Source organism: Capra hircus, chromosome 27 (genome assembly GCF_001704415.2).
Source record: "Capra hircus breed San Clemente chromosome 27, ASM170441v1, whole genome shotgun sequence".
Lineage (NCBI taxonomy): Eukaryota > Metazoa > Chordata > Mammalia > Artiodactyla > Bovidae > Capra > Capra hircus.
Genome location: NC_030834.1, coordinates 37,408,602 through 37,552,780, shown reverse-complemented (window position 1 = coordinate 37,552,780; position 144,179 = coordinate 37,408,602). Strand labels below are relative to the sequence as shown.

The 144,179-nt window shown below is 38.9% G+C and overlaps 1 protein-coding gene and 1 long non-coding RNA gene across 2 annotated transcripts; one reads left to right on the top strand and one right to left on the bottom strand.

The window, feature by feature from the left end:
* Positions 3,582-33,404, top strand: LOC102189648. The gene is made up of 3 exons (XR_311149.3): positions 3,582-3,961; positions 4,619-4,699; positions 33,185-33,404. It is a non-coding gene; the product is annotated as an uncharacterized LOC102189648 (long non-coding RNA).
* On the bottom strand, positions 38,864-125,855 carry VEGFC (vascular endothelial growth factor C). Its single transcript, XM_018042109.1, has 7 exons — positions 125,597-125,855; positions 67,327-67,540; positions 65,445-65,635; positions 52,898-53,049; positions 42,835-42,941; positions 42,215-42,548; positions 38,864-39,366 (listed from the first exon to the last, which is right to left on the bottom strand). The coding sequence occupies exons 1-7, from the start codon at positions 125,741-125,743 to the stop codon at positions 39,252-39,254; spliced, it is 1,260 nt and encodes a 419-aa protein (XP_017897598.1). The 5' UTR covers positions 125,744-125,855; the 3' UTR covers positions 38,864-39,251.

Sequence of the window (144,179 nt, the reverse complement as noted above, 5' to 3'; positions counted from 1 at the left end):
TGCAGTTAGCCTGCTCTTCCCTCTGCCTCGCTGACCAGTTCCTGCTTTCCCTCAGGTAGTGCCTTCTCCATCTGGGGAAGGATGTGTGTCCTGTCATCCCCCACTACTGCTTTCTTGGCCTCTCTCTGCCCGCTGCGACCCCCAGAGCATGTGGACTAGGAGCGGTGGTGCCTTTAGCCCAGCTTCCCCAGTGGAGGGTCTGAGGAGCCAAAGCTGCTCAGTCAGTGCAAGTGGAACAGCAGACGGGTTAAAACCAATTATTGTTGTTTAGTTGCTAAGTCGTGTCCGACTCTTTTGCAACCCCATGGACTGTAGCCTGCCAGGCTCCTCTGGGGGATCTTTACAACCCAGGAATCGAACCCAGTGTCTCTTGCAACTCAGGCAGATTCTTTACCGCCAAGTCATCTGGGAAACCCTAAAATCAATTACTAAATGCTTAACCTGTGTGGAAAACAAAAATGGTCTTCTTTTTCCTTCCTCAGTTGTGTTTCTCTCAGCAGAGATGAATTCTTATTATACCTCAATAAAATTCAGTCAAGTGTTGTGGACCAAAAGCTCAGAATATTAAAAAAGCTTTTGAAGATAGAGGTACACGGGATGTATCAAAACTCCAACCACATTTTGTGTGAAATATAGACTATATTTTTTTACCTTGTTAATGATTTTATTTCATTTATTTTGGGTGTGCTGAGTCCTCTTGCTGCGAGGACCCTCTATTTGTGGGGTGCAGGTTCCTCCACGTAGTGGCCTCATGTTGTGGAACACAGGCTCCAGGGTGCGTGGGCTTTGGTAGTTGTGGCTCCCAGGCTGGAAAGCACAGGCTCAGTAGTTACGGTGCATGGGCTTAGTTGCTCCTCGGCACATGGGATCTTCCTGAACCAGAGATCCAACCCGTGTCTCCTGCACTGCCAGGCAGATCTGTACCACTGAGCCACCAGGGAAATTCCTAGACTATATTTATAGCATACAGAAATAACCTTTATTGTTTCTAACATCTCTATTCATATCAAACTTCAAAGATGTTTTAAGTAATAGCGGCCTTTTTATTTAAAATCAAAATTCAGTGTTGTGTGTCTACTATCTAATTCTAGAGGGTCCTGCTGTTGCTGTTGGTAAGTCACTTCAGTCATGTCCGACTCTGTCGACCCCATAGACGGCAGCCCACCAGGCTCCCCCATCCCTGGGATTCTCCAGGCAAGAGTACTGGAGTGGGTTGCCATTTCCTTCTCCAATACATCAAAGTGAAAAGTGAAAGTGAAGTCACTCAGTCATGTCTGACTCTTCGAGACCCCATGGACTGCAGCCTACCAGGCTCCTCTGCCCATGGGATTTTCCAGGCAAGAATCCAGTGAAGTGGAAATTGGACTCATGAGAGTTATATTAAATCCATATTTGAAAAACATTATCCTAAAATTTGTAATGATATAAATTTAATTGTAGCATCAATTAAATACCAACTAAAACTATTAAAACTAAAACTATTAAACTACCAACTAAAACTATTAAAACTAAAACTATTAAACTACCAATTTAAAACTAAAAAGAGCTTAGGCAAAATTACTTTTAAAGAGAGAAAACACAGGCAACTGTTTTGCTGTGGTTGTGGATGTTCAGGGGTTTGCTGTTGTGAAAGCTGAATCAAGCCTGTATGTGACTCAGCATTTCTGAGCCCTCACAGCTTAAACCTCCTGTTTCCTTGGCAACCTTGTGATGCAAGGAGACCCCCTGAAACTTGAAGACCTTTGTGGCTGCAGGTGGAACAGCAGGAACCAAAGGGCTGCTGCGCAGGGAAGTCTGGAACTTGAACTCCATTTTAGCTGCTCTTTGTCAGCTGTGGTCATTTTTCTTAGCTTGTTTGGCCTTTCTCTAGGTTGATAGAGCTGCCATTCAACTTTCATAAGTTACTTTCCCACAGTGGAAAATCTGGTTTTGATAGAAGAAAGTAGTTCTTTTCATTCTTTGTCCACAGCTTCACATTCTCCCTGTAGAAACTGAATTCTGATATGTGTAGTTTATGTTTCCATACACCTTGGGGAGCTTATTCTCTAAGCAGCACATTTCCTCTGTCTGTGATCTCTGGAGTTGCATGACACGTTCTCCATGAACTGTACTTGAAGCAGTATTTGAAGTTTCAGCTGAAGCTTCTGATTCTCTCTCAGGGTCTGAATTTTCGGTGTGCAAAAGGCCCACTCAATATGAAGTTTTTTTTTTTGTTTGTTTGTTCAACTTGTCCTGTAAATTCTTCATTCATTTGATTGTCTTGGCTTCAATTTTTTAAGCATTTGTTACTTTTCTCCTTCAAGCCTTTTGAAAGTAGCATTTGCATTAATAACATCAAAGAGTTTTTTCACATCAACTTCTGAGTGATAGACGAGTTGATCTCCCTTTTCTAATTCACTCTCTTTCTCTAATTCCAAGATGCTGTTGTTCCTGTAATCTTCTCTGATCAGTCAAATTTACAACCTTCAGTACAGTTTCGGGTGGAGATCTTAACTGGCTCTCTATCCTTCACAGCCTGTTTCATTTGTGTGTCTGAGTTTCCAAGCACGTTTTTCTGTTCCTTCAGCTTGCAGGTACTCCGCTTTCATGCTGCAGTTTCTTAGGCAAGCAATTTTGGACTCTCCTGAAGTTGAGCGTTTGCTTTCAAATCATGCATTATTTTCTTCTGAAGTCACTCTGCATTCTTCTGAGAGGCTAAGCCATCCTTCTGCATTAGTCACTGGGGATTGGAAGGATATTCGTGCCTCTTGGATGACTGTGTCTGTTGCTGAAGGTGAGCCCTCACCATCAGCCCATGAATTATTTAGTATTTACTTTGTGAAGGAAATGGCAACCCACTCCAGTATTCTTGCCTGGAGAATCCCATGGACGGAGGAGCCTGGTGGGCTACAGTCCACGGGGTTGCAAAGAGTCGGACACGACTGAGCGACTTCACTTTCACTTTCTTTTCACTTTTGTTGGCCAAGAGAGTGCCTGGTTCATTTCTGATGCAGGTGAGTCTCAGGACAGTGGCAGATTCTGGGACAGAGGGTGGACGTAGGGGCCGGGATGGAGCTCCACTCGCTGGCCAGGAAGTCCTCGCTGCACGGATGTGGTCCTGTCACCAGCTAGCACTTGGTGCCTACTGCCCGGTGCTGACTGTGCCTCTGCTGATACCACACATCCGTCACCCTGGATGGAAGGTGGAAATCACCCTGCTTGCTGGCCAGCAGCATCCAGCATCCCCATGGCTTATGCTGGCCCAGGCTTCTGGGGATGAACAGAGAGCACGGGAGCGCCTAAGCTTCTTGTCCGTCTCTGGCAGGTCGATGGGCTGGGGCCATGAGGATGCCAAGGCCATTGGGGCCACTCACCTGGAGAGACTTTGAGTAGCCATCTCTAGGAACCTAGAACTTTCTGGACAAGGGGCCCCCAGCCTCCCTCTTTACCGAGCTCTCTGGGTCCCCTTGGCCAGTCTCTTGGCTTGGGGGACAGCAGGGCTGGAATTGGGGTGTCGGGTTTTGGTAAGCTGAGCCCCCTCAGGGTGACTCCAGGGTCTGAGATCAAGGCCATGCGGTAGGGGAGAGTAGGCAGCGGCCCGAGCTGATGAGCGTGGACCTGAGTCCTTCAGGGTGGGTGTCTGGTCCTGGAGGCTGTGAGCCCCAGGACATGGGTGGTGGCCTGTGGGGTGTCTTCGTGGCCCTCAAAGTCTGGGCGACACAAGGCCCAGGGTGTGGGGTGGGGAGGCTTCTGGGGGCCCATGGAGGTGGTGAGAGCAGCTGCTCGATGACCTGGGGGCTCCCATTGCTGTTCTTGTCTGAGTGTGTGCACTATGTCCTCAAGCACAGCCCTCCGCCAGCTTTTATTAAGCACTGCCAAACTCTGGAGCGTGTCACTGGAGAGGACTGGCTTCCACCCCTGGGGACTTGAGGGTTTCGCAGGCTTGTGCCATGAACTCTGTGACATTCTTCAACTCAGGCAGGTAATCTTTCGGCTGACTCTTCCTCTCCTTAAAGCATGTGGGCTTTTTATTGTGAAAATAGCCATGAGTGTAAATAACCAGGATCTCCTGGGGACACCTTGTCTCAGGCATTTGGTGGGCTTCAGCGGAGACCCCACAGCTGCCCCAGGGCCAGGGGGTGGGGAGGACATTCCTGGGAGGTCAGCACCCTTCCCTGGCTCCAGAGGGCACCACAGATGCACAAAGCCCTGGGGGATGCTCTGTGTCTAAAGAAAACCAGTGCCTGGCAAGCAGGACAGATGATCAGTTGGGCCGGCAGAGGGGAGGCAGCCAGTTTATGTAAAACAGGAGTCTCCTCTGTGGCGGGCTGCACCCCGGAGAATGCTGTTCCAGATGGTGCACTTGGTGGGGGCTGACTGAGCGCAGCCAGAGACCACCCTGGAACTCGGGTTACTCGAGGCCCTGCCGGGCCCCATGGCTGACCCGGAGGATGCAAGCCCTGCCCTGTGCCATCCACTTCCCTCACGTGGGTGTGTCCAGGCTCCATGGAGGGCTGCCCTGAGGACCCCTGACCCTATGTCCCTGCCTGGCAAGGCTCAGTCCCTCAATTTAGTTTCCTTATGCAGCAGGAAAGCTGGCTTCTCCCTGAAAGGTCACAGGGGTCTTCCTTCCCTGCAGGTACCTGCTCTCCTTTGTGCTTGTCATTCAGGGGGCTCACGGGTGCCACCAGGCTGAGAGACTGCACTCACAAGAACTCAGGTGAGATCAGTTGACACTGGAAGGTCTTGACCTTTTACAGGTTTTCGGTGGAGCTCGTTTGTTCCCGTTCAGTCCTGCTCTTCCTGGATGGGGTGACACTCCTCTGGGGAGCTCAGGGCCCCAGGCTCCCTCATCCATGTGGCTCTTCCGTCTTCATGTGCCTCCCAAGGTGGCCCTGGGACAGGTCTCCAATTCCTGAGTCATTCCAGGAGTGCGCCTCCTGAAATGTGCAGAGTAAGCCCTTCTTTGGGCTAAATTTGCCAACTTTTATTTCTTCAAATCTCCTCCAGATTCAGGCTCAGAGCCCCTTCCCAGGCTCTGTCACGAATGACTGGTCCCCAGGACTGCTTCCAAGGCTCTCTGGCCGTGTTCTCTTCTGGGTCAGAAAGCCACCTCTGAGAATCGGGGCAGGGTTCACGGCCCAGTTCTTCCTTGATGGAACGTGACTACCAGCTTCTGTAGTCTCGAATGTGCACTAGGTGTGTTTTCTGGTGTCAGTGACTCGTCCCACTGCTGACAGGAAAAGAGGCCCAGAAAATTCGGATGCGGTCGGCCCAGCTGGAGAGGAGGTTGCCCAGAAATGCCAGATGCTCCTCTTCCAGCAGCCAGACCACGGACTCCAGCCAGAGTCCGAGGGGCCCTGGAGCTGCCGCTGCTCGGAGGGGCCTGCAGGGCCCAAGGCCTGTTCCTCATGTCGTCATGGGGAACCACCAGCCCATGGCTTGGAGTTACTAATGATTGTGCAGACTGGGAAGTGGACAGGCTGGAAATCTGAATCAGAGTTGAGTTTACAGTCTTGAGTCTGAAATCTATAGAGCAAGCCGGCAGGGTTGTAACCTGAACAAGATTTCGAGGTTACAGTCTTTGAACTTCTTTTTCCTATTTTTCATGTGTAATTTTACTTCTGTGTATTGGAGAGGAGGCAGATTTTCTAAAAAGAGATCAAGAATACACTCTATCACAAAAAAGTACAGGTAGAGGAAACTGAGAGAAAAGACCCTCCTTTTCAGGGATTGACAGAGGTTTACAATGCAGAGGGGCCAGCTGCAGAGGGACTCAGAAAGATCAAAGGGAAAGATCAGTGCTCTCCCACCGACCCAATGCTGAAAATGTCGGTGAGGGCAGGCCCCAGGGCCTGCACGCAGAGTCTCTAGAATGCAGAGCTTTGCCTCCAGAAGCCAGAGAGAATGACTTCCATTTTCAGTCTTGAGGGTTCCTGCATGCTCAAGAATAAAGCCGTCTCCCCTGACACAGGGAGCGGCCACTCGGAGGCAGGCCTGGTTTCAACTCCTTGAACCTGATCACAGGGGGTTCCCAGCCCAGTGGAGCTCTGACGCAGGAGCTGTTGACCTGTGTGGCCCCAAGATCTGCTTCAAGCAGATTTCCTGCAATGAGTTGGGTCAAGGAAAGTTTTTCATTGATGCTTGATTTATTTTTAATTTATTTTATACGACCACGTTGCCTTCTTCCTTCTTTGGGAGTGCCCATAACAAAATACTCCACTCACTGGCCTGAATGATGCTCAGGGCCCAACGTGAGAACGTCCTCAGGTTCTTTGTGCAGCCCTGGCTTGTCTGTTAAGGAGGTTTTGTTATTTCAGCAACCTTCAAACAGGTAATAAATAAATTTCCACTGGGTTGGCACTTCCTGTCATTTCCTGAAGGAGGGGCGGATTGTTCAAAGAGCTCCCTGGGGATACTCCAGGCCCTCTTATAATGACTGAATGACCACTGCGTCATTGCCTTACAGCACTGTCACGTAGAAAACCCAGGGAAGGCCACTTATAATATCAGTGTCAGAGCTGGAGTGTCTGTATTGGAATTGTTCTGAAAATAAAGAAACCACCAAATCAAGTTACTACAGAAAGTGGTCAAAGAGGCCTAAAACCTTTGTAGATGCTCTTTTGGAAGACATGCCTCGCACAGTGTCATCTGCAGAGGATTAGAAAAGCCTGGTTACCTCTGAAGAGCATGAGGGTGACGTGATGTCCAGCACAAAGTGCAGAGTCTTGCCTGACACAGGCCGGCAGCTCTTCATCAGCTCTTCATCAAATAAGTCTTGCCAAGATAAGGGAGGTTTCTGAAAGCTGATTGCCTCTCTTTGGTGATATGCATTACAATTAGATTCAAGTGCATATGAAGAACAAATGAGCAAAGATCTAAAAGCTGTCCTGCTGCCCACTCAAAATGATTAAGTGATTATGCAAAAGAAGATTCCTCAGAAGTGTGGAATGTGCAAGACTCAATTGCTTCCAGGCCTGAAATAAGGAGCTTAATTTGACAGTCACTTAAATTGATATTGCTTTCAATAACCATGCACTGCTCGTTTTGTAAAGGAACCCCAAATCGTCAGTCCCAGTACTTCACTAAACTTTCCTAACACCCTAATTCCAGTTATTTAATCATATAATTAAAAAGTGATCAAAATAGCACAAGAAAACAATTAAGTATAAAAAATCTTGAGAATTCAGTGGGTCCATCTAAAACAGTAGCATTATTGGAATTATTAATATGAATTTATAAGACACTTATTTTCATAAGTAAAGAGAGGAACAGGAAAAGAAAGAGCTAGGGAAAAAAAAAAGGTTTCTTCCTATTCCTTTCCTGTTCAAAATTTGAGCTGATTTAGATATTAAAGAATGACCGTTTGGTAAATGCCATATTTCCCCTCTTTTCATTCCAAACCAATTGCTATTTTATTCCTTTTCTATTACCAAATCATTCAAGAATATTCTAGATTTTCTAGAAAACATAAATAAATTAGAAAAGTGAAAAATACTGAAATTTCAACTCAATACCATCACACTATAAATTTATCATGAAAATAAACTCTAGTTCAATTGTTTTAAATTCTACTTATATTCACTACAGTGTAGCCATGGCATAGCTTTAGCTCATTACGTGTATCTGATGTGAGATTATTAGGGATAATTTACATATATGATTTATTCTGGATGCAGGCTTTAGAGTTAGACTCCCTGGGTCAAACTATTGGTTTTGTCAATCACAGCTGTGCACAGCTTACAAGCTTTGGCAAATTATTTTTCTATCTGATAAAATGTGAATAGTAGTACACATACTTCACAAGGCTATTGTAAGCATTATGTGACTTAAAAACTGAAAGCACTTAGAATAGTGCACTGGGCTTCCCTGGTAGCTCAGTTGGTGAAGAATCCACCTACAATGCAGAGACCCCAGTTTGATTCCTGGTCAGGAAGATCTGCTGGAAAGGGATAGGCTACCACTCCAGTATTCTTGGGCTTCCCTGATGGTTCAGCTGGTAAAGAATCTGCCTGCAGTATGGGATACCTGAGTTCACTCGCTGGGCTGGGAAGATCCCCTGGGGAAGGAAATGGCTACCCACTCCAGTATTCCAGCCTTGAGAATTCCATGGATTGTATAGTCCATGGGGTGGCAAAGAGTCAGACATGACTGAGTGACTTGCACTTTCAGAATAGTGCACATTTATTCAATACATTTAACCATATTGATGGTGATGATAATAGTAATTTGCAAGAAGATAAATAACTTGGTTAAATAACTCAGTGTGTATAGAAAGTTGAATAGGATCTAATTCTTGCCTTCAATGAGTATGCAGTGAATAGGACAAGTAGATAAATAACAAGAATGCAAAGATATGAAATTAGGAAATTCCAAGGAACTTGATATTACATGAGATTTAAGGAATCATTAATTCAGCATGGCATTCATTTATTCATTTCAATTTGATAAATTATTATAATACAGTTTTTAAATGATTATATGCTAGTTAATTGCAATGAAATTTAATACTTAAAATTATTTGGTGAGCCAGCATATTCCTCAAATGATGATGTTTAATATAGATAACTGTTAACTATTTAAGGATGAGGTTTTATAGTCTGCTCCCATCAATTTATCATCTTTGCTTTCATGATAATTTAGTTTTATGCCCAATTTTATATAAAAGTGCTTCTCTTCCTTACAGTCCTTTTTGATATATCCATCAACTGATGACATTTGTTGAAAGTCTCCTATGTATTTACCAGTATACTTGCTCCTCAAAAGAAGTAGATATATTTTTATGTGTAACAACAAGATGAATGAGTTATATACACAATAAAAACAATTTCCAATTGCAGAAAATGAACAAAGCCATTGGTGAAAATGTTCTCAATGTGTAACAGTGAAAAAGCTAAAACCCTAGTTATAGTTTTAAAAGCCTTTCAAATCAATAGCAAAAAATATGCACAGTGGAAAAGGGAGTAGAACATGAGAAGATGGTTACAATTTTAGAAAAAGTCAAGTATATGAGACATGTTTAATTTCATTAGCAATAAAAATGCCAATGTAACCAAAGTTTAAATGCATTCTTCAGTTGCTATATTTCAAATATTTATAATACATGCTGTTGGTGAAAGTGCAAGGAAAGGGGACTTCTGGCTGATGGAAGCATAAATTAACATAGAAAACCATATTGCTTAGGAATTTTCTTTTAAAATAAATATCAATGTATACAGATATCTATCTACAAGAAGATTGTCTAGGCAATCTTAATAAAGAAAGTAGGTTTATTTAGGAAATGATGTACTTTAGAAATAGGTGAAATGAATATTTATTGGTACAGACAGGTGCTCACAGTGTTCAGCGTCTCACTTTGAGGACCAGTCCCCAGGTGTTTCAGTAATGTTTTTGGGCATTTATGGCTCACATCTGGGTTCCCCCAGGAATTGACTCCCTGAGGTCCACACCCTGCTGGGGAGCTGACTCGTCAATGCAGGTGGACAAAGATGCAGCTCCCTGTTTCAATTCTGAGTCACTCTGCTGGGGAATCCCAACTGGAGCTCTTCATGAGATTGTCTTTTACAAGACTGCATTATATTTTCACTTCTCTTCTGGTCTGTGCTATTTCCTTACAGGTATTGTTCTTAGTAGCCCAATACACTTCCTACAGACAAATCTCCATCTCAAAATCTGTTATCCAGGAACCCAGCCTAAGACAGTTGGTGCCAGAAGGGGACTGGAAAGGAAACCAGTGGTGTGTTGGTTACTGTTAGAGCACTGGGTCTCTGGGAAGAAATACATCTTGATTTATGACTCTTGCTAATTTCCTTGGTATAAATTCGTCCATCTTGGGAGATCTTACCAAATGCAGAGTTGGGAAAAGATGTGTACAGTTGCTTCTTGTGCTGTAGTGTGGCTGGCTTAGCCCTCTAGTAGAAAGTCTCTCACGTGCAATTTGGAACTTGATTACTCACCACTAACTGTTTGCAGGCAACGTGTCCTCCATCCAGTTAGTAGGTGGAGTGGTAATTGCCTGTTGCACTGCTGCAGTTGTTAAGACTTCGTTCCTGGTGAACTGTGATGGAATGTGGATAGATAGCAATGCTCTAGTACACAGAGTACCCATACCACAGGGATTTGGAAGAGTGGGACAAGTAGTGATATAAGAACAGTGGCATCGGACGAGTACCATGATGAACTAGAGAAAGAAAATAAAAACCGAAAGGGTATGAATCACCAATTGAAACAGAAGTTTGAGAATCAGAGAGGCTCTTTGGCTGCAAATAAAGAGACCTTCACCTCCTGCATCCACAGGGCAGTAAAAACAAGACAGTTGTAAGCCCAAGGATTTAATTATGTTATGGCTATATCTTGGTGACTTTTGGGTCTCTCATGCCAGAGAGAAACAAAAAGGAGAGAAGGAGTCACCGTCCAGGCTTTGGCAGCTGACTCTGTTTATTAGGTGGAGTAAAGGCTGCTGTTTAACCAGGTGGGCAGAAAGACTTTCTCTGAAACCTCGTCTATGAGGGCATCTTTGATAGTCATTCCCTTGCTCACTCTTGTTTATAAATGGAAACGTGCTGCAGCCACAACCTGAGAAAAGAACTTGATCTAAGCCCTGAGTTAGGAAAACATACCAAATTTTCTGGGATCAGAAAAAGAGCTCTCAGGTTTCCTCTGGACTCAGCCACTGCGGCTGGAAATGAGTGGATGAACTGGTTGTTGCGATGAAGGGCACACAAGGTGGGATTTGACATAAAGTCACATCCTCGTTAACTGAACCTCCAGGATCATGTGTGGAATCAAGGTAACTTCTTTCAGGACTGACTTTTTTTGCTGAGTAGCTTTCTATAGTTGGGGCTTTTCTGTGAGTTGTAGAATATTTAGCAGCATCTCTAACCACTCGTTTCCAGGAGCACTCACTCGCTTGTGATAACTGATGATGTCTCTACACATTGTCAAGTGTTCTTTGGGGGACAAAATCACCTCCAGTCGAGAATCACTTCTGTAGATTCATGAAAGAAGTCAGGAGAGCACAGAGGATGAAAGAGTAAACTTTATTTGAACATGTCAGGAAAGGCTTCAGACAGCAGGTAATGGTTGATACTATTAAGAATTCTACACAGTCAACACTTTGGGGGAAGAATCCACAGTGAACTGCTATTAAAATAAACTCAGTAATGCCATTTATTAAGCTAATTAAGTTATTAGGGACAGTTTCTAAGTGAGTTAGTATATACTGAGGATCTGTATGTTTGCTTAGATTGGTAGGATGTCAACATCACCCAAAGACCCATCATGTTTTCCTCTTTGTATCTTGATTAAATTACCCCTTTTTTGACCCTGAAATGTCAGTCTACTGCAAAAAAGGGCACAAATAAATTAATACAAAGATGTCATAAGAGTGGAATTTTTCTCAATTGGATTTGTGACCGCAAACAGATGGTGCAAAAAGCATGAGAACACCCCTGTTCATAGTTGAAACCAAAGCATATTGAGTCCTCTTCAGACTTATTTTGAAAAATAAGTTCATATTTTTAGAAAACACTTGAGCTCTTTGACTATCATCCCTTCCCCTCACCAGTCCCTAGTTCCCTCTTTTATATGCATTTTTATTTACACTGTTACATACCAAAAAATTAATGCTAAACTCAAGATCATGTTTCTATATAGTCAAAATCATGATAATTAGAAATAACCACATGATTGACTGTACAATTATTTTTCTTTCAGAACCTTAGACTCTAGTAAATATAACACAAAAAGAAACTTTGAGATAGATTATGCCTTTTCAGACTTACACTAGATACCAGAGCCTCTACAATGAAGTGCTCATCTTCAGAACATTTGTATTCTTGTGGCCATTTCCCATTGAGTTTTCTGCATCTATTGCTTTTATGATGTGATAACTGCCTAAGTGAAAAATAACATGGATTAAAATGATTTTCTCCTCTGGGATTCAAGTTGTTCTTTATGAGCCTCAGTCCTCTGCTTAGCATCTTTATTCCCTGAAAATAGTTTTCTAGATGACTTTCACCTTGATGACTGAGTTGATGAAGTCAGATGATAATGATATTCACAAGCTGAACAAACTGTGGGAAAAGTCACTTAGTTCTGGTCAATGATACAAAGGCATTTCTCATGTTATATGGTTTTCCTCTTTCCCAGCAAAAAGATAAGAGAGAATTACCATTTTGGAGTATTCTGCCAACAATGTTCTGTTCTTCAAGTAAATGTCAAGTAATTGGAAATACACTGACATTTGAGATTACTATATATGTTAGCATGCCTTTAATCATAAGAATACTCTTTAGTAGTGTTTTCTAGATATAGGTTTCCAATAGTAAGTCCTCATGAAGAGTCACCAATAGTAGTTTCAATCTGGGGCTAATGGTGTTTCATAAATGTGAACTTTTCCACTCATGCCTTTGAGAGAGCACCATTTAAAAATCACACCAAAAGACTTTGCTTCTGGGAAGGAGTAAGAAAACTTTTCCCTATTTTCCCCTCTAAGGACAACTAAAGGGCACAACTATTACATACAAAACAAACTCTAAAAGTGCAGAGAAGAAGCAGACTAGTAGGAACCTTGAGACCTAAGGATCAAAACAGGGATGCACCCCCCAACCCACCCTGGCTTTCTTTCAGTCTCATAAATCCTGGACTTGGAGATGAAGAAACAGGTACAAAGATCCAGACCCACCAACAGCTGCAGACAAAAAGAGCCCAGTGAAAGCCTACTCTCTCTAGTCAAAGGACAGGAGGAAGGCAGCTTAGCAAGAAAACTTTTAGGCAATAACAACTGTACTCCAGCCGAAAACCACAGAGGCAATGGTGGCCCCAGTACCACTCATGCCAGTAAAGGGGAATGGGTAGGGCAGACCTCCACTCTCGTCGGACTATAATGAGTGAGCCCACCCACCTGCCAAGGTGATGTCAGAGAAGGTCAGGTTAGGAGCTAGAACTTTCATCTCTGCCAGGCAGATGTGATGAACCCCTTCCCCTTTCAGTGTAGATGAAGAAATTTGAGAATCCAGGAATTCCAGTCCCATCAGTCAGTAATGAGGCATTCTCCCATTTCCTGCTGAGGTGAAGTCAGTGGATTTTCACCCCAGCCCGGGGCAATGAGACCCATTGCATGGTGTCAGTGGAGGTCAAAGCAGCAGCAGTAAAGAGGATTTCCTGCTTCCCTGGTGGCTCAGTAGTAAAGAATCTGTCTGCAATGCAGTAGATGTAGGAGAAGTGGGTTTGATCCTTGGATTTGGAAGATCCCCTACAAGCATGGCAACCCCCTCCAGTATTCTTGCCTGAAGACCCCATGGACAGAGAAGCCTGGTGGGCTACAGTCCATGGGGTCGCAGAGTCGGACACAACTGAGCAACGTCACTTCTCAAACTGTATCCATTGAATAGCAAGAGCCAAGATTTCCTATCTAAACAATAGCAAAGAAAATGCAATAAAAGCTGGGGATTTTCCCCCCAAATATGATTTTTCTATCATAGTTAAGATTCCATGTGCTGGAAAAAGGAAGAAAATATGGAGAGAGACGAGGAGCCCAGGAAATTTATCTGTATAGGGACTATCTCCAGAGTAGCCTTTGGTGGTTTAGCCTTAGGTTGAGAAACTGAGCTTTGAATAAAAATTTCAATGAAGAAAATAAATAAATCTATGCAGAATTAATTAAAGGGAAGAATTCTGAGTAAAACGAAAGTAAATATATCAATGTCTTAGCCTAATGGTAAACTAACTAGAATAGATACAAGATAAGAATAGATTTTCCTGATTTGTTAAGAATCCATTTCATAACTTCCATAGTAAATGAGAAAACTATACAAGCATTTAACTCAGTCTCAGAATTAAAATGTATTATTATACCATGACATTGGGAATAATTTCATTATGTTATATTTTGTTGTTGTTTAGTCGCTAAGTCGTGTCCAACTCTTTTGCAACCCCAGAGATTGTAGCCTGCCAGGCTCCTCTGTCCCTGGGATTTTCCAGGCAACAATACTGGAGCAGGTTGCTAATTCCTTCTCCAGGGGAGCTTCCCAAACCAAGGATAGAACCTGCATCTCCTCCTGCACTGCAGGCAGATTCTTTGCCACTGAAGCTCCAGTACTTTGGCCACCTCATGAGAAGAGCTGACTCACTGGAAAAAACTCTGATGCTGGGAGGGGTTGGGGGCAGGAGGAGAAGGGGACGACCGAGAATGAGATGGCTCGATGGCATCATGGACTCGATGGACATGAGTCTGAGTGAACCCCAGGAGATGGTGATGAACAGGGAGGCCTGGCGTGCTGCGATTCATGGGGTCGCAAAGAGTCGGACACGACTGAGAGACTGAACTGAGCTGAACTGAGCCACCTGGGAAGCCCATCTTTGTTATATATATGGCTATTTTTCTTAAATTATTAATATTTTATATTATCTAGCAATGTTAACATGGAAACCTAGAGAGAGCAAAACGTGTGAATTAATATCTGCAGACTTGTAATAACTGAGTTACAATTTATTGAATGAATTTACAGTTTTTGCCCCTTTCCCCTAGCACAATGGTCTCCATGAGATTGAAATAGAAGAGTGCCAGGGCAGAGAATGAGGAAGGATTTTTGTGGGCGGAACTGGTAAAGACTAGAGGAAAAAGGAAGGAGATGTGTGTTCTCTATTCACGGTGAACTTAACAGCCACCTGTGTACAGTCATGTCATCTCCAGTTTAAATTACGGTCTATCCTGGGGCCATCCTTGCAAACACCATGTGGCTTTGTCACGTCTCCATCCCCCTGCAATGGAGAACTTATTTTTATTCCCAGTTGACCTAGAAATCACACAGTTCTATCATGCAAAAAGGGTTCAAGTAATTTATTCATGTGTGTGTAGTCTTCCACAAGAAGCTGGTGGCGAGAACACACCAGGTGCTTCTGAGAGGTTTCTGCTTTGTGGCTGCACACTTAAAAATCAGAGCCAGTTTCCTGAGCTTTGAAGCAGAGGCCATGAATCCATACCTGCAGCTTCATGTCCAAGGGATTCCCATACCCTTTTCAAAAATTAATTAATTTTTGGCTGTGCGGGGGTCTTCGTTGCTGTGCAGGGTTTCTCTAGCTGCGGCAAGCAAAGGCTGCCCTAGGCGCCGTGTGGGGGCTTCTCACGGTGGGGGCTTCTCTTGCTGAGGAGCACGGGCTGTAGGGTGCATGGGCTTCAATAGTTGCAGCACGTGGGCTCAGTAGTTGGGTTCCCGGCTGTAGAGCACAGCCTCAATAGCTGTGACACATGGGCTTGGTTGATCCAAAGCAAGTGGGATCGTACCCAGGGCAGGGATCAAATCCATGTCTCTTGCATTGGCAGGCAGATTCTTGTCTACCGCGCCACCAGGGAAGTCCTCCCATGAGCTGCTTTAATGTAGACCCATCCGCTGCTCAGGTTTGAAACATGCTAGTCACGGCCCATTCAGAGATTTTTTTCCATGAGACCCCATGGACTGTAGCCTACCAGGCTCCTCAGTCCATGGGATTTTCCAGGCAAGAATACTGGAGTGGGCTGCCACTAAAGATAAGCTATCAATAATGTGAGCAAGAATCCCCAAACGGAGATGTGTAATGGTGGGAAAAGTGAAGAATACTGAGGAGAGTTGAGGTCCAGTCCAAACTTATCAAAATCTGGAAAGTAGTGGAAAAATGCTCTGGGGATTTTTGTGGAGTACTCTGAATGCTAAAGAAATGATTCAGCTTCTGATCTGGTAGGCAACATTGTAAATGCTAGCAGGTAATATATTCAGAGTAGGGTTTTAGGAATATCAGTCCTAAAACATGGTATGAAATACAGTGAAAAATGTGGGAGAGGAGACTGGATCAAACGATGCTAAGTTATTTGTTCTTTACTTATAAGGAAAAAGATATTTAATTATGTGCAAAAACTAATTTGAGAGTCAGATCAGTTTTGTTGTGTTCAGTTGCTTTGTCGTTTCTGATTATTTGCAACCCCATGGACTGCAGCATGCCAGGCTTCCCTGTCCTTCACCCTCTCCCAGAACTTGCTCAGACTCATGTTCATTGAGTCAGTGATGCCATCCAACCATCTCATCCCTCTGAAGACCCTTTCTCCTCCTGCCTTGACTCTTTCCCAGCATCAGGGTCTTTACTGATGAGTCAGCTATTCGCATCAGGTGGCCCAAGTATTGGAGCTTCAGCATCAGTCCTTACAACGAATATTCAGGACTGATTTCCTTTAGATTGACTGGTTTGACTCCTTGCAGTCCAAGGGACTCTTAAGTGTCTTCTCCAACACCACAGCTAAAAAGCATCAATTCTTCAGTGTTCAGCCTTCTTTATAGTCCAAATCTTACATCCATACATGACTACTGGAAAAACCATAGTTTTAACTATATAGACCTTTGTTGGCAAAGTAATGTCTCTGCTTTTTAATATGCTGTCTAGTTCTGTCATAGCTTTCCTTCCAAGGAGCAAGCACATTTTTATTTTGTGGCTGCAGTCACCATCTGCAGTGATTTTGGAGCCCAAGAAAATAGTCTCTCACTGTTTCCACTGTTTCCCCATCTATCTGCCATGAAGTGATAGAACTGGATGCCATCATCTTCTTTTTTTGAATGTTGAGTTTTAAGTCAGCTTTTTCACTCTCCTCTTTTACCTTCATCAAGAGGCTCTTTAGTTCCTCATCTCTTTCTGCCATTAACATGGTATCATTTGCATATCTGAGGTTATTGCTATGTCTCCCAGCAATCTTGATTCTGGCTTGTGGTTCATCCATCCTGGCACTTCGCAAGATGTATTCTGCGTAGAAGTTAAATAAGCAGGGTGAAAATATACAGTCTTGATGTACTCCTTTCCTGATTTGGAACCAGTCTGTTGTTCCACGTTCTAACAGTTCTAACTGTTGCTTCTTGACCTGCATATAGGTTTCTCAGGAGGCAGATAAGGTGGCCTGGTATTCCCATCTCTTTAAGAATTTTCCACAGTTTGTTGTGATTCACATAGCCAAAGGCTTTAGTGTAGTCAATGAAGCAGAAGTAAGGAGGGTAAGGAAGGCAAATAGTATAACATGCAACATCTAATCACACTATATCCTTCCTGAATTGGAGACTTGCCTGTTTCTCCGTGTGCATGTGTGTGCTCAGTCATGCCCGACTCTTTGAGACCCCATCGACTGTAGCCCGCCAGGCTCCTCTGTTCATGGAATCATCCCAACAAGAATACTGGAGTGGGTTGCCACTTCTTCTTCCAGGGAACCTGCCTGACCCAGGGATCGGACCCCTGTTTCTGTGGCTCCTACACTGGCAGGCGGGTTCTTTACCACTGAGCCACCTGGGAAGCTCATACCTGTTTTTCTGTAGACCCTATGAAGACTGCCTTACTTACATAGGAGTTAGTTTCTATACTCTCAGTTTTCCTTAATAAAGGCTTTGTCAGGTAGAACTAGTTATAAAAAACTAGTAAAACTTCCGTCTTGACTTTTTCATTGACAAAGCATTTGTGACTGTTACTTTGGATTACTAGTGACTTGGAAATTGAAATACAGCTCTCAGACCAGCAGGTCTTATGTAGCTTAGTTATTTTACTGGAAATAAACTGGCCAAGAGAAAGGAATGAGCAAAGAATCGAAGAGAATTTAGACAAAACATCTAAATAGGAAAATAATTTGCATTTATCTCTTAAAAGCTGATTTAAAATTTTATCTTAACATGTGTGAATCCTCAATCATTTATTTATTAATAATCATAACTTTAATTTTTAATTCACCTATGTTTCCAAAAGTTAGAAAATTTCCAAAAATTAAAAAAAAACTAATTGGGAAATCAAATTTTAGTTTTCCTCAGTAATCTACTTCCAAATCCTTTCAGCTTTTTTTTTTTTTTTCCTTTCCAAACTCCAGTGACAGAAACTAGCTCTGTGCTTCCAGATTTCGGGAATAGTTGTAGATGAGTTGCTATAAATGCCAACTTTCTGGTCTGGTCTAGTATGATAATTTTGGTGGTAGTTTTTCATAGCTGGTGTTTTTGAATCCATTTACAGGAGAAATGTAGGTTTTGTTTTTTTCTTTTTTAGAAAATTGCACTCAAGCAAGGCATGTTTTTCTAAGCATTTTTTTTTTCAGTATCTGTGGAAAAAAAAAACACAAAAAAACCAAAATCTAGAAACATCTGTTTTCCTTCAAATCTCTGTGACTTTCCATGTCCATTCCTTAGTTATTACCAACAACTGAGTGTAAAGTGGGTGATTTCTCTAGGATGCTCTGTACAGAAAAACAGGAAAAAATAAACAGGAAGATAATATTTCTGAACCCATAAGATACGCACTTTGGATTGGCAAGCAGCTCTCAGTTCTTAAACCAAATTGTGATCTAGGTTAACTTGCTATTTGAATTTGTTTGGTTCCTATCTCATTTCAACAAAATCTCTATGCATTTTAGGGTAGAAAATTTTGGAAGAGGTGAGAATGACCCTGAAGGTAGCATTGTGGTTCATGGATTTGTGTATGCTTTGGGGCTTGCTCTACAAGGAGATGACTCTTCTGGAATTTTCCAGATCCTGCCATTAACTTATTTAGTAATCCTGGAGAAGCTACTTAAATCATTCTCTTAATTTCATCAACAAAATGCGAGTAATTAGACTTATCTACATCATTGAAATTGTCTGAACTATGAGAAATACAGGAATTAGTAACTTACTTGGTGGCTCAGATGGTAAAGAATCTGCCTGCCAAGCAGGAGACCTGGGTTTGATCCCTAGGTCCGGAAGATAGCTGGTGGAGGAACAGCTACCCACTCCAGTATTCTTGCCTGAAGAATCCCACAGACAGAGGAGCCTGGTAGGCTTTGTGACTCTGAAACTCAGAGCCTGTTGACAGGCCACAGTGCCTAAGAGCTGATATTGATCATTGTACAGGGAGGGTTGAAAGTCAATTTGAGACCTCTTCCTTTTTTCAGCAACGTGGTTCCTCTGACTTTAGGATGACTAATCAGTTCACCTGGAGATAGGGAGATGGTGAAGGTGGCTGAATAGTCACATAAGCTTTCTAAACCTTCCCCAACTGGTTGTAAAAGAGAAAGTCACAATGATTCTAAACGTGAAAGGGATGCTGTGTGAGGGGAGTTCACCATCCCTGAGAGGAGAGTCCTCCAGAAGGAAGCAAATGCTGCTAGCAACATGAACAGGCTTAGAAGCAGATTCTTCCCCAGGAGCCCCGATGGAGTCCAGCCCAGCCAGCCTCGGGCACCCAACCTGTGGGACCCTGGGCAGGGGACTCAGCCCCTCTGGACTTCTGGCCTTTGGAGTGTAAGTTAATAAGTGGGTGTTATTTGAAGCTGTTTGCATTCTGGTAATTTGTCTTGCAGTAACAGAGACCCAGTGTATTGAGTAAATGGTCCAGTTCCCACTTTTATGCACTTGGTGAGATGCTAGTGTTCCTCTCAATACAATTCCTTATTATGAATCTGGCTGCCTCCTTGGATAATTGCATCCGTTTGTTATTATTCCTTAGGATAAGGAGGCTTGCTCACCTGGAAATCTTGTTCCCATTAATTTGAGCAGGTAAACGTGTGTCAAATCAGAATAACACACTGATTCTGTCACCTTTTAAAATGCTGTTTATAAAGAGGATGTAGTTTGGTCTAAGACCTTGTATTTCTTATGCACAAACAGTGCACCATGTTTGTAGCAAGAGATGCAAAGACCAAGTCAGTAGTAGCACACTGTCTGCAAAGGGTGTCCATGTGTTTGTGAAGGAAACAAATTATCACAGAAAAAGCATCTTGTGTGCTGTTAGGAATTTAAAATGCTGTGAGTCCACTGGAATATCTGGCAACTTTGCTATGAAGTCTTGTTTTCATTAAAATGGTTTAGGCTGAACCTTTCTTTGATAGTTTAAGATTCCTTTCCATTCTCCCTTCTCCCTGCCTCCAACCCCCTCTCTTAAAAATCCCTGGTATTTTGGCAAATCAGGCAGACTGAAAAACAAACTTGCTTCACATTTTGCCAAGCATCTCTCTAATAATGACACAGAAACATTGGAGGGCATGCTTCCTCCGTGCCGCTGTTGTGCATGTGCATTTGGTTTTCGCATGTTAATCATGAACTGTGTATATTGCATGGGGCACTAATGGCCTCGTTTATCCATTTCCAGGGTCTTTCTATGTCACGAAAGCCCAGTTGCTGATGTTGTTGAGGCATGTAAACAAACTCAGTTGTAGTATTAATATTTGTTTACCTCTGCAGCATTTCTTTAGTCACTTCTTCCTTGATTTTGTCCACTTTGATCTATTCTTGTTTTGGTTACTGTGTAATAAAATATCTGTATTTATTACTGTAAAACTACAATACTTGTATTATGGGCACTGATTCTACCGGTCAGGAATTCCGATGGGGCACAGCAGGGATGGCTTGTGACTGCCACATAGCATCTGGGGCCTCCGCTGAGGTAGTTTCAAATATCTGAGGGCCAGAGTCATCTGGAGGGTTCCTCAGTCAGACGTCTGGTGTCTGGCCTGGGGTGACTCAAAGGCTGGACTCAGCTGGGACTCTTGATGAGGGGCATCCACCCGCACCTCTTCCATGTGGGATGGGAGACACACGGCACAGTGGGGAGGTTCTGGAGGAGGACGCCGTGGACGCAGAGTCCAGAGAGTGAGCCTCGAATGACCTGGGCCACAAGAGAAGCTGGATGAATGAGCCAGCCTCGAGGTCAGGTGGCCGCACCCGCGTTGTACTCGATGGACTGAAACCAGCACAGGCCCATCCAGACTGAAGGAAGAACAGATATATGTTTTCTTTTTCTTTATTGATTTGGCTTAGTCATGGCACCTGGACTCTTTCGTTGCGGCATGGGAACTCTTAGTTGTGGCATGTGGGGTCTAGGACCCCAACAAGGGATGGAACCTGGGTCCCCTGCATTGGGAGTTTGGAGTCTTAGCCACTGGACCACGAGGGATATACTTAGACTGCATTTCTTGATGAGAGTGTCACAAAGCACATTTCAGAAACACATTCTGTGTGGGATACATTTGGTGCTCATCTTCAGGAAATAGAATATGCTAAATTCACCGTCGGGCTACAAGAGTTCAAATCTCACAGTCTACAAAATACAGTCACTCTCTTCTGAGACTCCCAAAGCCTCACTCTATTTTGGCTTCTACCTCGGGCTCAAGCTCCAAATTCTTGTCATCTAAAGCAGGTGACATGTAGATAAGACACCTTGGATGCAATTCCTCAAGTGTGGTTTCTCTCAATCTGATCTGAGAGCGAAAGAGTCAGGTTATCTGACTCCAGAGAGCAAACATGTGATGGTCAAACAGATTTAGGATGACACTGATAGACTGTCCTATTCAAAAACAGAATCTCCTCTCCCTAGCAATTCTGAAATCCAGCAGGGCCATGTTACTGGTTCCTTGATGAAGGCTCAGACCCGCAACCTGAGAGATGCTCTCTGTGGCTTTTGGATCCATCCTGGGCCCTTCATTCCTCTCCCAGGACATTCTTCTTTTTCACAAGCTGTAGCCCGTATTTATAGCTGAGCAGATGTTTGTTCATTTTGCTTTCATGCTGTATTTTGTCTGTAGAAGCTTGGGGAGCCAAAGACTCTTCATTTTATGCTATCTCTGTTGCTTTCAGTTTCAGTGAACACATTTCCTTAAAACCCTGTGGGTTTGTTATATGTCAACTTATGAACCTAACTATTTAGACGAAAATCTATATTCATACATCTCTTATAAATAAGCCCATTTCTGCACTGGGCCACTTGTGCAACTTCTGTGGAATCCTTAAGACTTAAAAAAAAAAAGTCCTACTTTTCCTCTTAACAGAGGCAGACCCTGAAGAGCATTAGGAAGCTGTCTGCCCATCTGAATGCGTCCGCAGATTATGAACGTAAATCTTTTCGAGGCCTTCACGAAGGCTTCCCAGTCATACATAAAGTTTCATCTTGACATCTTGACTCTGTGACAGTGTTTTTCTGTTAGCACTCTGATATTTGAACCGAAGATCCTTTCTTATTTAAGGTTTTTCTGTTGTGAATTGCTTTCCTACGGTCCCTACAGTTGCTCTTGAAAACCAAATAGAGTTAGTTTCTCAGGTCATTGCTCTGCTGTTGCCTTCTGCCACAAGCTGCGAGAGAGGCCACGGGCACCAGCTCCTCTTCCAAAGCCTTGTTGCCCAGCTTGCTGAGTTCATCAGTGTTTTCCTGATTCCCCCCAGGACTGTTTCCCTTCCTCTAGCTTCCAACAGCAGTCTCCCCAGTCGCTTTGGCCTTCATGGATTGTCTGAGGGCCACCTGCATTCCGATGACTGTGCTAACAAAATTCCCCAAGCTGAGGATTTAAAACACCAGAGGTCCATTCTCTCATGGTTCTGGAGAACCAGTCTAAAGCTGGATTTTACTGGCGAAACCAAGGTGTCAGTGGGGCTCAGTCCCCTCTGAAATCTCTCGTGGAGAATCTCCTCTTTGCTGCTCTCTCTTCTGTGGTCCTGCCTGCCTCACTCGCATCTCTGCTCGGGTTTCACATGGCCTCCTCTCTGTGTCCAGCCTCCCTCCTTCTCCCTCTAACAGGACACTGTGATAGGCCTGGATAAGCTGTAAATGCCCCGTCATGAGATCGTTCATCTTTTCTTCTGCAAGAATAAACAAGGTTATGTTGACAGGTGTCTCCTCAGGAATGGGGATGTGGGTGTCTCATGGTGCTCATTTTTTGGTTTACCACAGGCTTTTCAGAGTTCTTGGAGAAGGAAACGGCAACCCACTCCAGTACTCTTGCCTGGAAAATCCCATGGATGGAGGAGCCTGGCGGGCTACAGTCCATGGGGTTGCAAAGAGTGGGACAGGACAGATAGACTTCACTTTCACTTTAGGGTTGGTTTTTGACAGTGTTTCATTTCATGACATCCAGTTCTATTTAAATTACTATTATTGCCTAAACACAGCACCTAGGACTTTGCACCCCTTCAGCCCCCCCCCTCAAAAAAAAAAATTCCCAGTAGACGCCTAATTTCTATTCGGTGATATCAGGGGCCTCTGCTGGGGCTGATTGGAAGGACCGCCATTTGGAACCAGGCATGTGTCCGCCGCTGGGCTGGGCGCAGTGAAGGCAGGCTCAGTGGGGAAGTGGACGGATCACACGTGCGAGGCTTCTCGGTGTTGCTCAGGCTTCCCCCAGCGTGAGAACCCTGGGGAGCTATTCAGCTCACTGTGCTTCAGTGATTCAACACAGTCACAGCCCAACCAGGCAGATGCCGGTGGGACCCTCAGTGGGGGCGATCGCACAGCACGGTATGGAGCGCGTGGGAGGAGAGAGATTCCCGCGGCCATCTGTGAAAAATGCACACAGGACAAAATAAGAAATAGCAAGTACTGAATACACAGGTTATATTATTAACTCAATTTTAAACTCACCTACTCCATGGCTAAGAAGTCACCCAGACACACACGGAGTATGTGAAACCTTGAGTCACTGTCTCATCAATTCCTTATGAAACAAAGATCTGAGGAACAGCTTGGTCCTGCCACGTAGAAATGTGTGAGGGCTGAGCATTCATAAGAGGGTAACTTGAAAAGCCACTGAGGAACAAAAAGGGAAATATTTTAAAAATACCTGAGTCATAAGTATTTTTTATTTTTTTGTCTCAATAATTCTCTGGAAGCTGGACTGCTTGGGAGGTGGAAACAACTCCCCAAGATGCCTGGAGAATTCCTTCTACTTTGTTTATTCCTCAGGGTCAACTTTTTAATGACTTTGCTGAGTAGAATTATTTCATCCTGGTGTTTTTCAATTGCAACTTTTAGAGAGGGTTTGGATAGTGTCCTCTGTCTTTATTTCCCCTGTGAGTAGTTGCTGGCGGAGAGAAGAGGGGCTTCTTCCATCACTTGGCATATTGTTTCTCTTTACAAATAGGAAGGAATACTCTTATCATGGAATCAAACTAGAACAAGGCTTCCAACCACTCTAAAAATAGAGTGAAAATTATGATACTGTGAAAGCTATTATATTAATGGAATTGAAGGGAAAAGTGCAGAGTGGGAAATTTTGGGAAGAGCCATTTTCAGAATTTCCAAATGCAAGGCTTTACACTCTCTGAAGACTTAGATTAAATTTTTCATCTCATAGGAAGCTGGCCTCAAGCTTTGGCGCTTGTCACAACTTTATTTCAGCTGGCATTGCTCTCCCTGTGGGTCACTTGGTTGTTTCACCTGTGTCCTTTCTTCATGCAGCCAGACTCTGTTAGCATCCTGGTTTGTTTCCTTCCATTGACATGTCTGAGTATGCTGATAGCCCTAGTTCCGCTGGGTGGTATGTGACCTTCAAAATGCTGTTCTTGTACTTTGCAGCCAAAACGCCATGGAGCTTAAACGGAACAACATGGGAGGAAAATTAGATCTCTCACATAATTATTTTGGATTTTGCAGGTTCTTGAACTGGGTTTTAAGTGATTAGAAGAAGAAAAAAGCCCCCTTTGAGCAAAATACTGCTTTGTCATCTTGATTTTAGAGTGTTCTTGCACTCAAAGCAGCTAAACGTGTGGAAATGTAAAAAGGAATTTCTGAGCTTCAAGAAATTGCCTCATTTTTTTTTTTTTCATTTCTGTGGCACATTATTGGTCAGTAGGAAGTTGTCTGTTTCTGTAAAAACACCTGGAGGAATTCTACCTTCCCTGGACTCAAGGAAGATTCAGCATTTTATTTTATTATTATTTTTTTTTAACTTTGGGTCAGATCATTAATACAGGACTCAGACAGACTTCCCCACAGGCCTCCACAGAGCCCAGAAATCCAGGCTATTCTCAACGCGCTCTGTTTTTCAGTATTTGTCTCCAAAGTAGGATGCTACTCTCCAATTTCATGAGTAGTTAAGTGAGAACCCCACCTCTCTACCATTTCTCTCTGCCAGAACCTCCATGGAGCCAAAGCCGTAATTCCATTCTATTTCATGTAGATCACTGTTTTCAGTTCAGTAGAGGCAAAGAACTTGGAGTTAGAAACAGTCAGAGAAGAGTGATTTTAGATCATCAATTTTGCAGCTAGATCTTAGAGAAAAAAAAAATCTGACCCTTCAATCTTGGAAATAGAAAGTTATAAAATACGCAAAATATTGCTTAGCAAAAGGCACTAACCTACTGGTATCACAACATCTCCACATAAAGGATAGCAGTCTAATTCCTGCTGAAAGCAATTCTGAATTCAAGAGATTAAAACTGGAATTTTGTTGGCTTTTCAAAACCTAACATGTAAGGGGCAAGTCAATTATTTCACATAAATTCCACGATATGGAAAATACTCAATCTGGAGGCCTTTTCATCTCAATAAAGTTCTTTATAGCTTTTTAAAAAATGAGGCACCTGTTACATCCTAGGCATTATACTAGGTATTTTACAAAATTGAAAAAAAATTTTTTTCTTCCAATTCCTAACATTTTAGTTATAATTGTTCCCATTTCAAGATTTCCCAATTAAACAGTTCAGTACATAAAACTGCAAGAGAGGACAACCACCTTTGAAGCTTGAATTCTTTGATTGAAAAATCAAGTGCAAAAATATTTCAAGACCCAGAAGAAAAAAAAAATATTAAAAAGTTGAAAATCAGGATAGAAAGGAAAAGGACTTGAAAGGATAAATTTATGGAGCCAAACATGTCACTAATAGGAATTGTAAAGAAGAAAATGTAAATTGGTAATAATACAATAAATAAACAATATTGTATTAAATTATCTATAATTCCTAAACTAACTTGTCACTCCAGTGATAAAAGATGCTGCACACCAATGCAAAATATTCACACTTCCCAAATAAGAATGGTATCTACTCTCTTTTTCCAGTAGCTGAAATTTCTTACATTTTTTTCTGTGGCTTGAGCTGATATTCAGGTGTGAGAATTTCATTTCTAGCTGAATCAGAATCTGTTACGTGCAATAGTTCTATCAAGCAATGTACTTAAAATGTGAAACATTTCAAAGAAATCCATCCTTTAGTCAAACAGCTGAGATTTTCTTTTTAGATATTATCTCAAAAGTTAACTTATTGAGTTTACTTGGCTATGGAGAAAACATTGCAGAGAATATGCAGTTACATGGAAATGTCTGGTTTAATATAAACAGACCTTTGTGGCACCGAAGCTCATGAGACCATGGGGACTGAAAGTTATTCTAGAAAAGCAGGCTTGGTCAGACTGCACACAGGAAAGAACAAAGTCATCCAGAAAAATGTGAAGATTGACAATCTGGAAATATCCTTGCTGGGCCTGACAGGACACAAGATGGAAAAGGTGCTGTCTGAAATACTGAAATGACATTTCATCTGCAATAAACTTATAGACAGAATGAATAATCAGATTCCTTTGGTGTAAAGGAAAGATTGGCAAAATGTACTAAATATTTTTTAATTGAATAGATAAAATTAACCTTTGAATATTTCAGTTTACAGGACAAACACAAAAATACAATAATGATCAGATATTTATTAAAAATTGTATCTGAAATCAAGCTTGTCTTTGAAATCAAGCTTAAGACTACTTTAAGCAATGGCACCCCAGCAGATGGATGCACTCTAAGGTGGCTGCTTCTGAAGTTTTCTCAGAAGGTGAAAATTAGAAAAGAGGAAGACAGGAGGGCAAGAGAGAAAATTAAAATTTGAGATGATTTGTTTATAACATTATGTGAAGAAAAACACATGTCAGTCTACCAGGTATATTTTAAATTTACTCTGTTACTTACAACTTATTTGACCTCTGTTTGGAAAAGATATATTCATTGTTACTGGAAAAACCATTTCATGGTTCAGAGAGGCCAGAGGTTACATTCCTGTCCCTTTATGATTTTTATCCTGGGTAGCATTGGCTTTTAACAGGCATCACTCAGCTTTTAAGCAGGCACATTATTTTGAAGTCTCCTAGGTTTGATAAGCTTAGAGCTGCCACTTAGGAGTTGAGGTGAGAGAGTAGGGGTGCATGCCATAAAAGACTTGGGAACTAGAGGTTTCAGAGAAAGTAAACATGTTAATCCAGAGCATGCTCCAGGCACTAGCAAGTCACCAGAAACATGTAAAATGAGAGAATACGGCAAGACCACTAGCACTTTCAAATTTAAAGTGTTAGTTTTATGTTCTCTGTTTATAGGTGCTTGACTTGATGTTTTTGTTTGTATTTCCTTAGGGGCAATCTTTTGGAAGACTGAAAGAGTAAATTATCTGAAGCTTCACTGTCCATAGGTTGAAATCTTTTAATCATACAAGTGTCTATTCTAGTTATGAAGGGAATGGCTTTTCTCAAGTTTATGAAATTATATGATCTAAACTTGGTCATCTCTAATGGTGAATTACTCCATGAAATGAATGAATGTTTATTCAGTGTTTCCAATTAAAAACCATAATATAGGGAAAAATTGTTATGAACTATAAAAAAACAAACAAAACTGAATGCTTTGGAAAGGCTCAGCCAAGGAGAGTCAGTAAAAAACCAGTGTGTCTGTTTAGGTCTGGGAATGCCAACAACTGTCAATGTTTAGGGCAAACGTAACAGAAGAATTTTTTTTTTTTTCAGATTGCTTTGTAAGTGGCTTTCTCAATTCCTTTTAATAACATAAAAACTGCGAAACATAAAAATCATTTAAGGATTTGTATATAAAACTTCAAAGACAAAGTCTTGTTTCTACACCAAAAGCCTAGTGAATCCATGTACAGACATATAAAAAAAGAAATTATATTTAAAGCACGATTACATTATACTTAATTGTCCTCATTTTAACTTTGTAGGTTAGCCAACCACCAACTGTGAGTTATGATTAACTGTGGTCAAATCTTTCCTTCCAATAGATTTCAACCTTGAGGCACAGATTACACCACAAGCAGAATCTAAAAAACTTCCTATTTAATGTCTTTAATTTGTACAATAAAAATTAAGCTCCTCATGAATTCCATACCTATTGCTAAAGTTAATGCCAAGGAGGTGTGTAATTTGCCAAAAAAGTCTCCGTTGAGATTCTGTTAACATTTTCATCCAGTGAAATGAAATTTGCTCAGTTGTGTCTGATTCTTTGTGACCCGATAGGGTCAGTGTTTGAATTCTCCATGGAATTCTCCGGGCCAGAATACTGGAGTGGGTACCCTTTCCCTTCTCCAGGGCATCTTCTCAACCCAGGTCTCCTGAATTGCAGGAGGATTCTTTACCAGCTGAGCCACCAGGGAAGCCCTATTCATCCAGAGGGTGCCATTTTTCTCACTTTAATTCTTGCACCCAAATTGTTTTTTGCTTTAGCATAAAGGTTTTATATATTTATCTAAAGATCGACAACCCAAAATGCCATTAGAGAGGAAGAAGTAATCTCACACATTTCTTAGAAAATGTGTTCAGAAGGATTCCTTGGCTATTACCTGATTGGTGATGACAAGTGCTGGTACTGGTCCTGTAACCGTCTCTGAGTGTCCCTCCCATTCAGAAGTTGTAAGGCCATCTCCAAGTTCAAGTGTGCTCATCCTCACTTAGCATGACGAGAAGACAGATTGTAAGATGTGACTTCCTCCAATAATCGTGTTCCGTAAACGTGGTCTGAAGAGGCAGTGGGACTTGGGGTTTAAGTGTCACCTGTCCTCTCGGAGTCCATCACTCTCCTCAACTTTGTAATCAAGTGACTATGAAGACCACTAATGAACAACACGTGATAGGTAGTGTCTGGGAAGAAGTTACCCCAACTAGGGGGTTGAGTAGTTAGATTTTTTTAAAAGCTGGTGATGGGGCCTGTCTTTCGCCTTCTGAGATAACGCAGGCGGTGGACCTAGATAAAACAGAAAGTTGTGCTGTAATCCCTTCATAGAGTGACAGTTGGTTTGAGAGGTCGCCAAGGCACCAGGTAGCTCTCCTCTTCCATCTTGATGCTAATTTTGCAGTGGCTAGGCCAATATCCTCCCCTTGCTCCACCTTTATACATCCTTCTGAGATTATAATTTCCAGGAAATCCCAGTCAGGGAGGTTGTGGGATGACTGATAGTATGTCTTAGGAGACAGAATCCCTGTGGTTTTCAGGAGCTAAGAAAATTAGGCAAAAGAAGAGAAAGAAGGAACACTTGTTGTACCTAACAGAGATTAAAAATGTTTCAGGCTAAAATTTCACAGCACTGATGAAAGAATCAAAAACAAGTGGGTAAAAAAGTAGACAGCCTTTGAAGCAACCAAGAGTACATAAGAAAATAATATAACGACTTCCCTGGCAATCCAGTGGTTAAGAAACTGTGCTTCCAATGCAGGTGGTTGGGTTCCATCCCTGGTTGGGGAACTAGGATCCCATATGCTGCATGCAAAAACAAAACAAAACAAAACATAACAGATACGCAGAATAAGAACACACACACACACACTCATTCACTCCACCTGAGGAAATAATTATTCAAAAATATCGGTAGGGCAATTGACTAAATAATTGGGGCAAAAGTTAAATTAAGCCATAGAGTAAAATAGGTTTTTGATGACTTAAAAAGTTAAATTTTGCAAATGCTACCATTAAGAAACCATTTAGTTTTTTATAGGACATCCTTTTTTCTAACATGAAATAATTAACACTTTATGTCACAGATTCTCTGGCAAATTAATTTGTAAGTTTGTTTTCTCCTTTGAATAGTTTTATTTCCTTATACAGATATTCTACAACTCTAGGGATTTTATATCTTAGGAACAAAGGAGGTCCAATGAAATTATTATTAGGATTACAATTCGAAGAAGCATCTGATTTCTTGACCAGAATAGTCAAATGCCTTTCTTGTAAAACCATGGAAGGAAAAGAGACTTGAAATTAGACTTGCCTGTGGTGAGTTTCCTCTCTCTGAGAAGTACTGACCTAGTTCATGTCCCAGGTTCACTGTTGTAGATATTCCTTAGTGATACCATTTTCTCCATCATCTTCATAATCCTGAAAAATCTTCTGACTACTGTAAAGGGAAGGAGGCTTAACATAAATGAAATGAAAAGAGCCAATAGAAAAAATGGTTTGACTCCATAATATTTTTATACAGAGAGACAACATAAACTCCATGACCAGGCCAACAGCAAACAGGAGAGATATACATGAACAAGTAGAAACATCAAAATTTAAATAGTATTACTCTTTAAAAGTTCATACAATTTGATAAATAGAGCAACCTGATAAAAATTGATGAAGACTGAAGAGGATTGTTACAGAGAAATTATTTGTTAACACAGGAAAGTATATCCCACCTCACCATTACCAAGCTACCTTCAAACTTTGAGATATTATCTGCAAGTTTTTGTGGTTGTCTAATCAAAAATTTTTAGATGAGTGTTTTATTTCAAGACCAGCTTAGTTCCCTGATGTGTGTAGACTAGAATAGTTTTATATGGCTACAGTAAAATAAAAGTATCATCCAAAAGTTGAATCTTATTGATAATATTTAGGTTTTCTGAAGATTTGCAGTATTGAATACATGGAGGATGATCTATATTTTTTATGAACATTATAGTAGAGTCCTATTTTACCTTTTATCACTGGAGAAGGAAATGGCAACCCACTCCAGTATTCTTGCCTGGAGAATCCCATGGATAGAGTGGCCTGGTGGGCCATGGTCCATGGGATCGCAGAGAGTCAGACATGACTGAAGTGACTGAGCACATTTTACCTTTTAATTTGCCTATTAGTATTTCAAAATTATATATCACACATGCTTTTTGGTCTGGTGATTTTTATAGTTTTATTTTAAAATTATTACCTCCCTTCCTCTAAGCTCTCATAATTGTCCACTTTAACCTTTCACCCTTTTCAGCCAACTATGCTTTCAACAACCTTGATTGAGACTTCTGTTGTTCATCTTTTAGGAATGGTACTTGGGATTTCCGTAGATCTCCATAAATTTATTTTCTTTTGAGGAAGGAAAAAGTAAAAAAAAAAAAAAAAAATTCCAATCTGCTAGAAATGGATGAGAATTCCCAATATAGCTATTTCTGAGTTATGGTATTTTTTCTCCAACAACTGTTTAATAGCTACATCCAATCTTATAAGCAAGTTATATATTAAGAACACAGTTTTGCCTCCTTTGTTCAGTTTAAAGGACAGGAATATTATGCATTTCTCAGTGACATTTTCCAGAGCATGTTCCCTTTAACAATGCAGTAAGAATTCTCTAGTTAATGTTTGAGAAGTGCTGATTTAAACTGAATCTCTAAGGTTTATGACTAAGGTTGTTGTTGTTCAGTCACTAAGTCGTGTCTAACTGTTTGTGGCCCCCTGAACTGCAGCACACCAGGTTCCTCTGTCCTCCACTATCGCCTAGAGTTTGCTCAGTTTCATGACCATTGAATTGATGATGCCATCCAACCATCTCATTCTCTGCTTCCCGCTTCTCCTTTTGCCTTCAATCTGTCCCAGCATCAGGGTCTTTTCCAGCAAGTCAACTCTTTGCATCAGGTGGCCAAAGAATCAGAGCTTCAGCATCAGTCCTTCCAATGAATATTCAGGGTTGATTTCCTTTAGGATTGGCTGGTTTGATCTCTATGCAGTCCAACGGACTTTCAAGAGTCTTCTCCAGCACTACAATTCGAAAGCATCTGATTCTTTGGTGCTCAGCCCTCTTTATGGTCCAATTCTCATATCTGTACACGACTAACAGGGAAACCATAGCTTTGACTATATGGACCTTTGTTGGCAAAGTGATGTCTCTGCTTTTTAACACGCTGTCTAGGTTTGTCATAGCTTTTCTTCCAAAGAGCAGACAACTTTTAATTTCATGTCTACAGTCATGATCTGCAGTGACTTTGGAACCCAAGAAAATAAAATCTCTGTAACTGCTTTCACTTTTCCCCTTTTATTTGCTATGAAGTGATATGACTGGATGTCATGATCTTAGTTTTTTAATGTTGAGTTTCAAGCCAGTTTTTTCATTCTCCTTTCACGAAAGTGCATTTTATTAAAAATGAAGGAAATTCCTATCTCAGTGATAGGGAAACACTTAATCAAGCAGACATTTCAGTATAAAATTTATTTCCAATGTAATGTCATTAATATTAAGATGACTTTGAATTATTTCTTCTCATTTGTTTCCTTTTTCTTTCTATCTGTATGTTTTACAAAAACTCCCACATTTTTAAATTAAAAATGACCATTTCTCAGAACATTTATCTTGATCTCTCAAAGCCAGCCTCCAGTAAACTCTTTTACATATTAAACAGTGAAGGGTTGGAATTGATATATTTAAAGTACAAAGTTTAATAACCTAATTTGACAAAAGGTATGATTGAATTCTGTATTACAACATTCTTTTGTCACAGTCACAAGTTGTGATAAATTCAGATCCCCAAATTTTATACTTGGCTGAATCCTGACATTCTCTAGTTTTTGCTCTCTCAGAACTTTGCTGCGATTTTAAAATAAAGTTGAATCTTGGATATTTTACTACTGGTTAAAAAGAGAATTTGACATTGAAAACTACCAAAGACTATATAAATTACTTATTGAGGGCTTACTGTGCTATTCTAAACACAAACCTATCTGACAATTTTGCCATCAACTGCAACCAAGGAATGAAAGAATTTCCCTTTGAAATCAACAAGAGTGGCTTTGATTCTTGGCCACCCATTGAATCCCAATGCTGAGTGTGATCATCAGCTTGTGTCTTGTTTGGAAACACCTTTTCTAGGTTTGTCACAGTTATCTCCAGATTTCATCTGACAAATTAAGAATGCATGGTGATTCCTGAAAGCAGCACACAGTTGTTCAGAACAAACCCATTACAATACAAGGTATCTTGATGTTATCAACTACAGAGGCAGGTCAATTTAAGACCCAAGTTGGGAGCAAAATCCAGCTTATTTCATTATTTTTACTTACACCTCAGTTAGGTAGGCTATTTTTCACAAACTCTCTCAGGTTGAGTTTTAGGTGTAACTTGAGTGTTCTTGAATTAGTTATTTTCTCTGCTGATCTCCTTTGCTCTCACACCAGCTCCCAACACTATTAAGGCACTCTATTTGCCTTGAAATAAATTTCTTTGGTGTCAAAATGTTTGATTCACATCCAACTTTTTCTTGCCAATTAAAATTTGCAAGAGAGGCTGCTATGGACTGCACTGTGTCCCCTCCAAATTCCTATGTCAAAATCCTAAGCCCCAATGTAATTACATCAGAAAATAGGGCTGTTAGGGAGGAAATTGGGGTTAGATGAGATCCTAAGGCTGGAGTTCTGATCTGCTTGGTTTGGTGTCCTTATATGAAGAGACCAGAGAGTTTTTTCCTTCCACAGGTGCCGGAGGAAGGACCACATAGGAATAGTGAGGACATGTGGTGGGAGTGAGGAGCTGGGGAGAGAGATTGCACCAGAACCAACTCTGCTGGCCCCTTGATCTTGGACTTCTAGCCTCCAGAATGGTGAGAAATCACTTTCTGTTGTTTAAGCCACCCAGCCTGTGGTATTCTGTTATGGCAGCTGACCAGATTAAAAGAGGGCAAAGTATGAAAAATGAGCTGAGTTCATACCAGCCTTCTGACAAAAATTGAGCATGTCAGATAAGGCATGCTCCATATTTTTGTTTACAGATTCAAAGTCATTGGTACAACTCTTCATAAGGTAAGAGAGAATCAAGCATGTGGATCTGGTCAAAGAATAATGCCTCACGGTTGAAGGTGTGTGCGTGGAGGGGGCCATTGATTATAAATCCAACACAGGGATGCTCCAGCCTACCTTTGGTCAAAGGCTGTCCAATAGGTGTTAATTATTTTAAAAACCTGAATGAAAGCCTACCTAGTTTTTCTCATAAATTCTCTCTTGTAAGCTTTATTCAAGCTGGGGCACTTTGCATGGGGGTTGCGAACTCTTTTCCTCTCCTGATAAGAACACGGTGACCTTGCTTGGTATCAGCAATCCATTGGTTGAAGGGGATTTTCAGAGCTACAGGGTTTTGACCAAAACTTTGACCACAACTGCCTCTCTGGAAGGTGATGTCTTTTGTAGAGAGCAAGAAGTGGTTAAAGTAATTCAATAAGGTAAATGTCATATTTCTGAGCAGTAATTTGAAGAAAGAATTTGCAAGGACTTTTCTTAAAATTAAAATTTCCAAATGTCTTGACATAAAACAGATAGAGCAGCTCTGTGCAATGAGGCCTGGGGGTCTGGTGTCCAGCCTACGACTTTGTGGAGCACACACTGATTGCCACTGTAGAAGTGAGAAAACCAGTACACTAACAGTCACTTGCCCTGTGCTTTCACATGGACTCAAGAGAACTCTGCAACCTCGAGGACCTCCTCAGCTCCTTGAAGCTCTGGGTCCCCCCCCCGCCCAGCTCAAGAGATGTGGGTCCTTACCAGGCGGTACAGATGAAGTAAAATTCTCTTTCCCGCCAGCCCTGTCACTGCCTACTCTCATGAGACAGGGGTCACAGAGCTTGCCATTTCCTCACACAGCACAAACCTGTCATGTAACTTGTTATGAAAAAATCACGATGGAAATCTCACATGATAGGACATTACGTGCAAAACCATCTGCTTTAAATCCACAGATGAAGAGATTCTGTTTCTTCACTGTCTTCTTGAAAGCAAATTCATCACAATATGATCGCTGGGGAATGATGTGACTTTCAGCATCCATGCCCATAAACAGAGATGGAAGTTATTTCCAGCCAAATGTATTTTAAGTTTTTTTTATTTAATTAAAAAACTTCAGGGAAGCCCCATTCCTCTGATTAGTGACCTCATTAAGAATAACTATTAATCTTTAAGAAAATCACAACAAAATTCTCATGTGATTGTTTGAAATGTTTCATGTCAGAAATTGTAAATGAAAATCTTTTATACTATAATTCTAATTCTTAAATTACAACTACTTTAGACAACTTAAAGTGTTGTATTTCCTGATTTCCTCATATCAAAGGGGATCACACATGGAGACTCTGGAAATTTTCTTTCAATTGTTGGAAAAGTAAATATCTCAAAAAAAAAAAAAAAAACCCCGCAAAAAAACCCAAAACAAAACCAAGCAACTTTCGCAAGAAAGCAAAAATTGAGATTTCCTGTGCACTGCTTCCAAACCTCAGTCAGAGGCACACATACTGTATTTCATCCAGGCAAGGCTGTTGAAGTGAAATTGACTTCTGACAGTGTTTCCATCTGGGATTCTGATGATAGGATTTGATTAGGAACTGGGCCTGTAGCATCAGGATCTGGCATCTACATGTTCGTACGTCCAGAAGTCAAAACACTTGGTGCTGCCCATGGACTGTCTACAGAGGCAACTGTAAATGCCTTGAGTTGATAGAAATGATTGTCTCACTAATCACAAGCGTGGTGCTTCCCTGAAGTTCTTGAAGTTGTTCTTTTTACCTTCCCTCTGAAGGTAGTTCAGTCCGGTGTTTGTAACTCTAGGGTTGGACATAATGCACAATTTCATTCAACTTACTACTTTGACAGATTAAGAAACTGAGACTCAGATTTTGGTGATTTGCTCAAGGACAAAGCAGAAAATCAGGATTAAAAACTGGCTCACAATTCCCAGTCCAGTCCTCTTTCTGTTATAGTATGTAATTTTTTTTTTTTAAAGTAGTAGGTTGTTGGCTATAGAATGAAGAAAAAAGAGCATGTGAAACTTTTTTTTTTTCAAATCATCGAACTCCACTTATTAGTACATGTCTATAAGTCTATTCTCTGCCTACAAAATAGCCAGTATCTTAAAAATCCAAACACAAACAGATAAAGCAGTACTTACTTTATAACATATGTGCCATGGACTTCCCTAAGCAGTTCTCTGGGTGGACTCTATGCTTCTTTAGGATACAAACATTGCATTTATTCACAACTTCCTACAGTTCATCTAAAAAATCAGATACATCAACACACTCTTCTACTGCAGTGGAGGGAAATACTATTTTTATGTTATTCTCATTCTCAGTTTAAAAGGTAAAATCCCTAAAAAGCATCCTTTGAAAAATCTGCTATTGGGAGTTCAGACCTTGGGGGATGGCATAGAAGTGTAGATGAAGTGGAGTCAAGGGAGTTTGCTTCAGTGCTTTGCCCCAGCATTTCCTGGGAAGGTGAATATAGAAATTCGATTACTTAAGGAGATGTGTAAACTTTAACAAAATACCAAAGCAAGTGCTGCAATATGACCTCCCTCACCTGTTGAACTTGCGTCTTCTCTCTCTTTCACTGAGTAAAATTCCTGCTGAGCAGGGTACCCCTGGAGAAAGCCTGGACTGTGTGGTCAGTGAGTGATTTTCTCCCTTCTCTGAAAGAAGTGCACACAGGGTGTACCACTAATGCTCACTTCTGCTTTGAGCAGTGTGGAAATGGAGGACAGAGTTGATTTTTAGAAATTCTAATAATGGAATCTGTTTCCCTCAAGAAATTAGCAAATGTCAAAAGGTCAAAACCTCCTTCTTAAAAAAAAAATGTGGAAGCTAAATCTTATAACTGCTCACTGAAATACTTTGTTTTGTGAGTCTTTTAAACAGAATATATACAGTGTTACGGAGAAGGCGATGGCACCCCACCCCAGTACTCTTGCCTGGAAAATCCCATGGATGGAGGAGTCTGATAGGCTGCAGTCCATGGGGTCCCAAAGAGTTGGACACGACTGAGCGACTTCACTTTTACTTTTCACTTTCATGCATTGGAGAAGGAAATGGCAACCCACTCCAGTGTTCTTGCCCGGAGAATCCTAGGGACGGGGGAGCCTGGTGGGCTGCCGTCTATGGGATCGCACAGAGTCGGACACGACTGAAGCGACTTAGCAGCAGCAACAGCAGCAGCAGCATACAGTGTTAGGTTTCTAGACATGAAATTCTGTTTATAAACTTTCCAAGATTTGGATATAGTAATTGTTGCTGCAAGCTTCCAGTGTTCACTCATCTTTATTCTTAAGAATTGACTGATTGGCATTTGGAGACTCTCATAGAATTTATGAACATCTTCACTGTATATTTTAGCTTCTTACTGAATCCTGTTTGCTAATATTAATATTTTAAATGACTGTTTAGCTTGATCTCTAGTCTACTTAACCATCACCACAAAATCTCAATTATTATAATGTAATGAAGTGAGATTTTTATGGTCTACATAAAATTGTTTGCAAGAATCTCTGGCAAAGTATTGTCTTGTTGATGTTGTTTTTGCTTTTCATCAAAATTATTACATCTCCAGGGACAAATTAAATGTTATTTTTTCTGGCATGTCTTATGCTTTATATTTTGGCCTAATGATTTTTTTTTTTTTGGCATACTGATATATTCTGAGAAACTAATTGTCAACACATAGTTTAAATTTTTTTAAACTGATAACTTGTAAGGGTCACTATATCACATTCTAAGATTCTCTCCATGGCTTCAATGAATTCATTGGAAACTTAGGTTTTTTTTTTTTTTAAATTAACCAAATAAATTAACATATTTAAATGTATCAGGACTAAAAATGACGAATGCCACATCAACATAACAGATATCATGTTTGTTTGGTTATATTCTTGGCAGAAATGTGATGAAAAATTATTGAAACTGAATCTTGGCTGAATTGTATAGACAGTGACCATCTTCTGCACAAAGGACTGTGGCTCCCTTTCAGGTGGAAGGATGTTATTTATTGTGATTCCATATTTCCTTTTGGTAATGACCCCTGAGTTTGTTTTCTTGGGGAAGTTTTGATAAAACTATATCTGTTGTCAAATTTACTTATATTTTATTTTTGTTTTACTATAATTATTAGTTTGGTTGCTATTCTCAGCTTTGAAAATTACCTATATCTTAGCTGCTTCATAGATGTACAGAGCATGTATTTTCTGTCTATAGGCTTTAGATCCTTCTTTACTTAAAAAATATAAAGATGATCCATAAGTATATAATAAGAGAATTTCAGAAGACTGCTTTTTCTTCCCAATAGATTGTAAAAAAGATTTGACTTTATGAACGAGATGCTAGAGTTGTCCAGAATATGTACATGCAATTCAATAAATTTTGGATATAATAGTGTTTTAAAAGTCAGTATTGAAAATAGTGTTTCAATATATTAGGACATAAATATAACCTTTTAATAAAATATTATAAAAAATAAATTATTTTGTAGCAAAACATATACATACTAATATTTTTATTGTACTGAGTAGTTACCTATATCATTTAAAATGTTTTTGTTGTATTATATTTGCAAGTTTTAGAAGACTTGTTTTCATGTTTCCATAACTCTATAGATTCCTTTTCCTTCTTTCAGGACTACTTATTTTTATGTATTTGCTAATAGTTATGTGCTTTTTTATTTTTGCTAGGAATCATGTCATACAAGCAAATAATCAATTCTCTGTCAACAAGCAAACCACTTATGTGGTTGTATTTATGTAGGCAAATATTTGTTCTCAGAAAAAAATAGTGTGTTGCCTTTAAAAAAATGAAATAAGGACTGTGTGTTGCTGTTGCTTTTTAACATATGAGCATTTAAATGTCACTTCCGATTTGTATGTGTTGGATAGAAGCACTTCAGCTTCTAAAATGTATTTAGCTAGTCACAAGAAATTAAATATTTGGAAAAGATTATTTTTGAGTAAAATATTTTAAAGCCATTTTAATATTAATACATACTGATAGCTATTATACCAGGTTAAGTCTGAACGCTCCGGGGGCACTGAATAACTTTCAGTGATATAACCATGCTAAGCAGACTATCTAATAAGATGATATGTTTTCTGTTGATTCATTTGGCTATAAATTCAAAAGTGTTGTGTGCTAAAACATTTATACTCATTAAATATACTGAGATTAAAAATAAAATGTAATAGCAACTGCTATCCATCTTAAACTTTCTTTTACAGGAGCATACTTTTTCTCAGCAATCATAATCTGATACCCAGAGACAAAAAATAAAACAAAACAGGCAGGGCAGGGGGAGATGACTTTTCACAATATCAGGTTTTGCTGATAGCATAAGATGGTAACGGATTCAACTTACCAGCTTATAATACAGTTTTCATTTTATTTTAAACATATTTTGCATGATATAAAAATATTGATCACAGTGAGCTTTACCAGTTGTTATTGCTATAAAAATGAATGCAGAAACAATATTTTTAGTGGAAATAAATTATGTAGTCATTATTCTTTTTAAAAAACAATCACAGGAGAAAAACCTCAGCTATTTGGTCATTGGCAGAAAACCAGTCTTTTAAAGAGGTCTTTTGCAGGTGAGCTCCAGTCCATTTCTGTAACATTCTCCACGTGGTTCAGGAAACTGACTTTTGTCTTTGTTACCCGGTCCACAAAGTCTCTGTGTTCATAGCTCTAACATGGCAGCATGGTTTCCCATGATAGAACAATGACGAACTAGAAAAGATACAATCTTAGTTCACATGTGGTCTTTTCCAATATGAAGGGACACAGCGACATACTTCTTCACTAAATGAAAGTCCCTGTTCACAATGCTTCACTCGATTTGTACATGGTCGTCTGTAACAACTAGAGGAACAAAGAAGGACAGACTTCTGTTAAAGACCAAGAGATGAATTTGTTATGCTACAAATGCACTTTTGTGTTTTTCTAAGTTTCAGACTGGAACAAAGTTACTCATTTTATCATAAAACGGTTGTCCAGTTTATAAATTGCTAAAGTTTGTGCCTGGAATTTCCAAATTTAAGAGGGATGGAAAAAACCTTAAAAAAAAAAAAAAGTCTTGCTTGCAGAAATAACAAATGGAAGAATGGGGTGCTGTTAGCATTCATTCTTTTGAAGTGTCTGTGTTTTATAGTTGAAAGTAACATAAAACAGAAATTTTGAAAGTGAATATTTACGGTCTGCCGATTTAGCGTGATCATATAAGCGTGGCAGAATTTTCAAGAATCTGGGACTTGGTTGGAACCCAGACGTCAAGGAGATTAAACCCAGCCATTCTGGCAGGGCTGTAGTCCACAGGAGGCCCCACCCTTACTCTTAACTTGGGCTGGCAGCTGGCTGCTACACAAGGGTGGCCAGCCTCCCTCGTCCACCTGGACTCCACACAAAAACAGTGCGGGCCGGGAGAAGGCACAGGGAGGGACAGTATTCACTGTGGGGGAGGTTCCTCTCCCCCCACCCTCAATGTCCAGTTTCTAGCGGTGATGAAAGGACAAATGACTCAGCAGTCAATAACATCCACAGCCCTGTTGCTCCAGTGAACAGAACATCTTTGAAGGACTTTCTGAGGGATGAGTATATATAATATGACCATCGAGAAAAATGCAAGGCCATCTGGAAATCAGAATGTACCACAGAAAAACTACAACTAGGGTTTTGAAATATCATTTCCTTTGCTCCTGAAAGCATATCTAGTTAAAATTTTATTTATTTCATTTCTAAATACAAATGCATTAGTATAGGGATACTGGTAATCGTTTACTAAAAAGATATGATTTTCAGTAATCAATGAAACTTGCTGACTAAGGTAATGAATCAGAATAGATACTCTGCCCATTATACTTTTAGAGTAAATATGATGAGAAAGTAAGGAGTATGTATTTTTTCAAAATATCAAACTATCTTTTTTTTTGTTTCAGTATATGCATAAAATCTGGAATTATATGCTTAGAAAAATGAACATGGAAAGAAATTCAGTAAATAGAAAGCCATTAAGAAACAATGTATTCTGTGAGGAGAAATACGATAGAGACGTTTTCTCTAAGTTAATGTAAGAACTGTGTAGAAAAATGTAATAACTGGTTAGTTTTATGTAAACAAAAATTTAAGGCTTCTCACTGTAAACTGGGTTCACTTGGATTCAATGTCCAAAATGGTTTAGTGATCTTTAAAAAGATTTAGTATCTATATTTTTCTATAGTTTTGGTATATCCTTTTGGTAATTAGAATAAGATATGCAAGTAAAACTGGAATATCATTGCTAAAAAAATACTCTAAAGAGGAAACATAAGGATTCATATAAGGTTTTCTGAAATGGCAATGGAAGAAGAGATACCTAGGTTCATGGAAGCCTCCTCATGCAGTAGCTAACATGTTAGTGTGGCTGGGTCATCAGAAAGATGAACGGAAACAGTAACACAAGCTCTTGAGAATCAAAAGAAGGACACTGTTTACTGAAGACAAAAGTAACGATTAACATTCATATAGATACCATATTGTAAATAATGGAAGGTAAGCTTTAAGTCATGTGGGGGTTATCACCGTCTGTAAAGAGTTGGTGGAAGAAGAGAACCCAGTGATGGTGACGGAGAACAGGTAGAGAGAAGACTAAAAGGACGATCCGGAGAGCACAGTGTTCTCTCGGCCCAAACAGAAAGCCCAAAGAGAAACTGCAGTAAGGCCGGATTGTTTGTGAAATCTGACAGTGAAAGGGCTACTGAAACCTTAAAGGAAGCTTAATCATAGAGTCCTCAGGGCATAACAGGATTACAGCTGGGGGAATAAACAAGAGATCAAAGAGGTGAACAGATAAATGCAGAATGACCCATCATGGAGCAACTCAGAAGACGAGGACAGAGCTTGTTGCTAAAGGAAGTTCAACACTGCAGTAAGAAATGCCAATAAAGAAACTCGAGAACTTTTTTAAATTGGAGGGAGAGAACAACAGAGTTGAGGACATTGAAGGTATGGAAGAGAAGGGGCGTGATTGGTGGAGCGATGCTGAAGCAAAGTGGGAGGCCGTGTCAAACACCTAGGGCTGGCTTATTCTCGGATCAGAGGAAGAAGGTCAGGGGTGAACACTGAAACGGTCTGAGTCCAGGAGACTCTTTTTTTTCTGTGATGAAGGAAGCCAAATCAGGTTTAAGGAATGCCTTGAGTAACCTTTAACAATGTGTTAATATATTTCTCTAATTCTCCTTAAATACTTAGCTTCACTATTTTCATTTCTAGATACAATTCCACGGTAAATGGTATTATCCTACCCTTTGTGAACTTCGCACAACATTTTCTGCACTTAGAAAAGCTGTCCAAAATTACATCTGACTGCACTGTCATTTTTGGTGGGGGCAGGTGTGCGCTGCCTGGGTGTATGTTGAAGATGCTCGAGAAATGACTGCCCTATGCATCTGTCATCTAACTCCTGTTGCGAGCTGCTCTCTTAGCCTCTGGGACAAGGACTTAGTGCAGTCTGAGCTTGGATCTCCGTTTGGTTTCCAGGGATCTCATCTTGCTTTTTCAGGAGCAAACAGTCTCCCCAAAATTTAGCATTGTTTACAAAATATCATAATTCAGCTTACAGAACTTAAATGGCCCCATTGTAACAAACCAGTGTTTTGGCTGAGAAAATTGCTTTGGATTGAGAAAACTATTTCCAATATAAGAGAAATTAATACTCTTTATGAAGGTTTCTTACCTGCATGTTTGATGCTGAAACTTCTTTCCTTTTAAGAAGCATTTCTGTGGATTTTCTGTACATTCACAGGCACATTTTCCAGGGTTTAAGGGCTGATTTCTTGGGCAGGTTCTTTTACATATGCACTGGCATGTGTTCTCATCAAATTCTCTGTTGGCCCCACACGTGTTAGGGAAAAGTTTGTTTTTACAGACACACTGGCATGAGTCTCTGTCTAGTTCCTTGTGGGGTCCACAGCTGGAAGCTCGAAGCCCCCCTCTGCAGACGCATTGACAGGTCTCTTCATCCAGCTCCTTGTTGGGCCCACAGATGTCATGGAATCCGTCTGCAGAGTCTAGACAAACACAGTCAGGACAGCTTTACTATCCCTTACTCGGTTCTGGGTGTGGAGTGAAACAATGAAGAGCACTTAGAAGTGTCTTCCTTTCCACAGGTAGGTTCCTTTACAGAGATGTTCAAAACAGTACCAGAAGCAGAAAGTGAAGCAGAAAGTGTCCTATTTTGTAGTGACTGATTTCAAAGCTTGAGGATGAATATTGTACATGTGATTTTAATATTAGGTATTTGTTAATCAACAGAGAGACCCTTGGCATTTAGTCTTAAAGCATCATTTGGCTTACCATCTCCAGCACTGGGGGAAAAAATAAAATCCTGCTGAGCCAGGCATCTGCAGACGTGGTTATTCCAAACGTAATCTGCGGGGCATGTCTTGTTTGCAGCCTGGCACCTGTGGAGAGACAGGTTAACAATAAGGGGTAGATGGACGGGATCATCTCTTTTCTTACCTGTGTATTACAGAATCAGTGATGCTTATGAAAGTGTTAAGATAATATAAGAATACATACAACAAAATGCAAACATTCCCTCTCAAACTACTCCCACCCACAGGTGCTGTCCAATCCTAATGGTTTTATATAATTTCAGATTCCTCTTTTTAAGGCAAATACATTTATTTGTATGATCACACAGTTTTAGTTGATGAGAAAATGGGAAAAAGCCTTTCATATTATTCTGAAATTTCCTTTTTCCATTAAATGATCTATTATGGAAATCTTTATATGTCATTTCATAAAATTTGCTCCATTATCTCTATTAGTCCACAAGTGGGTATACTATTACTTATTAATCTCCTGTTGGTAGCCATTGGAGTTTCTTCCAGATTTTGGGTTTCTAAACAATCCTACAGGAAACGTCCTTATACATGCATTTTACTGACTTATTTCTGAAGCACAGATACCCATGACTGTAAAGGGCCCATTAACACAGAGTTCCCACTCCACACACCCCAGAAAGGAATCAAAGGTCATGTTTTTTACTGTTACCTGTACACAGGTATTCCCTTTTTGAATATCATCCATGCAGTTTCATCCTCAACTTTGTCATCCCCCACACAGTCCCCAAGTCACACCCTTTCTTATGTTTCTTAAAATATCTTTCCACACCCACTTCTACTGTCTTGGTTCCTACTCATGATTTCTCTCTTGGATTTTTTCAGAAGCTTCCTCTCCACTTTTTCCAACTCCTGTTTTGCTTCTCTGATCCACCTACTATATTGCCACCAGGCTGTTCTTTCTTTCTATCTCCACAGCCCAGCATTACAGTGGTACCTAGAAGGCACACAACAACTTTTCGTTAAATGACTGAATGAAGCAGAGCATAGTGTATTATATGCTTCTTACACTAGATATATATGTCTTTATTTGCACTCTGGTACGTGAGTTGCTTTAATTGAGAAATTATATAATCCATTCAAAATATCCTACATTTCCTAGCACAATGCTATCACATAGAAGACTCAACATAAATATTCATAAATGAATAAACACTGAGTAGAAAAATCTAGGGTATTACTTTTTAATCATAAATGGCTCCCTCCATTAAAAGAGAGTGTCTATCATTAAAGGGACCCTAGAAATTCATGGAATTCAACCTGAAGGAAAATAAAAGAGGAAATAATTGGAAAAAAGAGAATATGGAAACATCAATATAAATATTGATATTTAACCATTTCTGTTAGAGATAATCTCTTCTACCTGTGGAATTTATGATATTTTTTGGTGCTGCTGATATTGAGACTTGAAATCTTTTTGTAAATACTAGAAATGATGCGCACTATTGAGGAAAGCATGGAGGTAAGAAAAAGAGACACTTTGCTTTTTATCTCTCTCTGGCACTTTTTAAGAAGCTGTTTTGCTTTGTATATGCTAATTAACATTTCCAAGACTCGATTTTCCACTTGTAGAATGTTAGTAAAAATAGAAGCCAGTAATTGTTGAATGCTTACTGTATGTCAGGAATTGGGTGAATATTTAATACAAATACTGATTATAAACATCACTACATGTCTATGAGGTAGATCTGTCATCATTACCATCATTGTTATTTTAGTATGCTATGCTATTATAATCTTAGATTAACATGCAATATAGTATCATGTTGTTGAATAGATAGTGAGGATTTGATCATAAATGTTATGCTATATGAACATTTCAATGTATATTTAATTTTAAAAGTGAGGAAAATCTGTCATAAAAGTTTACAGAACTTAGCAAAACTCAGAGAGCTAGTGAGCAGAGAATGAATTTTCAAACCAGGAAGCCACCTGCAGGAAGCACCCTCTTCTTTGGTGTCTGCCATCACGGCAGCCACCTGGCTTCAGGAGTTATGAGCATGGGCCATGGGTGGCAGATACATGGTGCATGGTAACATTTAGTAAAATTAAAAAAATATCAATGTAACATGCATTGCCCTTTGACTCTGAATGCTCAGAGGTTAGAGGCAGTCAAGCTCATCTTTGTTCTTCTCTCACAGTACCCAGAAGACACATTCTTTGTCCAATCCAGAAACTCCATAATTATGTTATGAATAACTCATTTTGCAAAAGATTCTTTTAATTAGTTATACTTTTTCATAAATAATGTAAAAAAATGATCTGCTACTTAGTTAACATCATAATAATGTAAATGTAACACCAAACATTTAGGAAAGACAAGACTTGTTATCTTGCTGGGAGTGGTGGGTGGGAGCCAGGGTGGAGCAGAAATGGGAAATTGTTGCATCTGAGCGAAATTTCAGTCTCTGTAGAAAGGAGTGCTGGGAAGCCCTCCCTGGAAGGAATATAAAATCTTGACTTAAAGTGTCACCAGAAAGGTTTGAAGATATCTACCACTAATTTCAAAATTATAGTTAATGAAAGGGTCTTTTTCACTTGGCATTAGAAAGAATCAATTTTACTGAGGAATAATTTGCCCACAATAAAATGCCTACATAGCTCCTCTTTTAAATTCATTGCCTTTTCCCAAATTTATACACCTGTGTAACTCTCACTAGGGTTTCCGTGGTGGCTCAGTGGTAAAGAATCTGCCTGCCAATGCAGGAGACATAGGAGACATGGGTTTGATCCCTAGAAAGATCCTCTGGAGAAAGAAATGGCAACCCACTCCAGTATTCTTGCCTGGGAAATCTCATGGATAGAGGAGCCTGGCAGGCTGCATTCCATGGGGTTGCAAAGAGTTGGACATGACTTAGTGACTAGACAATGATCTTCCTTCCTCTGAGTCTAGATTATATTCATTTCTTCTAGGGTTTCATGTAAAATGAATCACATAGTATGCATTCTTTTTAGCCTAGCTTCTTTCACCCAGCTGAATGTTTTTGAGATTCGTTTATGTTATGCGCATCCACAGGTCATTCTTTTTAGACTGCTCAGTAATATTCTACTGTATGGATATAATGGAATTTGTTTGTTCATTCACCTTTGATTGCTGTTGGTTTGTTCCCAGTTATTGGTTACAGAGCTTATTTGTCTACAACTTATGATATGGAAATATGTTTACATTTCTCTGGGGTAAATACCTAGAAGGGGAAGTTATCAATCATATTGTAAGTGTGTATTTAAGCTCATAAGCATCAGCCAATATATTTTACAAAGCAGTTGCACAATTTTACATTCTCATCTGTGATTCCCATTGTACTACATCAACTCAAACACTTGTTTTTCTCTGCCTTTTTATTTTAGCTATTGTGGTGGCGGTTCCTCTTAACTCTTGTTAACAAAGGCAATGATTTCAAAACATAGTTATGTATTCATCATATATCCATGATCACTGTGGTAGTTTTCCAAATAATTGTGGGTTACAACTCATAATAGGTTGAGATTAACATTTTAAAAAAAGAGAACAATAGGAAAAAAGTATGTAAGTGCACCATATGTAATAAGACATGCATTCATAATGAGAAAAATATCATCTGTAAGAGGGTAAAAATTAGGTATTGAGGAGGAGGAATCTTGGATCTGACAATGATTTCTGGCTCTCCAAAACCAACAAAGTCTCACTCCTTATTATTTAGTTTCTATTAGGTTTTATTGGCTACCACACAAGCCTTGGCATGGGAAACAAATCTAAAGTGTATACAAAGTAAGGCTACAGAAGTACAATGAGTAAATGGCTGTAATTGAAAGAATTCCTCTTGACCAACTGCCTTATCTCAAAGTCATACAATGAGTGGTGCCTGTGGGCCGCCCTGTGGCTTCTGCTTGATCCGTTTTGTGTGAAACCTGAGCTTTGAGAATTAAAGAGTTTACATTTATTAGTTAATCCTACAAAAGTTAATCAAAACAGCACATCAGATGCAGAGAAGAAAAATTGTTGACACTCTCTACAAGAGTATCTAGTAGCTATACAGGTTAATTATTGTTTTCTCATAGAAAGCAGAAGTTCAAAAAAGTTAATTTCTCAAAAAATTTTTTAAAACTTACTTTTAAAAATATTTTACTTTTGCTGGAAAATGATTATTTTAAATGTTCAAAAATTTTTATTTGTATCATATATTTATGTCAGTTGCTACTTGCCGTATGTCATTTGATATATTACCATTTATAAGTAAATACATTACTTTATATGTTTCCCAGCACGTAGTTATAAAGTTATATTCAGTATTAACAGATTTTACGTTGTTATTTAACTTTTCACTATAAAATTTTTATCTTGTCCTTTTTAATCCTATACTGAATAAAAAACAAAGCTTTATATTTCCTCTTGAATGTATAAAGCCCAGACATATTTAAGATATATAAAGAGATGTAAGTATGTCTATGGCATTAAAATTTCATGGGGTAGGTGATTAGGAAAAAACGTCTATAAAAGGATTCTTAAGGGATATAATGAAAAAAAAAGGTTGAATAATGAAGGAAATAATTTAAAACAAAACTTTGATTTTTATAGTTTTATATGGCTGCATAACTACTTGTAGAGTAATATAGACATCTACTTTAAATTTTATATATATTATGAATATCACAAACATATATACATAGCTCAGTTCAGTTCAGTCTCTCAGTCGTGTCTGACTCTTTGCAACCCCATGGACTGCAGCACGCCAGGCCTCCCTGTCTATCACCAACTCCTGGAGCGAACTCATGTCCATCTAGTTGGTAATGCCATATACACTGTTAGATATTGCTATACACACAGTTTTGTGTGTACTGGCTTGGAATATAAAATACAATTCTTAATTTTATGCAGTAAAACACACTGAAAAACACAGAGACAAGGAAATGAATTCAACATGAATCTTCATGATGATAATAAATCTGCCCTTTAATGACTATCTCTCAGATGCTGGACACTGTTCTCAGCACAGTAGGAGTATGCCGCATTTTCTTCAACCCCTTTTATATCTTTACATTTTATATATAAGCAAACTGAAATTCAGAGACATGAAATGCCCAATCTTAAAACGCTAATTAGTGGCAGGTGTCATTCAGCTCTGGTTTACCCCAAGACTCAAGATCTTTTTGCTCTTTTTGTCTCTTCTTGACCTCGAACAGCATGCAGTGTGGAAGTAATGATGAAAACATGAGTAAAATACGCAAATGCTGTGAGATATATACAGATGAGTAAGTTATTTAGCAAGCATTTGTTGATGAGTGTAGTATATGTGTTTACAGTCCCAAGTTTGCAGTGTGATTATCTGCTTCATTGGTAAAATAAGGCTAATCCTGCCACCAGCTTCACAGATGTTTTTGTGCGTATTAAGCGAGACAATGTCTGCTGGGATCTGAAGTAGGAATGGCTCAATGATTCTTAAGTGTTATGAGCTGGACATTATAGAACACATAAACCTGCCTAAAATAATCTCACAATCCAGTTTAACATGCAACTTTTACAGAGCCCTAAAAATCTGTGCAAGAACAGAGTAAATATAGTCATTGCTGTGGGTATTCAAGAAGCAAAAGGTGCCTGTGATGCTTGGACAAGACAAGGGCAGGAGAAAGACCTCCACCTGAACTCTGAGAAACAGATAGGATTTTGGAAAGGCAGAAAAGAAAGGAAATTTATTTTAAGCCAGGCCAGAATAGAAACAAGATACAGAGCAGGAAATAAGCTTGGTCTTTAGGGAATCAGACTTTGTGAAACACAGACTTGGAGAAGAATGGGAAGCAAAACAAGAAAGGAAGGCTGATGCCAGATGACAGAGGTGGAAAAATAGGTGTCCAGTTCTTTGGGAAGTTGAAAGTCACCAAAGGATTCTGGTCAGGTGAATGAAATGATGCCTTTTAAAGCTTACTTGTGACATTACTCAGGAACTGGAGACATATTTGGTATAAGAAAGACAGTACTGAAACCACTGCATTAAATCAGAAATCCATGGAGAATGAACTAGATGGGATGGCAATGATGGAAATGAAATGGTCAGTTTAGGCTGGAGTGGCTGTCTCCCCTTTCCCCCAAAATAATCAATAGCATTTGGGTATGATACAAGGAAAAGAAGTAATTAGTGACAACTGTGTGATTCCAAGGCCTCAAAGAATGTGAAAGATCATTACTATGAATAATATAGAGGTAAATAAACAGACTTAATAAGTCTTTGATTCTGTACCTATTACATCTAATATGATTATAAATAAATGCAGTTATATAAAAGGCTGGCACTAGTGGTAAAGAACCTGCCTGCCAGTGCAGGGGATACAAGATGTGGGTTCAATCCTTGGCTTGGGAAGATCCCCTGAAGAGGAAATGGCACCCCACTCTAGTACTCTTGCCTGGAGAATCCCATGGACAGAGGGGCCTGGTGGGCTACAGTCCATGGGGTTGCAGAGTCAGACAGAACTGAAATGCATGCATGCATATAAAAGGGACTTCGATAAAATATTAATTATAAGCCAGCAAAATGCTCAGATCTTGCATTGTAATTCTGGAAACCATTAGCACAGAGATTATGACTGAAGTGCTTAGATTAGATGACTTGCCAGGGGACACAAGTGACTAGAACCCAGTACTGTGTGAATGAAATTTCTCTACTACTTCAGGGAGCCATTGTCTGCACTTGCATAAGCATGAATTTATTCACAGATGCCTGTAAGATCTTTTCCTTTCTGTCAGTTAAAGTAGGCTACCCAAGAGTTTTACCTCAAGTGTCTCTGGAAAGGTAAGGACTCCCACCTCTCACACTAAGTAAAGCAGCACAAAGAGATGAAGCAGGGGAAACTGGCATTAGCACACCACGCTTAAGGTCAAGTCCCCTAAAAGGGAAAGTTCCTAAGAAAGTTTTTGGTGATGCATATGTTTATTCATCAATTTATTTATACTTTTGTTATAAATGTTGGAGTTATACAAGGTTTCTTTACACGCCCATGCTATATGCCCTGGCCGTCCTAAAGAACAAAGTGCTGTGTTCTCATCTGGAGATAGAAAGTTCCTAGGCCTCAGGTGGCAATGTGTAACGATTCGTTATAAACTGTTCACAGAGTCAATCCGTTATGCTCTATCCAGGCTGTTTATGAGATCTAATGAAACATATGGTGCTGTATATGCTAAACCATAAAACCAGCTTAAAAATAGGATGGGAAATAATGTTGAATAACAAATATCATAGCAAACACCCTCTTCCAACAACACAAGAGAAGAAAGACTCTATACATGGACATCACCAGATGGTCAACACCGAAATCAAATTGATTATATTCTTTGCAGCCAAAGATGGAGAAGCTCTATACAGTCAACAAAAACAAGACCAGGAGCTGACTGTGGCTCAGATCATGAACTCCTTATTACCAAATTCAGACTTAAATTGAAGAAAGTAGGGAAAACCGCTAGACCACTCAGGTATGACCTAAATCAAATCCCTTATGATTATACAGTGGAAGTGAGAAATAGATTTAAGGCCCTATATCTGATAGATAGAGTGCCTGATGAACTATGGAATGAGGTTCGTGACATTGTACAGGAGACAGGGATCAAGACCATCCCCATGGAAAAGAAATGCAAGAAAGGAAAATGGCTGTCAAATAGCTGTGAAAAGAAGAGAGGCGAAAAGCAAAGGAGAAAAGGAAAGATACAGGCATCTGAAGGCAGAGTTCCAAAGAATAGCAAGAAGAGATAAGAAAGCTTTCTTCAGCGATAAATGCAAAGAAATAGAGGAAAAGAACAGAATGGGAAAGACTAGAGATCTCTTCAAGAAAATCAGAGATACCAAGGGAACATTTCATGCAAAGATGGGCTCGATAAAGGACAGAAATGGTATGGACCTAACAGAAGCAGAAGGTATTAAGAAGAGGTGGCAAGAATACACAGAAGAACTGTACAAAAAAGATCTTCATGACCCGGATAATCATGATGATGTGATCACTAATCTAGAGCCAGACATCTTGGAATGTGAAGGCAAGTGGGCCTTAGAAAGCATCACTACGAACAAAGCTAGTGGAGGTGATGGAATTCCAGTTGAGCTATTTCAAATCCTGAAAGATGATGCTGGGAAAGTGCTGCACTCAATATGCCAGCACATTTGGAAAACTCAGCAGTGGCCACAGGACTGGAAAAGGTCAGTTTTCATTCCAATTCCAAAGAAAGGCAATGCCAAAGAGTGCTCAAACTACTGCACAACTGCACTCATCTCACGGGCTAGTAAAGTAATGCTCAAAATTCTCCAAGGCAGGCTTCAGCAATACGTGAACTGTGAACTCCCTGATGTTCAAGCTGGTTTTAGAAAAGGCAGAGGAACCAGAGATCAAATCGTCAACATCTGCTGGATCATGGAAAAAGCAAGAGAGTTCCAGAGAAACATCTATTTCTGCTTTATTGACTATGCCAAAGCCTTTGACTGTGTGGATCACAGTAAACTGTGGAAAATCCTGAAAGAGATGGGAATACCAGACCACCTAACCTGCCTTTTGACAAATCTGTATGCAGGTCAGGAAGCACCAGTTAGAACTGGACATGGAACAACAGACTGGTTCCAAATAGGAAAAGGAGTACGTCAAGGCTGTATATTGTCACCCTGCTTATTTAACTTCTATGCAGAGTACATCATGAGAAATGCTGGACTGAAAGAAACACAAGCTGGAATCAAGATTGCTGGGAGAAATATCAATAACCTCAGATATGCAGAGGATACCACCCTTATGGCAGAAAGTGAAGAGGAGCTAAAAAGCCTCTTGATGAAAGTGAAAGAGGAGAGTGAAAAAGTTGGCTTAAAGCTCAACATTCAGAAAACGAAGATCATGGCATCTGGTCCCATCACTTCATGGGAAATAGATGGGGAAACAGTGGAAACAGTGTCAGACTTTATTTTTTTGGGTTCCAAAATCTCTACAGATGGTGACTGCAGCTGTGAAATTAAAAGACGCTTACTCCTTGGAGGAAAAGTTATGACCAACCTAGATAGCATATTCAAAAGCAGAGACATTACTTTGCCGACTAAGGTCCGTCTAGTCAAGGCTATGGTTTTTCCTGTGGTCATGTATGGATGGACTGTGAAGAAGGCTGAGCACCGAAGAATTCATGCTCTTGAACTGTGGTATTGGAGAAGACTCTTGAGAGTCCCTTGGACTGCAAGGAGCTCCAACCAGTCCATTCTGAAGGAGATCAGCCCTGGGATTTCTTTGGAAGGAATGATGCTGAAGCTGAAACTCCAGTACTTTGGCCACCTCATGTGAAGAGTTGACTCATTGGAAAAGACTCTGATGCTGGGAGGGATTGGGGGCAGGAGGAGAAGGGGACGACCGAGGATGAGATGGCTGGATGGCATCACTGCCTCGATGGACGTGAGTCTGAGTGAACTCCGGGAGATGGTGATGGACAGGGCGGCCTGGTGTGCTGTGATTCATGGGGTTGCAAACAGTTGGACACAACTGAGCAACTGAACTGAATTGAACTGAACAAATGTTTATTTGAGAGTGGATATGAAAAATATGAAGAAAGTTTTTTTAAAGTATTAATATTTCAATATTCAATCCTTGCTGAAATAAAAAATATGAATTGATATGTTGAGAAAAACTAATTGAGATGGAAGAAAGGCAACTAAATGCTATAAGATATAAAATAATATATTCATGTTTACTTTTTGTTTTGGGCCAAAAATCTTAGGACTCAAATGCTTTTAGTTTTAATATCCATCTACAAATTTGCACACCTGATTGCATGAGTGTTTAATGTTGGTGGCATGTGTGTCTTTCCACAGAAATACTTACTTTATATGGGTAAGCTATGTTGTCTATAACATAGATTTTCCTGTTTCAGTTTAATTTTATGTTCACAGTGTATTTTCAAATTTGTCTTCTGTTTTATTTGATAGAGAAATACAGCATATTTCACAAAAATTCTTTTAATCAAATGTGTTTACTTGGAAATAATTTTGTGTTAGTAGAGGATGCAGAAAGAAGCAGATCAAAGTCATACTCACTGTGGTAGTGTTGCTGGCAGGGAGCGTCTAATAATTGAATGGACTTGTCTGTAAACATCCAGCTTAGACATGCATCGGCAGGAGGTGTGATTGGCAAAACTGATTGTTACTGGTTTGGGGCCTTGAGAGAGAGGCACTGTAATTTCAAACAACTACAAAGAAGGGACAAAAAGAAAAAAAATTATATAGATACTATAAAGCATTTCTGTGGTAAATGTTGGAGCCCCAAAAGTGCAAGTTTAACTCTTCATGATTAGGGAGTGCCACATAATGTATGGAGGATGCTAAAGTTTTTGTGATTACAAGGAAAAACTATTTTCTGTCAAATCAATATCCTTTATCAGAACAGTAAACAGTCCATGTGCTTATCTCATGCCCCTATTATTAAGCATATTAGAATTTTGATAACCAACTAATGATTACCGAGATGTGACAGACCAATGTCACATGTTTCTTCAAGGAAGAAAGGATTGTTTCAGTCTTTGATTATTCCAGGGGGTTGAAAAATGGCACAGATATAAATATCTTAGTGATGTAAGAGCAAAGCTATTGGCCACAAAACCTGGAAATGTTTGGTTACGTCTTATTTTCTATAACCTGAGTACACACACATAAAATACCTAGATGTAAAATTGATTTTCATTCCAAATGAAATTTCAACTTCAAAGTAGCTTTACATTTTCTGACATATCTGATGAGTTTATTATGTTTAAAAGAAAGATACATTCATTAATAGATAAAGCATCATTTCTGCTGTTTTTACAAAAGCATTATGAAAATATAAGTGTAGAATAGGGTAGGACATCATACATGAGGGTGGATTAAAGTCTCAAATTTTGTTTAAAATCTTATTCTGAATGCCTTATTAATGGAGAAGTTCAGTTTATCTCTTCCTTCCACAAAAACAATGTTTTAAGTTGAATATACAAGTAAATTAGTGATTAAGTAAAACTAAGGATTTAAATCCCAAAGTTTCTTAAAATCTAAATTATGATCAGTAATAATGGTAAAAGCGAAATCCTGGCCATTACCTGCTCGAAACTATCTGTTCACAGTAATTTAACTACAGTCACGCCATGTGTTACTCGGTATCTTTATGGATGTTTGAGTAGTGCTAGAAACGACAATACACTCTAGAGCCTTGTGAATCCATCTTCTGCTGTAATTTCATGGCAACCATGGAAGATCATGGCAAATATTTAGGGAATAGAAATAGTTGTCCATTTTGTTTATGCCTAGAGGGAGATTTATTGAAATGAAGTTTGAAGAATGAAATACGGAAATACCTAAATAATAAATGTACATTTTCTTCACTTGAAACGTACTTATTAAATATTCATGTAAAACTTCAGCTACTTTCTTAGCATCAGGTCCTTGGGAGGAGTTTGGGCACAGGCTCACATCCAGAGAGGGCACTTTATCAGCAACCACACTTATAAGTTGTGTGATCTTTGAAAAGTCATTTAAGCTTCTCGAAGCTGAATATTTCTTTTAAAATCAGTCAATTCAGGACAACGTTTCACCCATTAATTCATGGGACTGTGATACATATTTTGATTGCTCTGTAGATGTCAGTTATTTCCATACATTCTCAAGAATTTAGATATTTTTCCAGAGTAGTTTCTATTCTGCATAGAAATACATACGATCTCAACATATCCCAGTATTATAATTTTGACCAGTTTCTTCTCTAAAAAGACATTTGTTTATGTAGTTTGGAGAAAACCTTTTTTTTTTTTTTTGGTAAAATACCACATTGGCAGACATCTTTTGTACTATGCCTAATTCTTTTAAGAGAAGATAATTCTGTATTATCTATATATAATATAGTTTTTCTACTTCTTATAACATCTCTGGATCCTACATTAGGAACCAGCATTATAGAAAAAATATAAAGTGGTTTAGAAAATAAGCATTTTCTAAACTCATTTCATTTAATTTTTATATTTATAAATTAATTAAACCTGTCATAGTGGAAATGATAGGAAGATGTATAGGTCAGCTCACAAAAACCTAAGAATTTATGTCTAATTCTTCTGTACCCAGATATATGTACCCAGAGCTTAAGAAAGCAAGTTAAAGGCCATTGGTATTAAGACTGGAATTAAAGTCTTGGACACTAATGACATTACTTGGTGAGATCATTCTGAATGAAAACAGAACATGTCTAATAATAGAAACCTGCACAACAGGGAACATGTAAAAGATGAAAAAAGATACATGAACTAGTAAACATGCCTGGGAAGAATTATGACCTGATGTGGAGAACCAGGAGGGGGTACTGTTGAGTGGAGGGAAGTAAAAGAAAGAGAGGGGACCCTGTGTGGTGACAGGGTCAAACGTCCTCAAGTGTGATAAGGACTGAGTGGAGATAACTGGGTACCAAGGCAGCTCTGTGGGCTGTAGCGGGCAGGGGTCAAAGGGCAGGAGCAGGTGGGGATGGAGAAACAATAAAGGTTGCCTCATATGACTGGAGAGGGAGGGATTAGACATTTCAGACCACGAGGGCATTTCCACTTAGAAAATGCATATAAAAAACACTGTAAGATCTGGCATTATCTCAAGTGACACGAGGCAGAACAAGGCCTGATAGTGAAGGATGAGGCGCCATTTGAGATAACAGCTATTGGGGAAGAGTGAATGATGGTTCCCCACCCCCAGACCTCAGCTGCATCCTTCCTCCATTCAGTGATTGTTGCAAAACCAGGTTCCACCCTGGCATGACCTCCAAAAGGGAGAGAGCACAGTAAAGGAGCATTATCAGTGGTCACGTACAGACTTCAGCCATTCCTGGGTGGATAATGTCCACAATCAGGACCCACCCCAAAGCACCAGGGAACAGAAGACTGTTCTAGTGAAGACAGAGATCAGTAAAATGCACATTGAGAAGCATCTTCCCAGTGAAGTAAGCCTGGCCCTATACTTTCAAAGGGTGGAAGGGATTCTGGTTGGTGAATAGACTAGCTATAAGGATAAAAGGACAGGTGAAGGGGCACTAAAAAAAAAGTCACTACAGAGAACTGTGTATTTCCTGTAAATTAAAAATTTTCATAAGCATTAGAACTGTGGAAGAGTTTAGGAGAAATTATTTATAATTAAGGAAAATAAAAATTTAATTATTGATGTTATAGGAATGTTTCTTGTTTGAGTCTACGTAGGTAATTGGCCAGTTGAATTAAGTTAATTTGATAAAAAGGAAGAAATAGGCTGAAAATTAAAGTAAAACATCTTTTCTTCTCTTGAAACACATTTTCCACCTCCAAATTTTGACCTGAGAGTTTTCAGGTGGTTTCCTTAATTCTCTACTTGACTGTGCCAGTGTGGAAAAAATTTAAGGGCCCGGAGAAAGATGGCTCTGACCAATATTAAAAGGAGAAAGATTTTTGATAATTAGTTTTATTCATCCATTAACTTTAGAAAAATTAGAAACATTCACTGAGGTGTGTTGTAGGTGTGGGCATTAAGGAGTAATTGTACCTATGCCAGCTGAAGATAACAGTTTCATCAATCAATGATTGAAAACCACAGTTAAGCAAAAATAACAATAAGAGCGAATTTGGAAAATAAATCTCTGTATATGTATAATGAGATTAGGTTAGAATTATGAACATACCAAATAATTTACCACAAATGCTGTTGGTAAACAAGAACCTGCAGTTTAATCCCTTTATGGAATCTTTGCCTGCTATTTATATAACAGCTGAAAGCAACACAGGGACTATAATTTTCTTTCAAAAGAGTTAAGGTGTAGCCAAACACATTAGTGTTTGAAACAATAGATTCTTTATACTTTAATACAATAAAAATCTTTGTACTTTGTCAGATTATTTTGTGCTTTAATGTGTGCACAACAGTACTTTCTATTTTAAATTTAAACTTATAGAGTACAAAGTTTATGCACTATGTTCAGTTTTAGCTAATAATTCTATGAATATACATATATCTAGAAAATACTAATTGATGATAATTATAACGTGATATTTTGAACATGAGTTTCCTCAAATAGTTTGATGTCATACAGTGAATTGTTCTTGAACAATGGATGTTTAGCTTGTATATAATTTGGCATCTAAATAATAATAAAACTCACCATGGGGATTGATGTTATACTATCAGTATATGCCTTTCATTAAGAGTCACTGGTTTGAGAAGATCAAAAAAATTTACATAAAGATGGCATTTAAACATGGATGGAAATTGAAAAAACTTTTTTGATTGTGTATTCAGTAAAACTGTAATAAACAAGAGGAAATGACAAACATTTCCAACTGAGAGGTCCTCATTTGCTATCAACTGGAATTCTTTAATAAGAATATTTAATGGTCCATTCCCACCAACAAGAATGGACTTCAAATAAAGCTTGAAACAATAGGTTGTTTACCCCAGCATAGCAACAGTTGTAAAGCAACAATTCCTTTTTCTACTTCTCTTGCAGGCTATGTAAGAAAAAGGTATAGGATTTCCTTTTTTGAGAAGATCCTGGATTACAGGTTAGTACCAAATTCTAAAGAATGTTTGAATATTTGGCTACAAATATGACACACACAAAAAATGCCTTCCTTTACAACATACTTTTATCTCAAAATATGACCAGTTTCTCTTCAGAGACTAGTATCTCACTACCGGATTTAATTTAAATATTCCAACTTTGAGCCTGTTAATTAAATGTAGACACAAGGTGTAGCCCCAGAAAGCATGGCTAATAACTGCAGAGAAAGTGAAGTGAAGTTGCTCAGTCACGTCCGACTCTTTGCGACCCCATGAGCCCACCAGTCTCCTCTGTCCACGGGATTCTCCAGGCAAGAGTACTGGAGTGGGTTGCCACTTCCTTCTCCAGGGGATCTTTCCAACCCAGGGATCGAACCTAGGTCTCCCACATTGTAGGTAGGTGCCTTACCGCCTGAGCCACCAACACGGCTTAAAGACTAATAACTGCAAAATCCAATAGAAAAACTACACAACATTTAAACAAATCATCCTCCAAATGGGAAAGAGGAAAATTGAGGGTTTATTTTTAACCTTTCAACTGAGTATACTAACCATATGGCTAGGTGTCAAGAGGTTATGGAACTTAAGTTAGGTCTGGGAAGACAGCAGGTCCTTATTAGGACATCTGATATTGAATTCATTTTACATGTTTTTATACATAAAATGTACATACAGTAATACAGTTAAAATAAAAATGCCAATTCAGGAGTTTTAGAATTACTGAATAAAACTTGTGGACATGACCAGTACCTTAAGTTGGAAAAAGTGTTATGTCTAATAGATACATTAATTTTCTTCTGAAGGCAAATGTGATTCTTAAAGAAACTTCTGATAACTGTTATTTGTCTAGAGTTCTTTTCCCACATCTGGGAAAAACCTGATTTCCAACAACTGTTCTTGCCAAATACTACTTAGCTAAAGATTCAAAACAAATTGCGTTCCACTTGTTAAATACATATGAATGTAATAAATTACTCCTTCAGACTGCTAGTGTTCTGTTTAATTAATGGAAGAACTATCCCTGTCAGCAGTGCAAATAAAGTTTCACTCCACTGCTGCAGTTTACTTAGGATTAAGTGCCTTTTGCAGTGAAAGACAATTTTAGGAAACATTTACTTTAACTCCGACATATCTGTAGCAGTTTTGCTAATCTATATGTGTAATTTCCTTATAACAAAAAAATAGAATGGCTGTTTCTTTTTAAGATGGCAATATGGAATTTTAAATAATGTGGTTCTTGTACATGAGAATGAGGAAAGGAAGTTTAGCGCCCAGACAGCCGCTTCTTCTGTTGGCACGAATACATTGTTTCTTTGGTTCTAACTCTGAGATATCCACGGGAAACCCATGGATTTAGCAATTCTTTTTTCATTCCCATCTTCAGTGAAGCTGCTTAATGACAATACCAACATTTAAATAACTTTTTATCCAAATACTGGCTTGAAAGCCTTCTGCTTCTGCCATCAAATAATTTACATTCCTCAAAATCTGCTTTCTACTTTTTGGTTATGTGTCTTAAACATACAACTTCTCATGAGAAAATACGCTTGAAGCATATGTTTAGGAACGAGGTCAAGAGGACATCCGAACTGTGTAACTTTTCAAAGTTGCTTAGATATTATTTGGGAAGGACTTTGAGGCAGTTGTTGTCGATTAGCTCACTCTGGAATGCTTAGTGCATGTGGTTTTACTTTGCAGCTCACGGCTGGCTTCCTCACACATGCTGATAACCTGCCCTTCGTGAAGCACCATAAAAATGCTCTATAAGTTTCTACTAAAAACTTGGGTTGTACATTACTTAAGGTACATTGTCCTTACAGTTTATATGATTCTAGTTGGTGATTTGGTGCCAAAAGATGTCTGGAATTCCTGTAATGAAACAAAAACTTTTTTTTTTTTTTCCTTCAGAAAATATCAGTAAGAAACTTCCTTTTGTGTTTGAAAACAATCATCACATGCTCCCATTTATACTACTCGGAAAATAAAATAAAACAGATAATTATATTAGTAAAAACGTCAAAGACAGAAACAGTGCCTTTAGCAGTTTCATGTCTTGCTCTCCTTGGTTTGTGAACATTTTTGATAGGCACCACCTAGTAGGTACTTCACCACACTTGCTTAATTGAATTAAAATTAAAATTCTCCCTTTTCCTATTAAAAAAAATCTGAGTGGATTCTTCAGGTTGGAGAAGGGCATGAAGTTACAAAACCATAGGACTATCATGACTGAATACTGGCCATCCCTCAGCATTGGTTTTCAATCTTCCCTCCTGATATAAGAATTCTCTAAGCAGTAACAACCACATCAAGGCTCCAAAAAACCATTCATCAATGTGAGGTTTCTTCCTAGACCTACAGCTGAAGATCCAATCACTGCTGTAGGATTCTAAATTACATGCCCAATATTCCTCTGGTATCTCCACCTACTTACCACTCAGATGCTTCAAAATCAGCCTAGTTAAAACTCTACCTTTGACCTCAGATCTGTTCCTTTTTATCTAAGGAGCTATTCTATTCAGTGCCCAGGTTCACTGCGTACCAACTACTGCACTGTTATGCCCCACAGTGATAACCAAACACAGTCTTTGCTTTCTTTGGGTTTAGAGCACGGAAAGTAAAATGATCTGACTGGTAAGGTGATGATGCTATGTTGGATGAGCAACAAAGGCTGCTACTGAAGCACAGGAAAGGATGCTGTGAAGATGACATTTATGTCCAGGCTTGAGGATGAGCAGAAATTAGCTAGACAAGTGGGGATATGGAGTGGTGTGTAAGGAGATGTTTCAAACACAAAGACCAGTTTACCTACACATTTGCTGTATGCTGGCTCAGTGTCAATAAGCAATGTTACTGGAGAGTTTTGAGCAGTGTCAGATTTATCATTTAGAGAGAGGAAACACTGCTATAATGTGGGAAAAGGATTGAAGGAAAGGAGGAAGGGGGCTCTGACATCAGTTTGCAGCTGGTCCATGCGTAATGGTCCTGGTAATGGATGGATATGGTCCAGACCAGGGTGAGGTCAGCAGATTAAAGGCACTGACGGGTCCCAGAGATGTTGGAAAGGTATAGGAATCACTGATTGGGCTTTTAGTGAAAGGAAGAAAAATCGGATCAACCGACTAATAAAAGAATGGCATCATTTACTAAGACAGAGAATACTGAAGAAAGAAAAAGATTTATTGACTTATTTGTGAGGATGCTATTGGGGGCAGGGATAGGATGGGATCTGGTGTGTGAGGGATGGGATCTGGTGTGTCACAGACTGACTCTGACTGTCTGGGGGAAGCCCAGTCACGAGGTTGAGTAGGTTGTGGGGAAATCACGAGAGAAGTCTGAGGTGGAGATGAAGACTTAGGGGAGGGATCCCCAGAAGAGCAGAGAGAGAAGGTAAGGAGGGAGAGCATGTACAGTCAGAGGAGGGTGCCCGGGGCAGGACCCAGAAGACTAAGTGCCTCCTTACCAACTGACTTCAAATTTTTAATTGCAAACTCCTGAAAATCTTTTAAAAATTGAAGTACTAAAATGAAAAGTACCCCACTATTTATAGTTACACAGTTAACAATTGCTGCTTTGCAGATCAGAATTTATAAGAATTGTGAAAAGTGATCATTGTAAGTATCAAGTCTATTGAAAAGGATCCAAACAAAATGGGAAAACAACATAAACCAACAACAATAAACCAGACAGACTTCAAAAATGGTGCAGCAAATTCCAATTGTTTTCTTGAGAGCAGATAATAGGGAGGAAGCAGGTAAAATGAATAGTAGCAACGTCATAAATGTATTATAAAATAATCCTAAATTCTGTGAAGTCTTGAGGTGAAAGAAGGTGAAATAGAGCCAGAACTATTTCCGTATGATATAAAGTAGACTTAATTTTCTTCCAGGAAAAATATACCATGTTTGATGTTTAAGTACTGAGGCTACTGGATCAAATTCTGTTTTACTTACACATAGCACTTAAATTGGAGAAGACAATGGCACCCCACTCCAGTGTTCTTGCCTGGAAAATCCCATGGACAGAGGAGCCTGATGGGTTGCTGTCTATGGGGTCACACAGAGTTGGACACGACTGAAGTGACTTAGCAGCAGCAGCAACACTTAAACTTAGCACTAAATGCTCTTAGCCCTGGAGACTTAGAATTTCTGAAGCCTAAACCCCTTTAAGGCCTCCAACGTGGCAGAGCAGTTTGTATGCTGTGTAATATTTGTCTGTACATAAATACTTTCACTCTGATACCAATTAGGTGAATATGTGACCTAATTGGACCAGTGACCTAATTAGAGAATAAATATGCAGTGGTCACAGAAAACTACTAGTGGTTTGTTGAAGACTAAATATATTTGTTTTGCTTACTAACAAAGAACTGATTTTCTGTTTCCCAAATTCAGACTTTTACCTAAGGGACTCCAACTTGGCACACATGTAAACACATATTTAGTAAGCTGATAGTAACAGAAATAGAATGTTGACTCTTGCTTGTATTAAATATAAGTGGGAAAAAAAAAAGGAAAAACTTCTTTCCAATTTGTTAAAGAAATGGATCTTTTTAAAAGATGGAGCTGCAAAAAAAAAAAAAAAAAGATGGAGCTGCAATTTATAAAAGAATCACTTAAAAATCAGGCAAGTGAGTTAATCAACTGTTTTTAATATCATTAAACATTAAGAAATTGTTTTAAAGTCTGATTGAATACTTAAGGATTAAGGGTCAGAGAACCAACTCCCTGAAACTGTAGGGCAAATGCTGTGGATGTGTCTGTATTTTCATTTATTTTCTGGTGAGAGGGTCCATGGTTTTGGGGGGTCCTATAAGGGGGTGTGCACTCCCTCTGTGGTGGGCACCTGGATGATCAGTGCTGTGGACGTGTCTATATTTTCATCTTTTTTCTGGTGAGAGGGTCCATGGTTTTGGGGGTCCTATAAGGGGGTGGGCACTCGCCCTGTGGTGGGCACCTGGATGATCAGTGCATGAAACAGACCTGTTCTTCCCCTTGTGGAGGTGACAGACATTAGTCAAATAATAACGACCCTATATTATACACTAAATGATTAAAAGGTATAGTTGTTGTTTTGAAAGAAAAGTATTAGAAACCACAAAGAATTTTTAAGAATACTGAGTGTAAACCAGTCAAAAAAATCTCGCCCAGGACTTCCTGGAGCCACGCGATACTTGAGGTCTGAGGAGCTGGATCTTGGCGAGAGGAGACTAGAAGGCCAGGATGCCTCAAAGGTGTGTGCAAAGGTCTGGGCCGGAGGAGGAACTGAAGGAAGCTGAGAACACGCGGACTAGAAAGAGGGAGGTCAAGGGCGAGTCGTATTAGAGAATGCGGTGGAGGAACGCAGAGGCAGTGATGGAGAATTTGGTCTTATTCTAGGAGCAACTGGGAATCGCTGAAGGCCTCTTACTCTGGAAACCGATAGCATCAGTCTTAAGTGTTTGAAAATATCCCCAGGGGCGATGTAGAGGATGGATAGGAAGCAGGGACCGGGAAGCTGGGAGAGCAAGGGGGATGGTGTTTCCTAAGTCGGAAAGTGCATCAGAAGTGCCCTGGATGACAGACATGGTGCTGGGCATGGGGATTTGAGACACTTAGGGGACAAAGCTAACAAATTAACATCTGATTTGGTGACAGTCCCATCAGAGACAATTTCCATCTTTCTGACTAAACATGACGTCATGCAGTGAGAGGGAAAACTAGAAGACCAGGTGCTTTTTATGGTGCTGTTGTTGTTTGGGGTTAGTTTGATGTTGCAGAGAAAAAGCGTGATTGAGGAACTTTACACAAAACGTTGGGCATCGGTATCTAAAGAAGATATATTCTGAATCATCTAATGTAAATATTAAAGTAATCATTAATGTTACTCTATAAAGCTTGAGACATTGTAAAACCAGATTCTTTTAAAACACTGTTTCTAATTAACACATAGTAGAAGAATTTGTGGGGGATTAGTAATGAAACAATAACATAGAACAACAGACCGGTTCCAAATGGGGAAAGGAGTACGTCAAGATTGTATATTGTCACCCTGCTTATTTAACTTATATGCAGAGTACATCATGAGAAATGCCAGGCTGGATGAAATGCAAGCTGGAATCAAGACTGCCGGGAGAAATATCAATAACCTCAGATATGCAGATGATACCACCCTTATGGCAGAAAGTAAAGAGGAACTAAAAAGCCTCTTGATGAAAGTGAAAGAGGAGAGTGAAAAGTTGGTTTAAAGCTCAACATTCAGAAAATTTAGATCATGGCATCCGGTCCCATCACTTCCTGGCAAATAGATGAGGAAACAATGGAAACAGTGACAGGTTTCATTTTCTTAGGCTGCAAAGTCACTGCAGATAGTGACTGCAGCCATGAAGTTAAAAGACACTTCCTCCTTGGAAGAAAAGCTATGACCAACCTAGACAGTATATTAAAAAGCAGAGGCAGTTCTTTGCTAACAAAGGTCCGTCTAGTTAAAGCTATGGTTTTTCCAGTAGTCATGTATGGATGTGAGAGTTGGACTATAAAGAAAGCTGAGTGCCAAAGTATTGATGGTCTTGAACTGTTGTGTTGGAGAAGACTCTTGAGAGTCCTTTGGACTGCAAGGAGAACCAACCAATCCATCCTAAAGGAAATCAGTCCTGAATATTCATTGGAAGGACTGATGCTGAAGCTGAAACTCCAATACTTTGGCCACCTGATGTGAAGAACTGACTCATTGGAAAAGACTCTGATGCTGGGAAAGATTGAAGGTGGGAGGAGAAGGGGACGACAGAGGATGAGATAGTTAGATGGCATCACCGACTCAATGGACATGAGTTTAAGTAAGCTTCAGGAGTTGGTGATGGACAGGGAGGCCTGGCATGCTGTAGTCCATGGGGTCGCAAAGAGTTGGACATGACTGAGTGACTGAACTGAACTGAGTAATGAAAAATATCTTTGGATGTTGTCAACTGTTAACTTATTTTCACGAAGTAAATAAATGAACTATTGAAAAAACAGTAATTTTCAGAAAAGAACAACAAAATTCCAATACTACAACGGCTGTCATTCAAATCTATTTGATATAAGCACTTAAAAAATAAAATTTCATCAACTAATTCTAATAAGGCAGTTCTAAAATGATAAATTATGAGCTCTTAATAGATACCTTTTGTTTTACTTGGTAAAATAATTCTTTAAAAATCTATCATTTGAGTGTATTGCATATCATCCTAATTTTAAAAGAGACATAGCCCTTTATTCTTTGGAAAACTCAACTGGTATATCTAGGCCTTAAAAAAATCAATGCAAGGTGATATTTCATTTAAACGAAGCACCACAGTAATAACCAATATTGTCTAGAATGCACATCACACCACTTGACTGAAATATTTAAAATATACACAACTAAAGGTATTCAAAAAATGTTTTTTACAATAATTCCTAAATCCCTCATGTTTATTTTCTGTAACTTTAAAAAAGTCAACATATTTTTTTTATCAGACTCAGAAGACCAAAATTCCTTTTAAATAAGAGTTTAAGTTGAATATAAAAACAGCATTATTTTTAATCTTAATATCTTTTAAAAATCAATACTACCTTTTGGAGAATATGATACTGTCATTAAGTTTTTCCATTTGATTTTTAAAAAGTGGCTTTGATGCCACTATATAAACAGAGTTCATAAAGTATCAGTTACTTTTTTGGTGATAGTCTCATCAAAAACACAACTATTGAAAAATTAACTTCATTCCTCACAGACAATAGAAGCTGAGCTAATCTATTTAAAAAATCTTTTTCTTTTGATGTGGACCATTTTTAAAGTCTATATTGAGTTTGCTACAATATTGCTTCTTTTTTTTATGATTTAGTGTTTTGGCTGCAAGGCATGTAGGGTCTTCGCTCCTCAACCAGGGAGAGAACCCGTGCCCCGCCCCCCATATTGGAAGGCGGAGTCCCAACCAGCTGGACTTCTGGGAAGTCCCTGAGCCAAGCTCCTTGAAAGGGGGCTGGGGGCGGGGTAGGGGGGGGAATGCGGGGGGGCGGGGGAAGCCAGGCCGCGGAGGGCCGTGCCGGAGCCGCACACCTACCGTCTTGCTGAGGTAACTTGTGCTGGTGTTCATGCACTGTTGCCCCTCGCTGTTGCAGCAGCCCCCACATCTGTAGACGGACACACATGGAGGTTTAAAGAAGGTGTTTGTGGCTGCTCCAAACTCCTTCCCCACATCTATACACACCTCCCGTGGCATGCATTGAGTCTTTCTCCACTCATTATCAATACCTGTCGGGTCACAGGGAAGGCCATAAGTTACACAGATGCCAAGGTGGAAAACCCCACAGCAGTTGGAAGTCACTCACAATGGATTGCAGAGTTAAGATTTAGATGTAATACTTTAAAGAAATAGTTGACAGGATCCTACATTGCCCTGTGAGCTGGAATAGGATATGGTCTTTAACAGAGCAGCTAAAGGTATTTTCTATTAAAAACAAAACAAAACAAAACAACTAATGTCTAGTACCATGTAACAAGCTACATTAGTGTTATGCTTCCTTACAATTAGAATAGATTCTGCAGTACAAATAGAGCAGATTCTACAAGACAATTAGAATAGATTCTACAGTACTTTACTTGTCCATGTGTGCTCAGTCATGTCGGACTCTTTGTGAATCCATGGACTTAGCCTCCAGGCTCCTCTGTCCATGGGTTTTGTTTTCCAGCAAGAATACTGGAGTGGATTGCCATTTCCTCCTCCAGGGATCCTCCCAACTCAGGGATCGAATCCTTGTCTCTTGGCTCCTGCACTGGCAGGCGGATTCTTTACCACTGAGTCACCTGGGAGATCCCTGAAAATTTAACATAGATGCTTATAAAACCCATGGAGATAGAATCATGCTCATTTGCTATTATATGCAGTATTTTTAATGTTGCAAGGCAAATATAAACAACATGTTTAATTTTTCTTTTTAAACTGAGTTGTGAATGAGATGATGGCTTTGGTTTTGGAAACTCATTTTTAGGCTGGTGACCATGTCTTGGTGATAGCTACTTGAAATGAGAAGGTATTTTCTAGCAACTGGGACATGTATCCTGAACAAAGTTTTTTTTCAGGAAAGTAAAAACTTCCTATTCCTTGCATGCTTTCTCTTGGAATTCTGCTTCCAGTGAGTTGGTATTTTACCTATGGCACTGTTGCCTCTTTAAAGACCGCATTACATATGATGTGCTTCTTAAATGTTCTAGTTTATTTTTCTCCTATTTCCCCTAAAATAAAGTTTCTAGAAAAAAAAAAAGATATAAACTGTGGGTTATTCAGTCATGAAGCCATTTTGTTTGTTTGCTTTTGTTCTCAAAATAATTTGTAATCTCAAACGTTTATGGCAGTTAATATCTAACAACTGAAAGGAATTATTTGTTAAGTAGTCCCAGGGGGTCTATGCCACTTTGTGCAACACCATAATTTTTTGTGACTGCTGCTTAGAGATCTCTCACTAACTTTACCAAAGTCCAGCTCTCAAGTTAAGTTCCATCTAAAGCAACAAGAAACAAATAGCAGTTGACAAGATGATTTTGGATGATGTAGAAAGTAAACATTTCTATATCCAAAGCAAAAGAAAAGTTATGTGCAATTATTTTTTGTGATATAGAATGTTTAAGTGATTGAAGTGTTACGGTGTTTAAAATTTGTTTGTACGTTTCAAAATTTTTCTGATGGGGTATCATCTCAAGTTAAAAAAAAATTACAGTGTGCTGATATACATGCACCTGTCTTTATTTTTCAAGAAACCACTTTAACCACTCACAGTGAAATCTTAAAATTCTGTATTTGGAAAATAATTCTTTACTTTCTGTTTTACTTTAGGCCTTAAAGGTATTCAGTAGTATTACAAATGCTGAAATTAAAGGATCAGAATGGCAATTTGCACTGGGTTGACATATGAAGCTTTTTATATATTTTCTTTTGCCATACTTACTTCTTAAGATCTCTGTATTATAATGTGCTGCAGCAAATTTTAGAGTTTCTCCTGTCCTTGTGTTGGTGTTATCCTGTTCTTTACTATGTTGCCAGCCTCCTTTCCTTAACTGACACTTGTACATTTTCCAATATTCGGGGTAGAGCACAGTCATGAGTTCATCCACACTCGACACTGACCGCAGCTGCTCCTCCATTTCTTTGCCTGCATAAGCCTGTGGAAGAAGAATGCAACATAGTACTTCTCAGATTAAGGAAACAGATGCACTAGAAAACCTTCAGGCTTGTTTGATATATATATGTATATATGCATATATATATATATAGATAATACATGCTAGATTTCTATTAAAATATTATTTATTTTCCCCAAATTGCTTAACTTTTCTTGGTAAAATTACATTCATCTTTTAATTTGAATCAATAATACAATTTAAATTAAATTAAATATCACAATTAAAATATAAAATACACATTTGGTCATTAGGATAGAAAATTTTGAGACAAAATTTTAAAAATAATTTCTAAAGTAGCTTATTTTATTTATCATTGTTTTACAAAGTTGATGAACGTGCAAATTTAAAAGTTATCTAAGCTTCTACTGCTGCTGCTGCTGCTGCTAAGTCGCTTCAGTGGTGTCCGACTCTGTGCGACCCCGTAGATGGCAGCCCACCAGGCTCCCCCATCCCTGGGATTCTCCAGGCAAGAACACTGGAGTGGGTTGCCATTTCCTTCTCCAGTGCATGAAAGTGAAAAGTCAAAGTGAAGTTGCTCAGTTGTGTCCGACTTTGTGACCCTATAGACTGCAGCCTACCAGGCTCCTCCACCCATGGGATTTTCCAGGCAAGAGTACTGGAGAGGGTTGCCGTTGCCTTCTCCGAAGCTTCTATTACCCTCCAACATAAATAAGATTAGGTAAAAATCCAGTCTATGATAATTCTTTGTTTCACTTTTAGTTATTAACATTAATAAAATATAATTAAGCAGGATGCTTGAAATTAGGAATTTTAGTTTATGAAAACTATTTTAGAACAAAAGATCCCATAGATTTTAATAACAGAATCACAATAAGGTTTACATTTTGGCAGAACCTTCCAGTATTTCCAAAAAGTCTGATCATCAAGATTTATTCTGCCAGTAAAAAGACATGCTACAATAGCTCAGAGAACATGAATTCTGCTAATTAGTTAATGGTCTATATTGGTGTATTCAATTAAGTAGAACATTCCAAGTTATGTTCAAGTCGTTACCATATCTAAGAAAAAATACATTTTTTTTTCTAAATTATACCTTGAAACTATGGAAAATGGGACATTGTTTAACTTTATATGCAAAGTGAAATACTTCATCAAATATTTATTTTTATATTGCCATGATTATCCCATCTTAAGTCTAACTATATAATTAAATACTTTGGACATTAAGTCTCAAAGTTAAGCTCCATTGGAATCAATCTGAGAGGTGTTAAAAATGGAGCTACTTGCCGCCCACCTCCCCTGCCAGGTATCCTGCATGACATCAGGATCTACATTCCAACAATTCACAGATTTCCCTTTCTAATTTCTGAAGTACAAAATTAATATATTTGCTTTAAAAATCAAAATACAGTTAAATTGAAAGTGTTTCTACCACACTCCAAATCATTCTGATGTAGGTGATTTCTGTACTACATTCTGAGAAACATAATCTAAGATAGTTTTCTTACATTATCACAGAGGCTCCTAGGCAGTAGCTTATGAAACAGGTTCCTTCCTATTAGATAATAAAACTGGCCGTGCAGTTCAGTACTTCCCCTTCCTCACTGTTGTGTGAATTGAGCATATGGATTCATCTCTTCAAGCCTGGTATTGATAGTAATCCATGGCTTTCTCAAAGATTACAGGATGATACACCAGGCAGTTATACAAAATACAACTCTACTGAATAGATCAAGAGTCAGGTGGACAGGAGACCTTAGCTTACACAAAAGTGACAAAGTATCCTCTCACAGTCTCCCAATTAAATGCGTATGAATTATCTTTCTCAGGAAAATGTCACATGAGATACAAGATTCAAGAATCATCAACATCTCAGAATCTTAAAGGATTACTACCGAAGAGAAGACTCTCCTGGTGGCTCAGATGGTAAAGCGTCTGTCTACAATGCGGGAGACCTGGGCTCGATCCTTGGGTTGGGAAGGTCCCCTGGAGAAGGAAATGGCAATCCACTCCAGGACTATTGCCTGGAAAATCCCATGGACAGAGGAGCCTGGTAGGCTACAGTCCATGGGGTCACAAAGAGTCGGACACGACTGAGCGGCTTCACTTTCACTGAAGAGAAAGATGGTAAAATACATGGGTGTATCTGTGTCACTGCCACCTGGAGGAACATGTCATGGGTGGGGTTCTGTTTGCCTGTTTGCATGACTAGCCCTTGAACACCCAGAGTAATGTGAGACTGTGTGACTGGTGTGTCCCTGGGCCCTGGGGTACTTTCCCTCATGACTCAGCTGGAATCAAAGCCAGGTTGTGACCTAACCTGATCACTTGAGTCTCACAAGAAACAGGCAGGAATGTTCTCTTTACCAAAAGGAGCTGCAATACAATACCAACATTGTGTGACACGGTGAAAGGTACACACCAAACTATTGCTTGAGAAGGATGTTGGTGAAGTGGGCTTTCAATGAAGTATTATGTGAAGTTTCATGGCAAATCACTTTTGTACTTTAAAATTTAAAAAGGAAAATAACTCTAACAATAATTACATCTGTAAGAGAAAATAACTGATTACCCAATACAGAAACAGAAGAAAACATAAGCATGTAAACTCACAACAGAGAAAACTCAGTATAAAAAATGAAAAAGATACTAGAAAATAAAAGTTACCCTATTTATACTCTTAGATTGAAAAAAGGCCTTTCTAGAAGTGAATAGGAAAACAAAATGTAAACTATTTTTATGGTAGAAAACGCTGTAAACAAAAGACAGATGATAAAGTAGAAAAATCATTGGCAATACACATGACAGTTGAAAAGGGCTAATATTCTTAAAATATTATATGAACATATTAAGGAAATATAAGCAGACACTTCAAAAGAAAAATGGACAAAGTACTTGAACTGCATATTCACAGAGAGTAAATACAATTCATTGTACTTGGTGACAGCAGAAATGAAGGAAACTAGCATCCCTTTCAGTCCTGGTGAGAGTATAAATTTGTATAGCTATTCAAGGAAAATGTGCTATTTCAACTTAAAAGGCCTTTAAAACAAGCTCCATTTTAGACAGCAAATGCACTTTGGAATTAAATTCCCTATCTAACAGGAGTGATAATACAATTATGCCAGAAATATGTACATATTTATCATGAGGCTATGATAGTGAATATAAAAAACAGCTTTACATACAATAATTAGGAATTGATTGAGTAACGTACAATACAAAAAGAAACTAGCGCAGAAAGTAATGTCACTATAAACAGATGATATGAATATGTAATCTAGATGTGGAGAGGCTCATAATACAGTCTATGAAAATGGAGAAAATACAGCTTATATATAATATACCCCTATACACATTGTTCATATATGTACATATATGTACAATTTTTATTTCAGAAAACAATATATCTAGACAGATTGCATGCATGTGTGTATGTGTTCTCAAGAGTAAAATATACGTGGCAAAAAAGTTATCTTCTTCAAGTTGTACGATTAAGTTAATTGTTATGTTCTTTATATATTTCTATGGCTTCCCAGATGGCTCAGTGATAAAGAATATGCCTGCAATGCAAGAGACATGAGTTCAATCCCTGGGTCGGGAAGATTCCCTGAAGCAGAAAATGACAATCCACTCCAGTATTCTTGCTTGGGAAATCTCATGGTCAGAGGAGTCTGGGGGCTAGAGTCTGTGGGGTCACAAAGAGTCAGACATGATTTAGGGACTAAACAACAACAAAAATATTTCTATATCTTAAAATTTAAATTTTAAATGTAAAGCTTTATTATCTGAATAAAAATGTAACAGTAATCATCTCTAAGCATGTTGGAAGGCTATAGTATTTGCTCTCATTTCAGCCTTTCATTTATTTCACTCTTCTTATAGCTGCACAGACTATGCCTTTGATATACTATTTGATTTAAAACAAATCCACTTTTGGGACTAGAGCCCCTTAATAAATAATATAACTTTATAAGATCAAAAAACCATTGGCAAAAGCAGAAGCTATCACAGGCAAATGTTATAAAAAAGCTTGAAACTGAGTAATTTACTTACTTATTCCCACTAGATTTTAGTTACCATATTTGCAAGGAAGAAAAATAAGCTGTAGTATTAAAAGATCCAGGTATTCATGTTGGCTGCAGACCTTCTTTTATTGTAAGTTAAAAAATAATAATATATATATATATAGTTAATTGATTAATGACTGATTTACAATGTTGGTTTGCTTCCTGTCATACATCAACATAAGTTAACCATAGGTGTACATATGTCCCTTCCTTCTTGAATCTCCCTCCCACCTCCTGCCCTTTCCTACCTCTCTGGGCTATTACAGAGCCCCAGTTTGAGTTCCCTGAGTCATAGAGTAAATTTCCATTGGCTACCTCTTTACATATGTTAGTGTATATGCTTCCATGCTGCTCTCTCCATTCAGCTTACTCTCCCCTTCCTCTCCCCTACCACTGCCCATCAGTCAGTTCCCTATGTCTGCATCTCCGCTGCTGTTCTGCAAATAGGTTCATCAGTACCATCTTTCTAGATTTCATATATATGCATTAATATATGGTATTTGTTTTTCTGACTTACTTCATTCTGTATAATAGGTTCTAGGTTCATCCACCTCATTAGAACTGCCTCAAATGTGTTCCTTTTTTTGGCTGAGTAGTATTCCATTGTGTATATATAACACAGCTTCTTTATCCAGTCATCTGTCAGTGAACATCTAGGTTGCTTTCATGTCCTAAAGCTATTATAAATAGTGCTGTAATGAACACTGGGGTAAATGTATCTTTTTCAGTTTTGGTTTCTTCAGGGTATATGCCTAGAAGTGGTATTGCTGGGTCATACAGTGGTTTTATTCTTAGTTTTTTTTTTTTTTTTAAAGAATCTCCATACTGTTTTCCATAGTGACTATATCAATTTACATTCACACCAACACTGCAAGAGCATTCCCTTTTCTCCATACCCTCTCCAGAATTTATTGTTTGTGGATTTCTTGATGATGGCCATTCTAACCAGTGTGAAGTGATATTTCATTGTAGTTTTGATTTGCTTTTCTCTAATAATGAGTGACTCAGATCATGAGCTCCTTATTGCCAAATTCAGACTTAAATTGAAGAAAGTAGGGAAAACCACTAGACCATTCAGGTATGACCTAAATCAAATCCCTTATACAGTGGAAGTGAGAAACAGATTTAAGGGACTAGATCTCATAGATAGAGTGCCTGATGAACTATGGACTGAGGTTGGTGACACAGTACAGGAGACAGGGATCAAGACCATCCCCATGGAAAAGAAATGCAAAGAAGCAAAATGGCTGTCTAAGAAGGCCTTACAAATAGCTGTGAAAAGAAGAGAAGCAAAAAGCAAAGGAGAAAAGAAAAGATATAAGCATCTGAAGGCAGAGTTCCAAAGAATAGCAAGAAAAGATAAGAAAGCCTTCCTCAGCGATCAATGCAAAGAAATAGAGTAAAAGAACAGAATGGGAAAGACTAGAGATCTCTTCAAAAAAATTAGAGATACCAAGGGAACATTTCATGCAAAGATGGGCTCGATAAAGGGCAGAAATGGTATGGACCTAACAGAAGCAGAAGATATTAAGAAGAGGTGGTAAGAACACACAGAAGAACTTTACAAAAAAGATCTTCACAACCAAGATAATCACGATAGTGTGATCACTCATCTAGAGCCAGACATCCTGGAATGTGAAGTCAAGTGGGCCTTTGAAAGCGTCACTACGAACAAAGCTAGTGGAGGTGATGGAATTCCAGTTGAGCTATTTCAAATCCTGAAAGATGATGCTGTGAGCGTGCTGCACTCAATATGCCAGCAAATTTGGAAAACTCAGCAGTGGCCATAGGACTGGAAAAGGTCAGTTTTCATTCCAATCCCAAAGAAAGGCAATGCCAAAGAATGCCCAAACTACCGCACAATTGCACTCATCTCACATGTTAGTAAAGTAATGCTCAAAATTCTCCAAGCCATGCTTCAGCAATATGTGAACTGTGAACTTCCAGATGTTCAAACTGGTTTTAGAAAAGGCAGAGGAACCAGAGATCAAATTGCCAACATCCACTGGATCATCAAAAAAGCAAGAGAGTTCCAGAAAAACATCTATTTCTGCTTTATTGACTATGCCAAAGCCTTTGACTGTGTGGATCACAATAAACTGTGGAAAATTCTGAAAGAGATGGGAATACCAGACCACCTGACCTGCCTCTTGAGAAACCTATATGCAGATCAGGAAGCAACAGTTAGAACTGGACATGGAACAACAGACTGGTTCCAAATAGGAAAAGGAGTACGTCAAGGCTGTACATTGTCACCCTGCTTAATTAACTTCTATGCAGAGTACATAATGAGAAACGGTGGACTGGAAGAAGCACAAGCTGGAATCAAGATCGCCGGGAGAAATATCAATAAACTCAGATATGCAGATGACACCACCCTCATGGCAGAAAGTGAAGAGGAACTAAAAAGCCTCTTGATGAAAGTGAAAGAGGAGAGTGAAAAAGTTGGCTTAAAGCTCAACATTCAGAAAACAAAGATCATGGCATCTGGTCCCATCACTTCATGGGAAATAAATGGGGAAACAGTGGAAACAGTGTCAGACTTTAGTTTTGGGGGCTCCAAAATCACTGCAGATGGTGACTGCAGCCACGAAATTAAAAGACGCTTACTCCTTGGAGGAAAAGTTATGACCAACCTAGATAGCATATTGAAAAGCAGAGACATTACTTTGCCAACAAAGGTCCATCTAGTCAAGGCTATGGTTTTTCCAGTAGTCATGTATGGATGCGAAAGTTGGACTGTGAAGAAGGCTGAGTGCCGAAGAATTGATGCTTTTGAACTGTGGTGTTGGAGAAGACTCTTGAGAGTCCCTTGGACTGCAAGGAGATCCAACCAATCCATTCTAGAGGAGATCAGCCCTGGGTGTTCTCTGGAGGGAATGATGCTGAAGCTGAAACTCCAATACTTTGGCCACCTCAGGAGAAGAGTTCACTCACTGGAAAAGACTGTGATGCTGGGAGGGATTGGGAGCAGGAGGAGAAGGGGAAGACAGAGGATGAGATGGCTGGATGGCATCACTGATTCAATGGACATGAGTCTGAGTGAACTCCAGGAGTTGGTGATGGACAGGGAGGCCTGGTGTGCTGCGATTCATGGGGTTGCAAAGAGTCGAACATGACTGAGCGACTGAACTGAACTGAGTAATGAGTGATGTTGATCATTTCTTCATGTGTTTATTAGCCATCTATCTGTTTTCTTTGGTGAAATATCTGTTTAGGTCTTTTGCCAACTTTTTGATTGGGTTGCTTGTTTTTCATTATTGAGTTGTATGAACTGCTTGTATATTTTGGAAATTAATTCTTTGTCAGTTGTTTCATTTACTATTCTTTTCTCCCATTCTGAGGGTAGTCTTTTCACCTTGTTTACATTTTCCTTTGCTTTGCAAAAGCTTTTAAATTTAATTAGGTCCCACTTACTTATTATTGTTTTTATTTACATTATTCTAGGATGTGGGTCATAAAGGATCTTGCTATGATTTATGTTATACAGTGTTCTGCCTATGTTTTCTCCTAAAGGAGTTTTATATTTTCTGGTCCTACATTTAGGTCTTTAGTCCATTTGGGTTTATCTTTGTGCATGGTGTTAGGAAGTGCTCTAATTTCATTTTTGTACATGTAGTTGTCCAGATCTTCCAGCACCACTCACTGAAGACACTATCTTTTACCCACTGTATATTCTTGCCTCCTTTGTCACAGATAAGGTGCCCATAGGTGTGTGGGTTTATCTCTGGGCTTTCTATTTTTTCCCATTGGTCTATACTTCTGTTTTTGTTCTAGTACCATATTGTCTCGATGATTGTAGCTTTGTAGTATAGTCTACAGACTTTATTTTAATTGAGTAACATCAGATTTTATTCCTCTGAACCTCATTTTACTCCATAAATGCCAATAATGATATCTTCCTCATGGAGTTTTTGTGATGATTCAAACAGACCTTTAATATGAATGTATATTATACATTTCATAGTTGGGAGTGGGATTACTTGTCATTTTACCATCTTTGGTGAGCAGAAGCACAGTACAGAGACTACAGTTTTAGATAAACTGAGTCTCAAACTGTAACTCTGAGTATTGTGCCAGAACTTCTTTAGATCTGCCTTCTGCAATTTTGTTCTCAAGGAGCAGTGACCTAGGTACTGAGTTGTTAAGCATTATTGTGCTTTCTGTGAATCCAGGAAGAAAAAAATCTTGAGAATAGATATTACCTGCTAACCATGGCACATTCACATTGATAGTTTATTTTCAAGAAGTAAAAGAGGCCCCAGCAACCTAGAATGAGTTCTGAACCAAGGAAACACTAAATTCCTTCAAGCAGAAGTTCTATCCATATGAAAAGCTGGTCCTTTGTCAATGCTTTCTTGAGTCTTTATGTTCACCAGTGTTTTCCAGAATGCTGAGGTCATTTTCTTGAATATTAATATATTCCTTTTATTTTCCAAAGGGATTTTGTATGTCTTAAAATAGTGTCTTACAAATGGATAATCAACTGTAATGGAAAGTCTAATATAATCTAAGAATGAATCCAATTTTGCATTCTGTCTTGGAGGGATCAATTAGGAGATTACTGTGATTACTCCTTTGTATCATCAGCAAGTATACACTTGTAAACAATAACCCATGTGACAGTTATTGGAAGATTTTGGGATGCTGTGGCTATAAAAGCTGAGAGTGCAGTGTTGAAAGCAGAGATACAACCAAGCATAAACTCCTTCTTTGGTAATTCCTACAGCCAAAACACACTTCCTTCTTACTCTGCCAAGAGCCAGATGAAGCAAGATCTCTGATTCTAGAAGTGACATGATGAGAAAGAGCTTTGGGATTTTATCCACACTCTACAATTCTCTGTAACATAAGGATCATAACATGAAGTGAACACCTGAGATGATATTGAAAGTAGGCTCTGATCAACTATATACACATAGTTGGTAAAAACTAGTTTTCCTCTTGCTGCTCTGTGATCACTAGGAGTTGTTCAGAGGTAGGAAGAAGACGCAAGTGCATGTAGGTTGCCCTTCCTCCAAGACCTGAGTGATTCCAGAGAGTCAATGAGAGGTGAAAGCCGTAGCATTCATCTAGGATTGTTGGTAGTGGTCCTAGATTTGCCAGTGAGTAGAACTTAGCTGTTAATAAAACTACAGTCCCTTTGAGCAACAATCTTAATTACTATGCTGTATATAAAGTAGCCATTCATTTAATAATTTTATGAAGTTAAAAATTCATGGGGAAATGCACATAATTATGGAAAATTTCCTTTCACCTAAGAGCATATACTCTTATCAAATATTCACAATCAGAATCAAAAGAATGGCAAGAGTCCATCAAAGAAAGGCTTGACCATACTACTGGATTTTCATGAAGTGACCATAAAAGGATCATAGGTAAATCTGATTAGTTGTTTAATATATCTATATTGGGAAGAGAGGGAGAAAAATTACTTAATGTTCAAACTAGAAAATAAAGGACATTTATATTTTCTTAAACTGTCCATATGTCATTTTTAAAAGTCTGGCTCAAGTAAAATTTTATATTTGAAATAAGTATGTTTTCATGGACGAATTCATAAGATAAAGCAAAGGGAGGATGATGTGATTATATTATCAGTTTAATAAGAAACCAACTAAGACGTTTGGAAAGGAATTATTTGTCATATTAGTAATCATATATATCATCTGTTTGTCCTATGAGACCAAAATAGCAACATAAAGCAGTTATCAAGATAAAGAGCTTTACCCTATTATTCGGTTTTCTTCCTTTCTTCTTTGAAAATAGGGTATAATCGAATCAGTTGAATAAGTGCCTGCATGGTGCATTGCTAAGTTGTTTCAGTCGTGTCCGACTCTTTGGGACCGCATGGACTGTAGCCCGCCAGGCTCCTCTGTCCATGGAATTCTCCAGGCAAGAATACTAGAAGGGGTTGCCATGCCTTCCTCCAGGGGATCTTCCCGACTCAGGGATCAAACTGGAGTCTCTTATGTCTCCTGCAGTGGCAGGCGGGTTCTTTATGACAAGTGCCATCTGGGAAGCTCTAGAATAATCGGTTACTCAAGTTAATTATTCTGCCCCTAAAATAGCAAAGGAACTTGCTTATGCAATCTTTCTTATCTAATTATGGCATTTATTAGGACATATGAACCTGTGGATCATTCTGTTTCCTTCAGGTAACCACCCATTGTGGTCAAATTTATAAATTGTAACAGTATGTTCTAATTATCTAAAGGCTTTAAAAACAAAATTTGGGCTAAGTGGCATCCTGGAGAGGTTCAGATTTGAGAAATTGTCCAATACATAGTTATATAAATCACTTTTAAAATCATCCTTTGGTAAAAATCACAAATAATTCTGGAAAGTCAAATGGCATCCTTCTAAGGAATAAAAGTTTGTAGATGTTCTTATATAACCTTAGCAAATCATGTTACCTAATGTCTCAGTGAAGGTGTCAGGGTCGGGATTCTCTCACCCACGGGTCACCCATCATCCATGTCTACACCAACCTGATGTGCCACAGATAGGTAACCCTGATGTAGGTATTTAAATTTGAGTTTCATATTGGAAGTTGCTAATTGGAAGTTTTAACTTTTCCCTAATCCTCTGACCTTTTTATTGTAAGTGCTGAAAAATAGTGTCATAAAAAGAATGCATGTGTGTCTGCTCAGTCATGTCCAACTCTTATGAAACTCCACGGACTGTAGCCTGCCAGGTTCCTCTGTCCATGGAGTTTTCCAGGCAAGAATACTGGAATGGGTTGCCATTTCCTTCTTCAATAATAAAGAATGGATTCTTTAAAATCCATTACAAGTAGCATAAGATTTTTTTAAAAAATAAAAATTACTTTTCTACTTTACCAAATATATGAATTAAATAAAAAGTCAAATATTTGTTTCATTAAAATCTAAGTTAGACTCTTAGAAAGTATTTCAAACATTCAGTTTTAATCACGTTATTTTTAAGACAACTTTCTCATGGCAGCGTAGACCATCTGACAGGTCTGCATTACCAGTGCAACGGACATGATACTCTGTACACAGATCCTTGCACTGAACACTGAAAACCTCTTGCTTGTCTTTTGTTCTCAAATGAAATTGACTTTTTCCCCCTTAGGATGGTGAAAAGATTGCAAAATATTAATTCCAATCCTTTTCCAGATATGACTGCAAAAATAGCAACAGGTAGTTCACATGAAGCCATAAATAGTGAATGCATTTACTGACTACTAAAGAAATGCCAAAAAACTAAACCTTACTATTCAAATAGGGCTTCCCCGGTGGCTCAGTGGTAAAGAATCCACCTGCAATGCAGGGGACACAGGAGACATGAGTTCAGTCCCTGGGTTGGGAAGATCCCAAGGAGGAGGTCATGGCAACCCACTCCAGCATTCTTGCCTGGAGAATCCCATGGACAGAGGAGCCTGGCAGGTTACCAGCCAGTGGATCACAAAGTGTGGGACACGACTGAAGGGACTGAGCACACACCCTATTCAAATATTCCTATATACATACTATAGAGAGTAGCTCGCAGCCAGGAATGATCTCCCTTACCCCAGCGTTATTTGGCAAAGCCTGCAGATTTCTTCGGGTTTTGGTAAGTAGGCCAGTGTTTGTTTATAGTAAGTTTTTAATAAGTGTAGAAAATGATATTAATAATATCCCAAGCCTGTGGTTTCCCATTTATAAATGTAGATAATAAAATGTGTTGTGCAAAGCTTCTCTGTGTTAAGAAGACAGTACTTAGAAAGGTGAAGCACAAAGGAAGAAGGCTGGTATACTAAGCAGCTGCTTGTCCCTAATAAGATATTTTAAATAAATAGCAAAGAAGGGAAAAATTTTATGCTTTTAAAAACTTTTATTGAATGACTCCTGTGTGCCAAAGAACTGTTCTAGGCATGCTATTTATAACCAAGATTTCTCCTTTTTTTGAGTCTACATGCTAGAGATTATAATTTTTAAGAGATGAGCATATTAATTATAAGATTCTCAAATTTGTTTTTTCCCCAAAGAATTTGCTAATGTTAAGACATACCTGTTTTGTATGTTGCAATTAATTTCAGACGAATTTCTTGTTCTTTATGTCCTTCTATGTCTAAAAGATTCCAGATTATTTACCAAAGTGTCAGGGAGGGGAATTTGTTGCTATGAAACAATGTTGAGTAAAGTAAAGCTGAATTATTTAACCAGAAGTACTGTGTCTGAAAACACAAAAATTTCATTTTGCATTTTCACTAACCTTTGAGCTGTTAAATTCCCCTTTATGATTAAAACCTATTCAAGGATTTTTTTTAATAGCAAAAGCATAAATTCTATGCATTCTTTTATTTATAAATTCAGTTACTCAACTACTTATCTCCTTTGGTACTGATTTTGGACCACAATTGAATTCTGGCTCTGGAAGGGGGTACATGTATGTGTGTGTGGTAGGTGGTCAGAGTATGCAAAGGATATACACTCAGTAAATAACCAAGCTAGAGAAATGATGACAGTTAGTTGCCAAGTCTAATGCAATAGTAGGATTTGGAATGTTTTTCTCAGGGCAGTATCTCTGAGCTTTGGGGAAACCACAGCCACTTCTTATCAGGACTTACAGATCCCTCACTGCTTAGTTTAGGAACAACGTGGCTCGACCCTGATCAAGTCCTGAAGAATAACTTCCTTCCTATATGTTTTAACAAGTGTGAGAATAATTTTTTCTTTATCAGTGCTCACCACAGGTCCATTTATCACATGCCAATTTATTTCCATGCTAATTTCAAACCATTTTCTCCATCTTGCATCCACTGGACAAACAGCATTTTATATACAAAATGAATAAAGTGCTTCTCCTCATCCTCTGCAAAGCCAGTAACTCTGCAGGGCCTTGAATTCATCTTTGTCTAGGAACACGTCTCCTCATGTTAAGCCTTCCTCTGTCTCTCTCTCCTGTAGTATTCCTATTAGCTTAGGCAACTGTGTACAGAGAAAACTATCCAAAGTAGAAGAAAATGCTTTTTAGGCCCACATCCCTGCCTAGCTGCTGTCATTTTTATGCTCTCCCTCATGGCTTCCACATTGGAGGGCGCTGTCTATATCTGTGCTATTCTTCATCTCACCTGTCAGTTCAGTTCAGTTGCTCAGTCATGTCCAATTCTTTGCGACCCCATGGACCACAGCATGCCAGGCCTCCCTGTACATCATCAACTCCCAGAGTTTACCCAGACTCATGTCCTTTGAGTCAGTGATGCCATCCAACCATCTCATCCTCTGTCGTCCCCTTCTCCTCCCACCTTCAATCTTTCCCAACATCAGGGTCTTTTCAAATGAGTCAGCTCTTTGCATCAAGTGGCCAAAGTATTGGAGTTTCAGCTTCAGCATCAGTCCTTCCAATGAACACCCAGGACTGGTCTCCTCTAGGATGGACTGGTTGGATCTCCTTGCAGTCCAAGGGACTCTCAAGAGTCTTCTCCAAAACCACAGTTCAAAAGCATCAATTCTTCGGTGCTCAGCTTTCTTTATGGTCCAACTATCACATCCATACATGACTACTGGAAAAACCATAGCCTTGACTAGATGGACCTTTGTTGGCAAAGTAGTGTCTCTGCTTTTTAATATGCCGTCTAGGTTGGTCAAAAATTTCCTTCTGAGGAGTAAGCATCTTTTAATTTCATGGCTGCAGTCACCATCTGCAATGATTTTGGAACCCTCAAAAATAAAGTCAGCCACTATTTCCACTGTTCCCATATATTTGCCATGAAGAGATGGGACTGGATGCCATGATCTTAGTTTTCTGAACGTTGAGTTTTAAGCCAACTTTTTCACTCTCCTCTTTCACGTTCATCAAGAGGCTCTTTAGTTCCTCTTCACTTTCTGCCATAAGGGTGGTGTCATCTGCATATCTGAGGTAATTGATATTTCTCCTGGCAATCTTGATTCCAGCTTGTGCTTCATCCAGCCCAGCGTTTCTCACCTGTCAAGGCTCCCACAGTCACTCCACTGGAACTGAGTCCCCACAAGTTCTCTGCGAGCTCTCGTGACCTGTCACACTTCACTTCTGTCCTGGGGATCACCCTGCTCTTATTCCATCAAATGTGTTCTTTTCCTCCCTGAGACATGCTCTTCTGCTATTCCTTCTCCCTTCAGTTCAGTTGCTCAGTCGTGTCTGACTCTTTGTGACCCCAGGAATTGCAGCACGCCACGCCTCCCTGTCCATCACCAAATCCCAGAGTTCACTGAGACTCATGTCCATCGAGTCAGTGATGCCATCCAGCCATCTCATCCTCTGTCGTCCCCTTCTCCTCCTGCCCCCAATTCCTCCCAGCATCAGAGTCTTTTCCAATGAGTCAGCTCTTCGCATGAGGTGGCCAAAGTACTGGAGTTTCAGCTTTAGCGTCATTCCTTCCAAAGAAATCCCAGGGCTCATCTCCTTGCAGTCCAAGGGACTCTCAAGAGTCTTCTCCAACACCACAGTTCAAAAGCATCAATTCTTTGGTGCTCAGCTTTCTTCACAGTCCAACTCTCGCATCCATACATGACTACTGGAAAACCATAGCCTTGACTAGACGGACCTTAGTCGGCAAAGTAATGTCTCTCCTTTTGAATATGCTATCTAGGTTGGTCATAACTTTTCTCCCAAGGAGTAAACGTCTTTTAATTTCATGGCTGCAGTCACCATCTGCAGTGATTTTGGAGCCCCCCCCAAATAAAGTCTGACACTGTTTCCACTGTTTCCCCATCTATTTCCCATGAAGTGATGGGACCGGATGCCATGATCTTTGTTTTCTGAATGTTGAGCTTTAAACCAACTTTTACACTCTCTACTTTCACTTTCTTCAAGAGGCTTTTTAGTTCCTCTTCACTTTCTGCCATAAGGGTGGTGTCATCTGCATAGCTGAGGTTATTGATATATCTCCCAGCAATCTTGATTCCAGCTTGTGTTTCTTCCAGTCCAGCATTTCTCATGATGTACTCTGCATATAAGTTAAATAAGCAGGGTGACAATATACAGCCTTGATGTACTCCTTTTCCTATTTGGAACCTTCTCCCTTAGTGGTGATTATTATCGGTGACCTTTGCTGACTTATCTTGTAATTATCCTGAATGTCTGAATTCTCAGGGCTCAGAAATACTTTTCCTGACATTCTCCTTATACTTCTTTCCAAGTATCCTCATCTCTCCCCAACCCTGAAAAAAATGATCAGATTTCTCAAGGTCTCATTCTTAACATAAGTAAAATGGAACTGGGCTTCCCTGGTGGCTCAGTAATAAAGAATCTGCCTGCCAAGGCAGGAGGCGTAGGTTTGATCCTTGAATCGGGAAGAAACCCTGGAGGAGGAAATGGCAACCCACTCCAGTATTCTTGCTGGGAAAATCCAATGGGCAGAGGAGCCTGGCAGGCTATAGTCCATGGAGTTACAAAGAGTTGGACAGGACTGAGTGACTGAGCACACACGCAAAACGGAACTGATGAATTTCCTCTCCAAATGCATTTCCTCTTGGGCTTTTCCCAGTTCATTAAAACTTACTAACCTGTTGCTTATTTAGGAGTCTGGGAATTAACTCTTAGTTTCATTCCTTCCCTTACTTAGATCATATTAAATATGGCCTATCAGCAAGTACTAATAATCTTTCCTCTAAAATACAGTAGTTTTTCTCCATGTTCACTGCTGACCTCCAAATTTAAGCTGCCACTATCTCTCACCTGATTTACTGCATACCTTCATAACTGATCTGTTCAGCTGCTCTGTTTACCCCTCCAATTGACTCTCCATCCACAAATCACAAGAATCCTCAGTAAACACCTATTGATTGAATGATCCCACTCACCTGTGTTTCAGTGGCTTAGACTTCAAGTAAAACCCAACTCTCCTTCAGATAAAATCCAATCTAAGGCGATGAGGGACTCCCATCAATGCTCTAATCTTATACCCTTGCCACCTTAAGTCATAGAACATCGATATCTTCACAATGTCATGATGTTTTCAAGTTTAAAACCTTAGACAATTTTATTCCATTCCTAGAATTGTATGTCCCAGCACTATACACAGCTGGTGCTTTCTCTTCATTAAGGTTTCAGCTCAAAGGTCACATAATCACTGCAGCTTTCTATCCACTGTAGTTAAATAACCTGATTGACATATGCTTTTTCAGCACCTTTTTGTTTCCTTCATTTTTATTTCAGACATTGTAAACACTAGTGTATTTACTCTTATTACTCCCTATCATGCCTATTTTATTGCCTACCTTTTGCAGAATATCTGGCATATGGTATTTAGTTAAAGAATAAATTAAAGAGGAGGATGAAATAAAAGCAGTTTCCTATCATTTTTCATGTCATGGAAGAACTCTACAAATCAGGCTTTCCTAAAACCAAAGAGAAACATTAGAAAAATATTTAAAGGTAATTCAATTCAAATCGTATTAAAATAGTCCCAATGTAATTATTGACAATGATGTATTTTTTTTCTTAAATGGCTAAGGTATCATTTAGGAAAATGTTCCTGTTTAGTCTAAATCAAGGAATAAGAAAAAACCCCACAATTTTCTTTTTTGAAAGCAATATTGAAAAATAGTACATTTTAATTTTAACTATTTAAACATGCTGACAAGGTTAAATCAATGGTAGACAGTAAACATAAGAAATCCATATCCTTTTAATCTGAATTATTTTCCTCTATTTTATTTTCACATTCAAAAATCAAATACAGACAATCAGTGCTTAGCAAAAAATTTAAAAATCCAGAAATAAAAAAGAAAGACAGAAAGAAGGAAAAAAGAAAGTCTGATCCACACAGATCTCATAAAAAGTTACAAAAGCAGTGATTATTCATTCAAAGATTAATAAGTGAAAATTGGATTAATGAAGATTCCATTTATTTTATATTTTAAGTGGAAAGTTTTTTAGCACTTGATTGCATTTCTCCCTTGAGGTAATGTAAGGCAAATTAAACCACATAGCCTCAAGAATACATTCTGAAGTTAGTAGCTTGGGGCATGAATAGGAAAGACAGGATTATGTTGCAACTGAAACATTGCACCTTTAGCTCCTTTTTTTCCCCACATCATAAAGGTTATCAAATGCATTGCAGACTCTGTAAGACTACCATTGGTTTATAGCATTTCCCTGAAACTCAGGAATTAAAAGTCCAGGATCTTGGAGAATCATCTCCTTTCCCTGCCTCAGTGTCTCTAGTACACAGAGCCTGACTGGACCGTCATGTTTCCTGTCTGGCCCCAACCTCTTATTAGCTAGAAAAAGTAACTATCCCCATTTCATCAGAATGGAAGTCTTGCCACACCACAATATAAAGGTGAAAAGGACATAAAGATAGAGGTGGCTACAAAAGACTCAAAGCAAAAGGGTACCAAATGAGAAAGCAAAATCAACAACCACTGAGTTCACAGAAAACTTGGGGGTAACAATCATGAGTTCAGTATCAGTGAGAATTAAATATTTATCATCCTTCCCCTTGAGATGATACATCATGGACATAACATTTCTAGTGTGTCAATTTTTAGATCAGTTGATGAGCAAAAGCAATCATGGGTCATGACAAATATATGCTGTTGCTGCCGCTGCTAAGTCGCTTCAGTCGTGTCTGACTCTGTGACTCCATAGATGGCAGCCTACCAGGCTCCTCCATCCCTGGGATTCTCCAGGCAAGAATGCTGGAGTGGGCTGCCATTTCCTTCTCCAAATGTATGATGACGTACTAACAATATAAAAACCAGGTGTCTAGTTGCTTTTACTTTTTCCTATAGAACAGATGCTTCTACATGCATTTTTTCAGTTTATTAACAATATTCATTGGAAACAGAGCTAAAACCAAGTCAGTCATGAATGAAAAATTTATCTTTCAACTTCAGTTAAATTTGTCAGATTTAAATCAAGTGTATAGCTCTGCTTCCTCCCAGAACTTCGCTAAAATAGGGGTAATGTATCATTGCCACAGAGGTAAAAAGAACAGGATAGGAGAGAATGAGAGATGAAAGAAAGATACTTTTTCTTTTTTTTTAAGAAATACATAGAGGTGTTATCAGAGGAGACAGAGCTGAAAACCATGCTGGGAATAGTTGGGAATGGCTAGAAGCAGCAAGTCATTTTATGCCTCAGATCCACAAATATAGCTACTCATGGGTACTCTGCAAAATGGAGGTGAAGAAACAGATAAAACGGACAGATGGGTTTTAAACATAAAGACCAAATTTAACCCTCAGATTCTCCATTTAGCAAGTCTATCCAGTCAAGCAACTAAACCTTTGAAACCCTAGCCTGATCCAGAGGCTCATTCCAGGGTCACCAAGTACAGCAAAGAGCAGGACAAGACTTACTGAAAGCATGAGGGGACGAAGAAAAAGCCTACACTGAAAAAAGTTAATTTTCACGTTTCTTTGCTTGGTACCATGCTAGCTGGGACCTCAACAGCCCTCCACCACTGCTCACACACACCTACTTCCCTACCCCAGTCACGGAAATGCTTTTTCTCTGAAGAGTCTTTGTGGCCTCAGGGAAAAGATATATAGTGTGTGTGTATATATATATATAGTGTATACACACACACACACACACACACACACACACACACACACACACACAGATGTTTTCCCCAGTGGGAAAATTAAAACAACAACAACAGCAACAACAACAAAAAACACCCCAGATCTCTATCCACTCTCTCTGTATTATATCCTATCTATTGACTAGTTCTACAACCCAGAATGAACTTCTATTGATTTTTTTCGGAGATTCAACCTTAACTATAAACAAAAACAACAACAAAGGATGATAAGAAATTTGAGGAAAATCTCTAAAGTAAAAAAGAGAGAAATCAAACAAACGGAATCTAACAAAAACAGGAAATATGGCAAGTAAAACTCTTAGAGAAAAACCCTACAATATTTTCAGATATTGTTAGAGAAGATATTACATTTATGAAACATTAACATCAGAAGAAATAATACCAAACTTACACAAACACTTTGAAGAAATAGTAGTTTAAAAAAAATTTTTTTTTAAATATAATAGGAAAAATACATGACTCACCTTATTTGATGAGGCCATTATTACTGACACCATAGTGAGATTAAACACATACAAGCAATTTCTTAGAGGCATTTTTGTTTTCTCTAGCTATTTAAGCAATATTTAAAAATTCATCACTTGGCTCTTGATTATTAACAAGGGATAAAATTGTAGTCATCATCGTTCAACAAGTATTTAATGTCTCTTTGTGTGTGAAAGACTGTTCTCTGTGTGGACATGGAGTCTGGTAAACTGTGGCAAACCTTAAAAAAGTTTGAGGGCTACTGGGTACTAAGACCTGGAGTATTTGGTTTATATTCGCACAGTAAGAAAGAGGGGAAAATGTCCCTGTGAATACCAGTTTCTGGTGTGCGTGATAAAGGATGACTAGAGAACACTATGGGGGGATGCGTTCTGACTGGGGGAAAATTATTTATTTTAGACATGTGAGTTGGGGGCATTTAAGGCATCCATGCGGAAGTGAGGAAGCAGGATATGTGGTTCTACTGATCAGGAAAAACCTACTTGACAGTTGTCTGTGTGTCTGGTTGGAAAATGAAGCCACGTGTGCGTTAAGAAGGCACAGCATGAGCAGAGGGCAGCAGAGAACCTAGGCTGGGGAACTATGAAACCTGACACTCAGAGTCCAGGGGGTGAACCAGCGACATAGCCAAGCCAGAGGCAGAAACAGGTACTGTCATGAAAGCTACAGGTAACAGAGTGTTTCTGAAAAGAAGGAGTGGTGTGAAGTCTAATTCTTCTGCACACTCTGTAAAATGAAGCCGGAAAGTCTGGTCACTGGGCACCTGAGCAAGGTCAGTGACTGATCCAGGCGGGTGCAGTGTAGGGAAGAAAAAGGTGGTGGCTCATTGATGGGTGACTTACCCGAGAGAACGAGGATTTTCCTAACCAGTTCTGCTAATTTGCTAAAAGAATGGACTTGGGTTTGAGGGTTTGAAAGACATAGGTTTCAGGAATCTTGACTAGAAAGAGACTACTAAAAACACAGCAGCAGGAGGTTTTCAAGGGAGCCAATGACTAATAACAATCACAAAATCCAAGATCCAAGACTCTCCAATATTTGAGAATAGATTTCAAAACCATTTTGCCTTTTAGCAAATCCATGAAAGTGGATGAAAAAGGCATGAACAGCTAACTTAAAACATATCTGATAAAACTTGCCTCCAAAATATAAAGGAACTTTGGTAAAATAGGTGATTGCATGTTTTAACAATTTAAATTTCAACATTATAAAATAACTTACATTATTCAGAACAGTGTAAATCTGTCCACATTTGGGGGATAAAAAGAGAATTCTGACTCACAGGTATTCGACCCAGTTCTATTTTTACATACATTTTTTTTATAATACAGAAAGGAAAAGAAAAAGAAAAAAGATATTCATTGATATATATAAGACCTAAATCAAATCCCTTATGATTACACAGTGGAAGTGACAAATAGATTCAAGGGACTAGATATGATACAGTCCTGAAGAACCACAGACTGAAGTTCATGACATTGTACAGGAGGCAGTGATCAAGACCATCCCCAAGAAAAAGAAATGCAGAAAGGCAAAATGGTTGTCTGAGGAGGCCTTACAAATAGCTGAAAAAAGAAGAGAAGCTAAAGCCAAAGGAGAAAAGGAAAATTATACCCATTTGAATGCAGAGTACCAAAGAATAGCACAGAGAGATAAGAAAGCCTTCCTCAGTGATCAGTGCAAAGAAATAGAAGGAAACAATAGAATGGGAAAGACTAGAGATATCTTCAAGAAAATTACAGATACCAAGAGAACATTTCATGCAAAGATGGGCTCAATAAAGGACAGAAATGGTATGGACCTAACAGAAGCAGAAGATAATAAGAGGAGGTGACAAGAATACACAGAAGAACTATACAAAAAAGACCTTCATGACCCATATAACCACGATGGTGTGATCACTCACCTAGAGCTGAATATCCCGGAGGCCAAAGTTAAGTGGAATGCTTCCTTTAGGAAGCATTGCTATGAATAATGCTAGTGGAGGTGATGGAATTCCAGTTGAGCTATTTCAAACCTAAAAGATGATGCTGTGAAAGTGCTGCACTCAACATGCCAGCAAATTTGGAAAACTCAGCAGTGGCCCCAGGACTGGAAAAGCTCAGTTTTCATTCCAATCCCAAAGAAAGGCAATGCCAAAGAATGCTCAGACTAGCGCACAACTGCACTCATCTCACATGCCAGTCAAGTAATGCTCAAAATTCTCCAAGTTAGGCTTCAACAGTACATGAACCAAGAATTTCCAGATGTTCAAGCTGGATTCAGAAAAGGCAGAGGAACTAGAGATCAACATCCCTTGGATCATAGAAAAAGCAAGAGAGTTCCAGAAAAACATCTACTTTTGCTTCATTGACTACTCTAAAGCCTTTGACTGTGTGGATCACAACAAACTGTGGAAAATTCTTAAAGAGATGGGATTACCAGACCACCTGACCTGCCTCCTGAGAAATCTGTATGCAGGTCAAGAGGCAACAGTTAGAACCAGACATGGAACAATGAACCGGTTCCAAATTGAGAAAGGAGAACATTGAGGCTGTATATTGTCACCCCACTAATTTAACTTATATGGAGAGTACATCATATGAAATGCCAGACTGGATGAAGCACAAGCTGGAATCAAGATTGCTGGGAGAAATATCAATAATCTCAGATATGCAGATGACACCACTCTTACGGCAGAAAGTGAAGAGGAACTAAAGAGCCTGTTAATGAAAGTGAAAGAGGAGAATGAAAAAGCTGGCTTAAAACTCAACATTCAAAAAACTTAAGATCATGGCATCCGGTCCCATCACTTCATGGCAGATAGATGAGGAAATAATGGAAACAGTGACATACTTTAATTTCTTGGGCTCCAAAATCACTGCAGATGGTGCCTGCAGCCATGAAATTAAAAGATGCTTGCTCCTTGGAAGAAAAGCTATGCCCAACCTAGACAACATATTAAAAAGCAGAGACATTACTTTGCTGACAAAGTTTCATCTAGTCAACATATGGATGTGAGAGTTGGACCATAAAGAAAGCTGAGCACCAAAGAATGATGTTTCTCAGCTGCGGTGTTGGAGAAGACTCTTGAGAGTCCTTTGGACTGAAAGGAGACCAACCAATCCATCCTAAAGGAGATCAGTCCTGAATATTCATTGGAAGGACTGATGCTAAAGCTGAAGCACCAATACTTTGGCCACCTGATGCAAAGAACTGACTCATTGGAAAAGACCCTGATGCTGGGAAATATTGAAGGCGGGAGGAAAAGGGGATGACAGAGCATGAGATAGTTAGTTGGCTTCATTGGCTCAATGGACATGAGTGTGAGCAAGCTGTGGGCATTGGTGATGGACAGGGAGGCCTGGCAAGCTGCATCCATGGGGTTGCAAAGAGCTGGACATGACTGAGCGACTGAACTGAACTGAACTAGCACCACCTTTTCTTTCTGTCAGCACTGGATTGTTGGACAGAGGCACTTAGAGGAAATCTTCCCAGAAACTTAAATTCTTATCTTTGCCTATTCGGTGCATAGGAATTCAATGGAGCAAGAGACTGTGAATCACATAAGAGCTTGTAAATGCTTTCTTACAACTGCTGATGGTTTGAATAGAGTACTGCAAGGTTTAATCTTGGAGGACCTAATACTGGCCTGCAAGTGTGAAAGGACCTTGGGTCAACCAGCATCATGCATACTCTTCAGGAGCTGTTTGCCATTTGGCTCAGTTCCAAAATCACTATTTGAAAGGACTATAAACTTGTTTCTATGAGGTATGTAAAGTTCTTTCTCATAATCTTTTGAAATCTATCTTATATAAACTGGCACATTTAAATAGCTTTCTGTAATATCTAAAATAGCAAATGCTCTGGAAACTAATTGGCCTTATTTGAAAAAGGTGTACTTGTTTATTCAAAAATGAATTTACTTTACTTATTTTCTGCTAGAGAAGAGGCACTAGCTCTACCCCAAGCGGTATCTCCCCAAAGGAGATTTACGCCTTTATTTTTGTAAGCAGAGAATTCTCTAAGGGGTCCAGCACTGAAAATCATGTGTTGAATAAGAAGAAAACTATTGGAATAATTTGCACCTAAATTGCTAATACAAAAAAAAAAAAAAAAAGGTTGCATGCTTTTGGACAATGGATAGCTTCTATTATTTGTTAAAGTTCACCCATATTTCAAGCAAACTTTTCAAATAAAGTGACCATATTTTGTTTAATGAGCCAATAGTTAGATTTTTCTGGTGTTTTTCTTGAATTATAACTGCTAATAACCATTAGTCTGTCTATTCACTCAATATATAAGAGCCTAGAGTTTTAGATCTAGCCTCAAAAATTAAAAACTTAGTTGCATCTGCATTATTTAGTCTTTCTGTGCCTCAAAGTATTTCGAAATTGCGTCAGCATTTTTCATATTCCTAAATAGGGTAATGTTCACCAAGTTAAAAACAATTCTTGGCTAAACACTTAGAGATAAAAGAAAACTATAGACTAAATATTTATCAATGAACTACATACTGAAGCATAACTCATTTTATTTTTAAAGATGCATATTACAATGATTCTTCTAATTAAAAAAATAATTGTTTCTTTAAAAAATATTTTTAAAATATCTAATGTACCAGTATACAAATTCTAGTTACACAAAACACGCACTATTTACAAATGTGATAGTATTAATTAAAAGACCACCCACTTTGTCATATTAACTAGTAAACACCCTTACATAAAATGTAATTAACATTGAAAAACAAATGTAAATGAACCTAAAAAAGCACTAAAGAGGTGGGAATTATTATAAAAGAAGTCTGTTTGTTAGTGTAACATAAAAATGTTAAATTTCAAATGTTTTTCAGATCACTAAGATATAGATTAATTCAGGATTTATTTGAATTAAAAAATCTTTTAGTATTCATGTAATGCTAATAATTAAAAATTATTTGAAAAGGAGTAATGCCTTTTTTTAACCTCATAAAAAAAGACCACAAGTAGCAATATAAATTAGTGTTCTAAACAGAATAATCATAAAGATAGTTTGGTTATAAAACTTTTGCAGGATAACTTCACTTTTTTCCCCCCAATAAAACACACTCTAGAAAATCATACCAATTCCTCATAATTTATTTTTTCACATTTTATTTCTTAGTGACTATATAAAAATAATCCATATTTCCCATGATATGAAATTAGAGCCTATTACCAAATTTAGTTCAAAATACATTTCTGTATCTTTATGAGCTGCAGATGCATAAAGCAAAAAATGAGCAGAAGGTTTTGCAAACTTTGAAACTTTTCCATATTCTGTTGTTGCTGAGTAAGTTTCTTGGTTATGAGGATGATAACAAATTGAACAGAAGTCTCTCTAATGTCCACTTGATAGAATAAGATGCTAGCTTCACAGGAGTTTTCATAAATAGCACAATTAACTACATGGTGACTTGGTAGTTTCCACACCAATTTATAACACTAACCATTTGTTTATAGCTTGATGATGATGAGTAAGGTCCTCAAATAAATTAACCCCACGGTCCCTTAATCTTGTGCAAGAAAACGTAAGAAAGCTTTAGGCTAGGAATAGTGTTCCTCCTCAAGAAAATTAGAGATACCAAGGGAACATTTCATGCAAAGATGGGCACAATAAAGGACAGAATGGTATGGACCTAACAGAAGCAGAAGATATTAAGAGGAGGTGACAAGAATACAGAGAGGAACTATACAAAAAAGATCCTTATGACCCATATAACCACGATGGTGTGATCATTCACCTAGAGCCAGACATCCTGGAGGCCGAAATTAAGTGGGCCTTAGAAAGCATTGCTAAGAACAAAGCTAGTGGAGGTGATGGAATTCCAGTTGAGCTATTTCAACTCCCCAAAGATGATGCTTGAAGTGCTGCACTCAATATGCCAGCAAATTTGGAAAACTCAGCAGTGGCCCCAGGACTGGAAAAGCTGTTTTCATTCCAATCCCAAAGAATGATGTTTCTCAGCTACGGTGTTGGAGAAGATGCTTGAGAGTCCCTTGGACTGAAAGGAGATGCAACCAATCTATCCTAAAGATCAGCCTGAATATTCATAGGGAGGACTGATGCTGAAGCTGAAGCTCCAATACTTTGGCCACCTGATGCAAAGTACTGACTCACCGGAAAAGACCTTGATGCTGGGAACGATTGAAGGCTGGAGGAAAAGGGGACAACAGAGCATGAGATAGTTTGTTGGCTTCATCAGCTCGATGGACATGAGTGTGAGCAAGCTGTGGGAGTTGGTGATGGACAGGAAAGCCTGGCGTGCTGCAGTCCACAGGGTTGCAAAAAGTCAGACACAATGAGTGACTGAACTGAACTGAGTGTTCCTGCTCTTATGATTTGTCTGGGGAATTTCCCTCAGAGTCTGAAAAGGGCTAGGAACAAGCAACAACCATCAATGTGAAAGTGTTTTCAGAATGCAAATGAAAAAATTATCTCATCATTGTATAGTTATGGAAGTACTTTGATCAAACCAGTAGCAATTGGCATACTCACAGTACTTAACATCCTTGGCTCCAAATAACCTGGCCGTTATTGTATTTGGTATCATTTAAATTATTGAAAAGAAATGAACTGCTATAGCTATTGGAGACATTTTCAAAAGTAAATGTTCCAAAAATGCCTTAAGCAAAAGAAAACACCTCATTTGTTCCAATTTCAGGTAATTTTTTTTTACTGCCCCTTAAATAGTTCTTTATATACAGTAGGGCCTCAATTAAGTAGGACTTACTCATTTAAATGAATAACTCAATGACTGATAACTGAACAGCAAGTGCTCAACAAATGTTTGCTGTATCAAGTTATTAGTCCATTAATTAATCTCAATCAGAACTCCCTGAATTTGGCAGATAAACCAAAAACATACAAAGAGCTAATATGTTGTTTTTCATTCTTAATTTCTGTCACTATCCAGTATCTTTCATAATTTGATCTTGTTTTTGACACATGGAAAAGTCTTAAGTATTCATTTTTAGACCAGAATCTCCATATGTTGTGCTATCTAATGTCAAATCATCATCTTAACATAAATTGAAAAGTTATAGAACATAGGGAAGGATGTATTCATTTGACTTCAATCCTAAATCTGTAGCATGAAAGCGTTCTTAATATAAGAAACAGAAAAAATTCTTATACTAATTCCAGCTGTTTCAATTGTTGGATTAATGACTTAGTTTATGTAAATCACTTTAGTGCCCAGGACTGCACCAGCTGAACAATCCGTGTTGGTGAAGATCATACTGGGATACTCTGCAGGCACATTAAAATGTGAGAAATCCAGGCTGTCTACTCTGGGGCTTGATTTATCTGGCATGGTTATCTTTAGTATCACAGCAATTGGGAAACTGCCAAATTGCTACTGAATTATGCTGTGTGTGTGATGACTTAGACCTCTAGCTCCTAATTTTAAACTAATAAGAATGTGTACTGTCCTAGACATCTTAAAACACACTATGCTGTGAAGAATAAAAAAGATAAAGTGTAACCTTTACTTGAAAAGTTGTTCAATGTGTATTTTAAACTGAAATGTTTGCTGCAACTGTTACTGATCATACTGTTCATTAGAGGACAAAAATTATGGACTGTACCCAATATGTCCATAATGGGAAAAAAAAGGTGAGCCAGAGTGATCATTATGTTTTTTCTTGACATAAAACCACCATATTTAGGAAGAAAAGCTATACATGATGTAGGATCGAATTGATTCTCTTATTTAATGAAGTGTTCCTTCTGTTTTCTTCTCTTTCTTCCTTATCTTTAAGTGCATGATTTAGGGGAAGATCATGAGTTTGGGATCAGATAAATCTCAGTTCAAATCCCAGTTTTCCTACTTACTTTCTGATTTATCTCCAAATCACTATTAATAACCATCCTGAGCCTTACAGTTTTATTATGTCTAAATGTTTCATAATAACTATCGTCTGGGCTGTCCTGAAGATTAAATGCTCAGTGTTTTCCATAACTGCGTGTCATCATCCTCATGCATTTTCTTGGCACTAATTATTGTTGCAAAATTTTAAAAACAACTCTACTCTTAGGAAGTTCTGTTCAAATTCTTCCATGATGGGTAGCAGAAGTTTTGCCTATAAAGATGTGAAGGGCCAAACATTAAAATTTGTTCCAATAAATATTTATTTGGCAAGAATGGGGCCAGGTGCTAGAAATGGCAGGTGGTGAATGTCTCCTAATTTGAGACAGCAGTGATACTGACATCAGAGCAATGAGGTCAGCTAACCCATGATCCACCCGTAAGTTCACCCTTCTAGGAATTCCAGACTTATAAAGAAAATATGGAGGAGGACAGTCTTTGTAACTGAACAACTGGAATGTAAATATGTTAGAGAAAGACATGACATTCTACTGCTAAGACTGAAAAGCAGGCAGGAACCTTCCAGAATCTTGACCATGCAGTTTTTACTTGGTTCTCTGCAGTACACCAGTAACAGGTTTTTTAAGGGGGAAAAAAACCCTTTTAACTAAGTTTAAGTTAGCAGTTAATAAGATTCAGTTTCTGTTACTTGTTGAATGATATCCTTTTGAAAACCTCTCTCTCCTCATCATCATTCTTATATTTCATTGACTTGTTTTCCCTCTCGGTGCTAATATTTTGGAAAGTTGTGCAAGGTAGAGTATCTGTGTTAAAACTGAAGGCTTGTCTGTTGTGATCTCTCCATTTTCATTTCTAATTTTATTGATTTGATTTTTCTCTCTTTGCTTCTTGATGAGTCTGGCTAATGGTTTGTCAATTTTATTTATCCTTTCAAAGAACCAGCTTTTGGCTTTGTTGATTTTTGCTATGGTCTCTTTTGTTTCTTTTGCATTTATTTCTGCCCTAATTTTTAAGATTTCTTTCCTTCTACTAACTCTGGGGTTCTCCAATTCTTCCTTTTCTAGTTGCTTTAGTTGTAGAGTTAGGTTATTTATTTGACTTTTTTCTTGTTTCTTGAGGTATGGCTGTATTGCTATGAACTTTCCTCTTAGCACTGCTTTTATAGTGTCCCACAGGTTTTGGGTTGTTGTGTTTTCACTGCTGGGCATACACACCGAGGAAACCAGAATTGAAAGAGACACATGTACCCCAATGTTCATCGCAGCACTGTTTATAATAGCCAGGACATGGAAACAACCTAGATGTCCATCAGCAGATGAATGGATAAGAAAGCTGTGGCACATATACACAATGGAGTATTACTCAGCGGTTAAAAAGAATTCATTTGAATCAGTTCTGATGAGATGGATGAAACTGGAGCCAATTATACAGAGTGAAGTAAGCCAGAAAGAAAAACACCAATACAGTATACCAACACATATATATGGAATTTAGGAAGATGGCAATGACGACCCTGTATGCAAGACAGGAAAAAGGACACAGATGTGTATAACGGACTTTTGGACTCAGAGGGAGAGGGAGAGGGTGGGATGATTTGGGAGAATGGCATTCTAACATGTATACTATCATGTAAGAACTGAATCACCAGTCTATGTCTGATGCAGGGTGCAGCATGCTTGGGGCTGGTGCATGGGGATGACCCAGAGAGATGTTGTGGGGAGGGAGGTAGGAGGGGGGTTCATGTTTGGGAACGCATGTAAGAATTAAAGATTTTAAAATTTAAAAAAAAAATAAATAAATAAATTAAAAAAAAAAAAACTGAAGGCTTCACAGATTTTGACTGGAAGATGCTGTGATTTCCAGCATGAGTAAAGTACCAAGAGAATGCTGATTACAACATCAAAATCCAAAACAGCACACCAACATTATGGATCCACTACTGAAATTTTGAGCCACCCCTCAATTATTAAAGGTCACCAGGCATCAGTTGTTCATATAAAGTCACTAAAGTAAGACAGACACCAGATGCTGACAAGCTCCTGTTTGCTTAATTTATGAACCAGAAGCAGACATTGACTTTCTGCTTGAGCGCTTAGCTTCCAGGGAGACGTGCACTTTCAGAGCATGTAGATGGGGGACACATGGCATCACTTCCCTGTGTAGCATGCTGCGCGGCACTGCATGCCCAGCAAGGCATATGCTTCTGCCTCATGGTTCCCGGTTCATAATTCAAGACTTTGGCATCATGAAAATGTATCATGGGACTGTATCCTGTGACAGTATGTGTGAAATTTGACACCATGGTTGTGTATGCTTTGAACGTGGAAGCATAGGGACGTGTGATGCACTTTTAAAAAAATAATCAAGATGGATTCAAATTGAAGTTTTGAATCGAATAGGATCTTCATGAGGGTAGTGCGCTAAAACAGACTGATTTGAGTGACGTACACAGGAATGATGACAGTCTTATTTTCATAATTAATGACAGTAAAAATAAAAGAGAGATAAATTAGCTAAAAACAAATCCACCATTTTTTAAAGAAATATCATAACCCCGTCTTCCTTCAAAAACTTTCTGCCAGCCTGTTCAGTGAACGGGTTAGTTACAATTTATTGATGAAGGGAAGGGACTAAACGCATGGAAACAGGTCCAACACAGCTGACTGATACTGACTGTAATGAACTCAAATCCATAAGGAAAATTTTTTACATACCCTGGCCTTCTCTGCCTCTTGCTGCTGCCTCCAGCCGATCCTGCTGAAACACTAAGTGACAGGTTTGAAGCTGTGGCGTCACTAAGGGCTGTTTGATGGTCCTGCTGTCTAAAAATCAAACAGCAAGTTGTTTATTATTGTTTTGTTTCAGGTGTGCTTTTGGTAGGGGTGGGAAAAGGCAGGACATGTCGAAGAATAATGATGTGTCGCCCACAGGGTGAGAAAACCTGAGCATCAGTGCTGTCTAGTACTTAAGAAGAGAGAAGCCAGCAGCCGCCCCTCTGCTGTCCGCTGGTGTGTGTGTTCCTCACCTCTGTCCCTGTCTGTCTGGAGTCTGTGCAAAGCTGCTCAGCAGGCAGCTCTGTTGGTCTGGCAGTGAGGATGACCCTTTCATCAAAGACAGTTTGTTCTTTCTGTACCCCCAAAGGATCTCTGCTAATATTAAGATAGATGCAAAGGAAGTCTCAATCTGATTTTGCCAAAGTTTTAGAAAAGCTATGAATCAGAACCCAGTCTCATAACCCCTCCAAAGCGGATGATGCAGAGCTCAATGTCTGACAGACTGCTGAGATGCTTTTATTCCTACGTTAATGAATTGGCCTGAGAAGTTTCTAATGAAGGGATAGAAAAAAATGCAATTTAAAAATGTATAATGGAAAAATAGTGTGATTTTTCACTCTCCTTAAATAGCCAATCTTTTAACATAGTTATTGCTTATTCAGTGTAAATATGACATATACTTGCCATATTTGTTCAGAAACACTAAAATCATGTATCTTAATTTATATCTTTTGTATTTTTGATTTCTGAGATTCTGTTTGGCACTACCATTTGGAGTAAAGACAATTAAGTCTGCATGTACTATTTTGTGGTCTAGTACGTACTGTCATGTCAGTTGTCTAAAGTGATTCTTACAACAAACTCCTGAGAGACGCAAGAATATTATTGTCACCAGTTTCAGATGATGAACTTAAAGTGAAGAGATATTAAACATTAATGGAGATCAAATAAGAGTAATTAGGCAGAATTCCAAATCAGTTCTGCTTTCTTAAAATCCAAATTCTTTCCAATGTTCAAAACTCAGTATTTACCACCACAAATATATTTGGAAATTGATCTGATTTTTGAAATGCAGGTCAAATTTTCTTTACTCAAGGTGACACAAGCAGCCATGTGTGAGGTTAGGTAGCACGTGATTTTCCCACTGCTGCTGGAGCAAATCACTGCTCACTTTAGTGCATGTTCTACACTGGTTCCCAGAGCCCCCCCGTGGAGTTAAAGCCCGTAGCTCCCTTGATGAAGGGCCATTTATTGGGCCCTCTCCTATCCTGTCTCTTCTTATCATTTCCTCATCAGTGTGCCCTGGGATGATCTCCCAAATAAACTCCTTGCCTCAAATCTCCATCTCAAAGTCTACTTCTCTGGAAGCCCAAATTAAGACAGTCAGAAATAATGTGATTCCATGGATATACACATATTCATAGTCATGTAACTGTGAAAAACCCATAAAAGTGAAAGCTTAATTTCCCTGGACATTGTCTGTATTTCATAAATCTGAAATTAGGTATTCTATGTCTTGGCACTATCACATGGCCATTCCTAGAAGAGACCCTGGGTCTTGCATGCCTTAGTCTTGACTGGCATTTTCTGGGTGCTGTCCCAACCTTTGTAAGCTCATCCCACAGTTGTCCAAACCCAGTGATAGGAAAGCAAAGATAACTCCTGTTCAAATTCATCGTTACCGAATTATATTTTAAATTCGCTAGAAGAATTTCCTATTGAAATGATTAAGAGGCTTTCTGAAATGCTAAGGAACTCCCTCTTAAAGGCCAGTTTTCAATGTTGTGAAAATTATCCACCTTTCTGAAAGAGAAAGCTAGTTTACAGTTTACAGCTGAACTGAAAAAATGTATAAATACAGAAAAACTAAAATAATGTCTCATCAAAGTAAAAACTCAAACTATAATTTTTTTTGAATTTTAGAACTGTCAGGATAAATATTTCTCAATTTATATTTAGATATTAAATTTAATAGGCTTCTCTTTGGGAAGATTTATTACATCTGGTATTTTGGGAGTTGAGCCAATTCACTTAGTAGAGTAAGGGAATAAAAGATATTTGCGGAAAAATCTAACCATTAGGATATTTCATTTTAAAATGAGTGAAGCATTTGAAAGAGTTCATACACATAGGTATGTTTTATTTTCATGTTATAATCTTATATATGACATATATAGATGTGACTTGAGTATGTATTTTTAACTCCATTCCTCTAAGATTCTCACTGAATGTAAATATAGAGAGAGGAGTTTTAATTATATAAAAAAGGGACAGAAGCTGAAAGAATTTAAAGCTCTTGTAGCCATGTTCTTGTTTAACAGGGCCTAAAATGTTCTATTTAACAGGAACTCATATACCCTCAAACAAAAGCCACCTCAACTTCCAGTATGGGTTAATTTTCATTCATTTATAGGCTGGAGATTAGAGAAAATGATCAGCTGTGAAATTACAAAACAGCTTCAAAAAATTCACTTTGAAAATTAGACTAAATGACTTTTTTATAAAGCTATATAACACAGGAGATTATTTCAAAATATCACACTGTCTCCACAAAGAGGGCCCAAAGTAAGGTAATTGTCGAACTGCTTAATTCAAAATCACTAAAGAGGCATTCTGTGGGAAAAAAAAAAAATCAGTGAAATAAAAATAATCCTTGCAAAGTCTTTCAAAATTTAGAGGAAAATGGTGAGATTATAAAAATAAGGAAAAAAAATATAAATATTATAAACAATTCTAGGAGAATTGGGAATTCCATAGAAAAAGAGGAGCTGGAGAAGAGGCATCATTTGAGGAACTAATATTAAAGTTAATAATAATATCATAAACAAAACATTTAAGTAGAAATGAGGTAATGCAGTCATTAAAATTCTTAAGGAATAGTTCAGGATATGGATAATGGTGAATATTATACTTTAAAAGTGGGCTATGAATTAATATTTTAAGCATGAGTTTATTTTCTCTGAATATAGCTTGAGAATATGTAGGCGCTAATGGTAATGTTACAGGTGGTTATTTTAATATATTTCTGCTTTTTAAAAATTACCTACAAAGACCGTATATATTTTCTATATTTAGGAAAACAATTTAAAGTGAAGGCTATTTTTAATTGAATTGTATGCTGACATTTCAACTAAGTCACTAAGCACTGGGCTTTTCTCCAATAGCTACTTCCAAAGAATAAAAAATTTCTTCAGACAAAACCATCTTTTAATGCCTGATAGGATTAATCTGACTAAAACTAGCTAAACTGTCTTCTGATGATTTTAGGCTACACTGTCTATATATTTTTAATAAACATTTATAAGCCAACACACTTTTAAAGGGTACTCAGAGTAGTGGGTCAGAAGGAGCTGTAACAAGAATTCACTCTATAGCAAGTTTTACTGTGTCCTTTTCTTATCCAGCACTTGAAAACAAGTCTACTCTGGAAGTTTTTTCATATAACCTAAAGTTTCTGGATGAATATGGAATGAAAGAAACAATCCTTTCTCTGGACAACATTTTTCCCATGCATGAGCTTTCAAAAAGTTTTATTTATTACCCAGAAACATGCCATTCATTAATAATCTGCTGATTCTAAAACAAAGAATTATATTTTATTATTTATTTTTAATGGAGGCTAATTACTCTACAATATTGTAGTGGTTTTTGCCATACATTGACATGAATCAGCCACAGGTGTACATGTGTCCCCATTCTGAACCCCCCCCCACCTCCCTCCCCACCCCATCCCTCAGGGTCATCCCAGTGCACCAGCCCCGAGCACCCTGTCCCATGCATCGAACCTGGACTGGCAATCCGTTTCACACATGATAATAATATACGTTTCAATGCCATTTTCCCAAATCATCGCACCCTCGCCCTAAAGAGTTATATTTTAAAGCACTGAACAAATGCCACATTGAGGCAGCTGCAAGCAGCATCCATCTTGGTTGAGATGTCATCTAAGCTTAATATTACTCACAGGACCAGTACCAGTACCATTGGTTTGCATATGACAAAAATCTCTCAAGGTCAGTATAAATAAGGTTGGAATCGTATAAGTCCAGCCCAATGAGCAAGGTCAAGGATTCTAGGAATTTAGGATGACTTGTTCCCTAAAGTGAAAGTATCCTGCTATTGATCTAACAAAAGCAAATGACAATTAAATACAATAAAGAAAGAAGTGTTATGACTACTGACCTATGGAATTGTCCTATAATTGCTTGAAAATTAATACAATTGATAAGCAAACATATTTACTTCTTCTTGTTATACCTTTTCCCTCAAATATCAGTGGACATTCTAATATAAGTATCTTTAATCTACTGTCAGTGAATATGATGATATCATATAAACTCTTTAGTAACATATGCATATGTTAGTTTTCTGGGAAACAAATATATAGTTTTTATAGGTGTTAACTAAAAAATGAAAAAGCAACCCCTAAAACTCTCATAGATTTATGAAGATGTCAGGATTTGTAATGTTGAATATTGCATCAAGGACCATAATGAAAATTGCTGTGTGTGTGTGTGCAGTCTCTGCCTTGGTCAATCAGCTCCCCCATGAACATTATATACAGCATATGTATCAGTAGAAAAATAAACATACTTAGCACCAAGTTACTTACATATTACAGGACACAAAAGGAAGAACTTGCAGGCTCCTCTAAGATAGATGAAAAGATCGAAGCAGAAGGACATGGAGTATAAAATGAGATGACTGTGGGTACTAGAATTCAGTCTGAATTGGAAGAAATCATTGTCTGGGAAGAAAATCTGGTCAGAGGAAGATAAAGTTGAGAAAGTGATAGGGAGTAGACTCAGCTGTCTCTGACCTGTTTATTAGTTTTATTTGGCATAAATTTAGCCACCACAACTAAGCAATCTCCCACATTTCCCGTGCATTTGGGCCAACCAGGCTCAGAGAGGAAGTGGTAATCTATTTCACACTGTGTCTACAATTAAAGATGCTCAAAGCTATGCACTTGGCATCTGCACACTACAGTTGATGTCAGAGGCAGACTCTGAGTCTTAAAGTCAGCAGGTCATAGGAACAATCCTAAAATCTCTTGTAAGTTGGTTACTTATGTTTCTGACATTGGTAGAACAGATTCTTTCTGAAAAAGTAGATCCATCCATCTTTCTGTCTGTCTTCACATACATACACACATATATGTATACATATATGTGTGTATGTATGTGTCTCCTTGAGTGTTTTTAGGAAGCAAAAATTGAAATTAAAGAGGGAAATCAGAGACTACATAAGCACACAAGTCATTCTTACCTTGGACAACAAATTAAGTCCATTTTCTTTCCAATTTAGTCTCACAAAAATCTTACTAAAAATTACAGATGATAAAATTGAACTTTCAGTGGGTAAACATCTCAAACACAGTAAGTGGACTTTAAACCATGAACCTATCAAAAACCTTGTTCCCTTAGTCATTAAGCCATACTAACCTCACGATAATTATTAAGATGGCTTACTGAGTGAATTCCACTTCTAACCATAACGGAACAGCTTGCGACAAAATGATACTCCTGTTGAAAACTAGAAAATGTGAGATAAAATTAAAAACGACATACACCTACTTGAAGATAAAAATGTGAAGGCACTTGGGCTTCAGTGGCCAAGATCTTCAGGGGGGAAAAATAGCTGAGAGGTGAATTGACATTTTAAGGGCTACTTTCTCCCTCAGGTAACATGCGGTCCATGAATGGGAAAAGTTTTGAGAATCCAGGCAAAGAACAGAGACGTTATTAAAAAAAAAAGTGAGACTTATGGCATTCTGTCTGTCTGGCACACTATCTACTCTGACTAGAGAGACAGCACAGTGACATTTGAGGCTGCAGTCAGGACATGAGGGGCTCAGATCCTGGAGAGAAGGTCAGATGAGAGACCTAAGTCTGAAACTTATGGTTTTGCTCTTGAGGCACTGGCTTAATTTTCAAACTGCCCGGGGAAAGAAGCAAAGCAGCCATGTAAAAATCTGAAAAGAACATTTTCATCAGTATCACTGTGCTGAGGAAACCAAAATCAAAGCTTAGGACTTGGCCAGGAAGAGGGAGTGCATAAACCCACGGGCTCTCACATGGTTCTTCTGCATGACAGCTCCCTAGGATGTGGGGAAATGGGAGCAGAATGACCCCTGCAAAGATTAGAGATGAGCCTCCAGCCACGCCACACTCTGACTGGAGTCGTCTGTCCCTAACCTACCTGATGATCAGTGAAGCCCAGTGAAAGTTGCTCAGTTGAGTCCGACTCTTGGTGACCCCACGGACTCTACAGTCAGTGGGATTCTCCAGGCCAGAACACTGGAGTGGGTAGCCGTTCCCTTCTCCAGGGGGTCTTCCCAACCTGGGGATGGAACCCAGGTCTCCCGCTTCGCAGGCGGATTCTTTGCCAGCTGAGCCACAAGGGAAGCCAACCCGATGATCAGAGGATAAGTAAACCCTCTGTGGGAAAAACAACACGGTTTTATGACAGTTAAAGCTTTTCATGTGCAATGTGAGATTCTCAGGAAAACTTTCAACCACACTACAAACAAGACTAAGAGGAAAGAAACCTAGGGAAAAAGAAAAGACAGTACAAATCAAAACACAGATAAGCCAGATATTGAAACAGGTACTGTAAAACATGGCGACTAATATGCTTAAGAAAATGGATGACAAGATGAAGCATGCTATCAAAGAAACTGAATTTACTGAAAAAAAAACCCTGAAATTTGAAAACTGTAAGATGTAATAACTGAAAGCAGATCTCAACAGATTGGATTGATAGTATTAGGGGAAAAGCGAGGGTTAGTGAACTGGTATGTAGATCAGTAGAAAACATCCTGAGAAAACCAGAGAAAAAGCACAACAGACATAGACCACACAGAACAGGGCACAGAGGGGACAGTGGAGAGGACCAATGAACATTCAGTTGGAGGGTAGAGACTGGCGGGCAGAAGCGATGTCTGAAGAAATAATGGCATTTCTGTCCCAGGAAAGGCTGCGGTCTCAGCTTTCCTCTCACCCCTGCTTTCTGCCTCTTCACCAGAACCTCCCCAGGACCCCTTCCTACGGGTAGGACAGACTTTGTTTTCCTGTGCCTCTCATGTGACTCCTCTTGTGGCCCCACACCTGACGGACCATTGTGTAAACCAACATGGAATGTGGAGTTCTGATCACTGTTCACTGGCTTTGGCAATGGGGAGGTCAGTGCTATGTTGAAAAGAACAATGTAATTAAATATGTAATTAAATATGTATTGAGCTAGCAGATAGTACATTAATAAATGGATATTTGGATGAACTTTATTCCATCTGCGGACCTGATTCACGCAACCTCAGTTGAAAACCCTGAAGGTAAGACTGGGGATCACAATGATGGATTTAATAATTTGGATAGGCCCTGGATAGAGAACAATACTTTACCAGTAGCTAATACGAGGCAGTGTTTCATGTGAGTTTACAAAGCTAGGTGGTATACACTCTTTCCCCCAGTTTATAGTGAGAAACTGACTCAGAAGTGTTGGGATCATACACCACCTAGTGCAGTGCTAGTTCAAATCCTATACTGACCCTGAAGTCCATGCTAGTTCAACCACCCTATGCTCCCTCTAAAGATAAAATAAAATAGGATAATCAAAGCAGGCATACGATCTGGAAAGAAAATATGGGCGCTACACTCCCTGGAAATACTGTTTCATGATAACCCTAAATATTGAAAGTTCCAATATTTGCAGGTGAATCTTATTCCTCTTCTCCCATTAAACTGTTAATGGCTAGAAATGTTAAAATGAACACCACCAAATTAACTTCTCTTACAGCTACCGAAGCTACCTAATGATTTCAATCAGTAGTATTGCTTAAAATTAATACGCTATGTTTAAAAAAAAACTTTATATTAGTAAAAATCTTTTCTAAACACACTTAGCAAGTACATTTGGCTTCCCATAGAGTCTCTTTTCAGACTTAACAAGTCATTTCCAACGCAAAATGGTAAATCCTGACATGACCAACACTGTTATTGTAGAAACAGTTTAAAATATTAGTCACTAGATTTTCTAAATATATTTAGCAGGTTTTTGGCTACAAATGAAATCTCTTTTCAAATCTGACATGTTATTTCCAATGACCTGAACAGGCTATTTCCCTGAGGAAGCAGAATGGAACAAAGTCTCAATGCAGGCTTTCTAAAAAGAGAATAAAATAGTATCTAATATATAGTCAACGTTGACGTTATCTGTTTCTATTATAGTGCTCTCTGGCCCACGGCCCCTGAAAAATAATTGAGCTCCTCCTTTAGCAACAGATGGTCCTTGAGTTGGTTTAAAGCGATCAGGATACAGATAAAAGCTATGAGTGTTTCCTGGCAGCTGGCAGACATGAAGGTCTGGCTTTTTCAAATGATGAGCATCTTCTCCACACCTCTCCTCCACCCTCTGAGTGAGGGTGATGGGCCTCTGAGGCACCCATGAGAATACCCCTTCCTTCATCCCCTCTGCCCTAGTGCAACACACTCTCATCTTTCATCCAAATGAAAGTGCAAATACCAATGAACTTGCGAAACTTACTTCTCTCAAGGAAATTTATTAAAAAAAAAAACAAGAATCAGTGCTTGGAATGAAACAATTAAATTCTAATATGGACTACTTTGAAACATCATCATGTATGATGATCACCGCTAAGGCAATTAAGAAGAACAATTCAAAACATTAAGGATAAATAATCCAGTTGCAGGGGGAAGAGTTTAAAATAATATAAACTTGTCCAATTTTATTATCAGATGTATCTTAATATCAGTGTATCAGATGATGATTTATGTAAATTAAACAAGGTAAATACTCAAACTTCAAACATTCTTATAATAGTTGTTTTCTTCTCTGTTTGAAATATATTTTCATGTCAAATTCCCATTACATTTGATACATGGTCTGCTTATGGAAAAAAAAATGTGTTTAACACTTAAAGACTTACAAATTTGAGTAACAAAATCAGTGGGGTGAACTATTAAAGGTAAAGAGAAAAAAACAGAGAAATGTGCCCAAGGTTTCTATTAGCATCTGAAATGCACTAAATACGTGCTTATGAGCTTATGTTTCCTGTTCTCCTTCTCAGTAAATGTGTAAGACACATGAAGAAGGGCAGGCAGAAGCTAGAGTACACACGAAGATTCTTGTATCTTGGTCGTGACACCGTGGACACTCCACCGGGGAGATGTGACCCCGTTGTTCCTTTGTGAGGACAACACAGCTGAATCTGTTCCTGGTGTTTTATTGATAATGTGAAGACATTTTAAACCTGCTAATTTTCTCAAGTTTTCCCCTTCTGTTACTACATCTACTTTTGATACAAGAAGATTAGCAAGTTTAAATTCTCATTTTCTATAAATGTTTCATGTGAGAACTCTTTCTCCAAATTAAACTTTAAATCTTTTGCACAGTCAAAAGGTCTTATATGATAACACTCATATAACTTAAAATTCAGTCCTTCAATAACAGTAATCATTCACATGAATATGTACAAGGAAGCTACTGAGTTTGCAACCATGAGAAAAAAGTGAGCTATTTTGGGAAAAAGAAATCAAAATTAGAAATCATGTTGATACAATGTTACAAACCAAACAATGCTACTCAAAATCCATTTTCCTTTTCTTCCATAAAATGGGATTTCAATCTTGTTTGAGGTTGCCTATGTTTTACTTTTCGGTTTCTCTTGTAGCTAGGGATGCCCAAAAGGCAGTTTTGTTCAATAAGAGTAAGTGCAAATCTTCTAGAGATATCAAGAAAGCTTCGCTATTAAGGCACCAGACTTCTGTCTCCTAGTTCTTCCTCAAGATCTGATATAATGTGGTAGAGGAATCAGTCTTGTTGCAACTTTGGGGGAGAAAATGTGGGAGAGCCTGGGACACTTACAACCTAACAGAGTTCCACGTAGCACCAGCACTTAACTGCTCACTGGCATGAAAAAGAAACTCAAACTTGCTTAAGCTCCACTGAGGTTAGAATTCTTGTTTCATACCGTTAAATCCCATTTTAAATGATATTCTCTACATAGTTGGTGAGATCACCAAGGCTGAAATGAAATTCTTTTATGGTAAGGCCATAGCTATTAAAAACAAAAACATTTCTCTAGCATCAAAGGACAAAAGTATAGGAGAAGCCTCGGGGAAAGGGGACAAAAGAGAGAAGAATATAGCAAATTTTTAAAAAGTGCAAAAGCAATTGCATACAGCAGAGGTGGTAAACAATGGTGGTGGGAAGAGAAGAGGCAACATGCAATAAATTTTGTTTGATTGTAAATGAGTCATTAAGATGAAGTTATGTATAACTGTATCAACACAATAAACTTGACTTACTATATTTATAAATGCTAACTTTCAGGAGTCCAGAAAATTCACTTATGAAGACATAATTTATTTGGACTACTGAATAAATGTCAAGTGCCTTTTAAAATAAAATTGATAACACATATTATATACAGGTGATTTAAGACATGCCATTACTTGCAATTCTTGGATAATTTAGTATATAAGTTTGAATAGAATGAAGCTGCATATTAAGTAACAATTCTGATATTTTGAATTATCAAACAGCAATAATTGTGAAAAATTAGCTCAATGCATGTTAGATTTTATTTTTAAATTTTTAAATTTTATATTCAGGTATAGTTGATTTACAATGTTGTGTTAGTTTTAGATATACAACAAAGTGGTTCAGTTATACACACACATACATATCCACTGTTTTTCAGATTCTTTTCCTATATAGGTTATTACAGAATATTGAGTAGAGTTCCCTCTGCTAAACAGTTGGTCCTTGTTGTTTATCTGTTTTATGTCTAGGAGTGTGTATATGCTAATTCCAAATTCCTAATTTATCCTTCCCCTCCACCACCTTTCTCATTTGGTAACCTTAAGTTTGTTTTCAAAGTCTGTGAGTCTGTTTCTGTTTTGTGAATCAGTGCATTTATAGCATCTTTGTAGATTCCACATATAAGTTATATCATGCTATTTGTCTTTCTCTGGCTTACTTCATTTCATAATCTCTAGGTACATCCATGTTGCTGCAAATGGCATTATGTCATTACTCTTATTGCTGAGTGATATTTCATTGTATATGTGTGTGAGTGTGTGTTAGATTTTTAAATACGATAGAAAATTACACATAGGTACTAATAACTTCAGAAGCTGAAGTCAAAGAATTTTTATTTCAGAAGAGTGCTTATGACTTAACTGTATTTGGTTATAACCAGTAGTCTACATGTGAGGAGTTTATGGGACACTTACTTTCATTGCAAAAAAATTATCTTTGCTTATATAAAATGGTTACAGCATGTAAAACACAATATGAAACAGAAAATTTAACTATCAGAGTCCAAAATGAAAACAATATGACCAATTCTAGAAATCAAAATGACCTCACATAAATGCTGTATATAAAAATATATATATTTCACGGGCCAGATTATGTCTTGAAGGAATACATTAGAACACATTGCTTTACTTAACATTGCTTCTTGAACATGACACGTCTTGATTTGTATTCTCTAGATTGCTCAGTGAGAACATCCTACAAATCAACTGGTCCAGCCTCAGTACCAAACCATGATTGATCAGGTTTCAATAACCGATATGGTCAAAGATAATCTCAGATATGCAGAAGATATCACCCTTATGGTAGAAAGCAAAGAAGAACTAAAGAGCCTCTTGATGAAAGTGAAAGAGGAGAGTGAAAAGCTGGCTTAAAACTCAACATTCAGAAAACTAAGATCATGGCATCCGGTCCCATCACTTCATAGCAAATAGATGGATGAGGAAACAGTGGAAACAGTGACAGACTTTATATTTTTGGGCTCCAAAATCACTGCAGATGGTGATTGCAGCCATGAAATTAAAAGATGCTTGCTCTTTGGAAGAAAAGTTATGACCACCCTAGACAGCATATTAAAAAGCAGTGACATTACTTTGCCAACAAAGGTCCATCTAGTCAAAGCTATGGTTTTTCCAGTGGTCATGTATGGATGTGAGAGTTGAACCATAAAGAAAGCTGAGCACCAAAGAATTGATGCTTTTGAACTGTGGTGTTGGAGAAGACTCTTGAGAGTCCCTTGGACTGCAAGGAGATCCAACCAGTCCATCCTAAAGATCAGTCCTGGGTGTTCACTGGAAGGACTGATGCTGAATCTGAAACTCCAATACTTTGGCCACCTGATGCGAAGAGCTGACTCATTGGAGAAGACCCTGATGATGGGAAAGATTGAAGGCAGGAGAAGGGGATGACAGAGGATGAGATGGTTGGAAGGCATCGCAGACTCAATGGACATGAGTTTGAGTAAACTTCTGGAGTTGGCAATGGACAGGGAGGCCTGGAGTGTTGCAGTCCATGGGGGTCGCAAAGAGTTGGACATGACTGAGCGACTGAATTGACTGACTGACTGATGGTCAAAGAGCCTTGGGCAGAGGGAGTGTACTGTAGGAATACTGTTCCGCAACAGAGTGTCTAACAATCCACCATATGGAAAATAATGTGGCAGAAGGGAATTTAAGACATTTATCCTGGGGTTGAGCATGATAAATCCACAGCTCTGAGGGAAGCAAGTAACCCTCAGGGAGAAGACTCATCAAGTATAAAATCGTTAATCATTCCAGATTACTACAGCTCCAAAATCTTGAAGCTGAGAAAAAAAAGATATATCTAACTGAAAGCAAACTGTGTTTACAAATAAACTATTAAGATAAGCAACTTAAAATAAGGTTGCTGCTGCTGCTGCTAAGTCACTTCAGTCGTGTCTGACTCTGTGCGACCCCATAGATGGCAGCCTACCAGGCTCCCCCATTCCTGGGATTCTCCAGGCAAGAACACTGGAGTGGGTTGCCATTTCCTTCTCCAGTGCATGAAAGTGAAAAGTCAAAGTGAAGTCGCTCAGTGGTGTCTGACTCTTAGCGACCCCATGGACTGTAGCCCACCAGGCTCCTCCATCCATGGGATTCTCCAGGCAAGAGTACTGGAGTGGGGTGCCATTGCCTTCTCCTAAAATAAGGTTATATATCCCTTATTTATTATTTGATGGTGAATTTTCCCCCCAAAGTTTACCATGAAACTCTTCATTAGTATTAAAGGGGCTGCATCAATTAAAATTTGTGTTGGACAGAGTATTTAAGAACCAGTACTCTGTTAGCCAATCACCTCTACACATTCTACTGAGATTTATAATTGCAGTTAAAATAGCTCATGTGGCATCAGTAGGCATTTGTTGATAGATGAGAAGATTATCATATATACCATGTATTGTATTTCCAGCTGTTTTAAATTTAAGTTAGCACTCTTTCCTAATTTCCCATCTTGATGCTATGATGACAAATTCAGGCTTGTAAAAGCCTAGAATTAAATACATCTTTTAAATAGTCTAGGTGTTTGCTCATTAATCTGAAGACAGGAAAATATATTCTTGGTTACACATTTGTTTTCTGTCAGTTCTGAGACTTCTCATCTCTAACTTCCTCTCTCTCTAGATCCTTTGAGAATCCTCTCTCTCCCTGTGTTCCCTCCAACATTTAGTGTTGGTTCGTGGTCATTCTCAACGTATTACACTTTTAACAGCAAGAAGGGACAAAAGATAAAGCCTTCTTAGCAGAACATTTTTTTTACTTGGAATGTGGTTAATAAATATGGCTTCTTAAACTATTTACAAAATATAAGCATAACATTTTAAAAGAATCCGTCAGCAAGGCAAAGATTGTTAGATACAAAATACAGATTATTTTGAATCAACAGATTAAGAACGCAAGTTGATAGATAAAAACACCAGTTTAGTTTACAGCAACTAAACAAGAAATTTATAAAGTCCCTCCACAGCCACAAGCTCATATTAATTGTTATAAAAATTTCAGTCCACTTGAAAGTATTCTTTTGATAAATATAAAGTAATTTTTTAATTATAAGGGATTTTCTGATTTCCAGGGAAGAAAAGAAAACAGGAAGACAAGCAGTACCTTATTATAAAAGCGAAAGTTTTCCCTTAAATCTGCACTAGCTTCTGTCTTCTGGATTTCATTGGCCAACTGGCTAGGGTGTGTGAGCTGCAAAGAGAGCTGGGGAAAAAATCTTTTTTAAACTGGATACAGGAGACCTCAAACGCAGTTGGGTCACAACTACATTTAAAATTTCCAATTAAGCATTTGAATGACATGAAGAAAATGAATAAGAAGCAGCAGGGCCTAGGCCTAAGTGATCAAGTCTGAGAAGAGAAAAGAGCTGTACTTCTGCCCCCTGCCATGTTTCATAGATACTGTGGAGGCCATGTACGGACCAGTCTTCCAAGAGCTGCAGCAAGAGGGAAAGGAAAGAAGCAAGACCGAGAAGATCACACCTGCCTGATTCTGAGCCCCTGGACCAAACCCTGGCTAAAGCGCTGGTAGTAAGTAAAACTCGATGCTATGATCCAGTGATTAGTTCTGTCATTTATATCATATTTTGTTTGACTTTGTCTTTTTTCTATATATCAAAGTGAACAACCTGGATTTGTTAAGTTATAAAAGTTTCATTAAGTATTACTACTTGGAATTATCAGATTATGTACTTTAATTAGTCTCTTTAACTATGGACAACACAGTATTGTTCATTTCATTAAAAAATATGCCATACTTTGCTACTTATTAGTTGGCATTACTGGACAGGAGAGGTTTTAAATTCACTGAATTTTAAAAGGTACCGTATGGGCACTATAATAGATAACTAGTTGTCACTTTTCACAGAAGTCTAAGTTCCTGTCTATATTTGTCAAAAAACAAGTCACTATTATATACACATAAAACTTGTAATGATATGAAATAGTTTATACTTTGGAATTTTACAGAATTGTTTCCCTTAGACTTTAGTTGATACCTTAAACACTAGTACACAGAAAGCAATAACTGCTTGATGAACAAATTAATGAATCTTAGAAAGTGACAGATACAGATATAAAAGCTACTCTTGGTATACACAAAGTATATATATTTTGAGTCAAAATGTGCCCAGAAATCTAGTTCTTTAGCTCATCTTGCTTTACGTTATAATCATAGTCTAAATAAGTCTTTAGATCTAAGAACTTGATGTCTTTTCTACTTGTAATTCAAAATGAAATAGATTTTCACTTTACCTACAATTATAATCAGCAAAATATTGAACTTTAAACAGAATAAAGCATAAATAGGCAAAAAATGGCGACTGGGGAACAGAAGACATTGTGTCTTGACATGTTGATGGTCTAGTTGTGGCTAACTCAGTTTTCTCACAATATATGTGTTTGCTGGTGAGCTTTGATGACTAAACCAAGCTAGAAGTTATAAAGCATTTCTATTGCAATTTGCTGACAATCATAATTGGAAGCAATAAAGACAATGCCAAAAGTAAAGAAAAAACATATTTAGGAAAAAAAAAAAAGACCCTCTTCTGTTAGTCTATTATTCAAGAGACAAAAATGCTACTGGAGGGAAAACTGTTCCTTAAGATGGCCTAATAAAAGAAAAAATGTATTCTTTCTCCAACAATAAGAACCTGCAATCCCAAATTATTTAGTCCTATGACATCTATTATAATGAAATGTTGCTTAAGTAGGAATTACCTAATTAAATAATTTTTATTAAATCATCTGGCCTCAAGAGCAAGTTATTTTGTTGAACATCTAAAGATTTACAAGGGCTATTATAAACTATGTCCATCTTTTAATAATCAGTCTCACTGCAGTCAGGTTTTGATAACTAAACATAACCTAGATGTATTTTAACCATGCTTCAACTCTCTGCTGCAAAATTTTTCTCTGATCCAAAACACCCTCTTCTCTACACACACAGTAACTCACCTTATCAATTCCCAGAGAGTGCCTCATTTTCACATATTCTTTCTCCTCATAAACTCTAGATTGATCCCCCACAACTTTCTGATTTCAAATTGTAGCAATGAAATGAGTTAGCTTGACAAAATTATTATACATTTTACATGTTGGCAAAGACTGACTTCCTTCCCTACCACCAGAAACATAAAAAAACTGATGAGTATGGAGAAAATTTTGGTTCTTCACACTAAATGCCATAGCTATACACACATACACACACACACCACACACTGTGAATTTCTATATTTATGGATGCAATATGTTTATCAAGCCATAAGCCAGCATTATATTAAAATTGAAATCACCATAATATAAAAACATAATTTATGCATCAAAATAGTGGGAAGATGTATTGAGGTAAAATGACAACAGAAACTGTAGAATCTGATTTTGAAAAAAAAATTGAAGTCTATTCTAAGAAAATCTGATGTCACTGTTCTTTGTAGCATGAAATTTATATACTGTACCACAAGGTAGATATATCACAGAGGATGGGATGGTTGGATGGCATCACCAATTCAATGGACATGAACTTGGGCAAACTCTGGGAGATGGTGAGGGACAGGGAAGCCTGGCAAGCTGCAGTCCATGGGATCGCAGAGTCAGACACAACTTGGTGACTGAACGACACTATCACCATCGCCACAAAGTGGTAAACAATGAATAACTCCTGACAGTGGTGAGCATTTATTTTTGTAATGAGCAATAGTTGTTAATAGTGTGTTCAAAAATATTTACGTGCAAAATACCATAGGAGTAAAAGTATGGAAGAAACGGAAAGAAAAGAATGTGTAATTTACATTGAAGGGTATGTAACGCCAAGTCTGAAACTTTAGTGTTACCATATCTATCAGCACCCAAGGGCATGTCATCAAACTGGATGCTCTGTAGTGAATACTGATTTCTAGATCAGGAGTCTTCTTGACCTTCAAGATCATGATCCTGGAGTTACTGTACATTTTTTTCTACTGTACATAGGACACAACAGATCACATCCTTGGGAAAGCAAAGCACCTAGATGGTTTTAAAAAATGGATTTAATGAATAAAGTGATAATCGTTTAGTCTTAGCAAAATAGAAACTGTTCTGAAAAAAGACTGAACCTAAATATGATTATGTTGCAATGTTCCAGTGAACTATGGTAAAAATCATACAGCTTCAGAGATTTATATACCATTCAGTTCAGTTGCTCAGTCGTGTCCGACTGTTTGCGACCCCATGAATCGCAGCACACCATTAGGTCCCAATGAAACTCATAGTAGCACACACTGAAATCCATATTTATGATGTCTTGGTGATAATTTATTAAAAACTGAAAAGTTTTAAACATAAGTATATTTAATGGGAACTCTTGATGTGCAGACTAATGGCACCTGACAGGCTGGCAGTTTTCACAGCTGCCTATTAAAACTCAATTATATCCCATTCACTAAGCACATGCCACACGCAATGCACATGGCGGAGCATACACTTCATCTGAGTGTTGCAGATTTAATGTTTGATTTAATATCACGTTAACATATCCCTTGGCTTCCCTGATAGTGCAGTTGGTAAATAATCTGCCTGCAATGCAGGAGACCCGTGTTCGATTCTTGGGTTGGGAAGATCTGCTGGAGAAGGGATAGGCTACCCACTCCAGTATTCTTGGGTTTCCCTTGTGGCTCAGACAGTAAAGAATCTGCCTGCAATGCGGGAGGCCTGGGTTCAATCCCTGGGTTGGGAAGATCCCCTGGAGAAAGTATTCTGACCTGGTGATTTCCATGGACTGATCGCAAAGAGTCGGACATAACTGAGTGCCTTTCACTTCACTAGCACATCTCTTAGTTTATGAGTTACCACTCCAATGTTGAAGAGAAAATTAAATTTATGCCAGTCTGAGTTTCAGTCCTGGGAGGAGGAAACCCACATCCAGCCCTAAGAGGAGTAGAGCAAATCAGGTACATGTGGTCTCCTCATGTATCTCCTTTCTGAAAGTGAACATCAACATTAAGGGGAACTGTAATTTTAAAAACCTGACATATGAAGGCAAAATTAAAATCTTGGGTGTTCTCTGCTAGAGGAAACTTGAGGCTCCCTAGTGTGACTATCCCCACTGATTACAGAAGAGCCTGCACTGTCAAGAAGCATGACACAAAAAGGTAACCCTGATTCCAAATGTCTTCATCCCAAATTCAGTTAAGTTACGTGCCATGGTATGCCATGTGACAGTAATGTAACTACACATAGCCGTGCCCTGGTATCCGGGGGCGTGGCTCCAGCACCCCTACAAACACCAAAATCCACAGGTGCTCAAATCCTTATTCTATAAATGGCATAGAACAGTCAGCCCTCCTGTATCCAACTACCTGGTGGGACTGACTCCTCCAACGGTGATTAAGATGCTGGGGGTCAGATGCAGGGGGCTAACTGTATGCTATGCTCATGTCGTTGAGACTCAAGAGCCTGTTTTCCTAAAGCAACACTAAATAGGCCTCCAACAAGTAGGCCTCACTGCTACCAAAGTTTAGGGGGAAAAAATCATCTTCACTAATTTATGACATCATTATTTGCTTAATCTGTGTATGTAAAGCAGCTTCCAATTACCCAAATTTAAGTGTAGTGGTTATGACTCATGAATAATCTTGACCTTGATAAAATTCTAATTTGGAATGGATGAACATCAAAATTAGAAGACTTAAGATTTAAAGAGAACAAACAGTGAATCACTATCAGCCCAAAACTAAAATTTTGGCTCTGAGACACAAGAATTAGTTTGTATTTTAGGGAAGTCATAAATGTCATGACCCATAAGCAAACACGTATCTAAATAAGTGCTCCATTTTTCCAAACATAAACTGGGAAGAAGACTTTCAAAAGGATAAAGTAACTAAATACACACAACAGACACAAACAAAAAAGAAGGAATTAAAAATATTCCATGTGGGCAATGCTATTGTAGTAAAGTAAACCACAGTGGTTTGAAACAGCTTCACATTTGGTATTTGATATTAACTATTTCCAAGGAACTTTGAGTAAGAGGAAATAATCTCTTTTACAGATTATGGGAATTTAATCATAGAATTCATGGCACCTGGGTGGTGACTCCAATTAAAAGAAAATCAAAAAATCAAGATCCTTTCCTTTACTATTTTGGTCTAATGTAATTTGCCGATCTCACCCATTTTTGTTTGGACTTGCAGAGGCGATGGTTCGATATTGGGAGGAAGAAAAGACTCCATTTAAACATAAACAAGGAAGAGAAAAAATGCACTATTTTCTTGAGGAGAGGTTACAGAGCTATCACCAACACTTTTTTTAAAATAAGGTAATTATTTTTGTCATCTCTGAATGAGGTATTAAACCTCTGAGCACCAGTTGGCTGAAGAGGTGATAAATGGCCTACTTGTCCTTCTCCCAGTCAGTCCCAGGAGGGAGTAAGCATTGCCTGTCTTCAAGCGGCACCAACTCACATTGGAGAATCTTTCTAAAACACCACATTGGCGTCTGCTTTTTTTTTTTTAAGAAATTTTTAACCCATTTCAAGTATTTAAGCAGACTGGAAGCAAAAATATTATTAATTTCATGAACATTGCCTCTCCTTATAAAAGAATATCTAATAATGTTATTTTAATCTTGTTTCTGACCCCCTAAAATAAGCATAGCACTTTTACTAGAAAAATAAATTAGAATGAGAATGGAAAACTGCTGTGAAGAAAACTACATTAAAATTTAAAATTGCATCCTATAACTGAAGAAATATATCAGCACTTAAATATAAAGCTTCATTTCCTATAATTACAGTTTTTCGAGTCCTGAGATAGAAATATGAAAATCACTTTAAAAACAGATCATCTCAGTATCTGCATGTAGATTTGTATGGATAATGTACCTCGATATGTGTAGATGTGTTTAGATAATGTATTCTCTAATTCTTTATTCATGTACATATTGGCTGAGTTATCTATTTAGTGTTAAGCCCTTCCTTCCCGATTTAGTCAGCAAAACTTCCTCTGCTTAGAAATATGGTATCTGATCAAAAGTTCCTAAAATATTCCAACTAACACAAGCTGGAATCAAGATTGCTGGGAGAAATATCAATAACCTCAGATATGCAGATGACACCACCCTTATGGCAGAAAGTGAAGAGGAGCTAAAAAGCCTCTTGATGAAAGTATAAGAGGAGAGTGGAGAAGTTGGCTTAAAGCTCAACATTCAGAAAATGAAGATCATGGCATCCGGTCCCATCACTCCATGAGAAATAGATGGAGAAACAGTGGAAACAGTATCAGACTCTATTTTTTGGGGCTCCAAAATCACTGCAGATGGTGATTGCAGCCATGAAATTAAAAGACACTTACTTCTTGGAAGAAAAGTTATGACCAACCTAGATAGCATATTCAAAAGCAGAGACATTATTTTGCCGATTAAGGTCCGTCTAGTTAAGGCTATGGTTTTTCCAGTAGTCATGTATGGATGTGAGAGTTGGACTGTGAGGCAAGCTGAGTGCCGAAGAATTGATGCTTTTGAACTATGGTATTGGAGAACACTCTTGAGAGTCCCTTGGACTGCAAGGAGATCCACCCTGGGATTTCTTTGGAAGGAATGATGCTAAAGCTGAAACTCCAGTACTTTGGCCACCTCATGCGAAGAGTTGACTCACTGGAAAAGACTTTGATGCTGGAAGGGATTGGGGTCAGGAGAAGAAGGGGACAACTGAGAATGAGATGGCTGGATGGCATCACTGACTCGATGAACGTGAGTCTGAGTGAACTCTGGGAGTTGGTGATGGACAGGGAGGCCTGGTGTGCTGAGATTCATGGGGTCGCAATGAGTCAGACATGACTGAGCAACTGAACTGAACTGAACTGAACATCTCTACTGGAATCCTAAGGAAGTGGATACTTTGAAAATGTTATTAAGTAAAAACATGTTACTACCTCTTGAAGAGCTGGGAGCTGTATCCACCACTTACTCTGAATTTCCTCTTTCCCTCTGCTTACCACTTCCAGTGGCACTCCCATCACCATCAAGTGTTCAGTGCCAAGAAATTCATAGTGTATTCTCAGTGCCTGGCAAACTGGCAGACAGAACCATCAGACAAAATCTACTCTCTTAAGCCAATCAGGGAACTGAGATAACCCAGCCTTACCCTAGGAGCAGGAAGGTATTTACTCTGAGATTCATCTCAGTGACAGCAGACTGGATGCTTTGTGGTTGTCATTTCAGAAAAGCACCCCCAAAGAGGCAAGGCAATCATACTTGCTGAACAAATTTACACAAATTTAACTCTTTTTAATACTTTTTTATGTGTACCATTTTTAAAGTCTTTATTTAATTTGTTGCAATGCTACTCCTGTGGGTTGTTTGCTTGTTTTAGCTGTGACATATGGAGGTTCTTAGCTCCTTGACCAGGGATCAAACCTGCATCCCGTACACTGGAAGGTGAAGTCTTAACCACTGGACCACCAGGGAAGTCCCTTAACTCTTGCACGTAAGCTTCTACCATTGTCTTTTCATTAATTTGGTGAAAGTGTATTTTCATCTTTTAGCTATTCTACGATGATTTTACTATCATGTAGAATGCATATTTCTCTCTTGTGCAAATTAATAACATAAAGATGAGATATTTGCACATTAAAGTAGCAATAATAGTCTGTTTCTTTAATAAACATCAAAGTATTTGAGCTTTGAAAATATTCAGGATGAGTTCATGTGATATTATATGGCATTATAATGCCCTGTGTACCAAAGTCCTTTTTACCCAGTGACTTAAGTGTGGTGTTTAGGCAACAACCATCATGCCTTAGTGGTCTACGGCTAGATGTCTCCTCCAGGGACAGACACATACTTGGCACACAGGACAGGTGGAAGCGTATTATAAGTGGGTCTACAATACAGTCTTCCTACATTGAATGATCAAATCCCTTGGATTTCCCACAACTGTCTCAAAGTCAAACATCCATATAACATCCTGTTCCCACACTAAAGAAATCAGGACAACTGCTGGTAAGCTTATAAAAAGAAAACATGTAATAAATTAGGTGGGAAAGAGCTGAAGAATCATGCTGAAGAATATCACTGTTTCTTCATATGTGGAGGTATTTTGAGGACCAAGTTTTAAGGTGAAATAAATTACAAAATAAATGGCTAATTACAATCTTTACAGGAGAAGGCGATGGCACCCCACTCCAGTACTCCTGCCTGGAAAACCCCATGGATGGAGGAGCCTGGTGGGCTGCAGTCCATGGGGTTGTGAAGAGTTGGACATGACTGAGCGACTTCCCTTTCACTTTTCACTTTCATGCATTGGAGAAGAAAATGGCAACCCACTCCAGTGTTCTTGCCTGGAGAGTCCCAGGGACAGGGGAGCCTGATGGGCTGCCATCTATGGGGTGGCACAGAGTCGGACATGACTGAAGAAACTTAGCAAAATGGTAAATTACATCTTCCTGGTTTACTCTAAAATATTCATCTCCTCCCGATCTGTCCAAACCAGGACAGTACTGAAGTTGACCTTGCTGAGAAGTCTGACTTTTAAACTCTGAAGCATTGCTATTTACACAAGGGTATACATCTGAATACCTCCTCTTTCATTACATCCATTTTGTAATAACTGACTTTTGGGTTTGAGTAAATTTTCTGCTGCACTAAAAAATTAAAATAACAAGTACAAAGTAATTGTGTTATTTACATGATAGTTCATTTCTGCCCCCATTCTGGTCTTACTTTTAGTAGGAATACTTGTAAGCAGATTTGAAATGAAGGAACTGCTAGGACACTTTAGGATTATCTTTCTCTTTCTAATTGATAGCTTATTTGAGAATAAGTGTATAAATGATGGAAAATCCAACCTTATATAAGTTTTTTATATATTATTTCAACAGATTGTCTAAAAATATTTAACTTGGTAAGACAGAACATGTAAGTCATTGATGGCAGCTTGAAGAACCATTAAGAGGTGAATGTGTACGTCTGTGTGTGTCTGTGTGTGTCTGTGTATCTAAGCATGACCACTGTTTACATTGCTTGTTCTGTTTGGAATTCAAGCCAGAAGAGCCAAGATGACTGTTATTAGTGTATTTTATAAGTGCTTCTGAGTAGAACAGGGATGGGCGCTTACGTAAGTTAAGTGGTCATCATTATCATCATCAGAAGTCCAGAGCATATAGAGGAGCTCAGACAACATATATGGGTGGTCAACAAGTGAGGAGAGCAGGCACTGCCAGGCACTTTGAGGAAGTCTGAAGTTTCTATAATATTTCACTGTTTCTCATGACATTCTGGACTCTCCAGCCAAATGGGCTGCTCCCAGTTGCCCAAACACCCACTGACTGCATTGGCATTACTGGCCTCTGTCCTCCGCTCTCACACTTCAATATCCAAAATATCCCTCCCACTCTCCTTTCTGTAACCAGCATTTAACCATTTTTCACAGCTTACTCAACATCACCCCACCTTTCCTGTGACTGCCAATGCATCCCCCAGAAACCTAGCCACCGACTTCTGGTAAAGCAAGAGACTCTTACAAAATGTCTTATAATTGTCTGCATTTATAGATTAACTCACTTCTGGTATTTTTAATGAGTAAGTTTCTTGTTTCTTAAAAACGATGATATACTTGTTATAGACAGGAATCACTCACTCACTTTGTATCACTCACTGCATAGTAATTTCCTGTTTAGAACTGAAGCTGCCACTAGTGAGGATTAACTAAAACATCCCTGAATTGAAGTAGATTTAAATATGAGAATTTGGAGTAAAAAGTATATAAACCTGGTTCTAATGGGTAAAGTAAGAGGTAGGGGTGTCCATAGGGCCTTCTTCTTGAGTACTTCAATTTTCCTTCCAAGCTGTTATGAGGAAACAGGTGACTGAGGCAGAAAGCCCTTTGGAAGAGAATAGTTCTCCATTCCAATCTCTTACCACAAGCCCCGCGGATTGCATAAATGCAGATTCCAAAATTTTTCAAGAAACCCAGTACATATGCATTTTAATTCTCCCTCCACACCCAGCAGGGTCTGTGGCAGCATCTCATAAATAAATATATTACTGTTTCTTCAACGATGCTTAGATATATTCAAACTTAGAGGGTAAGTAAAGACTATACGTAGCTTTATGTCAGATCAGGTCAAGGTTATAGAACCAAATAAATGTATGAAAATGAGCTCTGGGGTTTCAGAAAGGCAGAAAAGGAATCATCAGGGATTCCTTCTAACACTTGACAGCTACTGGAGTGCTATTAGTACCAGGAAAGGGTGAGACCCCACCAGCAAAAGGTATTTTAAGGCAACTATTTGATTCTGTGATGGATGCCCAATAAAGCAAATTAAATGAATGCAACTTTTCTCTAACAGTTAAACTACAAATTAAGTAAATCAATTGTGGATAGGAGCCTCTTGAATAATTTGCATGAGTAAATTTCAGAAGAAAGGATGACACTGACAAATCTGAAATATTTACAGTAAATTTTAGCATTATAATATAAATCAATCATTATCTCTTATTGTTTAAAGTTCTCTGCTACATTAATATTTCCAATGTGAAAAATCAATGATACCTTAATTCACAACTACTACAAATCTGAAGTGACAAATTGGTGTTTTGCAACACAAAGTAGACCTCTGAAGTATTTAGACAGTGCAGCACGAATAATGTAACAGGTAAAAGGGGCTACAATGTAATGTTTAGAAGTTGAAGGAGATATCATTCCTCTGCAACTGAAGTCTGTTCTTTCAAACCCAATTATTCCTGAAAGGTCATATAGGTAAGATCACTGTATTTCACTGAAGTTATATTAGTGGGACTTAGAAACAGGAATTATTTCTAAGTTGTACACTTAGTGCAACTTAGAAATAGTAATTGTCAGAAATTGTTTTTAGGCCTCTAGCTCTGCAGCCATTCTTGTAACAGTACTATGGATTAGGCCAGTTATGATCCACCTTTAATCAGAGAGCATCCTGGGATGAACCCTGGAAGAAAGTCCCAGTTTCTTTCAGATTGTTCCATTGTGGGGAATGTAACAGACGATCCTGGTTGCAGAGCAATACTTCCTCTGTCTCCTTGCATACTGGTCCACTTACAAGAGGAAGAGAATAATAGGCCTTTAGCAACCCTGAAGGCTCTAACCCATTACCATGCTTTTCTAGACTATATGCTGCAAAAGTTTTGTTTTGTTTTTTAAAGGAAAAAGCTCTATTCTTGCTCCTGGTTAAATCATTTGAGTCTTAGATTCATCATCTTTAATAAAAAATATAACACCCATCTCATGAAGATGTAGTGGAAAACAAAATGAAATTAATGTATAGGTAATCACAACATTGCAGATATAACCTAAACACATGTATTTAAACACCTACTCTCAGTGTAGGTATGTATGGTATCCAGGGGGTGATCTGAACTTGTGAAGACCCCTATGGTCACTAAAAAGACAGCAGTGCTGAGACAGTAAGTCCTCATTCTCTCACACCTGCTTTTATTAAAATCAAAAATATATGTAAGGATCTAGGTATTTAAACTCTGTCTAACCCAATAAAATACTTTTATTTTTTGAAATGAAAGTGGAATTTCATGATATGAAGTAATTCTTCCTTTTGTTAATCATAAATCAACTTTTAAAAACAAACTCAACTTCAACCACAGTGAACTCTTATCTTATCTCATGTTGGCAAATAATTGTAGTTAGTAATCTAGTGCTTTTTTTAGGTTTTGCAGTTTTTTCTTTTTAGCTTGCTCGTAATTTTAAATATTTCCTTTTTTAACCCCGACATGTCTAGTTAATTTAAATTACATAATTAGGTAAAACTACCTGCCTTACTTTTCTGACAGTGACTTGCTTGTACTCACATCCTTGGGAAAAAACAATTTAGAAGTTTTTAGTAAATCATACAACCATAAATGGGCTTACCTTGTGGCTCAGCTGGTAAAGAAACCGCCTGCAGTGTAGGAGATCTGGGTTCGATCCCTGGGTTCGGAAGATCCCCTGGAGAAGGGAAAGGCTACCCACTCCAGTATTCTGGCCTGGAGAATTCCATGTATAGTCCATGGAGTTACAAAGAGTCGGACATGACTGAGCAACTATCACTTCACTCACAACCATAAATAATTAGAAAAGGAACCTAGGTCTAGGAACAAGGAGATCTCATTTCCATTTGTGATTTTACCTCCCAATTTTTTGTGAAGATCCCCCGGAGAAGGGAAAGGCTACCCACTCCAATATTCTGGCCTGGAGAATCGCATGGACTATATAGGTCATGGGGTCGCAAAGAATTGGACATGACTGAGTAACTTTCACTTTGGGGCTTTGGGAGTGGGGTGAAGGATGGGATAGTTAACCATGATTCACACCTTGTGAGTTTTCTTCCATTTTAATATTAAAAAAATAATTCTGAAGTGTAAATTAACAAAAATCTGCATTTCTTGGGGATTATGTATATGTAGAGTCTTCTATTAACCTTCTGAAATCTCTTCTTAAGGTTTATGTAGAGCACAGAAAATTAACATTAGCTCCTGATTGTCCAAATAAGGCACTTGTTTTGTCCACTAGGGAGAGACGTGGAGTCTTTGGACCATGTCTCTTGGCATTTTCATGGCAAGGACACAGCAACTCCGCTGAAGGCAATAATGACACGCCCTCTCAAGCTTCTATTCAACCACTGGGGAACACTTCAGTGAGGGAATAATACTCTGCTTTACGGATGGTCAACCATGAAAAGCCAACAAAATTCATAAAAGTTTTCACAGCAAAGGGAAAACTTAATTAAATCACCAATGAAGACAGTTTTGAAAATTAAGAATAAATTAACTCCAACCAAAAGAGAAGTATATAAACACATGCACATACACACATATGGTCTGCTCCACTCAGGATCCATCCAACAGAGGGAGTGACTCTTACACAGGCTCTTGGCTTATCAGGATAGGCTTCTAACTGGACCTGCTATTTCAGTTTCTCAACTGTAAACCAAAGTAAGTTATCCTAGGCAGTAGAGAGGAATTCTCTTCCTAAGTCATACTTATAAGAAATAGTTTAACTCTGAGGAAACAGAAAGTGAATCAATATCATGAAATCCAAGGCATTTAAGCTGCAGGAAGCATTAGTGGGTCTAAGACTACATTTTTTTGTGGCATTTGAGGACAGGAAGACATTCTCATGGCAGTAATTTTACCGATGTAAATATCTGTATTGAAAATTATTTTACAAGTCACATAAAACACTCTTTTCTGCACTTTAGTGTATACGTTTTTACTCCATAGTTTTTTTCCCTTGACCCCACTGAATGACAAGTTCCAACATTTAATTTTTCCCCCAAATTTAAGTACAAAGATTTTTTTAAAATCAGTCTTCTCAATCTTAAAAGTGTGTTTCAAAATAAAACTGGGGAGGCAATTTAATTTGTACACATTCGATATATGCTAATCAGTAAACTCATGATTAGCGGTTACACACGCCCGGCACTACTCCTGCCATCAGATGAAATAAATTGCTGCAATCTAGTTCCAGCTACGGAGAAGGCACGGAGAAGGCACTGGCACCCCACTCCAATACTCTTGCCTGGAAAATCCATGGACGGAAGAGCCTGGTAGGCTGCAGTCCATGGGGTCGCACAGAGTCAGACACCACTGAAGCGACTTAGCAGCAGCAGCAGCAGTTCCAGCCAGGGGGTACAGCAAGTGTGTGAAGTGAGACTTCCCATCTTATGTGGAATACGAAACTTTTTCATGAATTCAAGAACTTTATTAAGCATATTCTCCATCCTTATGTCAGATCTGAGCTTTTAAGGTAAACATATATATATATATATATATATATTTTTTTTTTTTTTAGAAGAGCAGACAAATAATACATGACATTTGGGAATCAGAATGTCCCCAAAGCATCTTGGCAACATTTTTCAGGCAAAGAGTTAAACATCTCGTTGAAAAACAAACAAGAAAATGCACCTTACTTTTCACAGTTCTTGACCACATTTCAGAAATGCAGCGTTTACTAAGTCGAAAAGCCATGCCTGATGGTGATTCGAGATCCTGTTGCATCCCAAGTTTGACCAACTTCTCCAGGTGAATCTGAAGTCTGATGCCCTCAAGCCCAATTACTAACCCCACAGAAGAGGAACACTCCATAAAAAGCAGCCTCGGATGACTGGTCATCCAAGCCCTGGGAGCTGCTGAGGTCCCAACTCACTTGCTAGGGAATAAAAGAACCCTCCCGGCGGGTTAACCGGGGTTCCAGCACAGCTCGGCTCCCCGGCGGGGACCGCTCTCCAGCCGGTAGGTTATAGGAGCGCGGTCACCAGCTACCTTCCGAGCCTTGCACTCGGCGTAAATTACCTTCCTATTTAAGTAACAACTTTCTGTGGAAAAAAAGGAGAAAACTTTCTCTCAGAAACTCTACACTCAGCTCAGCAACTTTGGATCCAACGCACACAAGGTGAAACACAAGCCCATTCTTTGCACAGGTTCTGGGTCCTTTGAGACCCGACGCACCCCCCCTCCCCGGGGTCCCCACGGTCCCCGAGGCCCCCAGGGTCCCCGCAGCGCGCACCCACCTTGGCCTCGCCAGCGTCCGGCTCCGTGTCCGAGAAGCCCAGTCCCGACTCGAAGGCGGTGGCGGCGGCGGGCGCCCGGCGCGGACCGGGGAGCAGCGCAGCGGCCAGCAGGGAACACGCCAGAGAGCAGAAGCCCAGCAAGTGCATGGTGGCCGGGCCACGGGCGCGGGGGCCGGGCGCCCCGGCGAGGCTGCCTCGCGGCTCGGCCCTGTCCCCGAGGGCCGCCCGGGACCCCGCGGAGCCGGGGCGGCGGCAGCGGGTCCGGGCTCGGTGCTCGCGACGCTGCGAGCCGCTCTACCGCCGGCGCCCGCGAGCCGAGGGGTCAGAGCAGCGTCTCACAGGAAACCGGACATCCGAGCGCCCGCGACCGCGGCCCGCTAGGTGAGGCGAGGGCGCGGGAGGACGGCGCCCCGCTCGGCGGCTCGGGGAGCGAGGGGTAGCCGAGCCCAGACGCCCCGCGAGGCTCGCGCCCTGCGGCGGCCCCGGGGCCCGCAAGCCCCCGCCTCCCCCTCCCCGCGGCGGGGCGAGCCGGGTGGCCGGGCGGCGAGAGCGGCGGCGGCGCCGGGCGGCGAGGCCGGGGAGCGCGGGGCTGCGCGGCGGCGGCGGCGGCGGCGGGCGCAGGGGCAGGGCATGGCTGACGCGCCCTCTGCCTGCGCTTATGTGAGAGAAAGCGGCCGAGGGAGGGCGCGTGCCGAGCCCGGCCGCCCTCCCCGCGCGCCGGCCTTGGCGGCGTCTCCCGGCGCCCGCGCCGCCCCTCCCCCGCCCCCCGCGGCGCGAGCCCCCCGCGGGGTTGGGGGGGGCCGGCCGGCGCGCGGGCTCCGAGGCGCCGGGCTCCGGGGGCGCGGGCGCCCCGGCTCCGGCCAGAGTCCCCCGCAGACTGGCCCCCCGCGTCCCCGCTCGAGAGGCAGGGGAGCTCCAGTCTCTAGAAAGTGCGAGAAAGTCGGCCCGGGGCGGAGAACCCGCCGGGCCCCCTGTCTCCCCTTGGCGGGCGACTCGGGGGCCCCCCCAGGGGATGCGAAGGCGGGCGGACTGTGGGGCGAAGGCTCTGGAGCGGCTGGAAGCCCGGGCCTGTGGCCGGTGGGGCCGCCGGGCCGGGCGCCTCAGGAGCAGCGCCTGTGGGGAGCGGGTTTGAAGGAGGAAGCAGGACGCGGGAGACACGTGTGAAGCACGTTGTCGGAGGTGAAGTCTGCGGAAGCCAAGGGCTTCTCCCGGTCAGAAAAGTCAGCGAGCGGCAGAGCGCCCTGTTGGCTGGCCGTTCACCTTGGCTTGGGTGGCCTGGGTGCAGACGTCCCCCGCTCAGGGTTTCCTTAGCTCCCCGAAGGTGGGAAAGCCGCACTTTTACCTGGGGCGACGTTTCAATACACAGATCATAAAATCTCAGGAGATGAGACTTGGAGTCCACCCACAAGTTCTGAAACTCCCCTCAAGTAAGAAGCCTCAAATCTCCTCAGTGACCAGAAGCGACCCACCCCACCCCCACCGCGCCCTGCGTGGCCGCCCGTCGTCGTTATTTTTGATGGTCAACATCATTGAAAAGTGTTTTCTTCCGCCTATCCATTGCTTTGACTTCTGGACTTGGCTCCATGAGTCAAATCGAACTTCCTTCTGTGAGCTCTTCCAACCATTTATAAATATCTGTCATAGTAACCCATCACCGTGCGCCCTTTTTGAAAGACCCCTCAAAGTTCCCTCTTCAACCGCAACCTCATTTTGTGTGTTCCTCAGCTAGTATACTCCCCAGAACGTGACTCAGTACTTAAAAGTGTTCCAGCAAGCTGGAGAAAATGGCCTTCCTTGCCCAGATATCCTACATGTGTTGATGCCGCCTTGGATGGAGTTTATTTTCTGGCAGTCAAATCAGTGTTGACTCACGTTACACTGAAAATCAACTAACTTTCTCAAAAAATTTTTTTATCCGTGTACTGCTGTGTAGTCATGTTCACGGTTCCCTACGTTTGTGAAGTTGGTAGACGGTGCCCAAGATTTGAGCTTTGTTGTTTCTCTTTCAAACGCTGTCCTCTCAGAGTTAGTCCATCATTGTAGCTTGTTGAGATGTTTGGGAAAGCTGAGCGCGTCGGGTAGTAGTTCTTTCATTATGTTCCTGCTTTTTGCCTTTTTGATTAATTTGCTATGTTTGTCTTCAGATAAAATATCTGAAAGGGAAGAGCTAAGGACAGACCTGGGTGGGATTTAAGTAGATACTGGAGCTTCCTTTTAACCATTCTAGTGATTCTCAACTTTGACTGCACCTGGAATACCAAAAGAGTTCAAAACCACACCTGAGTGTGTTTGCACCTGTGTGCAACATCATGAGACTCTACTTAATTGGTCTGGGTTAAGACATGAGCCTCAGGATCCTGTTAGGCAACCAAGTTGAGAATCTCTGGCATCTCCAACTGGAGCCGGGCTTACCCCTGAGGACTATGAAATCAACAGAATTGAAATATATCATAGTAAGTATATTATTTGTTTTATTTGAAATAGAGCAATAATCACCGGATTTCCCCCGCCGCCCCCCTTGAAAATGCTTTCTTCCTGCTATGGTTATTAAGTACAGAAAATGCTGGCAAAATGTATATTTGAGTGAAAAAGAAAAAAAAAAATCGATGATTTCAGAAAACAATCCCGCATTAGTTGTTTCAGGGCTTATCTGTTTCCCTGTTTGTATGTTTTGGTTTTGCTTGCTTACCCTGTGGAAAAATTTTCTACCACCAGCCCACTTTGAAGCGTAAGAAGTGCGTTTTTCCTGGCTTGTGAGTCCTTTATTAGCTTCAGAAAGCGCCTGTTCAATAACAGGGCTTCTGAACAATGATTTTTCAAAAAGTGCCCCCCAGCGGGGAGAGATTGAGAAGGGGAGTTAGGGAGCAGTGTTCCTGTTGCCATCTCCTCAGACCCCAGCTGGAGTGACACCTCTTGTCTGCTTTACGTATTGGGTTTCTGTTTTGTTTGAAGGCATATAATGATTATAGTATCTTCATTCTGTGTTCTCCAGTATCCATTCTGACCATCTTTAGTTTATTTCTGATTTCAGTTTTTCTTCATTTTTGCTTCTTTAATTTTACTTTGTTGATCTATTTCAAATGTCTTTAGCTGAATGCTTAGACTAAAGTTTGTCTTTTGTCTATTTTCTGATGAACTTATTTAAAAAACAATTCTATCTAAATTTTGCTTTACATATATATTTGCCACTTTTGTTGTGCTTTCTTTGTTGAACAGTTGTAATTTATCTTAATTTCCCTATGACCCTTTTTCTTTACCTGAAAAATTATTTCTTTTTTATACTTTATAGGCTGATGGAATTTTTGTTATTAATCTTATTTAATTGTACTATAAATGATATTGATTTTAGAAACTCACTTAAGCTTTCTTTGTGACTTTGTACATGGTTGATTTACTGGAGCTAATTCTTTGTATGCTCTCTTTTCTTGGATATCAAGTTTGAGCTTATTAATTTTAGTATTCAAATCTTGGTTGGAAGTGAGTTGTTAAAATCTTGTTACAATTATTGACTTTATTTTCTGTTTCTGACTGTAATTCTTTCAGTTATTTCCTTATATAATTTGATGCTGTATTGCTAGTCTGAGATGTTCATGATGGCACATTTTTAAATCTAATTTTTCTTTAACTAGTATATAATGTCCAATTTTGTAACTTCTAATGATTTTATTTGAAATTCTGCTTTCTCTAATATTAAAATCTTAGTCTTTGAGAATTGAGACCATCTGTGATTATGACTTAGATAAAATGATGGACTTATATCAGTATAATTTAATTGTTCCTTTTAGAAAGCTTTAAAGCTTTAGCCTGGAAAAGATAAGATTGTAAACTAGTCCACTCTTGCTTCAGGAAATGCCCACAAATCTATACATTGAAGACAGTAATCTCATGCTGCCAAACAGCCTGCTTATCAATAACAATTTGCTTATCAAGACCCTCATTCCCCTATGTCAGCCAACCCTAAACTACTGCCTCATGAACTTTGCCCAGCCCTACTTAGTTCTCCACTTTTGCAGACTTACTTTATCCTACTTGAGTCCCCAGATCCTACAATTATTCTGTTTCTGAATTAACTCTCTTGAGACACCTTTTTAGGCTCTGTCAGATAGTATTCTCTCCTACTGCTGTAAGTTCTACTAAATGAAATGTAGCTTTTGTTTGTTTAAAGGTTTGCTGATGATATTTTGAGAAGTTCAACAACCTGGATGTCCTACCAATATCCTATTGATACTTCCCTGGCTGCTGAAGCCCAGGACCTTTAATTCAGAAACAGGGAAAACAACTGAAGCCTTCGGAGATGGGGTAAGTCTCACAGTGAATCTCAGTTCCAGTTTCTCTTCATTAGGCTTCCAGATGCTAAGTGTATTGTGTCCCTTAATATTCCTTTTCAGGAATGTTTGATTCTTTGATCAAATTTGAAAGCAGTGTATCCCTGGTGGAAAGCTGCCTGTTACTAGCAACATTGCTTTTCGTCACTGCTCTTCATTATTTCCTGTTGTTGGTTGATAGCAGGAAGTTCATGTTCAGACCCTGTGTTCCACCCCAAGGAGGACAAACTGAACACTGTGCTATATCAGCATTGTTGAAAAAATTGCCCTGTGTAAGCATCACCTGAAAAGTTCTTGGCGGGGGGCGGGGGTCGAGTCGAGTCCAGTCCAGTCCAATCAAGATGGGTTGAGTTGAGTTGCATAGCCATCATTGCTGCTGTGTCAGCCATTAGAGAGTAAAGCATGTCTGCCTTGCTGCTGTGAATAAAGAATGTTTGCGTTCTTACTGATCTCTGCATTTTATTCCAGTTCACCTGCTTGTCTATCCTGGGTTCAGCGAACAGTGTGCACAGTGAAATACAGCTAGACAATTGGCGTAGTTGGGAATGAACAGCAGGATAGTAGTGTTCTGACGGTAACAAAGTTGCGTGACTTTGTGTTTCCAACCTGGAGAATTTCAACCTCCCTTTCCACGGATGGAGGCACTCATTGTCCTGGGATAGTTCCTGGAGGACTTTGTGCATCCTTGATGTTTACTCAGAAGTCATATCGTCCTTGTCAGTTCCAATCCTCATGAAAAGCAGAGAAAGTCAGTGGTATTTTTAAGCTCAAATGAGGACTCACTGACTCTCATCATAAAAGCACGTCACAGGTCTTTGTTTAAGGTTGCGTATTTCTCCAGATGTGACAAAACTCTCTAAGGGGTTCCTGCAGTATAACTAGTTTTATCACCTTCAGGTATGAGTTGCATTTCCTTCATATTCTTGAAGTAGCTTCTACATGCCCTAAGAAACAGAGACTTTGTCATCTGGAAAAGACACCATGAAAGAAAAAAAAAAAAAGGCCTAGGACCCACAATGGAAGGGAACTGTCAGGTAGTTTTGACTGCTACAGTAGATAAACTTGAGAAAGTGAAAACCTACATTTGTGTGTCCCAGCTAAAAAAGACACAGGGTTTAACTCACTGATAACAGAATTAACATACCTTTAGGACATTTAAAATGAGAAATTCTTAAGAATTTTTTAGAGACAGGTGGTCTTTGGATGGAAAGAACTTCACCAGTGAGCTTTGTGTCAAGGTGGAGTTTGCAAGATATGACCAGCTTCCACTCAAGGCCTCCAGAATTAGAATTAGATAACTGTGGCCTTGCTTGCATCTGCATGCTTTCTTTCTTAACCTGTTTTTCCTTAACTATTTTCTTATGTGATTGTAGCCTTAAGATTCTGAGTAGTTAACCAGCCATTGTTATTTCTTAGGGCTTCCCTGGTGGCTCAGATAGTAAAGAATCTGCCTGTAATGTGGATGACCAGTGGAATATCAGAGTCTCTAACTTTAATATGATTTCCTTTCTCTTTAGTCCTTCCTTGCTATGACTCACATACTAGAGAACGTGTGCACATGTTTTGTCTAAAACAAAAAAAAAATTCTGTGTTTTTAAAAAAACTTTTCTGGTGGCTCAATAGTAAAGAATCTACCTGTAGTGCAGGAGATCTGAGTTCGATCCCTAGGTCAGAAAGATCCCCTGGAGAAGGAAATGGCAACCCACTCCAGTATGCTTGCCTAGGAAACCCCATGGACAGAGAAACCTGGCAGGCTACAGTCCATGGAGTTGCAAAGAGTTGGACATGACTAAGCGACTAAGCAGCAACATAGTTGATTTACAATGCTGTGTTAGTTTCTGCTGGATGACAAAGTGAATCAGTTATACTTACTCTTTTGAACTTTCTTTTTCCATTTAGGCCATTACAGACTATTGAGTAGAGTTCCTGGTGCTATACAATAGGTCCTTATTAGTTATTAAAGCTCTGTGTTTTGCACATATTTCCCTGTGAGGGCTAGCCAGCTAGTGGCAATCTTCTGTTAGGAAGTATTTGGTTTTATCCATAACTGTACTCAACCACAAATTTGCTTTTTGTGTGAAAGATAGCACTACAGCACAGGTAACCAAAATTAAAAACTCCTCAGAAAGAAAGGTTTCTGCCTCCATTGAAAGCACGCTCAGGGACCATTTCTCAGAGATAACGTCTATAAACAAACTTTCATGGAAGAAAGACTCAGAAAGGGAATCAGGAACAGATGGTTTATATTTAAGACCTGCCTCACATTTACAGATCTTACACAGAAGGCTTACTGTGGAGGTAACCCTTGACTGCCTGACAGTCTACCCTGAGTGACCCTTGGTCAATCTCTCTTTCCCACATGGGGCTATTATGAATAGTATATTAGTTAATACATACATAAAGAGGGGCTTCCCAGGCACTAATGGTCAGGACTCCACTGAATAAGGCGGTAGACAAGAGATGATTCGGACATGACTGAAGCAACTTAGCATGCACATATGCATAAAGAACTTAATAATAGTTGGCATTTAATAATCCCTCACTAAATTTTGGATGGAGCATGAATAATAGTTAAAAATTAATGTATAAATTATGTCATGTCTGATATATTTATCTTGATTTCTTTTTATATTTATTATATTTTTTCTGTTTTTCCACTCATGTGTTAAAATAATTATTAAAATAGATAAAAAATTCTAACAAGCACCATTGTTTCTTAAGCAATTTGGAAATGTTCTTCTGTGGTACTCCTCCATCCAATATTGCTACCAAGAAGTCTGAGAATAATAATTTTTTATAGCTGTAAAATGCCTACTAACATGCCTGACTGTATTTTTATGTGTCTCACATATTTTAGTATATTTAGTACTTCTAATAATCTTATTACATAGAAATTACTATTATGATATTTATATAAATGAGGAAACTGAGCTGTGGAGAAGTTATATATCTTGTCTAATTTTAGAGCTAGAGCTAGTGTTGGCCAGACCCTGGATTCAAAGGCCAGAGGCTCTAGCATCTAGAATACCAAGCACTACATCCTACTGCCTCCTAAAGAATGTTGTTCGATGTTTTGACTGGTAACATGATCTGCCATTTATTGTGAAATTTTAAAATGCTTTTTTTTGTCTTTGATGTAACTCAATTCAGTTCAGTTTGTCACTCAGTTGTGTCTGACTCTTTGCAAGCCCATGGACTGAGCACACCAGGCTTCCCTATCCATCATCAACTCCTGGAGCTTGCTCAAACTCATGTCCATTGAGTTGGTGATGCCATCCAACCATCTCATCCTCTGGCATGCCCTTCTCTTCCCGCCTTCAATCTTTCCCAGCATCAGGGTCTTTTCAAATGAGTCTAAGTTCTTCGCATCAGGTGGCCAAAGTATTGGAGCTTCAGCTTCAGCATCAGTCCTTCCAATGAATATTCAGGACTGATTTCCTTTAGGATGGACTGGTTGGATCTCCTTGCAGTCCAAGGGACTCTCAAGAGTCTTCTCCAGCACCACAGGTCAAAAGAATCATTTCTTCTGTGCTCAGCTTTCTTTATATATAGTCCAACTCTCACATCTATATGTGACTACTGGAAAAACCATAGCTCTGACTAGACAGACCCTTGTCAGCAAAGTAATGTCTCTGCTTCTTAATATGCTCTCTAGATTGGTCATAGCTTTTGTTCCAAGGGGCAAGTGGCTTTTAATTTCATGGCTGCAGTCACCATCTACAGTAGTTTTGGAGCCTAAGAAAATAAACTCTGTCACTGTTTCCATTGTTTCCTCTTCTGTTTGTCATGAAGTGATCGGACCAGAGGCCATGAGCTTCGCTTTTTGAATGTTGAGTTTTAAGTCAGCTTTCACTCTGCTCTTTAACGTTCAGCAAGAGGCTCTTTAGTTCCTCTTCACTTTCTGCCATAAGGGTGGTGTCATTTGCATATCTAAGGTTATTGATATTTCTCCCAGCAATCTTGATTCTAGCTTATGCTTCATCCAGCCCAACATTTCATATAATGTACTCTGTATATAAGTTAAATAAGCAGGGTGACAATATATAGCCTTGACATAATCCTTTCCCAATTTGGAACCAGTCTGTTGTTCCATGTTCAGTTCTAGCTGTTGCTTCTTGACTTGCATACAGATTTCTGAGGAGGCAGGTCAGGTGGTCTGGTATTCCCATATCTTGAAGAATTTTCCAGTTTTTTGTAATCCACCAAGTCAAAGCCTTTGGCATAGTTAATAAAGCAGAAGTAGATGTTTTTCTGGAACTCTGTTGCTTTTTCAATGATCCAGCAGTTGCTGGCAATTTGATCTCTGGTTCCTCTGCCTTTTCTAAATCCATCTTGAACATCTGGAAGTTCTCAGTTCACATACTGCTGAAGCCTGGCTTGGAGAATTTTGACCGCTACTTTGCTAGCATGTGAGATGAGTACAATTGTGCTGTAGTTTGAACATTCTTTGGCATTGCCTTTCTTTGGGATTGGAATAAAAACTGACGTTTTTCAGTCCTGTGGCCACTGCTGAGTTTTCCAAATTTGCTGGCATATTGAGTGCAGCACGCTCACAGCATCATCTTTTAGGATTTGAAATAGCTCATCTGGAGTTCCATTACCTCCACTAGCTTTGTTCCTAGTGATGCTTCCTAAGGCCCACTTGACTTCACATTCCAGGAGGTCTGGCTTTAGGTGAGTGATCACACCATTGTGGTTATCTGGGTTATGAAGATCTTTTTTGTATAGTTCTTCTGTGTATTCTTGCCACATCTTCTTAATGTCTTCTGCTTCTGTTAGGTCATACCATTTCTGTCCTTTATCAAGCCCATCTTTGCATGAAATGTTCCCTTGGTATCTCTAATTTTCTTGAAGAGATCTCTAGTCTTTCCCATTCTGTTGTTTTCCTCTATTTCTTTGCCTTGATCACTAAGGAAGGCTTTCTTATTTCCTCTTGCTATTCTTTGGAACTCTGCATTCACATGGATATATCTTTCCTTTTCTTCTTTGCCTTTAGCTTCTCTTCTTTTCTCAGCTATTTTTAAGGCCTTCCAGATAGCCATTTTGCCTTTTTGCATTTCTTTTTCTTGGGGATAATCTTGATGGCTGCCTCCTGTACAGTGTCACAAACCTCCGTCCATGGTTCTTCAGGCACTGTGTCTATCAGATCTAATCCTTTGAATCTATTTCTCACTTCCACTGTATAATGATAAGGGATTTGATTTGGTCATACCTGAATGGTCTAGTGGTTTTCCCTTCTTTCTTTAAGTCTGAATTTTGCAAGAACGAGTTCATGATCTGAGCCACAGACAGCCCTCAGTTTTCTTTTTGCTGACTATATAGAGCTTCTCCATCTTCAGCTGCAAAGAATATAATCAATTTGATTTCAGTAGTGACCATCTAGTGATGTCCATGTGTAGACATTGGGCATAGATTGAATTACTGTGATATTGACTGGTTTGCCTTGGAAACGAACAGAGATCATTCTGTCATTTTTGGGATTGCACCCCAGTACTGCATTTCAGACTCTTTTGGTGACTATGAGGCTTACTCCATTTCTTCTAAGGGATTCTTGCCCACAGTAGTAGATATAATCATCATCTGAATTAAATTCACCCATTCCAGTTCTTTTTAGTTCACTGATTCCTAAAATGTGGATGTTCACTCTTGCCATCTCCTGTTTGACCACTTCCAGTTTACCTTGATTAATGGACCTAACATTTCAGGTTTCTATGCAGCGTTGTTCTTTACAGCATCGGAGTTTACTTCCATCACCAGTCACATCCACAATAGATGTTTTTCCTTTAGCTCCGTCTCTTCATTCTTTCTGGAGCTATTTCTCCACTCTTCAGTAGCAGAGTGAGCACTTACTGACCTGGGGAGTTCATCTTTTAGTGTCATATCTTTTTGCCTTTTCATACTTTTTGCCTTTTCATGGGGTTGATGTGACTAGAATTTTGCAATAATATGTCCATTGTGATTTATTTATCACTTCTTTGCACACTTTGGGATCTTTCAGTCTGAGTTCATGTTTGCTTGTGTGTGTTTGATTGTTATTCAGTGACTTAGTCGTGTCCAACTCTTTTTGACCCCATGGACTGTAGCACTCCAGGTTTCCCTGTCCTTCACCATCTCCTGGAGCTTGCTCAAACTCATGTCTGTTTAGTTGGTGATGCCATCCAACCATCTCATCCTCTGTTGTCCCCTTCTCCTCCTGCCTTCAATCTTGCCCAGCATCAGGGTCTTCTTCAGTGAGTTGGCTCTTTGCATCCCGTGGCCAAAGTATTGTGTGTGATATATCTGTGAAATTATAGGTCACATGTCTTTAAATACCTTATGCAAACTGATATATTGTCTCCTTATGTTTTCCTAGAACTTATTGCCTATAGACATTGACATTTTTACCTTTATTTTCATATGTGTTAACTTTTCTTGTATTCATTCCACCTATTCATCTTGTCTTCATGCATTCTAGAACTTTTCATATGATTTGAAACACCTCACATTGTTTCTATCAATGATTCTTCTCTTTCTGTGTATATATACATACACAATTCTCTGCCATTATATACATTTTATAATTCACTTTTTTGACAGTTTTCTGTGCTTACTAAAGTATTTTTGAAATTCTAGCTCTCACCAGTTGTGATTGTATATATCCTACTTTCACACTCACAAGCGAATATTGGAAAATCAGTTATTGAGTATGATGTTATGATAGAGAACATTTTGATTGACTTTTTAAAAACATAGTTTATAAGCATGAATAATGTAATAATTATAATTAGCAAATTATTGGATTTAATTATTAAATAATTAATTTTGTTAATTATTATTAAAATAATTAAATTATTATTAAACCCAATAATTATTAAACCCACCACTGATTAGAACAGTTGTTGGTCATGCTACTGTTTTAAAATATCCATGTTCTTGTGTAATTGGTTTCAAACCGCTTCCTGTGGGAGGCAGTTTCTTTCACAATATTATCACCGTCCCACCTTTCAAGCTTTATTTCCAGTTACTTTCCTTTTATGTGTCCTATTTGCCAACACTGCTTTAAGAATTTTCATTCTCCAATCACAATAGATAAACTATCTCATATCTGGGAATTTTTTTTATGCCATTTCCATGGTAGGAACAATTCTTTCCAGTCTTGATGTTCATTGAAATACTTTTGTTAAGGTCATGGTCACATGTTCCTTTCTAATCCATCAGTGAATTCTTTTCTCCTTGTTTCTCTGAGCGCTTAAATATAAATCTTAACTTTTGTTTGTGTTTCGTCACCTACATGCATGTTTATCTCTTTGTGTGCTTACTTCTTAGGGGTATTTTCTCACTGATGAGCATATGGCCTGGGCTATTGTAAACAATTCATAAATGCTTGAAAAATGAGTATGTCTCTTATTTCTCTGCTTAACAAAAGCACAGTTGTTTCTTCTCATTGTCTTTCTTCTTTGCTCCTCCTCCTCCTTCCCATCATTATTCTCCACCTTCTTCTCCAAATCACACTCTGATAAAAATTATATTTGCCCCGTCTTACTTAATCCTTAACCAGTTTGAATGTAGGAACTGAATCTCACTCATCATTTTCTTCCTTGTATCATTAGTGCAGTGGTGTGTTGAATGTAATTAAAAGTAAGCAAGTAATTTGAAACAAAAACTTATTTATTTATTCATCTATCTATTAATTGATTGATTGATTCATTTATTATTTTGACAGGTTTTTTGAAATATAAGTAACATACTAAAAATGGCACATCTATACTATGCACATAATGGAAACCATGCAGTATGTACTCTTTTGGGGTCTGATCTCAGCATGGTTATTTTGAGATTCATATGTTGTTGAATACATGTAAAGTTCACTCCTTTCATTGCTGATTAGTATTCTGTGGTGTGGACAGAGCCACTCCTTTATCCCTTCACCTGCTGATGAACATTTGTGTTCCAGTTTTTGGCTGTTAGAAACTAAGCTTTTGCGAACATTCACATTCAGATCTTAGTATGACAGGAGGACAAAGCTCTCATGAGATGATCAATATGGCTTTTCTATTTTAGCTGCTTAATGTGGTGAGTAACGCTGATTAGTTTTTAGGTGTTAAACTCACTTTTTGCTGCTGGAATAACCCCAAGAGTTTGTATAGAATTGGTATTCTTTTTCTTTCTTTAATGTTTGGTAGAATTCACAGTTGAAGCATCTGGACCTTGAGTGTTCTTTGTGGTAAGATTTTAAACTATGAATTCAATTTTTTTAGAAGATGTAGGTCTATTCAGATTATTGATTTCTTTTTGAATGAGTTTTGGTAGCTTTTACCTTTCAAGGATTTCTTTCATTTCACTTAAATTGTAACACATTCACTGACATAGCATTTTTCATGTCATATTTTTCCTTTTTAAATATGTATGGTCTATCATGATGGATTCATTCCTGATATTAATAGCTTACAGTTTTCTTTTCTTTTTCCTGATCGGAGTAGCTAGAGGCTAATCAATTTCATTGATTGTTTCAAAGAACCAACCTTTTATTTCATTGATTTCTCTCAATTTTTTGTATCCTTTGTCTTTTGATTTCTTCTTTGACACATGTTATTTATAATTGTGTTTTACAATTTCCAAATATTTTCAGATGTTTTAGAGTTCCTTCTATTATATCTAAGTTACATTATGAACAGAGAACATACTATGACTTGAATCTTTTTAAATTTATTAAGCCTTGTTTCTCTGGCTCAGAATGTGATCTACTCAGGTAAATGCTCCATATGTACTTGAAAAGAATACATATATAATTTCTTGTGGTAGGGTGGAATTTTCTATGTGTCAATTCAGTCAAGTTGATTGATAGTGTTGTTCACTTGTTCTGTATCACTTCTGATTTTTGGTCTACATGTTCTATCAGTTATTGAGAGAGGAGCACTAGTGCTTCCAGATGGGTTTGTCTATTTCTCCTTTGCAGTTGCATCAATTTTTTTTGTATATTTTTAACCTCTCTTATGTATGTTATATTTTATTCAAAAATAAGATCTTTGAGAGTGAAAAGGGGCTCTGATAATAATTACACTGTAACAATAGACATAAATCTCAATTGTCCTGGGAATACTGGTACATTTATTCAATCTACTTAAAAAGTGGCAGAGATCTGTTTTTTTCTGATGTAATATGAGTCTGTAGGTGAGAAGTTCTGGACTCATGTGGTGGCTGCACTTCCACCAAGGTCAGAGCCGCTCTGTCTCTCTGCTTTGCTGTCTGTCTCAAGGCTCCTATCTCAAGGTTGTCCTATTGCTGTTAAGATAAGAGCTTGAATTTCATGCTCAAAGCCCTGGATTTCTCATTCTCACTGGTCATTAAATTACAAAGTTCTGCATATTTTCTTTACCCAAACTAGTGGACTGAACAAGAAAGATTCACAGTGTATAATTAGAAATCCCTATTATTTTTTTCACTAGTACCTGCTTAGACTTATTGCTGGCAGTTGCATGAAAATTAAGCCAGTGTTAACGAGTTTTCTGATCATTGTTAGACAATAGTCTTCTAATTTCTTCTAGACATAGACACAGTCAGAATTTTGTAATTTATTACTCTAATTCAGTTTCATAATCATATCTGAAAAAGAGTTCCTGTCTTTGTTAAAATTGCAGCCTTCCTCCACTACTGGTCCTGTTGCAGTCTCACTACCAGTGGCAGGAAAGGGGTGGATAGAGTTGCTCTATGTTGCTGCTCCTCAGCCCGTCTTGCTAGCTGCAGTGTTTGATACTTTGAAGTCAAGATAGGGAAAGGGAAAGGGAAAGGAAAAGAGAAGAGAGGTATGGGGAGCGAAGGAAGAAAATCAGCTCTTGACTTTTACTAGCCCGATAGCCTACCTGCAGTATTCTCTGAGCTCGGCCTATGTGCAGAGCAAATCCCTTGTACCGATGCAGGTGTTACACCTGCAGTTTGCCTGAACTGCATGAATTTATCACCTTTCCAGCTGACAGCTTTAACTTAGTTCTCAGCCAGATCCTGTAGTGCCCTGTAGGAATTCACAGTGATGCAATAACAGCATTAGATTTCTGCTTTTAAATCTGTAGTGCCCTACTACAGTGCTGAAAATGGAATGGAAGAGTTTATGAGCAAATAAGAGTCAGGACACGATGATGAGAGTTCAGTCAAGATAGGCTATAAGTAGAACTGTGATGGTAGAAACAGAAATGGAAATAGCTGGATTCATTCAAAAAAGTTAAAGTTTATAGAACTTTGTGTTTTCTTGGACATAAGAATGAGCAACAAGAAAGTTTTAGAGCTAAATCTCAGGTTTGGGCTTTTACCATTGGATTGATGATGGCACATACAGCAAAATATGAAAACTGAGTAGGGCCTGGTATATGCAGGAAGATTACAAGTTCCATGTTGGATCCATAGAAGTTTGGTTGCCTGTGATTCATCCATGTGGAAATGATGAATATTAGTGAGAATACTAGATGAGATCCCAGAAGAGAAGCCTGGACTGAAAATATACATTTGTGAGTCATCAGTGTGGGATCATTAAAACACTGGGAGGTGAAAGTGACCACCTCCAGAGAAAGTATTATGTGTGAATGGAAAAGTCTGGTGGTCGCTATGGTAAAAAGTCAAGAAGAGGAGGTTGAGCCTACAAAGGAGCGCAGGGAGTGGCCTCTGAGTTAGATGGAGAGCTAGGAGATGGGGTTGTCACAGAGGTCAAGAGAAGAGAGTGTATTAAGATAGAGGTATCCACTGGCAGTCAAAGGCTGGCAGGAGAGTAAGTAAGGTGGGCGCTGAGCATTGTGCACTGAACACTCTGCTGACTGATGGAAACGTTTTGGTGTAAAGTTGGGAGTACAAGGCTTGTTCCAGTAGGTTGAGAAGACAGAAGGAAACAAGGAGATAGACACAGTGAGTGTAGAAGATGTTTTGAAAAACATTCAGAGGAAGGGTAAGAGAGAGTTCAGGGGTAACCAGAGTGGGAACTAAGGTCAAATTTTGCTACCTTAGTCTTTAATGAAATATTATGTATCTGTTAGAATCGTGTTGTCAATGAATCTGGAATTTTCATGGACAAATTTTCAGGATAAAATAGAAATAAAATAAGACTCTCATATATATAGTCATATACCACACGATCAACAGTTTGTTGAGTCTAAAGCGGCAGGGCCTCACATGCGGAGGAACCTCAGACAGGAAGGGCTGACAATAAAGTTATAGGGCTGCTTAGCGGGCCACCATCCCAACCGCCACATCGTTCAAGGGTGAGGACTGGTGTAACTAACATGGAGATGACTTAAAGTATATGGGAAGGTGTGTGTAGGCTGTGTGCAAATACGAAGTTCTTTTATTTAATATATAAGGCTCTGGAGTATCCATGGATTTTGGGACCTTCAGCTTCCTGGAACCAATCTCCTTCAGATACTCAGGGATGACTGCAGTTTTTAAATGGCATTTCTTGAATCCAGTCCCAGGATTTTATTACCCAAAATTATGAATGAAAATTCCTTCTTTCATCTTTCCTTTTCCCTCCCTTCCTCCTTATCTTCTTTTTTCTATAACTCGTCTTTTATCTATCTCTATATGCCACACATTTAGATACACATTCATCTATCCATCTAGTATCTGTTTTTCTCCCAGGGGAAAGGGTGCTGCTGCTGCTGCTAAGTCGCTTCAGTCATGTCCGACTCTGTGCGACCCCATAGATGGCAGCCCGTCAGGCTCCCCCATCCCTGGGATTCTTCAGGCAAGAACACTGGAGTGGGTTGCCATTTCCTTCTCCAATGCATGAAAGTGAAAAGTGAAAGTGAAGTCGCTCAGTCGTGTTTGACTCTTAGAGACCCCATGGACTGTGACCCACCAGGCTCCTCTGTCCATGGGATTTTCCAGGCAAGAGTGCTGGAGTGGGGTGCCATTGCCTTCTCCGGGGGAAAGGGTAGGGGATAGATTGGGAGTTTGGGGTTGATATGTGCATACTAATATACAGTATTGAAAATAGATAATCAACAAGGACCTACTGTAGAATACGGGGAACTCTGTTCTATATTCCCTAATAACCTGAATGGGAAAAAATTTTAAAAAGGAAGGAAACGTTTATATGTATAAGTGAATTACTTTGCTGTACACCGGAAACTAAAACAACATTGTTAATCAACTATGCTCCAATATAAAAAAAATTTTTTCTAATTTCTCACTTTTTTGCTACAGAATTTATGTTAGTTTGTAGTAGTGCAACAGTATATAAGTTTAAGTCAATTAACAGGATAATAAGCTTAAGAAAATATAATGAAGAAGGACTGAAGAGTAAAGAATAAAAATATGTGAATAAGCGTCACATATAACTGAATTACTTTGTCAGTGATCATTGTTTGTAGTCAGTCAAATAGTCAAGTGGCTGTTTATGTTTAAATACAACCTTAAATTCATGACAGAATATATTTAACCATTCACTTTTTCACACGTTATTTTTGAGGTTTTGTTTTAAAGAAAACAAGATATTTTAGGAATTTCAATATAACAAAATGGCATGCACGCAAATACATAGTTGTTTTAGAATTGGAGTGATTTCATCCATAGTTGTTATGTTTTAGGATACAGATAAGCTGCAAAGGGAATAACAGGAAATGCCTCTTTTCTGAACGAACACTGTAAAATACTACAGATAACATCACTTGCCATTTGCGTTGAATAGGTCCTTTAGAGTTGACAGCATACATGAACAATTACAGTGTACTTAATTTTTCCTACAGTAATCTGTTTAGTAAAATAACATTTATTTCGAGAGAAATTCACATAACATTGTCATGTTTAAAAATGATCATATCTAAGAAGACATTAATAATTCTGCATTCGGAATATCTATAAACTAAGCAAAAGTCGTGCTGGCAAATGAAAATCCCTTTGAGATTATTGATTGGCAGAATATATGGCATGAGTTTCTTAATTTTGAATTAATCTTTTAAGCTTGTGCCTTTTCACTTCTTTTCCATGTACAATCCGAGCTCTTAAATTCATCTAGATAGAATGAAAGAACACATTGTGGACAGAAGTACAGGTGGAAACTACAGATGTCACAGGCACAGAGTCTGGGAAAGCCTATATTCAAATCATTTTGAAATTAAGATACATAAATACTTTGCCTCAGAAACAACCTTGATAAGCTTTGTTCATCACCATCTTTGAGAAGAATTGTTTCTTACATTTGTCTAAAATAGTTCGTCAACATCTCAAAGTAAATTTCACCTTGAATCCTCACTCATAGACGTTTCTTTAAAGAAAGTTTACTCAACTTACTCTTAATCGCCAGAATAGCTTATATTTGCTTCTTGTTAATTATAGTCTCTTGAATGTATTATTTCAGTTGATCCTTCTATATCTTTATTGGGTCTTTATTTTTTATTTTTTGTATTTATGGCTATATCACTTAAACTTTTACAAGTTAATTCAAAACTGATCCTACTATTTTCATATTGACCAAAGCAATTTTTATTTCTAATAAGATAGTAACTACAGCATTATTTAATTTTAACTCTGTTGAGACTTTTAAGTCTCTCTAGGACAGTGGATTTCAAAGTAGAGTCCCCAGACCAACAGCAACAGCATCACCTGAAATCTTCTTAGAAAAGATTTCTCCTTAGATGCTCTCAGCCCAGCTCCAGAAGTCTACTAAATCAGAAACTCCTGGAGTGGGGCCCAGCAGTCTTGAACAAATCTCAGAGATGAATCTGATGGACAGTGAAGTTTAAGAACTACTGATTTAAAAATCCCAATATTCAGGATGAACCCCAGACCAATTACATCAGAAACTCTAGGGGTGGCGATTGAATATCAGTGTTCCTTAAAATACTCCCTTGTCATTTATGTGCAGCTTTGATTAAGAACCACTACTCCGGGAGGTAATTCCTTAAGTCTGAGATACTGTGCTTCTGATCATATGATGTATCTGTGTTCCTATTTGCTCAATATCCTCTGTACCCAGCGAATGACAGGGGCTCTTGTTATGTAGGTCAAGGAAATGTACTAGCATGTTCAGACAGTTGAAACAGTGAAGCTTAGAAGGAACAAATACTCAGAACCTGTTAATTTTAATGATCACTTTGGGATCAGTAGCTGTTATCAGAACACTTTTGCTTTTGATACCCAGATCAGTCCTCAGATTCTACCTCCTACTTCTCTGATTTCCTCTTATCCTCTCCAAAACTCATATGAATTCTGTTCCTGCTTATCTTTTTACCCGTAGGTTTTACCCTATAAATTCCTTTATCCATACTATTAGTCTTTCAAAAATTCATATCGGCTTA

Bases quoted from the DNA above. Each gene is read 5' to 3' on its own strand.
- VEGFC (XM_018042109.1), bottom strand. From the start codon at position 125,743: ATGCACTTGCTGGGCTTCTGCTCTCTGGCGTGTTCCCTGCTGGCCGCT. The intron at 65,636-67,326 runs GTAAGTATGGCA...GTGACCCGACAG, and splicing joins TAATACAGAGATCTTAAGAA to GTATTGATAATGAGTGGAGA. The intron at 39,367-42,214 runs GTAAGAAACCTT...TTGTTCCTCTAG, and splicing joins TTTCAGCATCAAACATGCAG to TTGTTACAGACGACCATGTA.